A 144,179-nucleotide genomic window follows, 5' to 3' on the forward strand; every position below is an offset into this window, starting at 1 on the left:
CCAATCCTAGTTAGGTTTGGAAATCTAGGCTTGGTAAACTTCAAAGCCTAGATATCATTCCATGTGTGAGGCTTGGGTAGGCACAAATCTTATATATGCATGCCACTTTATGTCCACATTAGCTTCGAGAGGATCCACATAAGCAGCTTGCCACCTCACCTTGCCACCTCCACCCTCCATGTCAACATGGTCAACCTAGTTGACTCCCCACCTCATCATCCTAGTCATCATTAATGCCACATCTTCTTGCCGCCTCTCGCACTTGGTGACATGCCAAGCCACATCATGGAATTGCCAAATCAGCCATAATAGTGCCACAGGTCAAGAAAATGCTACGTGTCATGCACGCATGTGACACGTGGCACCTCCTTCCAACCTCCCTATTTTTTTTCAAAAATATATTTTTGAAAAAGTTAATTTAGTAATTTAGAGAAAAAAAATATAAAATTTTAAATAATAAAATATATATAACTTATTAATATAAAAGAATTTAAAATCACTAATTTTAAAGGATTATATTTTAGAATTAGATAAATAATATTATTTTTAAATTTCATGTTATTTAATTTAAAAATAATAATTTTTTAAATTTCATATTTCTTAAAAATATTTATGTGCAGGATAAACCTTTGAAAAAAATACATTATAAAAGAAAATGCAGTTATATAATTATAAAACAAAAGATAATTTAAAGATATATTTATATATTTAGTAATGATAAATATTTAGACTTGTTAATAAATATTAGTAATAATATTAATTTTTAAGTGGATAATAGTTTATCTTTAATTATCCAATCAATCTTAGATAGGAATCCAATGAGATTTGAAGTGGATAACCTATTTCTCCTATATAATCACACATCTCTAGTATTATCCCACACTTATCTCTAGTACTATCTCACACTTATCTCTAGTACTATCCCATCATTGAGCCTTCATAATTTTTACTCTCTTAGATTCCTTCAGAATGGGTTCTCAAAGTCGTAAGAGTCAAAAATGTGATAGGACTAGACTCCCCCCCGTCCACCGAGTTTAAGAGGATGAGAGGAAAAGGGTAGCTCGTGAGAGAAAGAGAGAGTGAAGAGCACGTCAACGAGCAACACTTTCCATTGCGCTGATCCAAGCCTTGCTCCTCCTCTTCCACTTCCTCTCCCTACGCCCTCTTCCCCCCCACTACCCCTTAGTTTAGATAATCCACATGAACCCACCCTTCCTGATCCCCCTTCTCTTCCACAAGAACCCACCTCCCCTCCTTTAGGCGCCCATAGTGGATAGGAAAGAACTATCAAAGTCAGGGATGCATCATCGTGCCCATGTAATCTTCCATTCCTATTTCAAAGACCTCACGCCTTCATCACAGGCATGCGTGCTCGATGCTTTGATCGATCTGCCCAACATGGCCAACTGCAGGGCGCTTTCTGGAGAGTGACAAGAGGAGTGTTCATTGAGCACGGTGCTTGCTTTCTTGAAATGACCCAAACAGAGTTGTATTCTCAGTTTGTGGCATCGTATCCAGAGCTTAAAATTGGGCAAAGGTCATTTTAGGGGTGTAAACCTTGGTTTGTGAGGTACTCACGTCAGCGTGACACATGTTGTCGCTACCATGTTGAGTTCAAACTTTTTTATGATGTGTTCCGTTCTCTTAGTGGGCATAGAGAGTTGCCTCGTAGTCCTCGTGATTTCATTCACTCTCTTTTGTGTGCACGCACAGAGGATGACGAGTTCCATAGGATGCCTTGTGTGGAGAGCAATTGCACATCATGTGGTTCACTTGCACATCTACAGATGGTAGATCTTGATGCAAGTTACCAAGAGATAGTGCCATGGCAACATTATGAGTATGTGACACACCAGCTCTAGAGTGGTGGGCAGTCCAGAAAGTTGTAGCTCGTGGACAAACATACACCATGTTGTCACATCACAACCACATTTAGGGAGCAGATCTACCCCTATATACAGCATAGTCACTATGCCAAGTGGTAGGATCGTCAGTTCCGAGCATGCCTCGCAGAGTTTCCTATTGGTGTCGTCATCTCTCTAATTGATTTTGCAGAGAACTACACCTTCACGCCTTTTCAGGAGATACAATCTGAGTATTACTTCTCGGAGCAAGTAATGGTTATATTTTATAATATTTGTTTCGTGTTTGAGCTATATTACTTATTTGATTTTTTGTGTCCTAATCATTTCTCTTGCTTACCTCACCAGGTTGCTATTATGGTTTACATTAGCTAACGATTGCACCCAATCTTGTCTTGATGGTGATGTTATTCCATTGCCTTTTCCTTATGTTATGCTATGTTATTTGATTTCAATTTATTTAAGTCTTTGTTTCAAATTTTTATGTATTCTGTGAGTTTTAAATTATTTCTATAAGAAGTACAAAAAGGGTCCTGTGACATGGCATCCAATGATCAACGGCTTCAAGCGATTCAACAAATAATTGCTGAGGGCTATGAGAAACATGTGAGTGATTTTCTGGCCATTTATGTTTATACCATTAACATAAATTAATATGTTTTCCCATAATTTAGAAACAAAAAACTAGGCCAACGAAAGATGATGATTCACTTCAGAATAATGATCATGTGTGCGAAGATCTTCAGCACCAAGATCTACACATTGTGAATGAGTCCCTTACACCGGTATGTAGATTGCCATGAGTCTTTGTCCGCTTATCAGACTTCAGTGTGTTACATAATGACATTTAAGAAGCTTATTTTGTAGAAAAATCTTGAGTCTAGATATCCTTGGTCCCCTCGTACCCTCAAAACCAAACTTGAGACGAAGACAGATCAAGGAGAATTGTGTAGATGATAAGAAGTGCATGGACATCTCTGTGGAGACTCCATCATCTCCCATACACAGACCTTAAACTGTTAGCATGAATCTCTAGAAAACCTCCCAAGTCTCATGTTATTTATTTCTTTTACAGATGGTAAATTTGTATGCTTCTTGGTTGGAACAAGGCCATGTGAATTTTAAGTGACTCACCTTGTTCTACTTTACACAGAGCGCTCATTCCCAGGTTTTTTCTACTTTACTGGCCGGCCTAGTTTACTTCCTAGTTTACTTTATATAGAGCACTCATTCCCAAGTTTTTTTCCTAGTTTACTACGTTCATTACTACCTAGTTTATCACGAGCTGCCCTAGTTTACCTTGACTTGTAGCGTTCACGTTGGATACCTAGTTTACTTTGGGACACCAACCTCAAGACTTCAAAGAAGGGCCTCTCCCTAAAAATCTCTTCTTATTCCAAAATTCTCCAAGTTTCAAATTTTGATTATTCCTTCTATATCCACCTAAAAGTTTGTGCATGTCACTTTATTCTTTCTATAATCACCAACTGAGAATTATTTCTTCAGCACATTTTCCAACGCTATTCCCGACGATACTCAGTTCACCGGTCTTCGTTTATTGTCCCTAGTTTACTTTTGCATCAACGGTCACGATTTGCGTGCCAACTTCTCTATCGCTCCACACCCGCCGATTTCATCTAACCGTAACTGCCGATTTCATCTGACGGGTCTACCCCGTGACACTAATTAGTCCCTAGTTTACTTTTGTATCGATGGCCACGATTTGCGTGCCAACTTCTCCATCGCTCCACGGCCGCCAATTTCATCTAATCGGAGCTGCCGATTTCATCTGACGGGGTCTACCCCGTGGCACTTAGTCCTGAGGCTCAAAGAGGCCAGAAGCCGTCAGCTTTCAATAACAAAGGAATTTCCACACGTTACACCCCTCACACATTTGATGAAGATGGCGGCCATCGTATTCGGTGCTGGGCCTCCACACGCCGGCAAATGTTCTCTGATAGAAGCAGTTCCGGCATTATTAATGAAGCGCGCGTTTTGCGCATATTAGGTGCATCCAGGAGGACCACTGTGTGAAATAATGTATATGATCATATTTGCATCGTAGCAGAATCGCTTAAAGTACACCCGCCAAAATCAATAGTGCAAATATGAAGGCAAAGAAAAGCACCCATTCTTGCAGGCAATTGGAGGTCTGTATCAGAACTCACCAAAGAGGTAAGGTGCGATAATTTGTGTGGCCAAACTCAGCTTACAGTAACAGAACCAAGAGATCGGGTATTTCAAACTCAAGGAGAACTTATTAATGCCTTGCATGCACATCAAATTCAATTTGGAGAAGGTGATAAAGTATCTATGAAAGCATCTGTCCAAGAACGAGCAGCAGGCATGCAAGCGACTGTTCCAGCTTTCAAAGAGGAAGCTCAAATTATTGTAAGTAGTCAAATTGAAGAAGATGCGCCCTCTATTCATGACAACAAGGCCTGGCATGCTTGAATCTGTGCAGATGATGCACTATTGAAGATCCTGAATTTGAACTAGATTCTGCTGCCGCAACCCTTTTGTGAGTGCTTCATTATCTACGCTCAAGCAGGATTAATGCATTCTCCTAGTACGTTACATCCTGCAATGTCACCCAAGCACATTAATGTGATCAATTTGTCTAGAATCCTGTACCGTGGTTCACAAATATCCCAACGCAAATGGACCGTGGACAGCTTTAAGAGACGAAAGAGACTGGCAAGGTAACAAAAAGAGTAGAGAGCTCTCTTACCGTCCGTCCGTCATGGGCGTCGGACGACTTTGACAGTCGCGCCGGAATCTTATAATTCTTACGCTGCTGACGTGTCGCGCCAGGGCTGCATCCGATTTTTAATTATTAAATTAAATGGATTATGTCTATACCAAGCATATATATTTATTGGATTCACGTGTCAATTTATAATTCGAAGCCTAATGATATTCCACTTGTCATATCCCTTTTGTCACTCAGTCTCTAAAGCAAAACAAGTGAAAAAAGCCTACCTTGATTGACAGATAACAAAATAGGGAATCCGGAAAGCCAAAAATAATGTTTAAAAAAGCGACTTCGACAACATTTGAAGGGCAAGGTGAGAGAGGGGAAGAGGCCATGCCAAAAATGTCATAGAGAATTGTACGTTGCAAACAATATAAAAAAAGGTCAAACCTTTATTAAGCCATATCATTTTGTATTCCAAAGGTGGCTTCACAAAAGGCAGACGCTCATTTACAAGATTTGCACCACTAAGGCGGGAAGAAGATCACATGGTGGGATGCCCTTTTGTGAAGGATACCAAACGTTTGGGTTGCAAATTATCTTCATGTCCATGTCCATATAGCCACTATGACATGGGCTACAGAATGTATATATACATCAATCAATGTATAGTTTAAGAAAGTGGGTAGTGATTCTTTGTGAGTGGGCATTCCATTATCGTGCTAAAAAAAGCAAATTGCTTATGTAACATTCTTGTGGACAACAATAAGAAGACAAGGCTAGATTCCCAATAATAGCCATGATGAAGGTATTGCCAAGGGTTGGGGTGATGGGTTTTCCTTGATTCTTGAATAGAGCGGGATTGTTCATGCACGTAACATTTAAAAAATCAAAAATTTTATAAGGTTGCAACATTCACATCGTGGAGATCAATAACTTGATACAAAATATATAAGTGTATGTGTGACTGTTAAAAGTGTGCAGATGCCACCAATGAATAGTTTATAGAAGTGGGGCAATGATTCTTTGTGAGTGGGTTTTCCGTGACATGTGTGATAAAGCAAAGTGAGGATAAGGTTTTTTATGAGACATTCTCATGGACAAACATTTCGTGACGCAAAAAATGACAAAGACAAGGTTCAATTACCTATGATAGGTGGTTATATTTTTTAACAAAAGTAATGTGAACATTGAGGTGATGGATTCCTCTCAATCCTTAGGAAAAAAAAGTGCATTCATAAATATATATGTGAAAGGATATATTGTTGTAGAATGAGGAAATCCCTATAATGGATGGATTGTCTTCCTGCTTCTCCTCTTAATTTTCATCTCCTTGTGGAGGCGACATGTCTAGTGTACCAACTAATACCAATGTGCATCAGTCTTCCTATTCCTCCCCTTCTTTTTCATCTCCTTATGGGGGTGACATATCTAGTGTAGTGACTAATGCAAATGTGCATGGACAATCTTCCTACTCCTCCCCTTGTTTTTCTTCTCCTTGTGGGGGTGACATATCTAGTGTAGCAACTAATGCCATACCAACAGAGAGCTTCAGTAAAAGTGGACATAGTGGCACAATAATCAACATGGACATTGGTGAGGCGGGGGGAGGTGAAGGTGGTGGTGGAGAGGAGAGCAAGGATTGGCGGATTAGAGCAAGAGACTTCGTTCTCAGTAATGAAACTCGAGTGACACCTCTTAATGCACCAAATCCAATTGACATGATCCTTGGCTCCTCTTATTGTCTCAAACCGGTTTGTCAAGGTACCTTATCTTATATGCATAAGAATGCATATGTCTGGTAAAATCTAAAATACTATATCTAGTAACACGCGTATGCTAATGTGATAGGTAAAAAAGCAAGTGTGGATAACTATTATAGTAGACAAAATGAGATCCTTAAAGAAATGAGTGGCTTAGATGGATTGTTCGAAATAGACCCTGGTACTTTATTTGCACAAGTAAGTAGCCTCTTCTGTCTTCTCTAAGCTTTATGGTAGTAGTTTAAAAAACAAATGATGAGTTTTAGATCCTGTGAAGATTAATGGTGGTACCTTAATTCTAATTGAGCACTTTATTCTAAGTAATCTAATGGATTATCCTTCATTTATGACATGCTTTTTTTAATTGCATAGCCAAATCATTTGGACCAAGTTGCCACAACCAACAGGGAGTTACTTGCAATACGTATTTCCAATTATGCAAACATGGTTCTTTTTGCGGCCAAGGTGTTCATTTCTATAAAAAGTGTTTCTTTGGCGATAATTGCATCAACATTAGACTCGTTATTGGACTTGCTTTCTGGGTTCATCTTATGGTACACATCTTATAGCATGAGGAGGCCAAACCCTTATCTCTATCCCATTGGCAAGAATCGGATGCAACCAGTGGTAAGTTTTTGAGTCACAATAAAGTATTAAATGGTTTATCACTTGCAAATTATATGTGATAGAGCTTTTGTTTTTCTAATGTAGGGCATATTAGTGTTCGCATCTGTAATGGCAACACTAGGAATGCAAATATTAATCGAGTCTACGAGGCAACTTATATCTCAGGTTACATTTGAACTTTCCGTCTTGTTTCAACCCCTTGTACGTTGCACCACTTGTAGAAATAAAAAAAGATATTATATGTAAGCAGCTTAAATATGAAGAATTTGGATTGATAAAATCAAGTAAGTTTTGTTCTTATCTCATTTTCTATTGGTGAGGCTTTTACTTCTTTGGTCATTTGTAGAGATCTCTCTTTAAGAAAAATCATCCATTATTTATTTTATTGTACTTGCTATCAACTTTTATTATTTCTTGTAATTCCCATGCTCCTCATGATTAGATACTCTTTATTGAATAGTATGCTTTTGATAGATGATTCCATGGACTTTTTATTTTAAAATGAACTTTTAAGTCTCTAATCTCAAGCTAAGAATGTTTGTAAATCACATGATATTCTTACAAGTATAAGTTAAAGCATTAAACATTTTCTTTTTCTATGATAGCACTATCAAGGTATGCCTAAATTTTTGTTTTAACTAAAATCTCTCATTCTCTCATCAATTTCATATATAGCTAGTCTGTCATATTTAAGGAACTTGATGTCTAGCTTTAAATGGTTAGTGATTGAAGAGCTAGTGCTAAATATATACTAGATTTTAGCCTCTACTATATGCATCTCTCTCTCTCTCTCTCATAAATTATTGTCATTTGTATTTGTCAAGATCACATATATAGAAACCCTTTTTTGTCTAGCATTTGTTTTCCATATTTCCATATTCTAACTGTTATCCTAATCATGGCACACTAACACACTAGTACTACGGCTTGATCTCATAAACCCTTTGAGTATTTTGTAAAACTTAAAAAAAATGTGTGTGTGTGTGTGTGTGTGTGTGTGTGTGTGTTACATATACATATTATCATCAAAGATAGTACTTATGCTTTTAAAAAGCCATGATGTTTATCTTAAGACGACATGGTTTTATACCTAATAGAAAGCACAATTATTTTAGATTTGTGATAATATACTTGTATTAAAAATATGTATACTTTCATATAGGTGAACTAGGATTATGTAGACCACCATTCAAGGACACCACCTCATCTAACCCATCCAAGAGAAAAACATGACCCAAGGGCACCACCTCATCTAACTCATCCAAGAAAAACATGGTAGATAATCACCCAAGGGCACCATCTCACCACCTTGTCTAAAACCATCCAACAAAAAACATTCTTAGAACTAAGATAAGTTGATTCATATTGTAGGCTTATCAATGTAAGCAAAATTTGTATTGTTAACTCATTTTGGATAAACAATTACCTAAACAAGGAGAAACTTAATAGTAGTCAAGAGTTTTATAATGTAAATTAATAACCTCCTATTTTTTTGTAAATTAGAGATACAATAAGAAACAACAAGGTATTATATGAATCCTACGTATAATGGTCTATTCATAAATGGACTAGATCAGGTATAAACAAGAAGTAGAAGAACTAGACTGTAGCTATAAACAAGAAGTAGAAGAAATAGAATTTCTTGCAAAAATACCATATAAGATGAATGCCCAATTAGAGGTACCATGTGGGGGGGGTGCGCAGGTGTGTGTGTTGTGTGTATGTGTGTATGCACACACATGTGTGTGTGCATGTACATGTGCACGTGCATGTGCATGCATGAGAGAGAGAGAGAGAGAGTCTGCATGTACATGTGCACATGCATGTGCATGCATGCATGAGAGAGAGAGAGAGAGAGAGAGAGAGAGAGAGAGAGAGAGAGCATGTGTGTGTGTGCATGCATGCATGTGCATGTGCATGTGAGACTTGCACAATCATACGCAAGTGCATGTTCATGCAACATGGCACATAGTATGTGATTTCATGTGGATGCATGCATACACGTGAAAGCGTTATATATGTGTGTTGTCATGCTTAATTCGTGAAGTTATGATGTTTTTGCCACATGCAAAATTGTATATAAGTTTCCAAGAATCTTTATCTAACAATTGCAACACATTTTGCAATAACGTAAATGTTTCATACCCATTTCCCCTAAGACATATTTTTTAGTATAGCATAAACTTTGGAAGTCTACATTTAATTTTAAAAAAAGCATGCATTAGTTCTAGATGATGTTGATACTGTAATTAAAACAATTATTTATGGTTAATTGATTTTTGGATATTTAAAACATCACAAATTGGTGATCTCATGATTTTTGTTATGCAAAAAACTTAGTCTCATAAACTTTTTTCATTTCACCCATATGCTTATGAGCATGCTATTAAAAGTTGACTACTTGTGTGGGTGAGCCATGATTACATATTTTCTTGCAAATTTTAGATGTAAAGTTAAAGCTTGTGGAAAACACTTTCTTTACCTAACAATACATGTTTGAATATAAGTGTGATTTTTCGATGAGAAAGTTTATGATGTTTAATTTTATTTTTAAATATATCTACTATATTTAAAAAATAGAGAATTCTCACGCTCTGTACTCACCTCTTTATATGGCATCGTTTTTTTAACAGAGTAGTCAATTGGCATTACAAGGCACAAACAAATTTTGGGTAATTGGAGTGATGCTTTTTGTTACTTTTGTAAAGTTCAACCTTATGCTACTATGTAAAACCTTGAAGAATGACATTGTGCAAGCTTATGCAAAAGATCATTTATTTGACGTAATCACAAATTCGATTGGACTATTAGCTGCAATATTGGCAGCAAAATTTTACTGGTGGATAGATCCTGTTGGTGCCATAGTGGTATGTTACTACATACTCAAAATCACATTAAACCAAAAACAAATCTTAGAAGTTCAAGTTTAGTTTAGGCTTATAACTTAAAGCTACCATTACTAGTAGTTATACATATGTGATTATTCTTATAAGTGGTACTTATAGCAACCACTAATATTTTTGACACTGCTAAGGCTATTATAAGTATTGCTAATACAGTTGATGTTGTCATAATAAATAAGACTAATTCTTTTGTTATACCATACATGATTATCAACAATAACAAAAATATAGACACAGCAAGAATTTGTAACATTACTCAAGTACAACTACCCATTTTAAGAATATGATTTTTTTTTTGGGGGGGGGGAATATTTAATATATATTAGGTGTTGCCACTAATTACATCCAGCTTCTTACTTACAATATTAGGCAGCCCACCTGGGCTTACTCCTTATTCCCAAAATGTCTAGCCTTTTATCACTTTCCTAAGGCCCCTATCTGCTCCAATTCCCTCTTATTAGAATTCAGTAGTTTGCAAAGGAGGTTCCATCTTTCATCTTCCCAAACAAAGGAAGATTGGCTCCAAGAAACATAATAACCAAGTTGCATACAAGCTACCATCATAGATTCAGTATAGTAAAGCCTTTAGGTGGAAGCTTTTCCAAGACACTTTTACCAGCTCACACCTTCACCATAGGTCTAGTGTCCACTGGATTTTCTATGAATGCCACAAATGTATATATAGGGTGCTTCACCTTTAGGTACCACCTCTTGGTCTTGGGTCCAAATTTCGGCAGCCTGGTATTTACCTCCTTGATAATGAATTCATGCATACAAACTTTTGGTTAGGGCTTCCTAGTATGTACCAAGTTTTGCTATAGAGAAAATCATCTGATTCCATTGCATAGAGAATAAATTGCCTGAAGTGTGCTAGCATCATTCAATTGGTTAGCATAATATATAGATTTACAGAGATAAACACAATTATACATCACTTCAATGCTATTCAACCTAGTTTCCCTACCCCTATAAAATATTAAGTTATTTCTAGAAATCTAGATCTCCTAAAGGGAGGCAACCATATCTAATAATATTAAATAAGTAGTTAGTAATCTCATTAGGTTCTATCCCCTTTCCCAAAACCCAATCCCCCCACAATCCCTAAACCCCCAAAGATCTAGCCACCCATTTCTCTATCTTCACCCAAAATCCCCTGATGGTGGCTGGGCACCCCCAGAAGAGATGTCTCCCATCTTCCAAGGTTGTCCTACACCTTGGATAGCAACGTGAAGTAAAATTCCTTTGTATAAGCTTGGAACCAACTGGTAAAGCCACTAGACATACTTTTCACAAAAAGGCCTAAAACTTCAAGGGCAAATTGGACTCCCATATGAGCTTTCATCTCTTTCTCCAGGTTCCAGCTTTCCATTTTACCTTCCAAGTTCAGTCAAAGCCTTATACTCAGAGTTGAGGAAATTGGATTGGAATGTGGAAAAAGAATATGATTATATTATATCATAGGTGTAGGCAAAATCACCAAACCACATCACTATCCTAGGTACCACACTTATTCTCGCCATCGTTGCATCATGATTAATAATGCTCTTCTATCAAGCATCATTTCATAGTACTATTATTCTCACAGTTTTATCATGTCATTTCTTCTATTATCACCACCATTATTGCAAACATCAACTTATTAGAACGATAATCATTATGGAAATAAAATGATAAAGTTATTTCTTATACATTAGAAATGTCATATTATCCTTTTTAGTAAAAGGATCACTTTTCATGTGAAAATAGATTAATCATTGATTATGCTTATGCATAATTATCCATTTATAATAACAATCATTATTTGTGCTTGAGCAGTTGGCAATATACACAATATGGAACTGGAGTCATACTGTGCTCGAAAATGTATCTTCTCTAGTAGGAGAGACAGCACCACCTCATTTTTTACAAAAAATAACATACTTGTGTTGGAATCATCACAAAGCTATCAAACATATTGATACAATAAAAGCTTACAAGTTTGGAGGATATTACTTTGCGGAGGTGGACATTGTTTTGCCAGGTGAGATGCCATTAAATGATGCACATGATATTGGTGAGAGCTTACAAAATAAGCTTGAATGTTTACCAGAGATTGAAAGAGCATTTGTTCACCTTGATTATGAGTTTTTACATCGACCAGAACATGCCCAAAGGGGTTAGTGCTAGGGAGACACTTAATACATATGATAGCATGTCAATTGGATTGGCTACATTAAATATTCATGGGATCTCTAGTTTATAATTGTAATCCTTTTTTTAGTCTTAAGAAAGCGGCTTCACATGCCAAATTCTATGTAATCATGAATATTGTTTGCTATAACTCTTTTAAAATCAATGATAGAGTTCAAGTTACGACGATGAGCATAAGATATGTCTCTTTTGTGATTGTTTCATTTATCAAATTAATGTATATAGTTATGTCTTCATAGAATCTTTTAAAATAATAAAGATTCATGTTTTATATCAAAGACAAAGGAAATTTTTACTTATATTTTTTGAAAAGGATTTAGCAAAAGTAAATGTCTTTGACTAGGATGATCAAATTAAAATAACAAGGTTTGTGATCATTGATTGATTTTCTATGATCTTTACGAAACTTTAAAATGACAAGGTTTGTGATGATTGGTTTGTTATGCTGATTATGAAACTTTAAGGAACCAAAATTGAGAAAGACATTTAGCAAAAAAAAAAAAAACTTGTGGGCATTAGGTGTTTGCATGGAGAGCCGCAACAATAATTGCAACAAGGGGTCTACCTTCCCTACTCCCTTCCTTGGCTTGAGGGAGAAAAGTGAATGTGCAAAAGTAGGTGCGAGCAAAAGATGCTTTTTGCATATATCTAGAATGGTAGAAAGTGGACATATTCACCAAACAACCCAAGAAGGAATGGAGACAATTATTAGGGCACAAATAAGATAATGATGTGGATTTCATAGAGGAACATATACTTGAATATGCCAAATAAGATAATGATGTGGATTATTTCATAAAGGAATATGCCAAACATCTCTGCATGCATACTGATGCTCTACTTATGACAATAGAGGGTTGCCATATGCATGCACATGATGCAATCATGCCTGGTTATGTGACACAGTGTCAGACTAAGTCTGGGCCAATGAGAGATTTCTTTAGATTGATTAAGTGGACAAGAATTCATGCATGGGAATGGATATGCCTACACATGATAAATAAGCAATACTAGTACTCGACCCCGCGCGGGACAGCCAGAACTTGTGGGCTTGCCCACGGCTATCAAGGTTGGGAGGTGGGTCAGGCATGTACCCCCTTAATGTTTGTTTGGTTTGTTTGCAGTTTCGAGCCTTGTACCAGGAGCGTTCTACGAGGTGATCCGGCGGGGTTTGACAGTGGTATCATGCTTCGTAGGAAATTCAAAAAAAAAAACTCACGCTTCTTCGACGTCACCATGTGAGTCAAGGTTGAAGAGTCCACCATGTGACAAGAGGCGTGCATGAACAAGTAGTATGGATAGGATGGGTTGCCTTCAGACTGTTAAGAAACTTGGATCAAGCCTAATCTTAGAGGTGAATGTAACTAGCTGGTCACCAATTACCACGTCATAATGGTTAGTTCTATGATGGCTAAGCTATATAGCACCATCATTAAGGTAAGCCGAGTGAGTGAATTATAAAAATGAGGGAAAAAAGGCAAAGTACCGTCGGTTCTCATGGGTCGAAGAGTTGTATTCTTAATGGCAAGCAGCAAAGAGGCGGGAAAAAAAAACTTGAAAAACGGAGCTGTGCAGGTGGCGAGAATTGGAGAGGTCCATGTGTCATGGAAAAAAGTTGAGCAAATAGAATCTCTCTCTCTCTCTCCTCCTCCATTTGGCACATACAATGAAAAGGAGAAGGTGTCTCTCTGATTGCTACGTTTGGGAGTTCCTAAATCCGCGATAATCTGCACTGGCAAGAAGTTGATAGGCGAGTTCAGCCGTGGCAGTAGATCTCCATCAAAATGCTCCATCCAGGGAGTGTGAAGGAGCTGCCGGAACTGCATGATCAGCATGCGCAGAATTCTCTACACACAGCAACCAGCTTACATGCCGCCATGTGCAGCAGCGTCTTCGACTGGTTGCCTGTGCAAACCTCGTCCTTCTTCAACAGGAACGGCAACTAGAATTATGGTGATATCCCAAGGATACATCAAATTTTTTCATTTTGAACTTCCATATTTAATAATCTTTACCATCCTGCTTACCATTATCAAGGTGACACTAATACATCCAATCTTTCAATAATCTATGCAAGTTTCTTTACTAGAGCAAAGGCGTAAACAAAATGATCTTACTAGTAATATATTTGAGAATAACCATAATATCTTCCCAAACTTGGCAACAATATGGTGATGCAATTTTTTTGGAAACCCTTTTTTCTCTTTTAGATAGTGTCTAGGGGGTAGCACAAACGTGTAGCTTTACACCTTAGAGTCAACCGGGGAAGTGAGAATAGATAAACAAAGAAGGAGCACAATAAGGTGAAAAGTTTGATTGCCTCTTTTCGTAAACCAATGGGAGTAATGCATTCATTGAAGGGTGCCTTCATCACAAAGACAAAAAAGAAAACAGAGGTACAATTATATAGCCTCAAGACACATGATTGGTACAAGAAATTACAGGTATATAAATATTTGCTTATTCATTTTCTCTTTATGGTACATAATTTGTAGGCTCATATACTAACTTCCATTTTTTTCTATACATATTTTATCCTTTCAATTTCTATAGTTAGTTGTGGAGACAAGAAGATGAGAGAGACTATTTACAAAAAGGGGGACTTAGTGAGGTATGAATCTTCTCTTCAATTCACTAGCTAAGTTATATTTAATATTTGGTATTCTCATACAATCACAAGTTATGTATAATAAATAGTACACATGATTGCTATGTATGTAGGTACATATCCTAAGATGGCTCGTCTCAATGCTATTGGGGCAGTGTGTATGATCAAGGAAAACTTTCCTAGAACAATTCTCACTAGCCAATTGCATCTTATGGTACATTTGGTTAATGAAGTGGTGCTTTGTGATGTTGTTCATGTTCGATGGATGTTTTTCTTTGAAAGGTTCATGAAAACCTAGATGACTTTGTGAGACAAAGAGTAAGGCCAGAAGCAAGCATGGTAGAGAGATGGTTGATGCAAGAGTCTCTTGTGTATATCTCAAAACATCTCTCGCATAGATCCTTCCATGCCACAATGGTGGAGCAATGAGGAGGATGACAGACTAATCACTAATGTGTCACAAGGAAAAGGAAGGAAACAAAGACTGGATGAAGCATTATGCCAAAAGGTGAATACATTCTGAATAGTCCCATCATGGAGAAGTGGATTGGGACATACAAGGATGCAATCAATAGATGAAAGGATAAGAGAAGAGCTTTCAGAAGAGCAAATTGACATTTGACATTCTTGCCTAGCTTAGAACCTCTACCAAATATAGAATGGCTTTGTATGGCAATATTGATGGCATCGAAAAATGGAGAGATAATCACAAGAGAAGAGAATGAGTATGCACGAGGATGTGACCCTCAAGAAAGTATATTCTTCATCTCTCTCTCATGCTTCGATTATTATATAGCTTGTTTAATGCACTATACTAAATGTCATGCTTTTGTTTAATGTTAGTACAAACTATATAATGCCATATAGTCAGAGGAAGGCACTTTCGCACGGAGTGTGTGGATTCTAAAAGAAACACATTTAATTGTGGTATGATGGTAACTTTTTGAGCAAGAAATGCAATCTAGTAGACATGATACCAATGTTATAGAGGACAATCTTGAGTATTGTGGAACTATTCAAGATATCTTGAAGTTGAAGGTGATATATAGAGGTGCTCAAGCAACCGTAAAGAAACATCCAAATGGGATTCTTTCGAATTGATTCCACCAAGTTTTGGAATGATGAGAAAGATACTTTCGTACTATCTCAACACTGTCAAAACATGTTAGTAACCCAACCAATCACCGATAAATCTTGATGTAGTATAATAAAAGTGTAACTCCTTTGCTTTGTAATTTTAGGTTGTATTTCACGTCGATGAAATTGATCCAAAGTGGTGGTATGCTATACAAGTTTCCCCTAGTTCAAAACATATCTTTCAAGATCAAGATGTTGAGGCTGAATCTCTAGATGAGGTGCAGGTACTACGTCAAATCGACTCATTGGAAGAAGAAGATGAAGAAAACAATTTAGAGGAGGCCATTCAAGAGCTTGAGGAACATCAATCCGAAGAAGATGATGAGTATCGATCATGACAATGCTTCATTGGATAACGATAGTGATATTGATAATGAACCCTATATTTTCATTAAGCTTCCATTAGATATAGACATTCATGAAGCAACACATATGGATCTATTACAAGATGGGATAGATTCATAATCTTGATATTTTTTCCCTTTAAAAGTTTTCAACTATCTTTATTTTTTTTGCTCGAAACATGGTTCTAAGGGTTCTGATGGATGTTTTTTTAAAACTATAATCATTCTCTATATGTATCTAGCATATAACTTAAATTGAGGACTCAACTCTAGAATTTTATGCAACGAGAATAGCAACAAAATCTCGCTGCTGTGCTGCTACTCTTGCTGGCACCGAATAGCAAAATTATAGTATAGCAGTAAAATTTCACTCTACTAGGTAGCAAAATAGCAGTGAAATTTCGCTACTATGGTTTGCTGAGAAATATCACTACTGAGCAGAGACATAATTTTCCGATTTCCTGAAAGCCTAAACATTGGTAGAAGAACGTTGTTCTGCCCCCAAACCTATTGTAGTGCAAGTTTAGTTCTTTTACCTCTTCCAAAGAATGAAATATTTCCTTGAGAAGTGAATACAAGCTCGAAGACCTATGAATACAAATCTTAACCACAATGGTTAGCATTATTTTAAAGCGTGGTTACGCTTCATGTAACTCATTATTATGTAAACTATGCTAAGCACTTCATGTAAAAGATATATGGGATGACCGAGCTTCGACATGTGTAATGCCCGGCTGTGAGCATAAGCCTAGGTGTACATAGAGCTAGAAAAACCAATTTTGGGCCCCTAATTATTAAATAGGCGATCGGCCATTGTAAAAAAAGAGCTCATATATATAAGTGACTTATGAAATATGAAAAAGCATACAATTCCATTATCACAATTAAGTTTCCCTCTCTCTCTCTCTCTCTCTCTTGTGGCTATGGTGGTGAGCTTGTGTGTATGCATGCTTGCTTTGCTAGGCTATATGCCTGTGCATGTAGGTGATGCTCCCCTTACTTGCCTCTCCTTCTCCTTCTTGCTCTCTCACTCTCTACCACCCTTGCACAAACAAAGATGTTGAGTAGGAGTGGAGCTCTCCATAGCTTTTTCCCTCATTTCTCCCCACCTAGCTTGAAGAAAGCTCCACTTGGGTGACACAAGTGGTGGTGGAGTGAGCCCCTAGCAACTTCACATCGAGGAGTTAACCCTCATTAGGGTTGGCTAAGTGAATGTTCCTGAACCGATGCTTACATTGTCTCTTCTCTCTTCTCTCTTCTTTTCTTCTTCTCTCATGCAAGGAAGTATGCTCATTTAGGTGAACAACTTTGGCACCACTGCTGAGGATAGTACTTAGCTTAGGGTCCTCCACATTCTATTCCTTAGCTAGAGTCTTGATTTGCCTCGATGGAATACAAATCCATCGGTAGAAGTAGGCCATGAGATACATGTTTGATTTTGTTTTTCTTCATACAATGGAGCAATTGGGGCATGAGGAGCTTGAGAGGCTTGTTGAGAATCCTGGGCATCATGTGCATGAGCAAGGTGATTAATGCTAATCCTACACTAATCTAGTGTGATTAGAGTGAATTGATCTAACTTAAGGTGGATATAATCTAAGTTTACTCATGTTGAATGAGTGCAATAGACTCAAGCACAATTAGGTTACAAGATTAAGACTTGCACTCATAAAGAGGCTTGAGATGTGTGCAAGTGATATACTTTCATTGCTTGAAATGGCCCCCCTTTATATGAGGAGGTACACTCCTAGGCTTGTACATCAATGTGGGATATATCCCTTTGCTCATGTGGCTTCATTCTATGCTTTGCACTTTCTTGGCTACTCAACTCACTCCCTACCTCTTCCTTGTGCTTGTGCTCTTTGGCACCACATTTCTCAACACCCCCCCTTGGTGCCAAATATTTGGGCTGCTCAAGGTGGTCGGATGTGAGGTTTTACAACATATTTTCACCCAGTGACTTAACCTATCTTTGATGCCTAGAGGTCAACTCTAAGAGTGAGGTCCCCCCCTTGATAGAGACGACCTATCTTTGAGGTTTAGAGGTCTCTTCTAAGAGTAGGGTTACAACAATCATTACCCCCCTAGGTGCTCAACTGGCTACTCTCAAGTGGTCGGGTAAATACACATAACAAATGATTTTTGGCCTAATCATTTGGTGGCCTTTACAAAATGAGACTTAGGTTAGGGTAGTGGTTTGGTGACTTGATGTTGCTTAGTGCTTCTGCTGGCTTTCTTCACTTTGTTGACTACTTATTGGCTCTTGGTCTTTGCTCTTTGGCTTGACTCTTGGCTCTTTCTAATAGCTCCTTTGATTTAGACGTTGTTCTTCTTATTTCCACATGCTTGGTGTTTTGATGCTTCCTTTGATGCATTTAGTGTGGATGCCATGCTGTAAGCTATGGTCATCTCATGCTCTTGTGCTTTAGACATGCTCATGATAGCTTTTAATGCACCTTTTCTTTGCTTTTGATGCTTATGCACATGTGTTTTTCCATGGTGAGTTTTCCAAGGATTCAATCCTTCCCCAAATGATGCCTTGAACCAGAGCACCTAGCCTCTATCTCCTGGTCCTTAGTTCCCCCAAATGGGTACTTCAACAAGTTGAAGGGTGTCTTAAAAGCCCTCCTTAGTGGTGGGGGCATCAAAACAATGATGGCTTCAGGAAACGCTACCTCTATAGCTTCATCTGAAGCACACACCATGAGAGGAGTCTATCACAAGCACCCAACCCCAGCAAAACCAACACCAGCAGGCGCACCACAGCACCCAACCTCTATCTCTTGGTCCTTAGCTACCCAAATGGGTACTTCAGCACTCTCACAGCCTCCCTAATCAAATTTAGAATGTCCTCTAGGGTCAGCATTGACCTCCAAAGTCTTTGATCTAACCTCTAACAACCTCTCATGTGACTCCTGCTGACTAAACTCATCTCTAGCTAACGCAGAAGTGATTCTCTTTGTTTCCTCAGAATTCCAAAGTGTCCTCCCCCGTCCAATAGCCTCACAAACAGATCTTAAAGCCTTTCAAATGTAGGCAATTGCCCTCAGCTGACCTCTGTCTGATAATATACTCTCTTGGCTATCCCAAACAAGTCTGAACACTTACTCTCACCTATCTCCAAACTCGGATGGCTCTCCTAGTCGAGATTTAATTCTCCAATGTACTATATGACTCTCCGATCTCCGGGGACTTAATATCCACACTCCCAAAAGGCCTTCCTGATGGTCCTGCTGACCCTCTTCTGATCGTGGGCCCCTTGACCTTTCTCCTACAGAGTTATGCCTCCGAATTTTACTACAAAGTTGTTCTGTGCCTCCGAAGTCAATAGCAATTCTAACACTTCCCAAAGTGTCCTCTGACAGGCTATAACCCCTTACAGACTTCTCAACTAGGCAAGGTATCACCTCCCAAGTTCTTTGCTGACTGCTAGCAGCTCACAACTGCCTCCGAATGGGCAAAATCTACCCAACTAACCAAGCTGGCCCAGATGACATGGATTCTAAGGCCTTTGAGTCAACTGACCCCACAGGGACCTCAAAGCACTTAAACAACACTAGCTCCAAGCCTCAGAAGCAATCAACTTACCTGCTAGGTCAGATTGCTGCCTCCCAGAAAGAACCTTGTACCTATTCCACAGTTTTTGAGACTGACTCAGAATCAACATCCACACATCAACCCAATTACCCCAGAGATTCATTCCCTTCAACTCACTCAAAACAACATCATATCACAATATTACATCAAAACAGAAGTCTCAGTATCCACTCACAACAGACACAAACCAACCTCTGAGATTTCATCAGATAGACAAAGAAACATCAAGATCTCACCATCCCTGAGACATAGGAATATCAATAGTAAGAGAAGCAACAAGAGCAAGGGGGGATCCATAACAAGATTGTCTCATCTCTTCAATCTTACAGAAACAAACACAAGAAGGCTCGGCACTACCACACCTGCAAGCCATGACCAAACCAATAGAGAAGGAATTGAGAAATCTTTGGATAGGTTCAAGTTCCAACAAAGCTGCATCAAGGAATCCTAGGGCACCAATCCTCCTAGAAGATCCTCTGTCACATCTATGCACTCTCTGCTTTAATCCAACCCAAATCTCCTCAAATCAATCCCGCGTCGATCCACACAAACCAGAAAGAAACAACAATTTCTATCCCAAACAACACCTTGGGTCTCCTCCCCTTCTCAATGTTCTCCCTTCTTCACCAGAGATGGGCAATAGGAGATTGCAAAGTATGATACAGTGGGGAGACTGGGGCAAATTGGAGAATCGAGAAACATTCATCCTTATTTTTCTCATCCTAAAATTGTACCCACTCTGTATATATCAACAAGCCCCACAGCTATCACTTGTCTTTGTCAACTACCACACCGCCATATGCACATGCAGAAGTTCTAGCTTCACTTCACTGCAACTCGCAACAGCTGTACACCTGAGGTTGGTAGCCATGCAACATCGCTTCTCCCTAAGGTTTTCATACGTACTCTAGTTGCCTTATTATTTTCGTGGCATTTGAACAGGCACCTCCATTGCACATATTCTTTGGTCCTCCCTAAAAAATCCTATCAAACAGCTAGTACCTATATGGATGTACACTACGTTGCAGAGCAAACTTCAATCGCTCTTCATCATCGCCGCCCTCCCTCCAAACTATGTTACAGAGGCCGCGTCTCCTCCTCGATTCAAATCTCCTTCACCGCGTCTCCTCCTGGATTCAAATCTCCTTCACCGCGTCTCCTCCTGGATTCAAATCTCCTTCACCGCGTCTCCTCCTGGATTCAAATCCATTCACGTTTCTCCTCGCTGTCATTGTGGTTGTGCATGTTGCTATTGTTGTGGTGGGTGAGCTCTCTCTCTCTCTCTCTCTCTCTCTCGTGTTATTGTGCAGGTCGGTTGTGAGGCAGTGCTGTCTGCACATTTGCAAGCGGATTCCCCACTTCCTCAAGTAAGCCGCACTGCGCTCTGTTCTCGGTTTCTTTTTTTTCTTTGAAAATCCCTTGCAAATGCAATGGTTGTGAAGCTTTTAGCGCGCGCGTGGTTGTGAAGCTTTTAGCGCCCGCGCGCGCACGTGTGTGTGTGTGTGTGTGTGACAATGTTCGAAAGAGAATGTCTTTTGGGTATTCCATCTGTCTTGTTGCTACTCTAAGTTGTATGAATGTCTGCTTTTGGTGTTAACAACTATCAGGAGGCATGAATGAATGGAAATATAACCGACCTGATCTTAGTTCCCTTGTGTATGGAAAGACCGGAGCTCAACGCTCTACATTGGCTTACCGCATTGGGCACAATAAAGATAGTCGTTGCTCTTCAAGAGCCGACTAAGTGGTCCAAAACTACTGAAGTGTCGGCACTTGTCACCAAGAAGTTGTTACACTACCTTGGAAGGACACACCTCTCTCACTCTCAACACCAAGTTAATCCTCTCAACTCTCTCTCTCTTTCTCTCGCACACACACAAGAGGAAAGAGAAAGGAGTACACAAGAGGAAGGAGTACACAAGAGCTCAATTAGCACAAGGGGGACTTTGTGCCTTTTCATTATGAGAAAAGTGACATATACAACTAGTCCTAGTTCACGTTTGGCAAAAAGATGAAAAAGGAAACATAATGCATAATGTCAAAAATATCAAACAAACACTTATGAACCAGGTCCTACTAGTTCGTGAACTACCTAGTTCATGTTGTGAACTGTACCCAGTTCACATCGTGAACTAGCCCCCACCTAGTTCGTGAACCACGACTTGCTAGTTCACGTCGTGAACCAGGCCCTACTAGTTCACGCTCGAAAAATTTTTTTCGTGAACCACGCTCGGAAAAAAAAATCATGAACCACCTAGTTCACGTCGTGAACTACACCCTACTAGTTCACGTTGTGATCCAGGCCCTGCTAGTTCATGCCTAGAAAAAAAAATTTGTGAACTACCTAGTTCACGTCATGAACTAGCACCGCGCAAAAAAATCCATGAATCACCTAGTTCACGTCCTGAATCGTAACCTGCTAGTTTACGCCTGATTTTTTTTAAAAATTTTAGCGTGAAGTCCATTTCATGTTGTGAAATACCTGCTAGTTCACGACGTGAAAAAGGGTTGTCAGTAAAAAGAAAAATAAAAAAATCCGTGAACTACCTACTAGTTCATGTCGTGAATCAGTCCCGTGCACAAAAAATCCATGAACCACCTAGTTCACGTCGTGAATCATGACCTACTAGTTCACGTTGTGAAACCAGGCCCTACTAGTTTACGCTCGATTTTTTAAAAAAAAAGCGTGAGGTCCATTTCATGTTGTGAAACACATGCTAGTTCACGACGTGAAAGAGAGTCCGTTGGCAAAAAAATAAAAATAAAAATCCATGAACTACCTAGTTCACGTCGTGAACCTTAACTTAGTTCACGTTGTGAACCAGTCCCGCGTGCAAAAAAAATAATAATCTGTGAACCACCTAATTCACGTTGTGAACTGCGACTTGCTAGTTCACGTCATGAACTAGCAGGTACCGGCTCACTTACCACCCATTACCGGGGTAAAAGTACCCCGAACCCACAAGGATATGAAACACTTGCTAGTTCACGCTCGAAAAAAATAAATTAATTTTTAGCGTGAATTCCATTTCACGTCCTGAAACACCTGCTAGTTCATGACATGAAAGAGGGTATGTCGGTATTAAAAAAAATAAAAACAAGAAAAAAAGTCTAAAAAACAGTCCTGTTTGGATGCTCATATCTCCTAAACCGTAAATCCGATAAACATGTGGTAGTGCTCATTGGACACTAAGTATCGAGCTCTTCAAAATTGGTCTTGAGCATCCGAGGAAAAAATCTATCATTTTGGCCTCCAACCAGTAGCCTCAAAATTCAACTTGGAAATCGAGACAGAAGCACTGTGTACCATATTCGGGCTACTTTTGAGTGTCTAAATGAAAAAATCACGAAAAAATCAGAGGTTGTGAAATAGGAAAAATCTTTTTGGAAAATTTTTTCATCTTGAGACAGTGATGGAAAATAGGTTTTAAGACCTCCTCTTCCATCTAGGATGCTACCAGCATGCACTTTTTCTGGAAAAGTTCATCCTAGGCATTCACACGCACTTTTGAGACCTCGGCTTCCATCTAGGACACCACTGATACTTTTTTTTTTGAAAAAATGGGTTGTTCACATGCACGTAGCACCTAAGCTAATTAGGGCAAACGAACACTTGTTTAAGCTAGTGAAGGGTGCGCCAGGCCTCCTGAGGCTGTAAAACGGGCTGTAGGACCATCAAAGAAAACTAAAAAATAAAAATAAAACACGTGCTTGCTCATTTAGAGCAATTGGCAATGTCAAAATATGGCAACAATAGAGGGATTACATGCGCCCACACCCAGACTAAACCCAATGGCTGAAATCTTCAAGCCATTGAGATCCATGCCCCAAATGCACCTCCCAATATCATTTGCCATGCTGATGACAACAAGTGTGTCATCGAGTTTTACATCCCTTGTCACATCAATCCCTCCGAGATTTAGTCCCTTGCCTAGCATTACCACAAGATCTAAACCTTTCGAAGTGCTAGATATTAACCCTTTACAACCCCTAGATGCCCACACCTTGGACATATTGACTAATCTAGGAAGGGGGTTGCCCAAGGACTAAGTGAGTCCCTGCGATTAAGACAAACTTTAAAACCTTGAAAATAACCTTTATCCATGGCGTTTCAAGACAAGGTGATCGGTGGAGTGTAGCAAGAGAAGTCTATTTGATTGAGTGAAACTAGAACCCGCCCAACCACCCCATATTGAAAATTATGATCACATAACATATGTGGAACGCAAAAAGCGAGCTCAGGAGAGCATTCTTAGCATTGTTAAGTGCCATATAGGATCATCGGTTGTGATTGAACCCCATATTGTCAAACCTTAAAAATCAACCAAAACACACAAACCGGACAAGTATCGCTTCCCCTTTCAAGAGGAATATGTTTTCTCTACACAGAAATGAACTCATCAAGCCAAGAAGATTCATTAGAGGAAGATTGCACGAATGATGTAGTGAAAAGGCACGTGAGGATTCAATGAATCTCTTACAAAATTAAAGCAGTCTCTCACATTCTCATTTGGAGGAGTGCTCTTCTCTCGGGTAAAGCTAGCATAGCTTCATCCCTCCATCCTTTAAAGGCTAACCATGAGTTGTACCAAGAGCTCAAGAGCTAAATATCATAGACCTCAATTAACATTGTCAAAAGACTGAGTGTGCCATTGTACACATTTGGATACTATTGAAAAAGCTGAGAGCCAAGAAGAGGATGAAAGAAAATGGAAAAATGAAACCGAAATGGAAATTGAAATTGAATCAGATATGGGAACATCCATGGTTCCACTTGAAGATTCTATCATGGTATGGTTAGATTTCCCTATGGAAAATGGTGTTAAGCACAAAGCGCATTGATTAGCCATCAATCTAGTTATAACATCATGACAATAGACACTTGGGTGTCATTAGGACAACCAAAAATCATCCCTAAAGACAATGGCCTTGTTAGAGATTCTAATGGAGAAAACATTGACGTTCTAGGTTGCTTTAGCTGTGCTACTCAAATAATCAGTGGAAATGTGGAATTTAGATTCCATGTTACCCCAGATCCCCTTGAGTATGATGTCATCTTGAGTGGCACTTGGGTATGTGACTCGTGATATTCAATTGATCAATCCATGCAAACAGTCACCTTGGACACTTCTACAGGCATTGTGAAATTGCTATTACAAGAGGGATAGACCTTGGAGGAGATGGAACTTCCAACATATCTTACTCAGAATATCCCAAGAATTATGGTTGGATTAGAATTTTCCAGTAAAATCACCACAATCCAAGCAAAACTTTATCCACAACGAGAGCATAATCTCATGACATTCAAGTTATGGGATTTATTAGGTCAACCAACACTCGCGGCTCATCCTGATAGAATTCCATTCATACAAGAGTTGAACATGCCATGTTTGGGGTACTTTGAACATACAATGTATATAGAATCTATCCCCCTTATGTGTAAGTTTTTTTGTGGTTGAGTATATGTTGCAAGCAAATTTGATCTTGGGGCATAAATGGACTTATTACTGCCCAAGCACCACTGTGCTTGGCTAGCGATAGGGTCATCATGATGGTCAACGACACAAAGTTGACAATACCACATTGCACAAAAGAAGATCCAACCCTAATGGATTTCTATGATGCTGAATGCAAAAAGCTACAAGCCTCTTCCTCGGAAGCCCCTCTACACAAAGACCTAGAATGTGCATCAATGACCAACTCAGACAATACATCTACCCCTTCACCTCCATCCTCATCGACAAAGTTCAATGCCAAAACCTCACAATCAACAGCTATTCGTAAAGAAGTCCCCCGAGTGCAACCATCTATCTCTAAAAAGGAACTCAAGGGAAAAGCCCCGGAGCCAATGCCTCTTCATCGACCTACCTCACCAAAGGAGACAGCTACATGCTCAAAAGCCTCATCATTGAAAGCCACTCCGTAAGAGACTCAAGCCTCGTTGTGTGACCATGCCCATGAATCTCAAACCCGCAACCTCAGTGCCAACCAATGTGAAGGAGGGCCCCAAACCTTCCACTTCAACCAAAAGAAACTCCACCATGATAGCCAAAATCAAGGTATCTTAATGGTATCAAAATGTGGATGGAAAAGCAGCTACTTGTAGGCTACTACTACGAAGGTGCCAATCCAATTTGGATGCCTCGATCATCGAAGCCTCTTCCTCAACGCAAAACTCAACGGCCCAAGGAAGAATAAAAGTACTCCACCACATTGTCCATGAAAGCATATGCGAGTTCCTCAAAGAACTCCAACCACTCAACAAGTGTGGGTATCAAAAAGATTACTGCAAGCACAAGGCTACTTACTACCAAGGTAATACTAAAGGTTGGGTTCCTAAGCGCATCAAGAAGTGCCCCAAGCCTACTCAAAGAAAGAAGCCTCAAAGGCATCACCCATTAACTCCTAATGTTCATAAAAAATGGGTGCCTATGCACGTGCTTCAGAAACAAGGATACTATGATGGACATTCCATTATATGGTTGCCAAGATCGAACAAAGGGAACAATGCAGCATGAACACAATCCATATGCATGTGCATTTTGTACTATGAGAGAAATATTAGAGGCAAGTCCACATGTAGACTTAAGAATAGTAATCACCAAAACAAGGTCAACCTCAAGGCAATACTTGGTTCCTATGGGTACTGAGGTAGCTGCTATCGTGCCGCGTCAAGGGGATGATCCTAATGTAGGTCATCAAGATAATCAAATAATGTCTCGCACTAGAAGTATGAGAAGAATATCAAACTTACATCGATCATGCATGCATTTATTGTATGTTCTTCTATTTCCAAGGGGGGAGATGGTTGGCATGTTGGTATGCCTTGAATGAGGATACAAAGACAATGAGTCAATGGCAATACTATGCATTTAGATTGCAGATAAGAGATGATACAAATGCATTAAAGGCTATTGTAATAGTATGTGGTTGATGCATATAGTAGCATGGAAGAATCAAGGTTAGCATGGATTCATCATAATCAGCTAACTTTGCATGCAAAGATATATCAGGGACTTGTAGATATGGTGAGTATAAGTGAAGGTGTAAGAATAGTCTTTGGTGGTGCTATTAGACATAGGGTAGTTTTGCCCTCTTCTTATACCGGGAGCCTTGATTTATGCATAAATTGTATCAAGATTCAATGGCAATTGTGAGGACCATGGAAAAGCAAGACCTCTTTATTACCTTTACTTGCAATCCTAAATGGAATGAAATAACCAATCCTCTATTATATGGGCAAATTACACAAGATCATCCTGACTTGACTGCACATGTCTTCTACCAGAAACATAAGGACATGATGCACTTATTGAAATGGGGTCTACCACATGCACATGTATTGTTGATATTAGAAATGGGGTCTGCCACATGCACATGTATTGTTGATATTAGAAAATGAATGCAAGCCATCCCAAATTACAGACTACGATAAACTGGTATGTACTGAACTTCTTGATAAGGTGATGTTTTCCAAGTTGCACAATATTATTAGTCATTGTAATATTCCTGGACCATGTGGGGCACAAAATATGAGGTCTCCTTGCATGGTCAATGGAAGTTGCAAGTATTGTTATCCTTGAAATTTACATGCGACGAGATGATGGTAATAGCATATAAGTGAAGGGACATAGAGTGGATAGCCATTGGGTTGTGTCATACAATCCTTTTCTCTCAATGAGGTACAATGCTCATATTAATGTTGAGAAATATTTATATAAGTATGTATACAAGGGTCATAATAATAGAGCTACTATTTAATTGCAAGATATAAATGGTGTTATTGATGAGGCTAGTCAGTACTTAGATGCTCGATATAGAGGCATGTTCGCATATATACCAGTACGATATGCACAAAGAAAAGCCAGATATACAAAGGTTGCAAGTTCATCTTCCTATGCAAAATAATGTCATATTTAATGACCATGATGATCCGCGCGATGTAATTAATCGAGAAACAAACTAAAAAATTACGCTCTTACAGAATGGTTTACTGCAACCAATTGCATGTTGATGCAAATAGCTTGCTATACATGGATTTTTCTTGCAACTAGGTGTAGAAAAAAGGTTCAAGAACTTGGAGTAGAAGACAAAGGAAAAATACTATTGGTCGGATGTATAATGTGAGCCCAACTCTACAAGAGAGCAATACTTCTTATTACGCATTTTACTCACTGTGTGTAAGGACTGTAGGTCATTCGAAGAGTTGCGAATAATTAATGGGCATTTATATCCTAATTTCAAGGCAACATGTAAAGCTAGAGGTTTGTTGGAGAGTGATGAGGAGTGGTATACCTGGCTACATTCCAAAAGACAGGATCTCAACCGTGTCAGTTATTTGTTGTTATTTTAATGTTTTGTGAGCCTATAATATCCTGGTGAGATTTGGAACAAGTTTTCTACTAAACTTTATGAGGATTTCTTTCATGTTACAGTCAAGATGTAATCTCGAGGGGTTCACCTCAAAAAATTTAGTGTACCACGTGCGATCAAAAGGAGGGGTATTTTAATTCACATTTTAGAAAATTCTTAACATGATTACAATAACAGGAGGGGTATTTTAATTCAACTTCAAAAAAAAATCCGTTAGTTCATAAGTAAAGAGGGGTGGTTTTATTGGGGGAAAATTTTTAGTTAAGGGGTTTTTTAAATGCCCCTTGAACGCACGTGATACATATGATTTTTTAGAAGTGCACCCCTTGAGGATGTAATAATGTCAGTGCTTGCCAAACTCTAGCAAAAAATCAAACTTTGTTACACTTACAAGACCTTCTTCGCCAGCATGGAAAATGTCTTAATGACTTTGAAGGAATGCCCCTTCCTGATAGATCCAGTGTTGCCATAGTAACCAATGGTTTATTGATGGAAGAGATGATGTTTGATACTGTACAATAGGCTGATACCTCTCTTTCAATGGCAAGAAGTCTTAACAATTGTCAGCAGGGCAAAGAACATATCATAGTATTCTCGAGGCTGTTTCTAGGAATAATGGTGGTGTTTTTTCCTTGATGGTCCTGGTGGTTCTGGAAAAACCTATCTTTATAATGCCTTGCTATCTCGATTACGTGGAGAGAATCATGTTGCTTTGGCATGTGCATCTTCTACATTGTTACTATCAAATGGACGTGCTGCTCACTCATGATTCAAAATTCCATTGGATTTAAATGCATCTAGCACATGTAGTATCAAGGTGAACAACCCATTAGCAGATGAACTAAAACTAGCTAAATTAATGATTTGGGATGAGGTGCCTATGACCCATTATCATGTATTGGAAGCATTGGACAAGACACTTAAAGACATAATGCAAAATGATAGAATTTTCGGTGGTAAAATCATGCTCTTAGGTGGTGACTTTAGGCATATCTTCCCAATTGTGCTTAAGGGATCGTGAGAGGATATAGTCGATGCAACATTGTGCTACTCATATATATGAGATACATTAATGTTTATAAAGCTCACCCAAAATATGTGTATCTGTCAGAGTGCTTTTGATCACATTGAACAAGAATTCAGTAAATGGATTGCAAATGGTACAATAGATAGGCCAAATAATGAAGGTATGGTGGTAATTCCAATATGAATGCTACTTGATGGAAGCTCTTTATAGAGTTTGCTTGAATGGATTTATAGAGATCTTCAAGGAGTGCAAGATTATGCAAGTTTCTTCAAAGATCGTGTTGTCCTTGCACCCGAAAACCAAGAGGTTGATGAGATCAACAATCTTGCCTTGAGTGTAATGCTAGTTGGACAAGAAAGGGAGTACCTTAGTGATGATTCAATGGCTTCTTCTACACATAAAAGTCTTTTGTATATAGTTGAGTACCTAAATAATTTAAATTTGGGTGGTGGTTATCCTCCCCGTCACTCTCTTTTGAAGATAAATGCCCCTATTATCTTGCCGTGCAATTTGGATCCCCGATGAGGAGTGTGTAATGGGACCAGGCTAATATGCAAGCAATTTCACACAAAAGTGATAGAAGCATAAATTATCACGGGCACTCACATTGGTGATAGGGTCTTTATCCCAAGGATAACATTCTTACCAACTATGCTTCAGATTCCTTTTGATATGAGGAGATGACAATTTCTAGTGAGGCCAGCATTCGGTATGACTATATATAAGTCTCAAGGATAGACATTGGGTATCTTGGGGCTTTACTTGGCTACTCACATTTTTATGCATGGACAATTATATGTTGCTATGTCACATGTTAGATCATCAGATGTAGTGAAAGTGTATGTGAGAGATAATGTGGACAACGAAAGTAGCAATGCAACTTTGGATGGAGTCTATACAATCAATGTTGTGTATAAAGAGGTTTTGGATAGATAACATATGTTCCCAAAAGGTAGTGAATATGATATTGACACCTTTGCTTGCAATTTATTTGGACAACTCATCGAGATCTTTATATGTGGAATCAACATATGTTGTTGAAGTAAGTAAATCCAAGGTAAATGATTGAAAAGATATCACAAGTACATTCAATATGATCCTTGAGTACGTTGTTCTTCTTTCAAAAGTGATTTAAGATTTGTTTTGACCTAGACTTATTCATTATCATGTTATATGAGACAATATTCATTAGGAGAAGGATGACCAATTTCTTTAGCTTCATCACTGACATTGACACTACTATTTTTGGCAACATTTTTCAAATGTATTCATTGTTCTTAATTTTGGTTTAATAGCCCATCTCAAGCTAAAACTAGAGCCCATATAGATCCTCAAATATGGAGAGCCCTATTTCCGCTCAGCTATTAGCTGAGGTTCTTGAAATTGCTATCGGGGTTGGGTAAGTTAAAAAGTATGGTTATTGTACAAGAAGGCATGCATAATTTTATGATGGAAGATATTGAAGTTTGTATTTACAGATGGATTCCAAATGATTGCATATTTGCAATGGTTCTCTTTGAGATTATAGACAATAATGAAGAGTGTCAATTTACTTGCCATAGCTATTACATGGTCAATGCTATGAGGACACGTAGACATCAACTGCAATTTCAATTTCATGTAACCTACTTGTTGGGTCAATCGACGGATGGCAAGTGGTTGGACGTGGAGTACATCATGACATTAGATATACATTTTTAGGCCCACGACCATTACCTAGAATGAATAATAACAAAAAAAAGGTATATTAGTATTTCGTCCCTATGAAAGTGAAAATATTTTGATACTCAATGAATTTATGTTAATATTTTTAATGCATGATGTGATGTTTGTGAATTGTGCAACAAGTCCAGAACATCAACAAGGTTCTTCATCAAAAAGATTTGAAAGGGGTTTATTATCCCCACGCAAACTGTTTGGTAGTAGAACAATTGCTCTAAGGGCAATGCCTCTCCTACAAAACTAAATGATCTTCTTCTTTGATGTCTTTAGTTTTTTTCTTCTAATACGAGACATAACTTTATTTAAAATATAGATGTTTACCTATCGATTTGAAGGAGATTTACTTTTTACTCAAATTAAAGTGCTTTTTCAAATAGTCTCTTTCAAGCACACACACACACACACACACACACACACACACACACACACACACACACACACACACACAGAGTTCTACATGTTGGTTGAAATGTAAGAGAAGTTTAGAAGGTTTTCCTTTTAATGGTGAGTGATATTACTTAGAATGTCATTAACAAGGAGAACATTTACCTTTATATTTGGTGACAGGCAAGATATCCCGGGTAGTGACGATTATCTTAATCAGTAATTATAGTTCTCATTGTTTGCTATCCTCTAATTAATCTTTATTGTTCATATTATAGATCCTCGTTCTTAGCATGGGCAAGCAACTCTGATAAAAAGAAGTAAAGTGATATATATATATATATATATATGCACTTACTTATGAACTTAGAGAGAGAGAGAGAGAGAGAGAGAGAGAGAGAGAGAGAGAGAGAGAGAGAGAGAGAGAGTTTTCTATGTGTTGATTGCCATATGAGAGAATTCTAGGAGGGTTTCTATTTAATGAACACTAAGGGTGTCATCGACAAGGAGAACGTTTACATTTATATTTGGCGAGGGACAATAGATCCAAAGTATTAATTAATCCAATTAATCATTCTTTCACATTATTTACTACAATATGATTTTCAATGTTTTCTAAAAGCTAATAATCCTTGTTGTTTATATATTATAGATCCTCCTATGTGGAAAGGGTGTTTTACGGTATGGAAACTTACATTCTACAGATTTATTTTGTGGTATATGTCAGCAATTTTTTTGTATATTTTTCTGAATGATTTATTTTTGGAACAGGGATTATCTTTATTCTTTTGAACCAAGTTTGTTGCTAGGGTTGTATGGACGAGACCTTTGGACAAAAAAATTTGGCATCCTTGGACTCTACAATTTGGACCCGCAAATCACCTCCATGTTACTGTCATGTTTATGGGGACTACTGAGGGCCTGTAAACATAGGTCTTCAGTGTATGGGCTCTGGACAATATAGTGCCTTTGGATTCAAGATTTATAGGCCTATCACATTGCCTATACATACACCTCCCTTAGCTCGCAGTAAGGTTTAAATTTCTGTAAATTTTTCCATCCTAAACATTAAAGTCTTACAATCATTAACATTAAATTTTTTTGAAATATTGGTTGGGTAGGTCCACGTGATGATTACACACCTCCAAGAGGAAGGCATCCGCTTGGTTTGCCACCACACTTCTCTTAATGAGACGAACAAAAGTAAAGAGTAATATGTATATGACTTATAAATTTATTTACGTTTAGGTCAATAATGATGGAGCTCTATGGAGTGTTTTGTGCTATTTAAGAACTTGACACTATTGGCATTTTAATGTGGCTTATGAGGAAGGATATTTTGGTTATGAATAATTTTTTGGCTACACTTTTTTTAGGATGATTTATTCAAGTAATGAGAATTAGTGACAGAGATGGAACAAATATGTGATTATTGAGTATAAATTTTGTTGTAGAGGTTGTTGTTGCTCAAGTGTTGATAAGTTTGTGAGTAGTTGGCAAAGGAAAACAAGTATTCTACTTATATAGTGTCTCATTCAATTTACTTAAATAATGTTTGTATATCTATGTAATTACAATGTAGGCATGTAAGTGTTTTTATGCATGTAAGAATATATATTTCATGTCGAAGACAGGTCATACCACTAGTAGATAGATAGGTAGGTATAGATCAGTTCACAATATAAATATGGGTACCAAATTCTCCTTAGCATTAATTAATTACTTCAGAGAAGAGAACCTTGGAAAATTACTTGAACCTTAGTAAATATGGGGTTTGATTGAACCTTAGGAAAACTACATTGAATATCGATTTGACGTATGGCAGTGAGGGCCTGTCGAATTTTCTAGAATGTTACAAAAGGTGTAAGATAGGGAGAGAGTGTCGATGCCTGCAGACCTTGGGAAAGGGGAAATGAGCGTGGAGGGAGAGACGGCATGCCTCAGATAGACGAGCACCCTTCAGAGACAAGGAATCAGAGAGTGCGTGAGATGCTAGGGGACCTTGACATAGTTGAGCGCGAAGAGAGGGCGGGTGAGGTAGACAGCCGTGTATGAGAGAGTGTGGGAGAGATGGCGGCGTCGGGAAACAGGGGCACCCCTCTGAGAGAGGGAGACAGATGGCGGCCGTGAGAAGTGAAGGTTTAGGCCCCCAGAAGCAAACGTCTAAACCTTCGCTTCTCCTATACATTAATTATTCAGGCCCTATACATCAACTAGCCTGAATATGTTATGTACTAAATATCAAAAGGGGTATTTCCTAAGGTTGCCGCCTTATGGACAATGAGGAATTTTCCTCTATGAAGACGTTCATTCTGCACGATATACGACTGATGATCTCGATTTCGATAGGTCTTCTGCAAGTCCGTGCACTTGCCCCTGAAAGAGCCTCAGGACTAAGAGCCATGGGATGGGGTCTTTAAGACCCCAGTCAGATGAAATCTGCGGCTGAGGAGCGATGGAGAAGATCGACCGCCACCGGGACATGGGTCGCCAGTTGACGAAAAAAGATGCCGATTTGCCAGAAACTGAACATGCTCCTGGTCAACCTGCACGTTGTGGCTGTCAGTTTTGATGGCATACGTGCAAGATGAATGCATCGCCGTTTGCCAGCAGGCCACGATTTGATTACAGCGCCGTTTGCAGCAGTTTGCGCGTGACCCTAGTTTACTTCAGCTGCCAGCTTGTTCCTAGCTTACTAAGCTTGTTCCTAGTTTACTGGGCGTCCAGAGCAATTTTGCCTCCCTCAAAGACTCACGATTCTCACTTTGTATGTATTCCCAGTAGTTCGGCAGCTGCTGCATTCATCTTGCGCCCTACCAGTTTACTCACCCCTAGTTTACACTCCCACCTGGACTCACGATTCTCACTCAAGACGTATTCCCAGTAGTCCGACAGTTGCTGCATTCATCTTGCGCCCAGGTTCGCTACCACTTTACTCACCCCTAGTCTGGCAGCTGTTGCATTCATCTTGCACCCAGCTTCTACAGCCCCTGGACTGCAAGCAACCTCATGCGTTTACTTTATAGGCTCGCCTCCAGTAGACGACCACGATTAGTTTACCTCCCAAGCGAGCGCTTGTTTTCCTATGGAGCCTGCCAGCAACCTCGCTAATTAGTTTTCCCCTCATGCATGACTGTAAGCTGAGATCAATAGTCAGTGGCAAGTTGGCGTGGTTCTCACAATCATTGGGCGGCCACATACTTCAGCTGGTGTGGTTCTTTGGACATTCAATCCTCCCGCACATTTATCACAGGTTTTAAACTTGTTAACTATTTGGTCATTTTATTCCTTGACGTTTTGCATTTTCTCTTGTTGTGTTCTTAGTAAACAATTAACGATGATCCAAAAGGAAATTGTTGTGTTCTAAGTAAACAATTAATGATGATCCTAAAGGAAATTGTTGTGTTCTCTGTATGGTGTATGCTGCATAATTGATGATTCTAAAGGAAACTAAACAAAGTTTGTGCATGATTCTATGGTTGAAAAGCCTACTTCTTGTATGGTTCTATGGTTGCAAAGCTAGTTCATTTTGACTATGCACTTTGTTTACTAAAAAATTCAATATTCCAAAGAGTGTGTTAGTTTATTCATAAAAACAATTTCATGGGAAATTCCCAGGAGTTCTTCTACTCCCTTCTTCTAATCCCAACCGGTGAGGCTTGGCCGAGTTTTCCCTTCCTCCCTTACTCTCTCACATAGTTCTACCTAAAAGCTGGGCTCCTCATGGGATCTTCTCCAGACCCTTATGTGACCATTACATTAGCCAATGGAGAAGTAGTTCGACAATGTCGAGCTTCCGCAATATGATGGATCATTTAAAGGATGCTCACAATATCTCCATTGAGATCCCCTTGTGAAAGATTGGCCGACCTAAAAGAATAGGGGCGGTCATCGTGCTCCTAGTCTCCAATTTGTAAAGCAAACTCAAGTACGCTTCCATGATGCAAACCAGAAGCTAGAGAACGGTAGGGAAAAATTTTAAAAATTGCAAAGATTGAAGGCCGAATGTGAATGGGAGAGCATGGTGGAATCACATGGAATTGACTCCCAAGAAAACTTTATTGACGACTTCGTCAATAAGGCCATGAGAGCGTACATGGCATGTCACGGGACCCTTTTTTTACTTCTTTTAGAAATAATTTAAAACTCACAAAATATATCAAAATTTGAAACAAAGACTTGAATTAAATTGAAATCAAATAACATAGCATAACATAAGGAAAGGGAAAGGAATAACATCACCATCAAGACAAGATTGGGTGCAATCTCCCCTCCCCCCCATGCCGTGTAGCTCCACTTCCACGACATGAGTATTTAGTGAAATTTTAATCATCAAAATAGCCCAAGGAGCTAATAATAGATGTGCATACAAATTGGGCTTGCTTATCCTACTTTTGGATATTGCTTTACATATTATTAACCATATGAAGTCTCCTAAGGTTTCTACATATGAGTTGTCTATATCTCAAGACGACGTTGGGATTAATTGACGTGTTCAATTAATTGTTTAACTAACATGGATAGTGTCTATAAGTATAGCCAAGGAGAAGTGCGAGGCTACCGATTGAGGTATTGCACTGCATGAGATGTTGTGTGAGGGTACCGATTGAGGTGTCACACTATACGAGGGTACCGATTGAGGTGTCATATGGCTGGTGGATTAAGGGGTGGTGTGAAGATGATGATCATTTTTTTTTTGTGAATCATGTATTAGACTTTGTATGCATATTATTTTTTATTTGATGATCAGTGTCACGATCATCAATTTAGGTGTCGCACGAGTTTTCTTGTTTGTATTCCATGTCCATAAGAACCTCTAAGCCATGCCTTTGTGCCTCTGACCATGTTCGGACCTCTGAGTTTACCTTGTAAGTTATGACATCAATACCTACGAGTATAATTTTTCTTACACAACTGAGGATAGTTGCTTCCTCAAATGGGAGGACTGTTACAGATATATATTTTATCATATTTTTGATGAATTAATAATCATAGAAAAATATGCTTAATTTAATTTGTGCACGATTCAACTTAATGGAATGTGCAAATGTGCACAAGATTATTATATGTGCAAATGTGCACAAAGTTATTTTATGTAACAAAGCCCATTAGCAATTATATTTGGGCAAAGGTTTTATATGTACAAACCTTAGGAGACTTCATATGGTTAATAATATGTAAAGCAATACCCAAAAGTGGAAAAAGCAAGCCCAATTTGTACGCACATCTATTATTAGCTCCTTGGGCTATTTTGATGAATAAAATTTCTCTAAATACTCATGTCATGGAAGTGGAGCTACACGGCATGGGAGGGGGAGATTGCACCCAATCTTGTCTTGATGGTGATGTTATTCTATTTCCTTTTCCTTATGTTATGCTATGTTATTTGATTTCAATTTACTTCAAGTCTTTGTTTCAATTTTTGATGTATTTTGTGAGCTTTAAATTATTTCTTCAAGAAGTACAAAAAAGGTCCCGTGACATGGCATCCAATGATCAACGGCTTCAAGCGATTCAGCAAAGAATTGTTGGGGGCTATGAGAAACATGTGAGTGATTTTTTGGCCATTTATGTTTATACCGTTAACAATGTTTTCCCATAATTTAGAAACGGAAAACTAGGCCAACGAAAGATGATGATTCACTTCAGAATAATGATCATGTGTGCGAAGATCTTCAGCACCAAGATCTACACAGTGTGAATGAGTCCCTTACACCGGTATGTAGATTGCCATGAGTCTTTGTTCGCTTATTAGACTTCAGTGTGTTACATAATAACATTTAAGAAGCTTATTTTGTAGAAAAATCTCTTGAGTCTAGATATCCTTGGTCCCCTCGTCTACGAGGCAACTTATATCTCAGGTTACATTTGAACTTTCCTTCTTGTTTCAACCCCTTGTACGTTGCACCACTTGTAGAAATAAAAAAAAATATTATATGTAAGCAGCTTAAATATGTAGAATTTGGATTGATAAAAGTAAGTAAGTTTTGTTCTTATCTCATTTTCTATTGTGGTGAGGCTTTTACTTCTTTGGTCATTTGTAAAATCATCCATTATTTATTTGATTGTACTTGCTTATCAACTTGCTATCAACTTTTATTATTTCTTGTAATGCCCATGCTCCTCATGATTAGATACTCTTTATTGAATAGTATGCTTTTGATAGATGATTCCATGGATTTTTTATTTTAAAATGAACTTTTAAGTCTGTAACCTCAGGCTAAGAATGTTTGTAAATCATGTGATATTCTTACAAGTATAAGTTAAAGCATTAAACATTTTCTTTTTCTATGATAGCACTATCAAGGTATGCCTAAATTTTTATTTTAACTAAAATCTCTCATTCTCTCATCAATTTCATATAGCTAGTCTGTCATATTTAAGGAACTTGATGTCTAAAGTTTAAATGGTTAGTGATTGAAGAGCTAGTGCTAAATATATACCAGATTTTAGCCTCTACTATGCACATCTCTCTCTCTCTCTCTCTCTCTCTCTCTCTCTCTCTCTCTCTCTCTCTCTCTCTCATAAATTATTGTCATTTGTATTTGTCGAGATCACATAGATATAAACGATTTTTTGTCTAGCATTCGTTTTCCATATTTCCACATTCTAACTGTTATCCTAATCATGGCACACTAACACACTAGTACATGGCTTGATCTCATAAACCCTTTGAGTATTTTGTAAAACTTAAAAAAATGTGTGTGTATGCATGTGTGTGTGTGTGTGTGTGTGTGTGTGTGTTACATATACATATTATCATCAAAGATAGTACTTATGCTTTTAAAAAGCCATGATGTTTGTCTTAAGACGACATGGTTTCATACCTACTAGAAAGCACAATTATTTTAGATTTGTGATAATATAGTTGTAATAAAAATATGTATACTTTCATATAGGTGAACTAGGATTATGTAGACCACCATTCAAGGACACCACCTCATCTAACCCATCCAAGAGAAAAACATGACCCAAGGGCACCACCTCATCTAACTCATCCAAGAAAAACATGGTAGATCATCACCCAAGGGCACCATCTCACCACCTTGTCTAAAGCCATCCAACAAAAAACATTGTCAGAACTAAGATAAGTTGATTCATATTGTAGGCTTATCAATGTAAGCAAAATTTGTATTGTTAACTCATTTTGGATAAACAATTACCTAAACAAGGAGAAACTTTAATAGTATTTAAGAGTTTTATAATGTAAATTAATAACCTCCTTTTTTTGTAAATTAGAGATACGATAAGAATCCTACATATATGCAGAAAACTGTCTCATAAACTTTTTTCATTTCACCCATATGCTTATGAGCGTGCTATTAAAAGTTGACTACTTGTGTGGGTGAGCCATGATTACATATTTTCTTGCAAATTTTAGATGATGTAAAGTTAAAGCGTGGAAAACCTTTTGGAAAACACTTTCTTTACCTAACAATACATGTTTGAATATAAGTGTGATTTTTCGATGAGAAAGTTTATGATGTTTAATTTGATTTTTAAATATATCTACTATATTTACAAAATAGAGAATTCTCACCTCTTTATATGGCATCATTTTTTTAACAGAGTAGTCAATTGGCATTACAAGGCATAAACAAATTTTGGGTGATTGGAGTGATGCTTTTTGTTACTTTTCTAAAGTTCAACCTTATGCTACTATGTAAAACCTTGAAGAATGACATTGTGCAAGCTTATGTAAAAGATCATTTATTTGACGTAATCACAAATATAATTGGACTATTAGCTGCAATATTGGCAGCAAAATTTTACTGGTGGATAGATCCTGTTGGTCCCATAGTGGTATGTTACTACATACTCAAAATCACATTAAACCAAAAAAAAAATCTTATAAGTTCAAGTTTTGTTTAGGCTTGTAACTTAAAGCTACCCTTAGTAGTAGTTATACATATGTGATTATTCTTATAAGTGGTACTTATAGCAACCACTAATATTTTTGACACTGCTAAGGCTATTAAGTATTGCTAATACGGTTGATGTCATAATAAATAAGACTAATTCTTTTGTTATACCATACATGATTATCAACAATAACAAAAATATAGACACAGCAAGAATTTGTAACATTACTCAAGTACGACTACCCATTTTAAGAATATGATTATTATTATTTAATATATATTAGGTGTTGCCACTAATTACATCCAGCTTCTTACTTACAATATTAGGCAGCCCACCTGGGCTAACTCCTTATTCCCAAAATGTTTAGCCTTTTATCACTTCCCTAAGGCCCCTATCTGCTCCAATTTCCGCTCATTAGAATTCAGTTCACCATAGGTCTAGTGTCCACTGGATTTTCTATGAATGCCACAAACGTATATACAAGGTGCTTCACCTTTAGGTACCACCTCTTGGTCTTGGGTCCAAATTTCGGCAGCCTGGTATTTACCTCCTTGATAATGAATTCATGCATACAAACTTTTGGTTAGGGCTTCCTAGTATGTGCCAAGGTCTGCTCTGTAGAGAGCAAATCATCTGATTCCATTGCATAGAGAATGAATTGCCTGAAGTGTACTAGCATCATTCAATTGGTTAGCATAATATACAGATTTACAGAGATAAACACACTTATACATCACTTCAATGCTATTCAACCCAGTTTCCCTACCCCTATAAAATATTAAGTTATTTCTAGAAATCTAGATCTCCTAATAAGCAGTTAGTAATCTCATTAGGTTCTATCCCCTTTCCCAAAACCCAATCCCCCCACAATCCCTGAACCCCCAAAGATCTAGCCACCCATTTCTCTATCTTCACCCAAAATCCCCTGATGGCTGGGCACCCCCAGAAGAGATGTCTCCCATCTTCCAAGGTTGTCCTACACCTTGGATAGCAACCTGAAGTAAAATTCCTTTGTATAAGCTTGGAACCTACTAGTAAAGCCACTAGACATACTTTTCACAAAAAGGCCTAAAACTTCAAGGGCAAATTGGACTCCCATATGAGCTTCCATCTCTTTCTCCAGGTTCCAGCTTTCCATTTTACCTTCCAAGTTCAGTCGAAGCCTTATACTCAGAGTTGAGAAAATCAGATTGGAATGTGGTAAAAGAATATGATTAAATTATATCATAGGTGTAAGCAAAATCACCAAATCACATCACTATCCTAGTTGCCACACTTATTCTCGCCATTGTTGCATCATGATTAATAATACTCTTCTATCGAGTATCATTTCATAGTACTATTATTCTTACAGTTTTATCATGTCATTTCTTCTATTATCACCACCATTATTGCAAACATCAACTTATTAGAACGATAATCATTATGGAAATAAAATGATAAAGTTATTTCTTATACATTAGAAATGTCATATTATCTTTTTTCCAGCAAAATAATCACTTTGCAAGTAAAAGGAGCACTTTTCATGTGAAAATAGATTAATCGTGATTATGCTTATGCATAATTATCCATTTATAACAATCATTATTTGTGCTTGAGCAGTTGGCAATATACACAATATGGAACTGGAGTCATACTGTGCTCGAAAATATATCTTCTCTAGTAGGAGAGACATCACCACCTCATTTTTTACAAAACAATAACATACTTGTGTTGGAATCATCACAAAGCTATCAAACATATTGATACAATAAAAGCTTACAAGTTCGGAGGATATTACTTTGCGGAGGTGGACATTGTTTTGCCAGGTGAGATGCCATTAAATGATGCACATGATATTGGTGAGAGCTTACAAAATAACCTTGAATGTTTACCAGAGATTGAAAGAGCATTTGTTCACCTTGATTATGGGTTTTTACATCGACCAGAACATGCCCAAAGGGGTTAATGCTAGGGAGACACTTAACACGTATGATAGCATGTCAATTGGATTGGCTACATTAAATATTCATGGGATCTCTAGTTTATAATTGTAATCCTTTTTTAAGTCTTAACAAAGTGGCTTCACATGCCAAATTCTATATTGTTTGCTATAACTATTTTAAAATCTATGATAGAGTTCAAGTTACGATGAGCATAAGATATGTCTCTTTTGTGATTGTTTCATTCATCAAAATAATGTATATAGTTATGTCTTCATAGAATCTTTTAAAATAATAAAGATTCATGTTTTATATCAAAGACACAAAGGAAATTTTTACTTATATTTTTTGAAAAGGATTTAGCAAAAGTATATGTCTTTGACTAGGATGATCAAATTAAAACAACAAGGTTTGTGATCATTGATTGATTTTCTATGATCTTTACGAAACTTTAAAATGACAAGGTTTGTGATGATTGGTTTGCTATGTTGATTATGAAACTTTTAAGGAATCAAAATTGAGAGAGACATTTAGCCAAAAAAAATGCCTTGTGGGCATTAGGTGTTTGCATGGAGAGCCGCAATAATAATTGCAAGGGGTCTACCTTCCCTACTCCCTTCCTTGGCTTGAGGGAGAAAAGTGAATGTGCAAAAGTAGGTGCGAGCAAAAGATGCTTTTTGCATATATCTAGAATGGTAGAAAGTGGACATATTCACCAAACAACCCAAGAAGGAAGGAGACAATTATTAGGGCGCAAATAAGATAATGATGTGGATTTCATAGAGGAACATATACTTGAATATGCCAAATAAGATAATGATGTGGATTATTTCATAAAGGAACATATACTTGAATATGCCAAACATCTCTACATGCATAGTGATGCTCCACTTATGACAATAGAGGGTTGCCATATGCATGCACATGATGCAATCATGCCTGGGGATGTGACACAGTGCTAGACTAAGTCGGACATTGGGTGGGCCAATGAGAGCTTTCTTTAGATTGATTAAGTGGACAAGAATTCATGCATGGGAATGGATATGCCTACACATGATTTAAGCAATACTAGTACTCGACCCCCGCGCGAGACAGCCACCATGACTTGTGGGCTTGCCCACGGCTATCAAGGTTGGGAGGTGAGTCAGGCATGCACCCCCTTCATGTTTGTTTGGTTTGTTTGCAGGTTTCGAGCCTTGTACCAAAAGCGTTCTACGAGGTGATCCGGTGGGGATTTGATAGTGGTATCATGCTTCGTAGGAAATTCAAAAAAAAAACTCGCGCTTCTTCCACCTCACCATGTATCAAGGTTGAAGCGTCCACCATGTGACAAGAGGTGTGCATGAACAAGTAGTATGGATAGGATGGGTTGCCTTCAGACTGTTAAGAAACTTGGATCAAGCCTAATCTTAGAGGTGAATGTAACTAGCTGGTCACCAATTACCACGTCATAACGGTTAGTTCTATGATGGCTGAGCTATATAGCACCATCATTAAGGTAAGCCGAGTGAGTGAATTATAAAAATGAGGGGAAAAAGGCAAAGTACCGTCGGTTCTCATGGGTCGAAGAGTTGTATTCTTAATGGCAAGCAGCAAAGAGGCGGGAAAAAAAAACTTGAAAAACGGAGCTGTGCAGGTGGCGAGAATTGGAGAGATCCATGTGTCATGGAAAAAAGTTGGAGCAAATAGAATCTCTCTCTCTCTCTCTCCTCCTCCATTTTGCACATACAATGAAAAGGAGAAGGTGTCTCTCTGATTGCTACGTTTGGGAGTTCCTAAATCCGTGATAATCTACACTGGCAAGAAGTTGATAGGCTGCGCTTCTCTACACACAGCAACGAGCTTACATGCCGCCATGTGCAGCAGCGTCTTCGACTGGTTGCCTGTGCAAACCTCGTCCTTCTTCAACAGGAACGTCAGCATCTACAAACAACAACACTATCGACATCTACAATTACAGCAGTCCCTGTTAACCAGCACCCCTAGCTCATCGTAAGCATTGGCAACCCCGATAAAAAGTTCGAAAAGTCTCGCCACGATGTGAGTGCACTTGCAGCGTGCCTTGAATCTTATAAATGCCCCATATATTTAGATAATTCTGAGTTTTTCCATCAAATTATTCTGTATACGTAAATTATTCTGTATACGTACGTGTGTATAGCCGAATGTGTACGCGTGCGCGAGTTTTCCAAAAGGTTTTCTGACCTTCGTTTATTCAGATTATTCTGTATACATACGTGTATAGCCGAATGTGTGCGCGTGCGCATAGGTGAATGTGTGTGTACGTCAGAGAGACTCTTCGAGTTTTATGTTTCTAGTCCTTGTTGCCAATGAGTTTTTTTTTTTTTGGGTTGCGAGAATAGTTACTTGAAACTAATGTAGTTGGGTAGGTTCAAACCCATTGAGAAGCTTGGGCAGCTAGCCTCAGCACTATCTACCATGGGGTTTTAAAGACCCTTGTCAGGTGAGATCAATGGACGGCATTGATCAAAATTGCAACGCTTTTTTTGGGTCGTCGGAGTGGATGAAATAAATTACGTTTTTTTTTTGGGCTCTCAAACAAGTAAACTATGTCGAGTAATCTACAAAGTAAAGTGAAAAAATCTATCTTAGTTTACTTTGTATTTTACTAAACGATCATAGTTTACTTTGTAGTTTACTAAACGAGCGTAGTTTTCTTTATAGTTCACTCAGCAAATCATAGTGTACTTCGTAGTTTACATCATGAGGGAGAATTTGGGTTTGGAACTTAGAAAAATTTGGAGCAAGATGTTATATGCAAAAGAGGATTTGAACTCAAGACATTTGGTCACCATTGAAAACATCTTACCACTGTCTTACCAATGTTGAACCAAGGGTTGAGGAGGAAGTTGATATGGTCCTAGAAACTGCATTGTCATGAATAAACTATCTGAGTATGCACGTGGAATGTAAAAGGGAGAAAAGATAAAAAAAGAATTGCTCTTTTTGGGGTTAGTTAAGCTATGGGATTATTCAGTTATGGCCATACAAGAGTATAATCCTTTTGGAAAGATTTAAAGGAAGGATAGATTAAGAGATTGGACAATTTTGTATGGAGGTGTAAATATGGGTTATAGCGGGGTGATGACAATAGTCAGAAATGATCTTAGACCTAGCATAATAGCTAATCATTCTAAAGGTAGGATTCTTGTGGTAGATTTTTTGGTGAAGGGAGAAAGAATATGGCTTATTAATGTGTATGGGGATCATAATCATAAAATCAGATATGAGATGTGGCATTGGATAGCTAGTTTAAATATTCAGGTCCCTTGTATTCTCTTGGGAGACTTCAATATGGTTGAAAAGGTAGTGGAAAAATGTGGTGGAAGCACTGTTCTTGTAGGCAAAGAGAAAGACAAGTGGGTGGAATTAAGAAGTGATCTGGGCTAGATAGATAGCTGGCATCTTAGGGACTGGAGAGATAACCCGGGTCATACGTATTTTAGCATCCAATATCTTTCCTCCTCCTCCAAAATTGACAGGGTTTTTTCTAGCCAACAAGCCTCATGGATTCCCCACACTCTGAGAGTCTCTATTGATTACAGCTTTGCTCTTTCTAATCATATGCCCTTGAAATGGTGTTCGTCTGTTAATGATGAGGATAATATTGATTTCTCCCAGTACCCCTCAAGGAAGCCGAGGGTCAACAACCTTCTACCCGAGGATGCTCTATTTGTGGAATACACTGAGGATGCTATTAGAAAACTAAAAACGAGAGGTGCATCGGTCAGAGGGCGCATGGAGGCATTTTGCCAATGAAATGCAAGGGATTAATTTATTAGAGCTGTAGGGAAACTGAGAGCTAAGGAAAGAAGGAATGAAAGAAGGAAATGGGCTGCACAGGCGGAGAGATTACATATTAAAAGACAAACTGGTGGTCTTAGTGCTGATGAAACCAACTTGTACTTTAAATTCAATCTGGCTTAAAGGAAGAGGAAGATAGATGTGCTAGAGAGGAGGAGAAACGAGCTAAATGGAAATTTTTTAATAATAAGAGGAAACCAAAAAGTAGTCTTTTTTTCAAAAGGGGGGAATAGTAGAGAGGTGGTGGGGAATATCTTGGATGAGGATGGGCAGCCTCTGAATGACATGAATGTTATGGTTAGAAAGTGGGTAGAATTATGGGATCTACCCTGAGCTTGAAGGAGGACTACTCCTCCCTAAGGAGATTTCAAGCTAAAGATAGGCTGTTGGGGCTAATCAATCAAAGTGTGGATCCAGATAAGGCTAGATGGTTAGAAAGAGATGCGGAGGTGGAGGAGTTTTGGGTTGCACTCTTGAAACTGGGAAAAGACAAATCCCCTGGCTGGGATGGTCTTTCTATAGAGTTCATCTCCTTATGGCCCTCTTTGAAGGATAGAGTGGGTGATATATACAGGAAATCTTTTAATACTGGCAGCATGGATAAGGACTTTAAAGAAGGTCTTGTTAAGCTAATTCCGAAACAAGCTGCTTGTAGTAGATTTGGACATTGGAGACCCATTACTCTGTTGAATGTGATTTATAATATTTTGGCCGAGGTGATTGCCCTCAGAATCACTCCAGTTCTCCAAGAGGTTGTGTCTAAGAGGCAACATGGTTTTGTCAAGGGTAGGTCAATCTATGACAATATCTTTACTGCTATGCTAGGAAGAGATGTGGCCCTTAAAACTCAACAAAAATGTATTATGTTACAACTTGACCTAGAAAAGGCCTATGATAGAATTCATTGGTCTTTTGTAGCAAGAATCATGGAGAGGCTTGGATTTGGGATTAAAATGGCAGCTTGTATTTATACTCTATCTTGTGGAGGGTACTCCAATGTGTTAATGAATGGGAGAGTGGTGGGAGGGTTTGAGATCAATAGTTCTGTTAGACAAGGTTGCCCTTTGGCTCCCCTGTTGTTTGCTATTGCTTCTCATCCTTTGGTGGTGCCCCTGGAAAATGCTGATAGAGATGGAAGCATCACACGGCCAAAGCTAAGACATAGTGAACAATTGATTATACAGTGCTTTGCTGATGACTCTTTGCTATTCCTAAAAAGAACAACAATGTTAGACTGACTCTAGACATTGTACAGGAATTTGCAGTTGCTTCAGGATCCAGATGTAATAGGGTGGTTTTGCAAGATGAGGTTTTCTAGTTTCACTTAGTGGGCGCCCTTGGCTTTAGCCTGAAAACAAGCATTTTTTCAAGAAGAATAGCCAATCTCTCCTAGTTAGCCAAGGAGTTTCACTTCAAGGTCTTCTAATGAAACATCATATGCAAAGTTGGGCACCTAAAACTATAGTCTGATCGAATATCCAATAATTGCAAATCCCCTTTTCTTTGGGAATCAAAATTGTATACATGCCCTATTGGAGGTTTAGACAGGTACACTCAATGTGAGTAAATTGCCTATAACTTTTATATTATTACTCATATGATGTTCCCACTTTGCATATCACAAATTCAAATAACATAGAGCTTAACTTGATTTATCATTGAGTAATTTTTTATGTGTTCTACTCTTTTCTATATTATTTAAAAGGCATTAAAATTGTTAAAAAAACATACTATTTTGTCCTCGCACCATATCTACCATTTAAAATGCTCAATGTGTATGGATCTAGTGATGATTAGATTGGGGAAGATTAGTAAAATGTGGGTATAAGGTAAAATTACAAATCTAACGATTGGATTTTTGTAGATTTACTTTGGAAAATTTGTTATGACTGTTAGAGGCCCACTAAATCAACTGTAATTTAATTCTAGAAAATCAAATATTGAATCTTTCAATCTAAAAACTCTAGGGATCAATATACTTGTTGCCGTGAATTTATAAAAAAAAATGGCTTAATTTGAGTATGGGAAGGTCCATTTTCAATCCTCCCAAGTGAAAATTTCCATATTGTGTCCACTCTCCCCTTTTCAAGTCTAAAACCAATCCTAGTTAGGTTTGGAAATCTAGGCTTGGTAAACTTCAAAGCCTAGATATCATTCCATGTGTGAGGCTTGGGTAGGCACAAATCTTATATATGCATGCCACTTTATGTCCACATTAGCTTCGAGAGGATCCACATAAGCAGCTTGCCACCTCACCTTGCCACCTCCACCCTCCATGTCAACATGGTCAACCTAGTTGACTCCCCACCTCATCATCCTAGTCATCATTAATGCCACATCTTCTTGCCGCCTCTCTCACTTGGTGACATGCCAAGCCACATCATGGAATTGCCAAATCAGCCATAATAGTGCCACAGGTCAAGAAAATGCTACGTGTCATGCACGCATGTGACACGTGGCACCTCCTTCCAACCTCCCTATTTTTTTTCAAAAATATATTTTTGAAAAAGTTAATTTAGTAATTTAGAGAAAAAAAATATAAAATTTTAAATAATAAAATATATATAACTTATTAATATAAAAGAATTTAAAATCACTAATTTTAAAGGATTATATTTTAGAATTAGATAAATAATATTATTTTTAAATTTCATGTTATTTAATTTAAAAATAATAATTTTTTAAATTTCATATTTCTTAAAAATATTTATGTGTAGGATAAACCTTTGAAAAAAATACATTATAAAAGAAAATGCAGTTATATAATTATAAAACAAAAGATAATTTAAAGATATATTTATATATTTAGTAATGATAAATATTTAGACTTGTTAATAAATATTAGTAATAATATTAATTTTTAAGTGGATAATAGTTTATCTTTAATTATCCAATCAATCTTAGATAGGAATCCAATGAGATTTGAAGTGGATAACCTATTTCTCCTATATAATCACACATCTCTAGTATTATCCCACACTTATCTCTAGTACTATCTCACACTTATCTCTAGTACTATCCCATCATTGAGCCTTCATAATTTTTACTCTCTTAGATTCCTTCAGAATGGGTTCTCAAAGTCGTAAGAGTCAAAAATGTGATAGGACTAGACTCCCCCCCGTCCACCGAGTTTAAGAGGATGAGAGGAAAAGGGTAGCTCGTGAGAGAAAGAGAGAGTGAAGAGCACGTCAACGAGCAACACTTTCCATTGCGCTGATCCAAGCCTTGCTCCTCCTCTTCCACTTCCTCTCCCTACGCCCTCTTCCCCCCCACTACCCCTTAGTTTAGATAATCCACATGAACCCACCCTTCCTGATCCCCCTTCTCTTCCACAAGAACCCACCTCCCCTCCTTTAGGCGCCCATAGTGGATAGGAAAGAACTATCAAAGTCAGGGATGCATCATCGTGCCCATGTAATCTTCCATTCCTATTTCAAAGACCTCACGCCTTCATCACAGGCATGCGTGCTCGATGCTTTGATCGATCTGCCCAACATGGCCAACTGCAGGGCGCTTTCTGGAGAGTGACAAGAGGAGTGTTCATTGAGCACGGTGCTTGCTTTCTTGAAATGACCCAAACAGAGTTGTATTCTCAGTTTGTGGCATCGTATCCAGAGCTTAAAATTGGGCAAAGGTCATTTTAGGGGTGTAAACCTTGGTTTGTGAGGTACTCACGTCAGCGTGACACATGTTGTCGCTACCATGTTGAGTTCAAACTTTTTTATGATGTGTTCCGTTCTCTTAGTGGGCATAGAGAGTTGCCTCGTAGTCCTCGTGATTTCATTCACTCTCTTTTGTGTGCACGCACAGAGGATGACGAGTTCCATAGGATGCCTTGTGTGGAGAGCAATTGCACATCATGTGGTTCACTTGCACATCTACAGATGGTAGATCTTGATGCAAGTTACCAAGAGATAGTGCCATGGCAACATTATGAGTATGTGACACACCAGCTCTAGAGTGGTGGGCAGTCCAGAAAGTTGTAGCTCGTGGACAAACATACACCATGTTGTCACATCACAACCACATTTAGGGAGCAGATCTACCCCTATATACAGCATAGTCACTATGCCAAGTGGCAGGATCGTCAGTTCCGAGCATGCCTCGCAGAGTTTCCTATTGGTGTCGTCATCTCTCTAATTGATTTTGCAGAGAACTACACCTTCACGCCTTTTCAGGAGATACAATCTGAGTATTACTTCTCGGAGCAAGTAATGGTTATATTTTATAATATTTGTTTCGTGTTTGAGCTATATTACTTATTTGATTTTTTGTGTCCTAATCATTTCTCTTGCTTACCTCACCAGGTTGCTATTATGGTTTACATTAGCTAACGATTGCACCCAATCTTGTCTTGATGGTGATGTTATTCCATTGCCTTTTCCTTATGTTATGCTATGTTATTTGATTTCAATTTATTTAAGTCTTTGTTTCAAATTTTTATGTATTCTGTGAGTTTTAAATTATTTCTATAAGAAGTACAAAAAGGGTCCTGTGACATGGCATCCAATGATCAACGGCTTCAAGCGATTCAACAAATAATTGCTGAGGGCTATGAGAAACATGTGAGTGATTTTCTGGCCATTTATGTTTATACCATTAACATAAATTAATATGTTTTCCCATAATTTAGAAACAAAAAACTAGGCCAACGAAAGATGATGATTCACTTCAGAATAATGATCATGTGTGCGAAGATCTTCAGCACCAAGATCTACACATTGTGAATGAGTCCCTTACACCGGTATGTAGATTGCCATGAGTCTTTGTCCGCTTATCAGACTTCAGTGTGTTACATAATGACATTTAAGAAGCTTATTTTGTAGAAAAATCTTGAGTCTAGATATCCTTGGTCCCCTCGTACCCTCAAAACCAAACTTGAGACGAAGACAGATCAAGGAGAATTGTGTAGATGATAAGAAGTGCATGGACATCTCTGTGGAGACTCCATCATCTCCCATACACAGACCTTAAACTGTTAGCATGAATCTCTAGAAAACCTCCCAAGTCTCATGTTATTTATTTCTTTTACAGATGGTAAATTTGTATGCTTCTTGGTTGGAACAAGGCCATGTGAATTTTAAGTGACTCACCTTGTTCTACTTTACACAGAGCGCTCATTCCCAGGTTTTTTCTACTTTACTGGCCGGCCTAGTTTACTTCCTAGTTTACTTTATATAGAGCACTCATTCCCAAGTTTTTTTCCTAGTTTACTACGTTCATTACTACCTAGTTTATCACGAGCTGCCCTAGTTTACCTTGACTTGTAGCGTTCACGTTGGATACCTAGTTTACTTTGGGACACCAACCTCAAGACTTCAAAGAAGGGCCTCTCCCTAAAAATCTCTTCTTATTCCAAAATTCTCCAAGTTTCAAATTTTGATTATTCCTTCTATATCCACCTAAAAGTTTGTGCATGTCACTTTATTCTTTCTATAATCACCAACTGAGAATTATTTCTTCAGCACATTTTCCAACGCTATTCCCGACGATACTCAGTTCACCGGTCTTCGTTTATTGTCCCTAGTTTACTTTTGCATCAACGGTCACGATTTGCGTGCCAACTTCTCTATCGCTCCACACCCGCCGATTTCATCTAACCGTAACTGCCGATTTCATCTGACGGGTCTACCCCGTGACACTAATTAGTCCCTAGTTTACTTTTGTATCGATGGCCACGATTTGCGTGCCAACTTCTCCATCGCTCCACGGCCGCCAATTTCATCTAATCGGAGCTGCCGATTTCATCTGACGGGGTCTACCCCGTGGCACTTAGTCCTGAGGCTCAAAGAGGCCAGAAGCCGTCAGCTTTCAATAACAAAGGAATTTCCACACGTTACACCCCTCACACATTTGATGAAGATGGCGGCCATCGTATTCGGTGCTGGGCCTCCACACGCCGGCAAATGTTCTCTGATAGAAGCAGTTCCGGCATTATTAATGAAGCGCGCGTTTTGCGCATATTAGGTGCATCCAGGAGGACCACTGTGTGAAATAATGTATATGATCATATTTGCATCGTAGCAGAATCGCTTAAAGTACACCCGCCAAAATCAATAGTGCAAATATGAAGGCAAAGAAAAGCACCCATTCTTGCAGGCAATTGGAGGTCTGTATCAGAACTCACCAAAGAGGTAAGGTGCGATAATTTGTGTGGCCAAACTCAGCTTACAGTAACAGAACCAAGAGATCGGGTATTTCAAACTCAAGGAGAACTTATTAATGCCTTGCATGCACATCAAATTCAATTTGGAGAAGGTGATAAAGTATCTATGAAAGCATCTGTCCAAGAACGAGCAGCAGGCATGCAAGCGACTGTTCCAGCTTTCAAAGAGGAAGCTCAAATTATTGTAAGTAGTCAAATTGAAGAAGATGCGCCCTCTATTCATGACAACAAGGCCTGGCATGCTTGAATCTGTGCAGATGATGCACTATTGAAGATCCTGAATTTGAACTAGATTCTGCTGCCGCAACCCTTTTGTGAGTGCTTCATTATCTACGCTCAAGCAGGATTAATGCATTCTCCTAGTACGTTACATCCTGCAATGTCACCCAAGCACATTAATGTGATCAATTTGTCTAGAATCCTGTACCGTGGTTCACAAATATCCCAACGCAAATGGACCGTGGACAGCTTTAAGAGACGAAAGAGACTGGCAAGGTAACAAAAAGAGTAGAGAGCTCTCTTACCGTCCGTCCGTCATGGGCGTCGGACGACTTTGACAGTCGCGCCGGAATCTTATAATTCTTACGCTGCTGACGTGTCGCGCCAGGGCTGCATCCGATTTTTAATTATTAAATTAAATGGATTATGTCTATACCAAGCATATATATTTATTGGATTCACGTGTCAATTTATAATTCGAAGCCTAATGATATTCCACTTGTCATATCCCTTTTGTCACTCAGTCTCTAAAGCAAAACAAGTGAAAAAAGCCTACCTTGATTGACAGATAACAAAATAGGGAATCCGGAAAGCCAAAAATAATGTTTAAAAAAGCGACTTCGACAACATTTGAAGGGCAAGGTGAGAGAGGGGAAGAGGCCATGCCAAAAATGTCATAGAGAATTGTACGTTGCAAACAATATAAAAAAAGGTCAAACCTTTATTAAGCCATATCATTTTGTATTCCAAAGGTGGCTTCACAAAAGGCAGACGCTCATTTACAAGATTTGCACCACTAAGGCGGGAAGAAGATCACATGGTGGGATGCCCTTTTGTGAAGGATACCAAACGTTTGGGTTGCAAATTATCTTCATGTCCATGTCCATATAGCCACTATGACATGGGCTACAGAATGTATATATACATCAATCAATGTATAGTTTAAGAAAGTGGGTAGTGATTCTTTGTGAGTGGGCATTCCATTATCGTGCTAAAAAAAGCAAATTGCTTATGTAACATTCTTGTGGACAACAATAAGAAGACAAGGCTAGATTCCCAATAATAGCCATGATGAAGGTATTGCCAAGGGTTGGGGTGATGGGTTTTCCTTGATTCTTGAATAGAGCGGGATTGTTCATGCACGTAACATTTAAAAAATCAAAAATTTTATAAGGTTGCAACATTCACATCGTGGAGATCAATAACTTGATACAAAATATATAAGTGTATGTGTGACTGTTAAAAGTGTGCAGATGCCACCAATGAATAGTTTATAGAAGTGGGGCAATGATTCTTTGTGAGTGGGTTTTCCGTGACATGTGTGATAAAGCAAAGTGAGGATAAGGTTTTTTATGAGACATTCTCATGGACAAACATTTCGTGACGCAAAAAATGACAAAGACAAGGTTCAATTACCTATGATAGGTGGTTATATTTTTTAACAAAAGTAATGTGAACATTGAGGTGATGGATTCCTCTCAATCCTTAGGAAAAAAAAGTGCATTCATAAATATATATGTGAAAGGATATATTGTTGTAGAATGAGGAAATCCCTATAATGGATGGATTGTCTTCCTGCTTCTCCTCTTAATTTTCATCTCCTTGTGGAGGCGACATGTCTAGTGTACCAACTAATACCAATGTGCATCAGTCTTCCTATTCCTCCCCTTCTTTTTCATCTCCTTATGGGGGTGACATATCTAGTGTAGTGACTAATGCAAATGTGCATGGACAATCTTCCTACTCCTCCCCTTGTTTTTCTTCTCCTTGTGGGGGTGACATATCTAGTGTAGCAACTAATGCCATACCAACAGAGAGCTTCAGTAAAAGTGGACATAGTGGCACAATAATCAACATGGACATTGGTGAGGCGGGGGGAGGTGAAGGTGGTGGTGGAGAGGAGAGCAAGGATTGGCGGATTAGAGCAAGAGACTTCGTTCTCAGTAATGAAACTCGAGTGACACCTCTTAATGCACCAAATCCAATTGACATGATCCTTGGCTCCTCTTATTGTCTCAAACCGGTTTGTCAAGGTACCTTATCTTATATGCATAAGAATGCATATGTCTGGTAAAATCTAAAATACTATATCTAGTAACACGCGTATGCTAATGTGATAGGTAAAAAAGCAAGTGTGGATAACTATTATAGTAGACAAAATGAGATCCTTAAAGAAATGAGTGGCTTAGATGGATTGTTCGAAATAGACCCTGGTACTTTATTTGCACAAGTAAGTAGCCTCTTCTGTCTTCTCTAAGCTTTATGGTAGTAGTTTAAAAAACAAATGATGAGTTTTAGATCCTGTGAAGATTAATGGTGGTACCTTAATTCTAATTGAGCACTTTATTCTAAGTAATCTAATGGATTATCCTTCATTTATGACATGCTTTTTTTAATTGCATAGCCAAATCATTTGGACAAAGTTGCCACAACCAACAGGGAGTTACTTGCAATACGTATTTCCAATTATGCAAACATGGTTCTTTTTGCGGCCAAGGTGTTCATTTCTATAAAAAGTGTTTCTTTGGCGATAATTGCATCAACATTAGACTCGTTATTGGACTTGCTTTCTGGGTTCATCTTATGGTACACATCTTATAGCATGAGGAGGCCAAACCCTTATCTCTATCCCATTGGCAAGAATCGGATGCAACCAGTGGTAAGTTTTTGAGTCACAATAAAGTACTAAATGGTTTATCACTTGCAAATTATATGTGATAGAGCTTTTGTTTTTCTAATGTAGGGCATATTAGTGTTCGCATCTGTAATGGCAACACTAGGAATGCAAATATTAATCGAGTCTACGAGGCAACTTATATCTCAGGTTACATTTGAACTTTCCGTCTTGTTTCAACCCCTTGTACGTTGCACCACTTGTAGAAATAAAAAAAGATATTATATGTAAGCAGCTTAAATATGAAGAATTTGGATTGATAAAATCAAGTAAGTTTTGTTCTTATCTCATTTTCTATTGGTGAGGCTTTTACTTCTTTGGTCATTTGTAGAGATCTCTCTTTAAGAAAAATCATCCATTATTTATTTTATTGTACTTGCTATCAACTTTTATTATTTCTTGTAATTCCCATGCTCCTCATGATTAGATACTCTTTATTGAATAGTATGCTTTTGATAGATGATTCCATGGACTTTTTATTTTAAAATGAACTTTTAAGTCTCTAATCTCAAGCTAAGAATGTTTGTAAATCACATGATATTCTTACAAGTATAAGTTAAAGCATTAAACATTTTCTTTTTCTATGATAGCACTATCAAGGTATGCCTAAATTTTTGTTTTAACTAAAATCTCTCATTCTCTCATCAATTTCATATATAGCTAGTCTGTCATATTTAAGGAACTTGATGTCTAGCTTTAAATGGTTAGTGATTGAAGAGCTAGTGCTAAATATATACTAGATTTTAGCCTCTACTATATGCATCTCTCTCTCTCTCTCTCATAAATTATTGTCATTTGTATTTGTCAAGATCACATATATAGAAACCCTTTTTTGTCTAGCATTTGTTTTCCATATTTCCATATTCTAACTGTTATCCTAATCATGGCACACTAACACACTAGTACTACGGCTTGATCTCATAAACCCTTTGAGTATTTTGTAAAACTTAAAAAAAATGTGTGTGTGTGTGTGTGTGTGTGTGTGTGTGTGTGTTACATATACATATTATCATCAAAGATAGTACTTATGCTTTTAAAAAGCCATGATGTTTATCTTAAGACGACATGGTTTTATACCTAATAGAAAGCACAATTATTTTAGATTTGTGATAATATACTTGTATTAAAAATATGTATACTTTCATATAGGTGAACTAGGATTATGTAGACCACCATTCAAGGACACCACCTCATCTAACCCATCCAAGAGAAAAACATGACCCAAGGGCACCACCTCATCTAACTCATCCAAGAAAAACATGGTAGATAATCACCCAAGGGCACCATCTCACCACCTTGTCTAAAACCATCCAACAAAAAACATTCTTAGAACTAAGATAAGTTGATTCATATTATAGGCTTATCAATGTAAGCAAAATTTGTATTGTTAACTCATTTTGGATAAACAATTACCTAAACAAGGAGAAACTACGTATAATGGTCTATTCATAAATGGACTAGATCAGGTATAAACAAGAAGTAGAAGAAATAGACTGTAGCTATAAACAAGAAGTAGAAGAAATAGAATTTCTTGCAAAAACACCATATAAGATGAATGCCCAATTAGAGGTACCATGTGGGGGGGGGTGCGCAGGTGTGTGTGTTGTGTGTATGTGTGTATGCACACACATGTGTGTGTGCATGTACATGTGCACGTGCATGTGCATGCATGAGAGAGAGAGAGAGAGAGTCTGCATGTACATGTGCACATGCATGTGCATGCATGCATGAGAGAGAGAGAGAGAGAGAGAGAGAGAGAGAGAGAGCATGTGTGTGTGTGCATGCATGCATGTGCATGTGCATGTGAGACTTGCACAATCATACGCAAGTGCATGTTCATGCAACATGGCACATAGTATGTGATTTCATGTGGATGCATGCATACACGTGAAAGCGTTATATATGTGTGTTGTCATGCTTAATTCGTGAAGTTATGATGTTTTTGCCACATGCAAAATTGTATATAAGTTTCCAAGAATCTTTATCTAACAATTGCAACACATTTTGCAATAACGTAAATGTTTCATACCCATTTCCCCTAAGACATATTTTTTAGTATAGCATAAACTTTGGAAGTCTACATTTAATTTTAAAAAAAGCATGCATTAGTTCTAGATGATGTTGATACTGTAATTAAAACAATTATTTATGGTTAATTGATTTTTGGATATTTAAAACATCACAAATTGGTGATCTCATGATTTTTGTTATGCAAAAAACTTAGTCTCATAAACTTTTTTCATTTCACCCATATGCTTATGAGCATGCTATTAAAAGTTGACTACTTGTGTGGGTGAGCCATGATTACATATTTTCTTGCAAATTTTAGATGTAAAGTTAAAGCTTGTGGAAAACACTTTCTTTACCTAACAATACATGTTTGAATATAAGTGTGATTTTTCGATGAGAAAGTTTATGATGTTTAATTTTATTTTTAAATATATCTACTATATTTAAAAAATAGAGAATTCTCACGCTCTGTACTCACCTCTTTATATGGCATCGTTTTTTTAACAGAGTAGTCAATTGGCATTACAAGGCACAAACAAATTTTGGGTAATTGGAGTGATGCTTTTTGTTACTTTTGTAAAGTTCAACCTTATGCTACTATGTAAAACCTTGAAGAATGACATTGTGCAAGCTTATGCAAAAGATCATTTATTTGACGTAATCACAAATTCGATTGGACTATTAGCTGCAATATTGGCAGCAAAATTTTACTGGTGGATAGATCCTGTTGGTGCCATAGTGGTATGTTACTACATACTCAAAATCACATTAAACCAAAAACAAATCTTAGAAGTTCAAGTTTAGTTTAGGCTTATAACTTAAAGCTACCATTACTAGTAGTTATACATATGTGATTATTCTTATAAGTGGTACTTATAGCAACCACTAATATTTTTGACACTGCTAAGGCTATTATAAGTATTGCTAATACAGTTGATGTTGTCATAATAAATAAGACTAATTCTTTTGTTATACCATACATGATTATCAACAATAACAAAAATATAGACACAGCAAGAATTTGTAACATTACTCAAGTACAACTACCCATTTTAAGAATATGATTTTTTTTTTGGGGGGGGGAATATTTAATATATATTAGGTGTTGCCACTAATTACATCCAGCTTCTTACTTACAATATTAGGCAGCCCACCTGGGCTTACTCCTTATTCCCAAAATGTCTAGCCTTTTATCACTTTCCTAAGGCCCCTATCTGCTCCAATTCCCTCTTATTAGAATTCAGTAGTTTGCAAAGGAGGTTCCATCTTTCATCTTCCCAAACAAAGGAAGATTGGCTCCAAGAAACATAATAACCAAGTTGCATACAAGCTACCATCATAGATTCAGTATAGTAAAGCCTTTAGGTGGAAGCTTTTCCAAGACACTTTTACCAGCTCACACCTTCACCATAGGTCTAGTGTCCACTGGATTTTCTATGAATGCCACAAACGTATATATAGGGTGCTTCACCTTTAGGTACCACCTCTTGGTCTTGGGTCCAAATTTCGGCAGCCTGGTATTTACCTCCTTGATAATGAATTCATGCATACAAACTTTTGGTTAGGGCTTCCTAGTATGTACCAAGTTTTGCTATAGAGAAAATCATCTGATTCCATTGCATAGAGAATGAATTGCCTGAAGTGTGCTAGCATCATTCAATTGGTTAGCATAATATATAGATTTACAGAGATAAACACAATTATACATCACTTCAATGCTATTCAACCTAGTTTCCCTACCCCTATAAAATATTAAGTTATTTCTAGAAATCTAGATCTCCTAAAGGGAGGCAACCATATCTAATAATATTAAATAAGTAGTTAGTAATCTCATTAGGTTCTATCCCCTTTCCCAAAACCCAATCCCCCCACAATCCCTAAACCCCCAAAGATCTAGCCACCCATTTCTCTATCTTCACCCAAAATCCCCTGATGGTGGCTGGGCACCCCCAGAAGAGATGTCTCCCATCTTCCAAGGTTGTCCTACACCTTGGATAGCAACGTGAAGTAAAATTCCTTTGTATAAGCTTGGAACCAACTGGTAAAGCCACTAGACATACTTTTCACAAAAAGGCCTAAAACTTCAAGGGCAAATTGGACTCCCATATGAGCTTTCATCTCTTTCTCCAGGTTCCAGCTTTCCATTTTACCTTCCAAGTTTAGTCAAAGCCTTATACTCAGAGTTGAGGAAATTGGATTGGAATGTGGAAAAAGAATATGATTATATTATATCATAGGTGTAGGCAAAATCACCAAACCACATCACTATCCTAGGTACCACACTTACTCTCGCCATCGTTGCATCATGATTAATAATGCTCTTCTATCAAGCATCATTTCATAGTACTATTATTCTCACAGTTTTATCATGTCATTTCTTCTATTATCACCACCATTATTGCAAACATCAACTTATTAGAACGATAATCATTATGGAAATAAAATGATAAAGTTATTTCTTATACATTAGAAATGTCATATTATCCTTTTTAGTAAAAGGATCACTTTTCATGTGAAAATAGATTAATCATTGATTATGCTTATGCATAATTATCCATTTATAATAACAATCATTATTTGTGCTTGAGCAGTTGGCAATATACACAATATGGAACTGGAGTCATACTGTGCTCGAAAATGTATCTTCTCTAGTAGGAGAGACAGCACCACCTCATTTTTTACAAAAAATAACATACTTGTGTTGGAATCATCACAAAGCTATCAAACATATTGATACAATAAAAGCTTACAAGTTCGGAGGATATTACTTTGCGGAGGTGGACATTGTTTTGCCAGGTGAGATGCCATTAAATGATGCACATGATATTGGTGAGAGCTTACAAAATAAGCTTGAATGTTTACCAGAGATTGAAAGAGCATTTGTTCACCTTGATTATGAGTTTTTACATCGACCAGAACATGCCCAAAGGGGTTAGTGCTAGGGAGACACTTAATACATATGATAGCATGTCAATTGGATTGGCTACATTAAATATTCATGGGATCTCTAGTTTATAATTGTAATCCTTTTTTTAGTCTTAAGAAAGCAGCTTCACATGCCAAATTCTATGTAATCATGAATATTGTTTGCTATAACTCTTTTAAAATCAATGATAGAGTTCAAGTTACGACGATGAGCATAAGATATGTCTCTTTTGTGATTGTTTCATTTATCAAATTAATGTATATAGTTATGTCTTCATAGAATCTTTTAAAATAATAAAGATTCATGTTTTATATCAAAGACAAAGGAAATTTTTACTTATATTTTTTGAAAAGGATTTAGCAAAAGTAAATGTCTTTGACTAGGATGATCAAATTAAAATAACAAGGTTTGTGATCATTGATTGATTTTCTATGATCTTTACGAAACTTTAAAATGACAAGGTTTGTGATGATTGGTTTGTTATGCTGATTATGAAACTTTAAGGAACCAAAATTGAGAAAGACATTTAGCAAAAAAAAAAAAACTTGTGGGCATTAGGTGTTTGCATGGAGAGCCGCAACAATAATTGCAACAAGGGGTCTACCTTCCCTACTCCCTTCCTTGGCTTGAGGGAGAAAAGTGAATGTGCAAAAGCAGGTGCGAGCAAAAGATGCTTTTTGCATATATCTAGAATGGTAGAAAGTGGACATATTCACCAAACAACCCAAGAAGGAATGGAGACAATTATTAGGGCACAAATAAGATAATGATGTGGATTTCATAGAGGAACATATACTTGAATATGCCAAATAAGATAATGATGTGGATTATTTCATAAAGGAATATGCCAAACATCTCTGCATGCATACTGATGCTCTACTTATGACAATAGAGGGTTGCCATATGCATGCACATGATGCAATCATGCCTGGTTATGTGACACAGTGTCAGACTAAGTCTGGGCCAATGAGAGATTTCTTTAGATTGATTAAGTGGACAAGAATTCATGCATGGGAATGGATATGCCTACACATGATAAATAAGCAATATTAGTACTCGACCCCGCGCGGGACAGCCAGAACTTGTGGGCTTGCCCACGGCTATCAAGGTTGGGAGGTGGGTCAGGCATGTACCCCCTTAATGTTTGTTTGGTTTGTTTGCAGTTTCGAGCCTTGTACCAGGAGCGTTCTACGAGGTGATCCGGCGGGGTTTGACAGTGGTATCATGCTTCGTAGGAAATTCAAAAAAAAAAACTCACGCTTCTTCGACGTCACCATGTGAGTCAAGGTTGAAGAGTCCACCATGTGACAAGAGGCGTGCATGAACAAGTAGTATGGATAGGATGGGTTGCCTTCAGACTGTTAAGAAACTTGGATCAAGCCTAATCTTAGAGGTGAATGTAACTAGCTGGTCACCAATTACCACGTCATAATGGTTAGTTCTATGATGGCTAAGCTATATAGCACCATCATTAAGGTAAGCCGAGTGAGTGAATTATAAAAATGAGGGAAAAAAGGCAAAGTACCGTCGGTTCTCATGGGTCGAAGAGTTGTATTCTTAATGGCAAGCAGCAAAGAGGCGGGAAAAAAAAACTTGAAAAACGGAGCTGTGCAGGTGGCGAGAATTGGAGAGGTCCATGTGTCATGGAAAAAAGTTGAGCAAATAGAATCTCTCTCTCTCTCTCCTCCTCCATTTGGCACATACAATGAAAAGGAGAAGGTGTCTCTCTGATTGCTACGTTTGGGAGTTCCTAAATCCGCGATAATCTGCACTGGCAAGAAGTTGATAGGCGAGTTCAGCCGTGGCAGTAGATCTCCATCAAAATGCTCCATCCAGGGAGTGTGAAGGAGCTGCCGGAACTGCATGATCAGCATGCGCAGAATTCTCTACACACAGCAACCAGCTTACATGCCGCCATGTGCAGCAGCGTCTTCGACTGGTTGCCTGTGCAAACCTCGTCCTTCTTCAACAGGAACGGCAACTAGAATTATGGTGATATCCCAAGGATACATCAAATTTTTTCATTTTGAACTTCCATATTTAATAATCTTTACCATCCTGCTTACCATTATCAAGGTGACACTAATACATCCAATCTTTCAATAATCTATGCAAGTTTCTTTACTAGAGCAAAGGCGTAAACAAAATGATCTTACTAGTAATATATTTGAGAATAACCATAATATCTTCCCAAACTTGGCAACAATATGGTGATGCAATTTTTTTGGAAACCCTTTTTTCTCTTTTAGATAGTGTCTAGGGGGTAGCACAAACGTGTAGCTTTACACCTTTGAGTCAACCGGGGAAGTGAGAATAGATAAACAAAGAAGGAGCACAATAAGGTGAAAAGTGTGATTGCCTCTTTTCGTAAACCAATGGGAGTAATGCATTCATTGAAGGGTGCCTTCATCACAAAGACAAAAAAGAAAACAAGACACATGATTGGTACAAGAAATTACAGGTATATAAATATTTGCTTATTCATTTTCTCTTTATGGTACATAATTTGTAGGCTCATATACTAACTTCCATTTTTTTCTATACATATTTTATCCTTTCAATTTCTATAGTTAGTTGTGGAGACAAGAAGATGAGAGAGACTATTTACAAAATGGGAGACTTAGTGAGGTATGAATCTTCTCTTCAATTCACTAGCTAAGTTATATTTAATATTTGGTATTCTCATACAATCACAAGTTATGTATAATAAATAGTACACATGATTGCTATGTATGTAGGTACATATCCTAAGATGGCTCGTCTCAATGCTATTGGGGCAGTGTGTATGATCAAGGAAAACTTTCCTAGAACAATGCTATTGGGGCAGTGTGTATGATCAAGGAAAACTTTCCTAGAACAATTCTCACTAGCCAATTGCATCTTATGGTACATTTGGTTAATGAAGTGGTGCTTTGTGATGTTGTTCATGTTCGATGGATGTTTTTCTTTGAAAGGTTCATGAAAACCTAGATGACTTTGTGAGACAAAGAGTAAGGCCAGAAGCAAGCATGGTAGAGAGATGGTTGATGCAAGAGTCTCTTGTGTATATCTCAAAACATCTCTCGCATAGATTCTTCCATGCCACAATGGTGGAGCAATGAGGAGGATGACAGACTAATCACTAATGTGTCACAAGGAAAAGGAAGGAAACAAAGACTGGATGAAGCATTATGCCAAAAGGTGAATACATTCTGAATAGTCCCATCATGGAGAAGTGGATTGGGACATACAAGGATGCAATCAATAGATGAAAGGATAAGAGAAGAGCTTTCAGAAGAGCAAATTGACATTTGACATTCTTGCCTAGCTTAGAACCTCTACCAAATATAGAATGGCTTTGTATGGCAATATTGATGGCATCGAAAAATGGAGAGATAATCACAAGAGAAGAGAATGAGTATGCACGAGGATGTGACCCTCAAGAAAGTATATTCTTCATCTCTCTCTCATGCTTCGATTATTATATAGCTTGTTTAATGCACTATACTAAATGTCATGCTTTTGTTTAATGTTAGTACAAACTATATAATGCCATATAGTCAGAGGAAGGCACTTTCGCACGGAGTGTGTGGATTCTAAAAGAAACACATTTAATTGTGGTATGATGGTAACTTTTTGAGCAAGAAATGCAATCTAGTAGACATGATACCAATGTTATAGAGGACAATCTTGAGTATTGTGGAACTATTCAAGATATCTTGAAGTTGAAGGTGATATATAGAGGTGCTCAAGCAACCGTAAAGAAACATCCAAATGGGATTCTTTCGAATTGATTCCACCAAGTTTTGGAATGATGAGAAAGATACTTTCGTACTATCTCAACACTGTCAAAACATGTTAGTAACCCAACCAATCACCGATAAATCTTGATGTAGTATAATAAAAGTGTAACTCCTTTGCTTTGTAATTTTAGGTTGTATTTCACGTCGATGAAATTGATCCAAAGTGGTGGTATGCTATACAAGTTTCCCCTAGTTCAAAACATATCTTTCAAGATCAAGATGTTGAGGCTGAATCTCTAGATGAGGTGCAGGTACTACGTCAAATCGACTCATTGGAAGAAGAAGATGAAGAAAACAATTTAGAGGAGGCCATTGAAGAGCTTGAGGAACATCAATCCGAAGAAGATGATGAGTATCGATCATGACAATGCTTCATTGGATAACGATAGTGATATTGATATAGAACCCTATATTTTCATTAAGCTTCCATTAGATATAGACATTCATGAAGCAACACATATGGATCTATTACAAGATGGGATAGATTCATAATCTTGATATTTTTTCCCTTTAAAAGTTTTCAACTATCTTTATTTTTTTTGCTCGAAACATGGTTCTAAGGGTTCTGATGGATGTTTTTTTAAAACTATAATCATTCTCTATATGTATCTAGCATATAACTTAAATTGAGGACTCAACTCTAGAATTTTATGCAACGAGAATAGCAACAAAATCTCGCTGCTGTGCTGCTACTCTTGCTGGCACCGAATAGCAAAATTATAGTATAGCAGTAAAATTTCACTCTACTAGGTAGCAAAATAGCAGTGAAATTTCGCTACTATGGTTTGCTGAGAAATATCACTACTGAGCAGAGACATAATTTTCCGATTTCCTGAAAGCCTAAACATTGGTAGAAGAACGTTGTTCTGCCCCCAAACCTATTGTAGTGCAAGTTTAGTTCTTTTACCTCTTCCAAAGAATGAAATATTTCCTTGAGAAGTGAATACAAGCTCGAAGACCTATGAATACAAATCTTAACCACAATGGTTAGCATTATTTTAAAGCGTGGTTACGCTTCATGTAACTCATTATTATGTAAACTATGCTAATCACTTCATGTAAAAGATATATGGGATGACCGAGCTTACGACATGTGTAATGCCCGGCTGTGAGCATAAGCCTAGGTGTACATAGAGCTAGAAAAACCAATTTTGGGCCCCTAATTATTAAATAGGCGATCGGCCATTGTAAAAAAAGAGCTCATATATATAAGTGACTTATGAAATATGAAAAAGCATACAATTCCATTATCACAATTAAGTTTCCCTCTCTCTCTCTCTCTCTCTCTCTTGTGGCTATGGTGGTGAGCTTGTGTGTATGCATGCTTGCTTTGCTAGGCTATATGCCTGTGCATGTAGGTGATGCTCCCCTTACTTGCCTCTCCTTCTCCTTCTTGCTCTCTCACTCTCTACCACCCTTGCACAAACAAAGATGTTGAGTAGGAGTGGAGCTCTCCATAGCTTTTTCCCTCATTTCTCCCCACCTAGCTTGAAGAAAGCTCCACTTGGGTGACACAAGTGGTGGTGGAGTGAGCCCCTAGCAACTTCACATCGAGGAGTTAACCCTCATTAGGGTTGGCTAAGTGAATGTTCCTGAACCGATGCTTACATTGTCTCTTCTCTCTTCTCTCTTCTTTTCTTCTTCTCTCATGCAAGGAAGTATGCTCATTTAGGTGAACAACTTTGGCACCACTGCTGAGGATAGTACTTAGCTTAGGGTCCTCCACATTCTATTCCTTAGCTAGAGTCTTGATTTGCCTCGATGGAATACAAATCCATCGGTAGAAGTAGGCCATGAGATACATGTTTGATTTTGTTTTTCTTCATACAATGGAGCAATTGGGGCATGAGGAGCTTGAGAGGCTTGTTGAGAATCCTGGGCATCATGTGCATGAGCAAGGTGATTAATGCTAATCCTACACTAATCTAGTGTGATTAGAGTGAATTGATCTAACTTAAGGTGGATATAATCTAAGTTTACTCATGTTGAATGAGTGCAATAGACTCAAGTACAATTAGGTTACAAGATTAAGACTTGCACTCATAAAGAGGCTTGAGATGTGTGCAAGTGATATACTTTCATTGCTTGAAATGGCCCCCCTTTATATGAGGAGGTACACTCCTAGGCTTGTACATCAATGTGGGATATATCCCTTTGCTCATGTGGCTTCATTCTATGCTTTGCACTTTCTTGGCTACTCAACTCACTCCCTACCTCTTCCTTGTGCTTGTGCTCTTTGGCACCACATTTCTCAACACCCCCCCTTGGTGCCAAATATTTGGGCTGCTCAAGGTGGTCGGATGTGAGGTTTTACAACATATTTTCACCCAGTGACTTAACCTATCTTTGATGCCTAGAGGTCAACTCTAAGAGTGAGGTCCCCCCCTTGATAGAGACGACCTATCTTTGAGGTTTAGAGGTCTCTTCTAAGAGTAGGGTTACAACAATCATTACCCCCCTAGGTGCTCAACTGGCTACTCTCAAGTGGTCGGGTAAATACACATAACAAATGATTTTTGGCCTAATCATTTGGTGGCCTTTACAAAATGAGACTTAGGTTAGGGTAGTGGTTTGGTGACTTGATGTTGCTTAGTGCTTCTGCTGGCTTTCTTCACTTTGTTGACTACTTATTGGCTCTTGGTCTTTGCTCTTTGGCTTGACTCTTGGCTCTTTCTAATAGCTCCTTTGATTTAGACGTTGTTCTTCTTATTTCCACATGCTTGGTGTTTTGATGCTTCCTTTGATGCATTTAGTGTGGATGCCATGCTGTAAGCTATGGTCATCTCATGCTCTTGTGCTTTAGACATGCTCATGATAGCTTTTAATGCACCTTTTCTTTGCTTTTGATGCTTATGCACATGTGTTTTTCCATGGTGAGTTTTCCAAGGATTCAATCCTTCCCCAAATGATGCCTTGAACCAGAGCACCTAGCCTCTATCTCCTGGTCCTTAGTTCCCCCAAATGGGTACTTCAACAAGTTGAAGGGTGTCTTAAAAGCCCTCCTTAGTGGTGGGGGCATCAAAACAATGATGGCTTCAGGAAACGCTACCTCTATAGCTTCATCTGAAGCACACACCATGAGAGGAGTCTATCACAAGCACCCAACCCCAGCAAAACCAACACCAGCAGGCGCACCACAGCACCCAACCTCTATCTCTTGGTCCTTAGCTACCCAAATGGGTACTTCAGCACTCTCACAGCCTCCCTAATCAAATTTAGAATGTCCTCTAGGGTCAGCATTGACCTCCAAAGTCTTTGATCTAACCTCTAACAACCTCTCATGTGACTCCTGCTGACTAAACTCATCTCTAGCTAACGCAGAAGTGATTCTCTTTGTTTCCTCAGAATTCCAAAGTGTCCTCCCCCGTCCAATAGCCTCACAAACAGATCTTAAAGCCTTTCAAATGTAGGCAATTGCCCTCAGCTGACCTCTGTCTGATAATATACTCTCTTGGCTATCCCAAACAAGTCTGAACACTTACTCTCACCTATCTCCAAACTCGGATGGCTCTCCTAGTCGAGATTTAATTCTCCAATGTACTATATGACTCTCCGATCTCCGGGGACTTAATATCCACACTCCCAAAAGGCCTTCCTGATGGTCCTGCTGACCCTCTTCTGATCGTCCCCCCTTGACCTTTCTCCTACAGAGTTATGCCTCCGAATTTTACTACAAAGTTGTTCTGTGCCTCCGAAGTCAATAGCAATTCTAACACTTCCCAAAGTGTCCTCTGACAGGCTATAACCCCTTACAGACTTCTCAACTAGGCAAGGTATCACCTCCCAAGTTCTTTGCTGACTGCTAGCAGCTCACAACTGCCTCCGAATGGGCAAAATCTACCCAACTAACCAAGCTGGCCCAGATGACATGGATTCTAAGGCCTTTGAGTCAACTGACCCCACAGGGACCTCAAAGCACTTAAACAACACTAGCTCCAAGCCTCAGAAGCAATCAACTTACCTGCTAGGTCAGATTGCTGCCTCCCAGAAAGAACCTTGTACCTATTCCACAGTTTTTGAGACTGACTCAGAATCAACATCCACACATCAACCCAATTACCCCAGAGATTCATTCCCTTCAACTCACTCAAAACAACATCATATCACAATATTACATCAAAATAGAAGTCTCAGTATCCACTCACAACAGACACAAACCAACCTCTGAGATTTCATCAGATAGACAAAGAAACATCAAGATCTCACCATCCCTGAGACATAGGAATATCAATAGTAAGAGAAGCAACAAGAGCAAGGGGGGATCCATAACAAGATTGTCTCATCTCTTCAATCTTACAGAAACAAACACAAGAAGGCTTGGCACTACCACACCTGCAAGCCATGACCAAACCAATAGAGAAGGAATTGAGAAATCTTTGGATAGGTTCAAGTTCCAACAAAGCTGCATCAAGGAATCCTAGGGCACCAATCCTCCTAGAAGATCCTCTGTCACATCTATGCACTCTCTGCTTTAATCCAACCCAAATCTCCTCAAATCAATCCCGCGTCGATCCACACAAACCAGAAAGAAACAACAATTTCTATCCCAAACAACACCTTGGGTCTCCTCCCCTTCTCAATGTTCTCCCTTCTTCACCAGAGATGGGCAATAGGAGATTGCAAAGTATGATACAGTGGGGAGACTGGGGCAAATTGGAGAATCGAGAAACATTCATCCTTATTTTTCTCATCCTAAAATTGTACCCACTCTGTATATATCAACAAGCCCCACAGCTATCACTTGTCTTTGTCAACTACCACACCGCCATATGCACATGCAGAAGTTCTAGCTTCACTTCACTGCAACTCGCAACAGCTGTACACCTGAGGTTGGTAGCCATGCAACATCGCTTCTCCCTAAGGTTTTCATACGTACTCTAGTTGCCTTATTATTTTCGTGGCATTTGAACAGGCACCTCCATTGCACATATTCTTTGGTCCTCCCTAAAAAATCCTATCAAACAGCTAGTACCTATATGGATGTACACTACGTTGCAGAGCAAACTTCAATCGCTCTTCATCATCGCCGCCCTCCCTCCAAACTATGTTACAGAGGCCGCGTCTCCTCCTCGATTCAAATCTCCTTCACCGCGTCTCCTCCTGGATTCAAATCTCCTTCACCGCGTCTCCTCCTGGATTCAAATCTCCTTCACCGCGTCTCCTCCTGGATTCAAATCCATTCACGTTTCTCCTCGCTGTCATTGTGGTTGTGCATGTTGCTATTGTTGTGGTGGGTGAGCTCTCTCTCTCTCTCTCTCTCTCTCTCTCTCTCTCTCTCTCTCTCTCTCTCTCTCTCTCTCTCTCGTGTTATTGTGCAGGTCGGTTGTGAGGCAGTGCTGTCTGCACATTTGCAAGCGGATTCCCCACTTCCTCAAGTAAGCCGCACTGCGCTCTGTTCTCGGTTTCTTTTTTTTCTTTGAAAATCCCTTGCAAATGCAATGGTTGTGAAGCTTTTAGCGCGCGCGTGGTTGTGAAGCTTTTAGCGCCCGCGCGCGCACGTGTGTGTGTGTGTGTGTGTGACAATGTTCGAAAGAGAATGTCTTTTGGGTATTCCATCTGTCTTGTTGCTACTCTAAGTTGTATGAATGTCTACTTTTGGTGTTAACAACTATCAGGAGGCATGAATGAATGGAAATATAACCGACCTGATCTTAGTTCCCTTGTGTATGGAAAGACCGGAGCTCAACGCTCTACATTGGCTTACCGCATTGGGCACAATAAAGATAGTCGTTGCTCTTCAAGAGCCGACTAAGTGGTCCAAAACTACTGAAGTGTCGGCACTTGTCACCAAGAAGTTGTTACACTACCTTGGAAGGACACACCTCTCTCACTCTCAACACCAAGTTAATCCTCTCAACTCTCTCTCTCTTTCTCTCGCACACACACAAGAGGAAAGAGAAAGGAGTACACAAGAGGAAGGAGTACACAAGAGCTCAATTAGCACAAGGGGGACTTTGTGCCTTTTCATTATGAGAAAAGTGACATATACAACTAGTCCTAGTTCACGTTTGGCAAAAAGATGAAAAAGGAAACATAATGCATAATGTCAAAAATATCAAACAAACACTTAAGTGTTAAGGCCTAAAAATCACTCCTTAAAGCACAACCTAGATGGCATAGAAATGAAATAGTAGCAAACCCAAGCGGCTACTATAGACCTCTCACCCGAGACATGATCTATCAAATCCATAAAAAACAAGAGGAGAAAAAAGGGTAGAAAATAAAAGCTTGCCTTTGAGGCAATCCATAAAAAAAGAACCAAAGAGAAAATCGCCCCACAAAAAGGGAACCAAAGAGTCAATTGCCCCACAAAAAAGGAACCAGAGAGACCATAGAGTACAAAAATTCATTGTACACAAAGCCAACCTTTAAGGTGCATCCAAAACTAAAACCACCATGAAAACTGCTTGCCTTGAGTTATAATTTTCCTAGGAAAACCATGTAGCTATGTGGCCAACCTTGCTTGACACCGTGTCTAATGACAACCTAATGTCTTCGACCTTAACTAGGCCACCCACTCCTAACACCATCACCACCGTCAATCAAATACAAACCCTAAATGTTGGTTGCCATGTGAAACTGAATATTACATCAAGCATCAAGCAAGCCTATTTCTTACAAGATTTATGTGACCCCTACATGCATAATGAATGAAAGTCTCCTCCTTGGAGGCGGATGGATCATTGCCACTAAAATCGGTAAAAGATAACCATAAGGCTTGAGCTCCCTACTACTAGAGGTGTTATCGTGCATTATTTGATGCATTTGATGGTGCATTTATTGATGGCTGAGGATACCCCAAATCCTTCAATATCTGAAGCCCCATCTTTAGAGCAAGTCACCTCATTTGTTGAACTCAGCAAACTTCCTACTTCATCAAGAAAACTACCTCTTTAAACTCTCAAGCTTTTCAAAAATCTTAGCATCCCTTACCCAAATACCAACCCCAATAACTCCTAGGTGATCTCCCATTCAACACTTGATGCAAAAAGCATCTTGGCTAGACGATGAATTTATGATGCCAAAACCAAAGTATGGCAGCCACAACCCTCCAAGGATCCCCAATCCATGTGATGAAAGCAAAGGCCTATGCAAGAACAACCAACCCCACTCATTTGGATTTTGTTAGTAGAGCTCAATACTACAACATAGGTAGCCCACTCATTTGGGTTCCCAAGCCCAAAACACCCCCTCCGGAAGTCTCTACCCCCAAGCCAAAACGTCCATCAAAGAGCAAACCCAATTTAGAGTTAAGGCCAAATGCTATGACTTCGACACCACCACCACTAAAACACTTGGATGTGTGGATGGTTGAGGCCACAATTTCAGCCAAGCCAATCAAAGCAACAACCCCTTAATGAAGCCAATCAAAGCAACAACTCCCTTAATAAAGCCAAAAGGCCTACCCAACCCTAAGCATTAATTGGTGAAATCCCTTTGACGAGTGTTGGCACCACCACTAATCATTATTGGGCCCCCAAGTGTGCAACCCCACCAAGTGTGTCAACCACCATCCTTGATAACAGCATCAAGCCCTATAAGGCTTCACAAGGACCCCCAAGGTCCCAGCAAAGGCTTATGTGCTACTTTGTAACATCAACTTGCTAGCTAGAAATCCAAGGTAACTTTAAATGCACAAACCAAGATAGTGGGAAGTGGCATCAAAAATTGTCTTCATGGCTAAGCAAGCGATATGCTACTAAGTTTACCCATTGATCTCACTAAGGTATTATCCTTTTAAGGCTTTATGTTTTCACACCAACACTTTATGTAGCCTTTCCATTCCAATTGCAAAGATTTAAGGATACAAAAACATTAAAAAAACGCACTCTCTCCTAGCTTCTTCTCCTTCACTCTTTGCTTCCTTGTTTTCTCTTTCTGTGCATTTTTCTGCTGCTTCGTATCCTCAAGGCCTCTTACATATCGAAAAATGGTGGTCAATTGTTGTCCCTAGTTTACTTTTTTTACCTAGTTCACTTTTCGATCCAATGCATCAAAAAACGGCAATGGATCACTTTTGATCTCATAGCTGTCGATCCCATCTAACACGGGTCTTAAACACACCGTGCCATATAGTGCATGAATCCTTCTCACCAAGGGATGAAGAGAAGTAATTTTAAACTCCTCTTTTCCGGAACCCTGCCTTGCTTTGGATGTGTCACAAACCAAACGTGGTTGTACACTACACATTCTGAACAAGAAACTTACTACTACAAAAGACCCCTTCATGTACCTTGGGTTTAAAGCACACCCTCACAATGAGACCGATGTAATAGTACTTTGTTCCTTTTTTTTCGAAAATGTAATTTGAAACTATTTTACGGATAGTATGATCTAGATGATACGCTGAATCATTTGATTCTTTTTTCCCATAATAAATAATTTGATTATTGCCCCCTGGACTATCGATAGCTCAATGGTTCAAATGTTGGTTTACGTAGCAAGGAAGTGCAGGGTTTAAAACTTGGCATTGTAAAATTCAGTACCACCTCACATCAAAAAGAAAACAATTACTATATCTCTAAGACAAACAACTAGCTTAGAGGGATGCAGCATGTTCATCTCTATATTATCTTAAGGAAGAGTTTCACAAAGCTGTGCCATGTGGCAAGAATTTGGAGGTTCGGGAAGGGGAGGAAGAGGTTTGAGGAGGTTTGGATATAATTTGATTTTGGAAGCCTCAAAAGACGTGCGAAGCATGGGTTCTCAACTAGTGTAAGAAAAAATACAGATTATGCAGAGTGCTAGTAAATAGCACATGCCAGAACAGAGTAGTACATAAATTAAGTTACAGCATTTGATGGAGGGACCTTCTCCTTTTCCGGCAGCCTCATAAAATGCACACCAATCCAGTACTTCAAAATCCTCTTTATAACATGCATACAAAAAGGGACCCTATGACTAGGTCAGTGCTTGATTGAGATCAGGGTTAGCTTGGACAATCCAATACTCTGTGGAAAGGGCTTCAACCTTCCTCGTCGTTTTGGCAAGCAATGTTGTCATTGCAGGCCAGACTTTGACTTTAAGTCGCAGGGTTAATTTTTGATGTTCGATCCTGCCCTTCCAATTTGAACATGTAGCGTTAGCGTCATTTTCTTGCATTTGCTATAGTTTTTGTCAGCCAAATTCCTTAAAACATCTCCCCCACTGTGTAGTAGGGAGTGTTTAGGGGGTTGAATCCCAATGGACAGGTCGAGTGTTCAATTCCCGTTCGCCCAGTGCCACACGATGATCTCAAAAAAAAAAACGGCCCTAAACAGTGCGAGGATGGGTGTCAAAAAAAAAAAAATCAAACTTCTCCAAGTTGAATAACAGGACTATGACTTTGAGATGTGTCACTACAACAGTGGTGGGTGGTAGCCTTTAGGGGTCATGTTGACTTGCTGTTGAGTTTACTGTCGAAGTATAATCCAGTGACCCTACGATCCAGAAGTCAATTGGTCAGTCAGATAACCTCAACCGTCAACACAAGCTGGCAGTATACCACAAAGTTCAAACGCCTTCACAAACCTGTCATAAGTCAGAAAAACTTCCCCAAGGGTCCCCGAGACTTTGTTACGAGCTTTTCTCACAAAAATCTGCAACAAGAAGATATAGGAGAGGTGTCGTCTTCAGTAATGGTATGAGCATAGCCAACGAGTTCTAGGGCTTGTGTATAAAGAAAAATATGCAAAACTTTGACGGCTTGCTTGGAACACACCTCTACTCGATCAAGAGGGCCTTTGGTAGGATCTCTGTTCCGATGAATAACCAGCCCATTGTCACACTTGTTGACAAAATGGGCGCTACCACTAATATCATAAAGATTTGGGGCTTCTCCTTGCCGGTATTGCATCTGCAAACCAATGCCCTGACAGGTGGTTACACAATGTATACGTGGCATGAAGGATGCAGCTGCATGTAGTTAAAGCACTTTTGTCTTCCTTGGTACACACGGATACAATCACAATCAACCTGTCTTGGATGCGCCACAAACCAAACGTGACAGCTGTGATGCTGTGCAAAACGCTTTATCTTAGTCAGCATGTGGCTTACATACTCTGTCTCGGTCCTGAAGTGTTCAACAACGAATCCCATTAGCTTTGCTTAATTACTCTAATCATGATATTCTACTCTACTCAGAGCCTATGGATCTACTAAACAAGGATTAGAGATAAGCATATACTGGTGAGGACCACGCTGATGATCCAGCTCATTATACGGATCTATCACCAATCCACGTATCCCATGTCTCATGACTGCTGCCCTTGCAAGCTTCAGTACCCATTCCACTGAAGGAAGCTCATCATCCTCACATCTGAAAGAACTTTGTACTAAATCAGTCTACTTGACAACAGCATATGATACGTCTGAGTGAGCTGAAGCACATAGAATCACCTGATAAGATAAAAATTATCATTCAGCCACTGCTTTCCTGCTTCTAGCTCTTGCGGACTCATCCGTTCTCTTTTGCCCGAATATCTACACACACCATTTAAGAAATTACAACGTACGTTACTGTATACAGAACGGCACATACAGATGTAGGATCTTTCAAGTGAAAATCTGAAGCACAAACTGCACACATGCCCACCTGTATGCTCCTATGAAGGAAGCTTCCATGGCTATACAGGAATTGCTCAGACACGGGTTGTAATGCAGAGAGGATAGAAGAATGTAAGTACAAAGAAGGTAGATGAGTGTATGTAAAAAAAAGGCAGCACCAGGGATATATAAATAGCATCCAGATAGGCCGGCAATGTCAGCCACACCTGTTGGTCAATCCAAGTTGACCCCAAACCAGCAGGCCAGCCCACTTTTGTGGAGATCCTGATACTCACAAACCAAAACTACCCCTACCCAACTTTCCTTCGAAGTGCATTACAAGACGCATTCTAACCCTTAAGCTATCAAATCCCCCTATTCCCCTTTGCAGCCCAACCAATCTTCTTGCTTCTTGTGAATTCTCTGGACTTCAATGCCAGGCCTTTCTTTGACTCGACCCTCACAAGGACCTGCTTTAACTGCCATGACTGAGACTACAATCAGATGCTACCAAAAGATGCAGTTTTTCTTTGAAGGAGAATTCCAGGTTTTGTGGCATATCATCTAGAATCCATCACTCTGGTTGGGGTTTGAGAAGCATGCCAGTCATTTTCCAGCATCCTGCAGGCCAGCCTCCCCAGCAAGTGATAGACGCTTTACTTCTATTCAACTTCTTGTCCAGGGTTGCTTCTGAGTGGATTTTGATTTTGCTTAGCCTGCCCAAGAGTTTTGCAGTGTAGCCGAATTGTCTTCTGTGATTCCTCCTTTGCGTCATGGCTTCATGCCTAACATTAACTTGCAGTCCTCCAAGTTGAGCTTACTGGTCACAATGCACATTGTGTCTGTGTGTCTTCCAAAAGAATACCGTGACCTCCTTCGTACCAGCAACTGCACAACACATCTCTGACAGGTTCTGGACTCAAACTACAACTTCCATCTTGATATTGGCATGAGCAATAGGCATCATATTAATTGTTCCTGATCCAGGATTGCTTCCCTAGCAGATGTCCCTTCCCTCAATTAGATGGTACCATGTTTCTTCAAATGGGTAGAATATATGATTGGACCATGACAGGGCTTTGCATGTACAACTCCCCCCCCCCCCCCCCCACACACACACACCACCACAGCCAAAAGCTGGTCAGTAATCATACCAAAAGGCAAAGTGTGCACAACCTGGGATTTGATGATTCCAAAGAGAGACTTGAGGGAGTGAAAAAGATGATTTCATGATCCCATTCTCTAAGAAAGATGAAAGAGATGATTTCATGATCCCATTCCCCAATGTAATGCGCCTAACTTGTGCAGATAAGTGGCCATAAGAGTATGTCTAATATCAAAACCTCAAGAACATCCTTCTTGAAAGCTGAGCCCAGAATCAGGAGTTCCCAGCAACCTTAAAGCTTCAACTACCTTCTTAACCCTTGATATTTCATAAACAGCCCTTCATTAAAGAGACTATAGCCCTAGAGACCATCTGATGTAGAGTCGGGGGCCAACTGAAAGCAATCATTTTTTCTCCTTCGTTAGATTCACTTGCAAATGGAAGATGCGGATAACTAAAAATTCCGTTACGAGTACTCTATACAAGGACTGGACACTGAAGCTGTGATATTCCAGATTATGGTTAATGCCTGACACCTTGTGGAGGTGAACTGCTGGGTTCTGAAACTATGCGCGTTCTTGTGCAGAGGATCACACAAATGGAGGCTGGAGCTGGAGCTGACACTCTGAAACAATGTCCAAAGGATTATTCAATAAGGATTGGGAGCTGAAGTTGAAGATAGAGCTGATACAGGTTAATCCCTTGGCTGGAGAAATGGGTGTATTATTTGAGGATCCAGGTTACAAGCCAAGTCCTCCATGTTGGTGCCATCCCTCTCTCATGGTCAAAGGTCATGCAGCACAAACTTTTGGTTTCTATGAGGACTCCCTCAGGGATTTACTCTCTCTCTCTCTCTCTCTCTCTCTCTCTCTCTCTCTATGAGAGGCAGTTCAGGACATGGTAGCCAAAGGGTATCATTATCATTTCATTTCTCTCTCTCTCTCTCTCTCTCTCTCTCTCTCTCTCTCTCTCTATGAGACAAGGCAGTTCAGGACATGGTAGCCAAAGGGTATGCAGCTTTAGCTTTACTTGAGAGGCAATGTCACCAGGTGCATTTTCAGGACCCCATACAAAGGGATGGCTTTTTGATACCATGGTCACACCAGCCTTGATGTATGCATCTCCCATCTGGGCTCCAGGACTATCAGCGAGCGGATGGCGAGGTTTAGAGTGCCCACAGATACTTATGTTCTCACGGATGATCGGAGCATGTGGGGGGCCCACCTCCACATGCTTGCAAAGTTTGGTCAGGATGATCGGAGCATGTTTGGGTTAGTAATTAGCGCCCGGTGTGGATTTTTCAAGTCTTGGTGGTTAAGAGGCCATGGAAAATCCAAGTCTTGGTGGTTAAGAGGCCATGGAAAATCCAGGTCTTCCCCATACCATCGTACCCAAACATACTCCGATGTGGACCAAACTTTGCAAGCATGTGGGGGGGACCCACCCCCACATGCTTGCAAACTTTGGTCCCCTTCGAAGCATGTTTGTATAAGTAATTAGCGCCCGGTGCGGATTTTTCAAGTCTCTTGGTGCTTAAGAGGCCATGGAAAATCCCGCACTTCCCCATTCCATCGTACCCAAACATACCTTGATGGGGACCAAACTTTGCAACCATGTGGGGGGGATCCACCCCTACATGCTTGCAAAGTTTGGTCACAATCGGAGCATGTTTTGGTTAGTAATTAGTGCTTGGTGCGGATTTTTCAAGTCTCTTGATGCTTAAGAGGCCATGGAAAGTCCGGGTCTTCGCCATAAACATGCTCTAATGGGGACCAAACTTTACAAGCATGTAGGGGGGGCCCACCCCCACATGCTTGTAAAGTTAGGTCATGATCGGAGCATGTTTGGGTTAGTAATTAGCGCCCGGTGCAGATTTTTCAAGTCTCTTGGTGCTTAAGAGGCCATGGAAAATCCAAGTCTTCCGCATACCATTGTACCCAAACATGCTCTGATGGGGACCAAACTTTGCAAGCATGTGGGGGGGACCCACCCCCACATGCTTGCAAAGTTTGGTCACAATCGGAGCATGTTTGGGTTAGTAATTAGCGCCCGGTGCAGATTTTTCAAGTCTCTTGGTGCTTAAGAGGCCATGGAAAATCCGGGTCTTCCCCATACCATCGTACCCAAACATGCACTCCTGGAACTCAATACTCCCCCGATGAAGTCAAATCTGCTGGTAGAACCGGCCTGCCCCCCACAACAATCATGCTATATGGGCGTCAGAAGAAAACCCATGATCATCCACTGTATCCTGGTCAAGGATGCACTTTGGCCTAGTGCAACTCATCAAATAGTAGTCTACTCCCTCGCTATTGCCCTCACCGACAATAACAGCAAATACATCACCCTCCTGTAGCAAATATGTCAGGTCATCATCGCTGTCTATGAACGCAGGACCTATGTGCTCATCAAACAATAGTGGATGTGAAGGATGCTCGGGGGAGAGGAATGTCTATATTCATGCATCTGTCCATCCTCTCGAGGCACAATGTGACCAATCACCATCCATACATGCTCCACAACAGAAGCATGCAAACCGTCGTGTGTAAATCAAGGGGACCGCCAAGGTGCCAAGTACTGTGTCACAATCATGGGAGGCTCTACGGTCAATCATGCCACCATCCACATGCCAAAAAAATCTCATGATAATCCGAGCATCATGTTTGGGATATGATGATGCTGCACTCCCAGCACAAATGTTGGGAGCACTAATCGACTACATGGCCCGCATCTCTGAACCGCTCAGTATCTTGCCACAACTGATGACGCCTCAAGGCACGTTTCACACACACGCCCGCACCATCATGCTCTCCCTTCCCATGACCAGTCTCAAAGAATGACCAAATCACTGGGATACTAGACTGCACATGCCACCTATAAATCCATAAAACAAAGTCTTCGTTATTGTTTTCTTTAAGATGTTCTAGTGAATTTAGTTTAATTTGCGAATATAAGAGAACCATAAGTACTACCTGTAGAGCCAATAGAATTGTCGTGAGACGACTTGAATTGTGCGCCACAACCATCCGACCAAACCCATCGCTAGCCACGTGTGATCCCACAATCTCGTAAAAAATCATCATGGAGACGAAAACAGTGTTGCACAAAAAGTGCATCATGTGAACGATCATCACTAATATAGAAATGATACTCTCAAATAATGACACAGGCCTCGGGGGTACTCGCTATCCCATCTACATGGGCCTCTGCATGTCGATAGCTAATGTGGACCATAATAGCAACCTGGTGAGGTAAGCAAGAGAGATGATTAGGACACAAAAAATCAAATAAGTAATATAGCTCAAACACGAAACAAATATTACGAAATATAACCATTACATGCTCCGAGAAGTAATACTAAGATTGTATCTCCTGAAAAGGTGTGAAGGTGTAGTTCTCTGCAAAATCAATCACAGAGATGACCACACCAATAGGAAACTCTGCTAGGCATGCTCAAAACTGACGATCCTGCCACTTGGCACAATGACTGTGCCGTATATAGGGGTAGATCTACTCCCTAAATGTGGCTGTGAAGTGACAACGTAGTGTATGTTTGTCCACGAGCTGCAACTTCCTGGATTGCCTGGTGTGTCACATACTCATAACGTTGCCATGGCACTATCTGTTAGTCACTTGCATCAAGATCTACCATCTGTAGATGTGCAAGTGAACCACATGATGTGCAATTGCTCTCCACACAAGGCATCCTATGGAACTGGGCATCCTCCGTATATAGGGGTAGATCTACTCCCTAAATGTGGCTGTGAAGTGACAACGTGGTGTATGTTTATCCACGAGCTGCAACTTCCTGGATTGCCCACCACTCTGGAGCTGGTGTGTCACATACTCATAACGTTGCCGTGGCACTATCTCTTAGTCACTTGCATCAAGATCTACCATTTGTAGATGTGCAAGTGAACCACATGATGTGAATTGCTCTCCACACAAGGCATGCTATGGAACTGGGCATCCTCCGTGCGTGCACACAAAAGAGAGTGAATGAAATCGCGAGGACTACGAGGCAACTCTCTATGCCCACTAAGAGAATGGAACACATCATAAAAAAGTTTGAACTCAACATGGTAGCGACAACAACATGCGTCACGCTGACGTGAGTACCTCAAAAACCAAGGCTTACACCCCTCAAATGACCTTTGCCTAATTTTAAGCTCTGGATACGATGCCACAAAAATTGAGAATACAACTCTGTTTGGGTCATGTGAAGAAAGCAAGCACCGTGCTCAATGAACACTCCTCTTGTCACTCTCTTACGCAAATCTTTCTTGAAAACTGGTGAGGCACGACAATTCTCCTCCCAAAAACTTTCTATCAAGGCTCTAGTGGTTTCATCTAATAGGCAATCATGCCTAGCTACACGACCACTACTCGCCCACAAAGCACCAACCTCATTGGCATCTAAACTTTGCCGTCTATAATAGACCCAACTCTAAGTGCGTGTGATGCTATGGAAAGGATGTGAGATCTGGCACTCACCTTACCCTTCATTTGGGAGCTACTTATGGCTGCCACAATAGCTCGTCGAGCAGCCAAAGCGTCCGCAAAATTCCTCTTCTTGTTAACTGTATAAACGACGAACACTTTGTAGCACCGCCATGCCAGCTCTCCTCTCTCTTTGACCTCCAATGTCAGAAAGCGCCCTGCAGTTGGCCATGTTGGGCAGATCGATCAAAGCATCAAGCATGCATGCCTGTGATGAAGGCGTGAGGTCTTTGAAATAGGAATGGAAGATTGCATGGGCACGACGATGCGCCCCTGACTTTGATAGGTCTTTCCTATCCACACTATGGGCACCCAAAGGAGTGGGCGGTGGGTTCTTGTGGAAGAGAAGGGGGCTCAGGAAGGGTGGGTTCATGCAGATTATCTAAACTAAGGGGTAGTGGGGGAGAAGAGGGCGGAGGTAGTGGGGGAGAAGAGGGCGGAGGGAGAGGAAGTGGAAGAGGAGGAGCAAGGCTTGGATCATCACCAACGGAAGGTGTTACTCGTTGTTGACGTGCTCTCCACTCTCTCTTTCTCTCACGAGCTACCCTTTTCCTCTCCTCCTCTTGAACTCGGTGGATGGGAGGAAGTCTTGTCCTATCACGTTTTTGACTCCTACCACTTTGAGAACCCATTCTCAAGGAAGCTAAGAGAGTAAAAATTATGAAGGCTCAATGATGAGATAGTACTAGAGATAAGTGTGGGATAGTACTAGAGATGTGTGATTATATAGGAAAAATAGGTTATCCACTTCAAATCTCATTGGATTTCCTATCTAAGATTGATTGGATAATTAAGATAAACATAAAGATAAACTATTATCCACTTAAAAATTAATATTATTAATAATATTTATTAACAAGTTTAAATATTTATCATTACTAGATATATAAATATATCTTTTGTTTTATAATTATATAATTATATTTTCTTTTATAATGTATTTTTTTTAAATTTTATTCAAAGGTTTATCCTACACATAAATATTTTCAAGAAATATAAAATTTCAAAATTATTATTTTTAAATTAAATAACATGAACTTTAAAAAAATAATTCTAAATTATAATCCTTTAAAATTAGTGATTTTAAATTCTTTTATATTAATAAGTTAGATATATTTTATTATTTAAAATTTTATATTTTATTTCTCTAAATTACTAAATTAACTTTTTCAAAAATATGTTTTTGAACTAAAATAGGGAGGTGGGAAGGAGGTGCCACTTGTCACATACGTGCATGACACGTGGCATTTTCTTGACATGTGGCACTACTATGGCTGATTTGGCAATTCCATGATGTGGCATGGCATGTCATCAAAGTGTGAGGTGGCAAAGGTGGCAAGAAGATGTGGCATCAATGATGACTAGGATGATGAGGTGGGGAGTCAACTAGGTTGACCATGTTGACATGGAGGGTGGAGGTGGCAAGGTGAGGTGGCAAGCTGCTTATGTGGATCCTCTCGAAGCTGATGTAGACATAAAGTGGCATGCATATATAAGATTTGTGCCTACCCAAGCCTCACACATGGAATGATATCTAGGCTTTGAAGTTTACCAAGCCTAGATTTCCAAACCTAACTAGGATTGGTTTTAGACTTGAAAAGGGGAGAGTGGACACAATATGGGAATTTTCACTTGGGAGGATTGAAAATGGACCTTCCCATACTCAAATTAAGCTAATTTTTTTAAATAAATTCATGGCAACAAGTATATTGATCCCTAGAGTTTTTAGATTGAAAGATTCAATATTTGATTTTCTAGAATTAAATTACAATTGATTTAATGGGCCTCTGACAATCATAACAAATTTTCCAAAGTAAATCTACAAAAATCCAATCATTAGATTTGTAATTTTACCTTATACCCACATTCTACTAATCTTTCCCAATCTAATCATCACTAGATCCATACAAATTGAGCATTTTAAATGGTAGATGTGGTGGGAGGACAAAATAGTATGTTTTTTAACAATTCTAATATCTTTTAAATAATATAGAAAATAGTAGAACACATAAAAAATTACTCGACAAATCAAGTTAAGCTCTATGTTATTTGAATTTGTGATATGCAAAGTGGGAACATCATATGAGTAATAATGTAAAAGTTATGGGCAATTTGCTCACATTGAGTGTACCTGTCTAAACCTCCGACAGGGCATGTATACAATTTTGGTTCCCAAAAAAAAGGGGATTTGCAATTATTGGATATTCGATTAGATTATAGTTTTAGGTGCCCAATGTTGCATATGATGTTTCATTAGAAGACCTTGAAGTGAAACTCCTTGGCTAACTAGGAGAGATTGGCTATTCTTCTTTAAAAAATGCATGTTTTCAAGCTAAAGCCAAGGGCGCCCACTAAGTGAAACTAGAAAACCTCATCTTGCAACCACCTTATTACATCTAGATCCTAAAGCAACTGCAAATTCCTGTACAATGTCTAGAGCCAGTCTAACATTATTGTTCTTAGCTCTTAGGAATAGCAAAGAGTCATCAGCAAAGCACTGTATAATCAATTGTTCACTATGTCTTAGCTTTGGCCGTGTGATGCTTCCATCTCTATAAGCATTTTCTAGGGGCACCACCAAAGGATGAGAAGCAATAGCAAACAAGAGGGGAGCCAAAGGGAAACCTTGTCTAACAGACCTATTGATCTCAAACCCTCCCACCACTCTCCCATTCAGTAACACATTGGAGTACCCTCCCCAAGATAGAGTATAAATACAAGTTGCCATTTTAATCCCAAATCCAAGCCTCTCCACCATGATTCTTGCTACAAAAGACCAATGAATTCTATCATAGGCCTTTTCTAGGTCAAGTTGTAACATAATACATTTTTGTTGAGTTTTAAGGGCCACATCTCTTCCTAGCATAGCAGTAAAGATATTGTCATAGATTGACCTACCCTCCTTGATAAAATCATGTTGCCTCTTAGACACAACCTCTTGGAGAACTGGAGAGATTCTGAGGGCAATCACCTCAGCCAAAATCTTATAAATCACATTCAATAGAGTAATGGGTCTCCAATGTCCAAATCTACTACAAGCAGCTTGTTTCAGAATAAGCTTAACAAGACCTTCTTTAAAGTCCTTATCCATGCTGCTAGTATTAAAAGATTTCCTGCATATATCACCCACTCTATCCTTCAAAGAGGGCCATAAGGAGATGAAGAATTATGTAGAAAGACCATCCCAGCCAGGGGCTTTGTCTTTTCCTAGTTTCAAGAGTGCAACCCAAAACTCCACCTCCGCATCTCTTTCTAACCATCTAGCCTTATCTGGATCCACACTTTGATTGATTAGCCCCCCAACAGCCTATCTTTAGCGTGAAATCTTCTTAGGGAGCAGTCCTCCTTCAAGCTCAGGGTACATCCCATAAATTCTACCCACTTCCTAGCCATAACATTCATATCATTCAGAGGCTGCCCATCCTCATCCACCAAGATATTCCCCACCACCTCTCTACTATTCCCCGTTTTTGAAAGTTTAAAAAGACTACTTTCTGGTTTTTGCTTATTATTAAAAAAATTCCATTTAGCCCATTTCTCCTCCTCTCTAGCACATCTATCTTCCTATTTGTTTAAGCCAGATTGACATTTGAAGTACAAGTTGGTTTCATCAGCGCACTAAGACCACCTGTTTGTCTTTTAATATGTAATCTCTCTGGTTGTGCAGCCCATTTCCTTCTTTCATTCCTCCTTTCCTTAGCTCTCAGTTTCCCTACAGCTCTAATAAATTAATCCCTTGCATTTCATTGGCAAAATGCCTCCATGCGCCCTCTGACCCACCTCTCCTTTTTAGTTTTCTAATAGCATCCTCAGTGTATTCCACAAATAGAGCATCCTCGAGTAGAAGGTTGTTGACCCTCAGCTTCCTTGAGGGGTACTGGGAGAAATCAAGATTATCCTCATCATTAACAGACCAACACCATTTCAAGGGCATATGATCAGAAAGAGCAAAGCTGTAATCAATAGAGACTCTCAGAGTGTGGGGAATCCATGAGGCTTGTTGGCTAAAAAAAAACCCTATCAATTTTGGAGGAGGAGGAAAGATATTGGATGCTAAAATACGTATGACTCGGGTTATCTCTGAAGTCTCCAAGATGCTAGCTATCTATTAAGCCCAGATCACTTCTTAATTCCACCCACTTGTCTTTCTCTTTGCCTACAAGAACAGTGCTTCCACCACATTTGTCCACTACCTTTTCAACCATATTGAAGTCTCCCAAGAGAATACAAGGGACCTGAATATTTAAACTAGCTTTCCAATGCCACATCTCATATATGATTTTATGATTATGATCCCCATACACATTAATAAGCCATATTCTTTCTCCCTTCACCAAAATCTCTACCACAAGAATCCTACCGTTAGGATGATTAGCTATTATGCTAGGGCTAAGATCATTTCTCACTATTGTCATCACCCCGCTATAACCCATATTTACACCCCCATACAAAATTGTCCAATCTCTGAATCTATCCTTCCTTTAAATCTTTCCAAAAGGATTATACTCTTGTATGGCCATAACTGAATAATCCCATAGCTTAACTAACCCCCAGAGGAATTCTTTTTTTATCTTTTCTCCCTTCTACATTCCATGTGCATACTCAAATAGTTTATTCATGACAATGTAGTTTCTAGGACCATATCAACTTCCTCCTCAACCCTTGGTTCAACATTGGTAAGACAGTGGTAAGATGTTTTCAATGGTGACCCAATGTCTCGAGTTCAAATCCTCTTTTGCATATAACATCTTGCTCCAAATTTTTCTAAGTTCCAAACCAAAATTCTCCCTCATGATGTAAACTACGAAGTAAACTATGATTTGCTGAGTAAACTATAAAGAAAACTACGCTCGTTTAGTAAACTACAAAGTAAACTATGATCGCTTAGTAAAATACAAAATAAACTAAGATAGATTTTTTCACTTTACTTTGTAGATTACTCGGCATAGTTTACTTGTTCGAGAGCGCAAAAAAAATGCAATTTATTTCATCCACTTCGACGACCCAAAAAAGCGTTGCAATTTAGATCAATGCCGTCCATTCATCTCACCTGACAAGGGTCTTTAAGACCTCGTGGTAGATAGTGCTGAGGCTAGCTGCCCAAGCTTCTCAAAGAGAGGGCCTGGGTTTGAACCTACCCAACTACATTTGTTTCAAGTAACTATTCTCGCAACAAAAAAAAAAGCTCATTGGCAACAAGGACTAGAAACATAAAACTCGAAGGGTCTTTTGACGTACACACACACATTTACCTATGCGCACGTGCACACATTCGGCTATACACGTATGTATACAGAATAATCTGAATAAATTAAAGTCAGAAACCCTTTTGGAAATGCGCACGCGCACACATTTGGCTATACACACGTACGTATACAGAATAATTTGATGGAAAAACTCATAATTATCTAAATATATGGGGCCATTATAAGATTCAAGGTACGCTGCAAGTGCACTCACATCGTGGCGAGACTTTTCAAACTTTTTATCAGGGTTGCCAATGCTTACGATGAGCTAGGGGTGCGGGTTAACAGGGTAGCGGAGAGTACTATGAAGAATTTATGAAGGTCACACTTGAATTCTATGTCCTACAGAATAATACGCCAGTACCTGTGTTTCAAAACATGGTACAGTGGGAAGGGTAAGGACATGAACTCAAACATGAGGAGAGGACTGCTACAATGTTTTGGCTGTGGAGGGCCGCATCGAATCGCTAAGTGCCCAAACAAGAATGTGGTTCATATACACCAATCCCAACAATTGACTGCTTCGCCCAATGACATCCCATAACTCACTTGTACTAAATGTGGTATTGATCATTTGATCAAGGATTGTACCACGCAATGGTTTGACTTCCACTTCTAATCAGGCCACCATCCGAACCATTAGTGTGTAGCCTGGGAATATCACACCACTCAATGTCCTGACACGAGCCCAAGCCCAATTGGGAGACAAGGGGAAGAACCGAGCAGATACAACTATCTCTAGAATTGGCCACAGGAGAAGAGTGAAAAAAGTGGGTAAGGGTGACACCAGGGTCATAATCTAAGATGGACCCGAAGAAGATATGATCGACACCGGATCCACCCAATCGAAAGAAGAAGGGGATCAAGGGATCAACCCACAAAGAGCCGGACCTAGAGGAGAAAAGGGAGAGACCATCAACTCCTCAAGGAGTCAGTGAGTACCCAAATGCCAAGAGGAGACAGGAAGAATCAAAAACTCCCACACGGAGCTAAAATACCAGCGACACCTACCCAGAAGTACCAAGGTGTCACCTTGGTTTTCATGGCAATAAAAGAGGAAGGTATCCATTTGTCGCATAGTGGATACAAGGTAAAACTGGGTATCATTCGCTCATTTCATGCATGTTTGAATGAGTAAGCATGAAGACAAAAATAGAAGGTATCAATCTTGCACACTCATGATCCGAAAAAGTTCACGTCGTAAGCCAATTCTCAAGGGTTCATGCCATGAACCAATCCAAAAAGGTTCATGCCGTGAACCAATCCAAAAAGGTTCATGCCGTGAACTGGTTCAAAAAAATAGTTCACACTATGAAGTGGTCCAAAATGTTTCACGGTTACTTCTCACACAGGCTAATCGTAAGATGCCACGTGGTATTCTTCATTAAGGTAGCCGCCCAGTCTGATGGCTACGCTATAAATTCAAAAATCTTTCCTTTTTTGTCATTTCGCATCGTGTGCTCCAACAAAATTCGCTCTTCATCTCGATCGTGCATTGCATTCCCCATTTCCTCCAACTCGAATCAACATTTGCACATTAAGTGGGAGCTTGGTCCCTTCATTGTTTTCTTTTCTTATCCTTTTTTCTTTCTTTTATCTTTTATCCTTGATTATAATAAGTTAAATCATGCACTCTAAAAAGCATCGGCCATATCATTACATGATTTTTGTGTTGTTCTAAAAACTCTACTTGTAGTATCATCACTTTAGATAAAAACAAAAACATAAAAACGTAAACATCATAAAAACCTGCAGTTTCACGGAACTGCCATGAAACTGTAGTTTCACGGAACAATAAAAACCTGCAACTTCACGCTTCCAAAAATCTCACGTAACAAACTCTCACGGGATTCTGTCTCACGGAACTCCCTTTCACGTAACATCTCATAGGATTCCGTCTCACGGAACTCCCTCTCACGGCTTTAACTTTCACATAACAAACTCTCACGGGACTCCGTTTCACAGAAATCCCTTTCACGTGACTAACTCTCACGGGATTTCGTCTCACGAAACGGCTTTAACTTTCATGTAACTAACTCTCACGGGATTTTGTCTCACGAAACGGCTTTAACTTTCATGTAACAAACTCTCACGGGACTCCGTCTCACGGAAATCCCTTTCAAGTGACTAACTCTCATGGGATTCCGTCTTACGGAACTCCCTTTCACAGCTTTAACTTTCATGTAACAAACTCTCACGGGACTCCGTCTCACAGAAATCCCTTTCAAGTGACTAACTCTCACGGGATTCCGTCTTACGGAACTCCCTTTCACAGCTTTAACTTTCACGTAAACAAACTCTCACGGTACTCCCATCTCACGAAAATCCCTTTCACGTGGCTAACTCTCACGGGATTCCGTCTCACAAAAAATCCCCTTCACGTAACAAACTCTCATGGGAATCCCTCCTCACGACCTGCAGTTTCACGGGACTACCAAAATCCTACACCTTCATGCCACATCATGAACCTATTCAATTAACACACCTTGTTTATTGCTCCTACACTAACACACATCTCATCTCAACTAACCATTTTACCATAACAAAAAAAAAGAGAGGAGAAGAAGAAAAGAAGAAAAGAAAAGAAAAGAAAAAAGAAAAGGAGGGGTACCTATCCCACCGGTTTGGAGACTGATTTTCTTTTCATGTAGAGATGTCAGCCTCAGACACCGAAGCCGTAGAGACCCTTGTAGTCACCCAGGCCAACGCTACAAGCTCCTCGGTGAGTCAGAAAAAGAAACCAACAGGGGGACCAAAGATGAACTACTTGGGCCCATATGCCCAAGCCTTCCATGGGGGCATCATCAGCAAAAGGAGATCCATACGGCCCATGGAAAGGTAGCACTACAATATCATAGCTCGGAGTGCCTCCAACTCTTGGAAGAGGCAAAGGTAAAAGAAAAGCTGGAGAAAGTGGGCCTAGGAAGAATGGCACAGATTCTCCAAAAGAACATCGACATGGAGCTTTGTGTGGAGTACATAAAGACTTATGAAAAAGCCACCAAGCGGGGCACAATCACCAAGGTCGATGGCACAACAGAGCAGGTCTTAATCACTGAAGAACTCATCCGTGAGGCTCTGTAGCTCCCACTAGCAGTTAAGGTGTGTGCCCATGCCTATGACAAAATGCCTAACTCCAATGGGGTAGAGTATGAGAATATCCGAGATGAGGTCACGGAGAAAGCATGCAGAGCTATGTCGTTGATCGTGCAAGTGAAGCCAATCGACCGCTACAACAGGGTCCCATTGAACAAGATTGCTAAAGTGCATGAAGAGAAGGAAGAGGACTGGGCGTATTACATACATAGGGAAATGGAAAACTATCTCAAGGTCCACCAGTCCAAGATATGCAACCCGTACCTGCTGACCCAAGTCCTCAACCATGTGGCAAAAGGCCTCTTCCAGAACCCGAACCAGCAAAACAGATGCAGTTAGCATTACTGCCAGAGCAGCCAGCACTGACAGATGAAGAGATGCAAGAGGGACAAGTTGTCCTAGTAGAAACACAAGCCATAATGAAGGAGATAAAGAAATGGAGGAAGAAGAAGATAGAAAGGAAGATGAGGGGCATCATCTCGGCGCTGGCATAGGAAATAAGATCATACCAGGAAGTACTGACACTGTAAGAAGCCACTGTTAGTCAAGCCACTCAAGAGCAAACGCAGCAGATTACTCCTCCTCCAAGCCGCCCGGCACAACTTATCTTCATGAACCTGTCTCCACTCAAGGATTCAACCTTGGCAGACACACTTGTAGAGATAGAACCGGAACCAATAGCATCAATTCCAGTGCTGTCAGTTGAGGAATTACAAGAAATTGAGATAGGAATGACCCCAGTGCAAGATCTAGCAGACCACATGGATACATGTAAAAGACCAAGGAGTGAAGAGTCATCAAGCCCGAGCAAAAGAAGGTGTCTGGAGGATGAAGAAAGACTACCCCAGCTGTCCTTCCTACAAAATGTCGATTATGAATAGTTCATGTAGGAAACTATGGAATGTTTGGATGAACTGTTAAACCTACCACATGCTGGACTAGAGAGGGCCGCAAGCACAAGTGCACCACTATGGGAGCAGGAGAGCAAAGAGTATGGCGTTGCCACCTCCTCACAACACACATACTGCATGATCATAACGCTGCACTTTGGAAGCAGGTTAACAAGTTAAACACACAAGTACAGACTTTAAAGGAACACTTGGCATCGGGAGGTCATCATGAAGAGTTCGAAGGCCAGTAAGGAGCAAGAGACGAGATACAAGGCACTAGAAAGCAATAATTTGGTTTTAAGCCAAACTATTATTCAAAGAATCAAAGAGAATACGGACCTTAAGGCAAAGTTGGAATAGGCTAAGGAGTAACTCTAGAAGAAGGTTACCCCACAACCACGAGCTCACAGCCCTTCATGCCCAGCAAGTACAAGAACTCTAGCACAAATCCATGGCCAAAGAAGAGGAGGTACAAAGCCAGATCCAATAGTTATCCTCAAGTCTGAAAGAAGCAGAAGGCAGGACCACTCACTTATAACAAGAAAGAGAACAAGCAAACAAGGCACATGTAGAGAAAGTGAGAGCACTTAACGATGCCATAAGTTCCAGTCAAATCAAGATGCAAAGGATAGTGTTAGCACACCAAGAGGCAATGGCAAAAGTCACCTAGCAGTTACAAGATAGTCACAGGTTGGCTGCGACTTCAGAGAATCACAGAAGCTCAAGAAAGAGAGGCTACAGCTAGACGTACCCAAGAGGAAGCAATATCCAACCTCCTCAGCACCAATGATTCCCATGTACAAGAATTGGAATGCCAATTGGCAATAGAGGATCGAAGTCAATAGCAAGAGCCTACGGATGACATGCGCCTACTCCTTGAGCGAGCCTTGGAGATAGGTTAGTTGCCAGCAACCTCTCGGGCCCCTCGTGAAACTCTTACTCTTTTTTGTCTACACTTACCCTCTCCTTACTTCAATACGATATAAATCTGTCTGAGGACCTAGGCCTAGGTGAACTAATCCTCATTAAGCAGAATACTGAACGCGATACTGACCCCACTATTATAATGGGAATTTCGCGAGGATATATAGTATTAACTAATCCACATGATATCTACTTTTATCCATTACATCCTATTGTGTTAAACCTTCGTAGTTGGTGTTGGGTACTATAAAACTCTGAAATTCTAGACAATAGTGTCGAAAAATTAGACTTGTTTGTTCCAGATGACATTCCTGAGACACTAGCCAACTACGAGGTGGTAGCACAAAGCTATCAATGGATTATAAGCCATGGGTGGCTTGAAGTCTACAATACTCACCAGCATTTAAACTTATGTGAGTCTACCTTATATCACCCTTTTGGAATTCTAAAACTATACTCTAATATCTACAAACATTTAGAATCCATGATAACCAATGTACTCTACACTTTTGATGCCACTGATATTGAATATCCTACCATAAATCCTGAGGATATCCTTGACCTTCAAGAGTTTATGAAATCTCACAAACCTAGCCACCCACCCCCCAGCACAGGTCATGGTCAGGAAGAGGCATCATCTTCATCTTCCATCTCCACTTACCCCATATGGGAGAAAAGGAAACAGATGCTTACTTGGATACAGGCATGGCATCGTATCTTGGACCCAAGAATCGTGGCCACCATTGTTTGATTTTTGAAATTTCTTGTGGTCCTCAAGTTCAAAGCATTGGTACGTGCCCTACGACAGTTGTGTTCTATTGCTCTTCCTTTAGGTGAATGCATTGAGTTCCCTCTTGGAGGTGTGGTAGCCTATAACATCCCCTTACATTTAAACATATGTTGGAAATCATCCCTATAGCAGCTCTCTCCACATTGTAGACATTATGTTTCATCTTTATTAATCCCTTTAAATAGCATGCAATCATTGAGACATGTGTATTTTTGTATAATCCATACCTAGCATAGAGGGCATTTTACGAGACCCATCTCATGATTCCAGTAATAGATTTTGAGAAGGAAGAATCTTCTTGAGAAGCCTACAACATAACATAAGAAATCATATATCAAAATATCTACAAGTAGAGTATTTAAAACATGAGACATTTTCTATTTAAGAGAATAGAATGATGTGATCTTACCTGAGAAGACTTGTGACACTTGCATCACTCCATCCATAAGTTGTTTTCAAGTTTAAAAACTCCAAGTTTTCTTGTAGTGTAAAGTATGAACATTCCTCATGTAAAGGAGTGCTTTCCTCTCTATGCAAGGTTTCCTCCTCTTGTGACATTGGAGCCTTCTCTCTATCATCTATGACCTCCCATTCAAAGAAGTCATTCACCATGTCTTCCATGATGAGATCCTCTTTCTCCTCATGTGGCAATGGCGGAGGAATTTCATTCATTGGTTGGCAAAGATGATTCTCAGCCATGCTTTCCCTATGAAGCCTTGCCACCTTTCGCAATCTACTCGACGTTATTGAATGGTGTGGCACGTTGTGTACCACTCTCCTATGGTTCTCCTCCATGTCATCATCTACACTAATGCCTCATGAAGCCCGTATGTGCGGACATGCTCAATTGTAATACGATGTTGTCGTATATATTAGCCCTTGCATCGATCACACATACAACAAAGTTTTTCTCTCAACCTACTTCGGAACCAACTTCCAGCCCTTGATACTGTGAGACATCTGAAATCAGGCCAAAACTGACTATGTGTTAGTATAAAAATACATGAGCTATCTAGAATTGGTAGACAAAAAGTTGCCTAGGGTTTTGCTAAGGCAGCGTTTACGCTCGGGGGGGTCACTCGTATAAATATGTAAGTATCACGTGGGTTCAACAGAAGGACATTTTAAATATTTAAAACTTACAGAAATATATTTACAGAGGGGATTTATTTATTGTATTTTTAAAAAAATTTACAGATTTGAATAGAAAAGGATACATTATATTCACTAAAAAATTCACAGATAAGGGACTTTTTAAACAGGCCTTGAACGCACGTGATATAGAGGATTTACATATAGTGACCCCCCCGAGCGTTTACGACAGCGAAATTTCACTGCTCAGCAATAACGTTGCCTAGTAGCAAAGTTAGCGACAAAATTTCTTTGCTGTAGAAACTGAGACTCCTGCCTAAATCGTCACCACAACGGGATTCCTTTCTACCTACCTCTCTTTGTTGCACATGCTAGAACAACAACTTCACCAACACTTCCTTCCACCTCTTTCATCAAAGCTCTCTCCCTCTCCAAGGTAAGTGCTTCTTTCCTTTCTTTCTTTCTCCCAAGATTTCATGGAAAGCTTCATTGCTTTCTTGTTTTCTAAGCTTTCATGGTGGAAAGCTTCAACATAGCTCTTTATGTAAGATTTTCTTTCCTGCCCTCTCTCTTTATTTTCCCTTTCTCCCCTTCTTGTCTCTTTCATTTTCCTTGCCCTAACCATAACTCTATGCATAGGAGTGCTAATAGAGAGCTTTGATGAAGATCTCTCCATCAAATCTCTCTATTATGCTTTTTATGTAAAAGCTTGGGTTAGGGCAACATAAACCACTAGCTTTCAATCATTCATGTATTAGGATTAGGTTAAAGAAACTCACCTTATTTTCCTCTTCTTCTCCTTCTCCTCTTTCACTTAGTCTCTTGCTTGCTAATATGTTAAAATGAATACTTACTAAATTTTGGATTTATTTTGTTGCTATTTTGTAGGTTTATTTAAGTCAATAACTCACAACTCTAGCTTTTTGAGGTAAGAGCCTCCTTTTTACTATTATGTTTTTATGGCTCTTTAGGATTTAGGGCTTTCAAGGTTTTGTGGCTTTTTTTGGCTCTCTATGCATGTTGAGAGCTCTTAATGCATGCATAGAGCTCTTAATGCATGCATAGAGCTCTTGATGCATACATAGAGCTTTTGGGGTTTTGTATTACTTGTGCATTAGTTCTTAATCTTATGCTAATTACTTTGTTTACTCTTTTGTTTTGTAGGTATTTCACCAATCCTCTCCTTAGGCTTCTTCTCAAAAAAGAGGTAAGACCTCTTTTTTCTCTCCTTGTTTATGCTTTTTTCTATGTATTATTGCACCCTTGGGTGCCAGGTTTAGGATTCTTACAAGCTCTATGCATAAAGCCTATGCATTTTGAGCTCTATGCATAGGCTTTATGCATAGAGCTTATGCATAAGCCTTCTACAAGCTCTATGCATAAGCTCTACGCATAGGCTCTACGCATAAGCTCTATGCATAAGCTCTACGCATAGGCTTTATGCATAGAGCTTGCAAGCTTATGAAAGCTCTATGCATAGGATTCTTGCAAGACTTCTTGCAAGCTTGCATGAAACTTATGCATAGAGCTTGCATAGAGTTTGCATGAAGCTTATGCATAGAGCTTGCATGAAGCTTATGCATAGACTTCTTGTAAGCTCTATGCATAGCCTTCTTGCAAGCTCTTACATAGAGCTTATGCAGAAGCTCTATGCACATAAGCCTTATGCGTAAAGCTTATGCAGAAGCTCTATGCACATAAGCCTTATGCGTAAAGCTTGCAAGAGGCTTATGTATAAGGTTTATACATAGCCTTTATGCAAGCTTTACACATAAGACTCTATGCAAGCCTTATTATGCATAAGCTTGCATAAGTCTTATATTCATAAAGCTTGCATAGAGCTTATGTATAATCTCTATGCATAAAGCCTTTATGAAAGATTTATGCATAAGCATAAGGCTTATGCATAGCCTTATGCAAGATTTATGCACAAGACTCTACGCAAGTCTTGTTATGCATAAGCTTGCATAAGGCTTATGTAAAAGCTTTATGCAGGCTTTATACATAAGGCTTACGCATATCAAAAAAGCATGAAGCCTTATGCATAAAGATTACATAAGTGCATAAGCCTTATGTATAAGCCTTATGCATAGAGCTTATGCATAAGTCTTATATGCATAGAGCTTATGCATAAGCCTTATGTAAGCTTTATGCATAAGGCTTCATGCTTTTTTGATGTGGAGTTCTATGCATGGATGGAGAGTATAAGCTTTTTGAATATTTATACTCTCTTATGCATGTAGCATATATTTCTTATGCTCTCTTTTTCTACGCATAAGGTATTCTCTCTATTCATAGAGTTTATATGTGTATAGACATAGTCATCACAATGCTTGCTAGACCTCCTTATGTTAAAGTTCAGCTTGAGAAGTGACTGTATGCTAATGTAAGGAGGTCAAGCAAGTATTGTGAAGTGGGATCCTCTCACATATTAGAGCATAAATAAACTTTATGTATGTATGCATATAGATCACACATAGAGCTTTTCTCATAAATGTGTTACTAATCACTTTTTTTCATGTTATGTTTTGTAGGTCTTACATTGTTGTCCCCTCCTTCGGCTTGACATTATCGAGGTAAGATCTCTTATTCATGTAATCTTTAATTCAAGCTTATGTTTATTGCACCCTTAGGTGCCGGGTTTAGGGTTTATCATAGCGCATAAGGCTTATAGCATAAGCCTTATACAAGCTTAAGCCTCTATGCATAGAGCTTTATGTATAAGGCTCTCATAAGGCTCTATGTGTAGAGCTTATGGGGCATTATTGTAAGCCATCTAGAATGTTGGTTAAGTCAAGTTAGGAGTGGTTATCTGTGAGTAGGTGGCTATAGTGGAGAGGGATCCCTTTCTCTTTTCACTATCTGTGAGTAGGTGGCTATAGCTTAAGCCTCTATGCATAGAGCTTTATGTATAAGGCTCTCATAAGGCTCTATGTGTAGAGCTTATGGGGCATTATTGTAAGCCATCTAGAATGTTGGTTAAGTCAAGTTAGGAGTGGTTATCTGTGAGTAGGTGGCTATAGTGGAGAGGAATCCCTTTCTCTTTTCACTATCTGTGAGTAGGTGGCTATAGTGGAGAGGGATCCCTTTCTCTTTTCACTATCCTTCCCTTGTAAAAGAGAAGTTTCCTTTGGCTTTAATAGTGAGGAGTGTGTGGAAAGTCCTTAGAAGAGCTACGATCCAAAAGGGGCATTGTCTGCCCTGCTTGTCGAAGCAGTATTCTAGAAGGTCTCAATAAAGTTCTAATATTATATGTTGCCTCTTTTGTTTAAGCCTTAAGCATTCTTATGTTAGAGAATTTTTATTTTGTTTCCTCATTTATTTTGTCGCTCTTGTACTAATCCTCTCTTTCGGCTTCACAAAAAAGAGGTAAGCTCTCTTCTTCTTTTAATTGCTTATGCAAGTTTTTTCTTTATTGCACCCTTGGGTGCTGGGTTTAGGTTTAGCTTAGGTTTACCTCTATGCATAGGCTCTTGTAAGCTCTATTCTTAAAGCCTATGCATAAGGCTCTATGCTACATAGGGCTCTATGCATAAGTTCTATGCATAGGCTTCCATACATAAGGCTCTATGCATAGGCTTTATATATAAAGATCTATGTGTAAGGCTATGCATAAGCCTCTATGAGTAGGCTTTATGCATAAATCTCTATGCGTAAGGAAGTCTCTCTATGTAGGCTTTATGCATAAAGCTCTATGCCGCCTAAGGATTTATGCATAAGGCTCTATGCATAGAGCTTTATACATAAGACACTATGAGTAGGCTCTATGCATAAGGCTCTATGCACAGAGATTTATGCATAAGGCTCTATGCGTAAGAGCTTTATACACAAGGCCTTTATGAATAGCTATTTATGAATGTTTTATACTTCAAGCAATTGACTCTTATGCATGTATTTAGGTTGGGTTGTATGTATAGGAAATGTCGATTGACCCATCATAGGACCCAGATGTCTCAAATCTGCTCTCTATCATCAAAACGAATGATATGGGTCACATGCTTGGACACAATTCACTTAGACACAAGTATGGTTTAACAAAACCTTTTCACATACACAAAGTTTGCCCTTTATGCATTTGTAAGTCTTATCATTTAATCTTATATGCAAGCCACCTTACCATTGGGCCAATCGACGTCATATGGGAAATCTACCCCATAGGGCCAGTCGTCTCCATGGGGGAAATCCACTCCTTTGATGGGTGCATGTCTGAGTGGTGCAAGCTTATCACGTTATGGCTATGATGAGCCTACACCACCTACATCGACTAGACCCACCCCTACTCTCTCACTTTTGTCTTCACCATGACGATGACGTAGTAGGGAGTCTGGGGGGTAGTAGATGCGCTAGTAGGGAGGCAAAGGTTGCTTTTGCTTTGGCAAAAGTAGCACTAGGTCTCTTGATTCGTCTCCCCAACAGAAGGGGGGCTCTTCATCCGCTCATTTTGAGCCACCCCTAAGGAGACCGATTCCACCATTTGATTCTTCACACACCCTACCATACAACGTGGATGTCAATGGTGCCATCGTGATGGATACACGAGGGAAGCAAGTCATGAACTGCATGCATGTACTTGCTAACCTGGACACAAACTCCTTTAAAAAGTGAAAAGCACAAAACGAGCTCTCAAAGCAATATGTCATTGATGTGCTTAAGGTGGAGTTCGTCGTTCCACATGCAGGCCTTTGCTTCTTGGAGGAGTGGATAAAGAGAAGAATAAATTTTTTGCTCTCTAACAAGAGAGTAGATATCAAGAGAGCGACAAAGAACAATTTGGAAAAGCCTAGTGTTTGCTCATGGATGCATACGCGAGACATACGCTTGGACGAGTCCATTTTAGGGACTCAAGCAGCAGACAAGGTAAGTAGTGAAATAGCCCTTCTCTTATTTATATCTAATTATCTTTTATTGTATTACACTTACCTTGCTCTTGTTTGCATGTATGTAGGATGAAGGGAAAGAGGAAGAGGAAGATCTAGACTATGAGCATAAAGTAGGAGAAGGAAGTAAAGAGCAGGACGAAGAGGATGATGAGCACTCGGAATCCGATGATGATTCCAAGTAGCCTCCTCTTGTTTGATTTATTTTTTGTATATATGGCCAAAGGCCGATAATTCGTGAAATATAATACATATTGGGCTCATGTGCATTCTTCTTAGTTTATGTCTTTTTCAAGTTTATCTTTATATCATAAAATTGTGACTTTGTTTTAATTTAAAAAAAAGAGCTAGGGCAGACTGGGGAGTCCTGTGTAGACTCCCCAGTTTTTGCCAACTTTTTTTTTCCATGCAGTTCTTTCGTTGCTCAGTAGTAGCGAAAATAGTAGCGAGCTGCTCAACAACAAAATTTCACTGTTGAGCAACGATATTTTGCTACTATTTTTGCTGCTAAAGCAATGATTAGCAGCTTTTTTAGTAGTGAAATGGGCCCAACATCTCTCTACCCTTCTAGTTATAAAAGCGTTACTATTTTCGTTGCTACACCCTCATTCTGTTGTAGTGTTATTTTTTCCTTATGTGATATTTTTTTACATGGGCATGTTTGCATTATATATTTATGTGGGTCTAGTTTTAGCTTTTGTATTGTTCTTAAATCCATCACTCAATCTTCAAGGAGATATTCATTCTTATGAAGAGGTAAGAGCTATAATTATGTACCATAAGGAGAATGTGTATAATAACTTATGTAATGTTACATGTTACATGTTACATGTAATAACTTATGTAATGTTACATGTTTTAAATGCTTTGTTTGATAGATTTTGTTGCTAATGTGACCTTCATAGACAACTTTTGAGCTTCAAGCTAGCACTCCTTACATTGATGCAATAGAAAATAATTAACCTATAAATAATTATATAGAAAATATAAGTATACTATTTGAATGATTAAATAATAAAGAATTATGTAGAAAATGATCAACCTATAAAGAATTATATAGAAAATGAATGTTTTGTTTGATAGATTTTGTTGCTTGCTAACCCATTCCTAGGGTTAACAAGAGCTACCGTCATTATCTTACATCAAGGAGTCAAGGTAGATACACCAAAAGGTTATACATTCAAGATATGAAGTAATGGTGCCCAAATCTACAACTTGGACGAGCGCTCGTAATGGTCCGATGGAATATTTATGGTGATTCCCAGTTTAACACCGTGTGGTAGTAAGCTAGGATGAAGTCCCAAGTGATGTACTTCATGGATATATTATGAGAGTAGTCATTGTAATAGCATTATGCCTCTTATGAGCCTAAAGTGCCAAGCCGACCACCGTTTAAGTGAGTGTGAACACTTATGGCCATGTATATAAGTGAATATCTCTCATATTATAGGGGACTTTCCCATTGTGAAATAGAGTCTTTCTCTTGCTAATCTCTCTCTAATCCGTGCTAGTGAGTGTGTGTGAGTGAAGTGAGATGAGAGGAGAGATGAGTACACATAGTGCACGTGAGTGGTAGTGTGACAACGCTCGCGAGAGGTGCAGTGGAATTGCTTCTCAAGGAGTTATGGAGCTTGGAGACCTCAAGGGTTACGAGCTCAACCATTGGAAAGATCCTCACGACGACAGTTGCAGTTCACCAGGTAATCTTCTTGTTGGATGTGTTCCAAGGGGGGTTTGGGTGAGCCATAACATTTTTTACGTTGCTACCAGGGAATCATCCCTTGGCTTTTTTTATCATTTTTCTGTAATCTACGCATTACCCATTGCCCATTGTCTTGATTAGTGGTTTCCCATGAAAAAGATGTGGTTTTGATGGAGATTTGTGTGTGATTTGGTGAAGAATGGCTCTCCTTGTTTTGTAAAGAATGGCTCTCCTTCTTTTTTTGTAAAGAATGCTTTTTTGCTTAATGTTTAGGCTAAATCATTATTTTTGTTGTTGTTAATTTGGTTTTTAATGTTCTTAGGGCTTGAACATAGAGTATATAAGGCTTTGTTTGTTTCCATTGCATTAAAAAATGCAATAGAATGCAATTTTTAGTGACTTTTAGCTCTCTTTAGAGTTAAACATAGAGCTAAAATCATTAATTTTTGTTTGATTTGTGTGTTTTTTGTTTGATATGTATGCATTAGAGTGTTAGCAAGTATTAGGAGTGAATAATTTGAAAAATTTCACAAAAAATCTTAAAAATTCTTGAAATAGACTAAGCTTCCTTAATTGATTGTTTTTTGTCATTAAGAGGTGATTAATCTAGTGCAAAAACCTAAAAAATTATTTTTTGGGATCAAAATCGATCATGTAAGGTATCAAAAATAATGTTTTTGGGTGTTTTGGGAACATCTAGATGTATCAAAATATCTAATTGCATCAATTGGAGGAATTTTGCTCTCTTTTGCTTAATTTGCATAAGAGAAGAGACTAAAATCAAGAGTTTAATTAATCTCTAATTATGAATTAATTTACACATTAGTTGATCCATATAGCTTAACAATTTCAAGCTCTATCCAATGATATGCTGAATGGTGTGAATTAATATTAGTCATGATTAGTGGTTAATTAGAGCTGTTACTTAGTTTAAAAGGGAAGAAAGATTAGTGAAAGGATTAATCTTTGATTAATTCTTAAGGAATTTTTTCCATAACTCATTAAGGCTAATCAACATTGAATGGAAAGATGCCAATGAGTTGTCAACTTGTCCATTTTGGGAGGCATTTATGGAGGGTGTAAGAGAGTGTTATAAAAGTGTTGACTTTTTTTATTCCCACTTGCCTTTTTGGAAAAATGCCCATATCTCTCTAATTTAAAATCCAAAAAAATATTCCCTCCCTACCAAAAAACTCAACTTTCCCCACTAGATAGACTAAAATAAAAATAAAATTCGTGAACCCCCTAGTTCACATCGTGAATCATGACCTGCTAGTTCATGTCATGAACGAGGCCTTGCTAGTTCATGCCCAGAAAAAAATAAAAAATAAAAATTCGTGAACCACCTAGTTCATGTTGTGAACTGCGACCTGCTAGTTCTTGTCGTGAACTGCGACCTGCTAGTTCTTGTCGTGAACCAGGCCCTGGTAGTTCATGCTTGAAAAAAAAACATTGTGAACCACCTAGTTCACGTCGTGAACCTTGACTTGTGAGTTCAAGTCGTGAACCAGGCTCGCTAGTTTACACTTGGAAAAAAAATCGTGAAGCTTAACTTGCTAGTTCACGTCGTGAACCAGGCCCTACTAGTTCACGCTCGGGAAAAAAAATCGTGAACCACCTAGTTCACATTGTGAACCACGACCTGCTAGTTCATGCCCGAAAAAATAATCGTGAACCACCTAGTTCATGTCGTGAACCGCGACCTTCTAGTTCACGGCGTGAACCAGGTCCTACTAGTTCGTGAACTACCTAGTTCATGTTGTGAACCGTACCCAGTTCACATCGTGAACTAGCCCCCACCTAGTTCGTGAACCACGACTTGCTAGTTCACGTCGTGAACCAGGCCCTACTAGTTCATGCTCGAAAAAAAAAATTCGTGAACCACCTAGTTCACGTCGTGAACCGCGATCTGCTAGTTCACGCTCGGAAAAAAAAAATCATGAACCACCTAGTTCACGTCGTGAACTACACCCTACTAGTTCACATTGTGATCCAGGCCCTGCTAGTTCATGCCTAGAAAAAAAAATTTGTGAACTACCTAGTTCACGTCATGAACTAGCCCCGCGCAAAAAAATCCATGAATCACCTAGTTCACGTCTTGAATCGTAACCTGCTAGTTTACGCCTGATTTTTTTTTAAAAATTTAGCGTGAAGTCCATTTCATGTTGTGAAATACCTGCTAGTTCACGACGTGAAAAAGGGTTGTCAGTAAAAAGAAAAATAAAAAAATCCGTGAAATACCTACTAGTTCATGTCGTGAATCAGTCCCGTGCACAAAAAATCCATGAACCACCTAGTTCACGTCGTGAATCGTGACCTACTAGTTCACGTTGTGAAACCAGGCCCTACTAGTTTACGCTCAATTTTTTAAAAAAAAAGCGTGAGGTCCATTTCATGTTGTGAAACACATGCTAGTTCACGACGTGAAAGAGAGTCCGTTGGCAAAAAAATAAAAATAAAAATCCATGAACTACCTAGTTCACGTCGTGAACCTTAACTTAGTTCACGTTGTGAACCAGTCCTGCGTGCAAAAATAATAATAATCTGTGAACCACGTAATTCACGTTGTGAACTGCGACTTGCTAGTTCACGTCGTGAACTAGCAGGTACCGGCTCACTTACCACCCATTACCGGGGTAAAAGTACCCCGAACCCACAAGGATACGAAACACTTGCTAGTTCACGCTCGAAAAAAATAAATTAATTTTTAGCGTGAATTCCATTTCACGTCCTGAAACACCTGCTAGTTCATGACATGAAAGAGGGTATGTCGGTATTAAAAAAAATAAAAACAAGAAAAAAAGTCTAAAAAACAGTCCTATTTGGATGCTCATATCTCCTAAACCGTAAATCCGATAAACGTGTGCTAGTGCTCATTGGACACTAAGTATCGAGCTCTTCAAAATTGGTCTTGAGCATCCGAGGAAAAAATCTATCATTTTGGCCTCCAACCAGTAGCCTCAAAATTCAACTTGGAAATCGAGACAGAAGCACTGTGTACCATATTCGGGCTACTTTTGAGTGTCTAAATGAAAAAATCATGAAAAAATCAGAGGTTGTGAAATAGGAAAAATCTTTTTGGAAAATTTTTTCATCTTGAGACAGTGATGGAAAATAGGTTTTAAGACCTCCTCTTCCATCTAGGATGCTACCAGCATGCACTTTTTCTGGAAAAGTTCATCCTAGGCATTCACACGCACTTTTGAGACCTCGGCTTCCATCTAGGACACCACTGACACTTTTTTTTTTGAAAAAATGGGTTGTTCACATGCACGTAGCACCTAAGCTAATTAGGGCAAACGAACACTTGTTTAAGCTAGTGAAGGGTGCGCCAGGCCTCCTGAGGCTGTAAAACGGGCTGTAGGACCATCAAAGAAAACCTAAAAAATAAAAATAAAACACGTGCTTGCTCATTCAGAGCAATTGGCAATGTCAAAATATGGCAACAATAGAGGGATTACATGCGCCCACACCCAGACTAAACCCAATGGCTGAAATCTTCAAGCCATTGAGATCCATGCTCCAAATGCACCTCCCAATATCATTTGCCATGCTGATGACAACAAGTGTGTCATCGAGTTTTACATCCCTTGTCACATCAATCCCTCCGAGATTTAGTCCCTTGCCTAGCATTACCACAAGATCTAAACCTTTCGAAGTGCTAGATATTAACCCTTTACAACCCCTAGATGCCCACACCTTGGACATATTGACTAATCTAGGAAGGGGGTTGCCCAAGGACTAAGTGAGTCCCTGCAATTAAGACAAACTTTAAAGCCTTGAAAATAACCTTTATCCATGGCGTTTCAAGACAAGGTGATCGGTGGAGTGTAGCAAGAGAACTCTATTTGATTGAGTGAAACTAGAACCCGCCCAACCACCCCATATTGAAAATTATGATCACATAACATATGTGGAACGCAAAAAGCGAGCTCAGGAGAGAATTCTTAGCATTGTTAAGTGCCATATAGGATCATCGGTTGTGATTGAACCCCGTATTGTCAAACCTTAAAAATCAACCAAAACACACAAACCGGAGAAGTATCGCTTCCCCTTTCAAGAGGAATATGTTTTCTCTACACAGAAATGAACTCATCAAGCCAAGAAGATTCATTAGAGGAAGATTGCACGAATGATGTAGTGAAAAGGCACGTGAGGATTCGATGAATCTCTTACAAAATTAAAGCAGTCTCTCACATTCTCATTTGGAGGAGTGCTCTTCTCTCGGGTAAAGCTAGCATAGCTTCATCCCTCCATCCTTTAAAGGCTAACCATGAGTTGTACCAAGAGCTCAAGAGCTATATATCATAGACCTCAGTTAACATTGTCAAAAGACTGAGTGTGCCATTGTACACATTTGGATACTATTGAAAAAGCTGAGAGCCAAGAAGAGGATGAAAGAAAATGAGAAAATGAAACCGAAATGGAAATTGAAATTGAATCGGATATGGGAACATCCGTGGTTCCACTTGAAGATTCTATCATGGTATGGTTAGATTTCCCTACGGAAAATGGTGTTAAGAACAAAGCGCATTGATTAGCCATCAATCTAGTTATAACATCATGACAATAGACACTTGGGTGTCATTAGGACAACCAAAAATCATCCCTAAAGACAATGGCCTTGTTAGAGATTCTAATGGAGAAAACATTGACGTTCTAGGTTGCTTTAGCTATGCTACTCAAATAATCAGTGGAAATGTGGAATTTAGATTCCATGTTACCCCAGATCCCCTTGAGTATGATGTCATCTTGAGTGGCACTTGGGTATGTGACTCGTGATATTCAATTGATCAATCCATGCAAACAGTCACCTTGGACACTTCTACAGGCATTGTGAAATTGCTATTACAAGAGGGATAGACCTTGGAGGAGATGGAACTTCCAACATATCTTACTCAGAATATCCCAAGAATTATGGTTGGATTAGAATTTTCCAGTAAAATCACCACAATCCAAGCAAAACTTTATCCACAACGAGAGCATGATCTCATGACATTCAAGTTATGGGATTTATTAGGTCAACCAACACCCGCGGCTCATCTTGATAGAATTCCATTCATACAAGAGTTGAACATGCCATGTTTGGGGTACTTTGAACATACAATGTATATAGAATCTATCCCCCTTATGTGTAAGTTTTTTTGTGGTTGAGTATATGTTGCAAGCAAATTCGATCTTGGGGCATAAATGGACTATTACTGCCCAAGCACCACTGTGCTTGGCTAGCGATAGGGTTATCATGATGGTCAACGACACAAAGTTGACAATACCACATTGCACAAAAGAAGATCCAACCCTAATGGATTTCTATGATGCTGAATGCAAAAAGCTACAAGCCTCTTCCTCGGAAGCCCCTCTACACAAAGACCTAGAATGTGTATCAATGACCAACTCGGACAATACATCTACCCCTTCACCTCCATCCTCATCGACAAAGTTCAATGCCAAAACCTCACAATCAACAGCTATTCGTAAAGAAGTCCCCCGAGTGCAACCATCTATCTCTAAAAAGGAACTCAAGGGAAAAGCCCCGGAGCCAATGCCTCTTCATCGACCAACCTCACCAAAGGAGACAGCTACATGCTCAAAAGCCTCATCATTGAAAGCCACTCCGTAAGAGACTCAAGCCTCGTTGTGTGACCATGCCCATGAATCTCAAACCCGCAACCTCAGTGCCAACCAATGTGAAGGAGGGCCCCAAACCTTCCACTTCAACCAAAAGAAACTCCACCATGATAGCCAAAATCAAGGTATCTTAATGGTATCAAAATGTGGATGGAAAAGCAGCTACTTGTAGGCTACTACTACGAAGGTGCCAATCCAATTTGGATGCCTCGATCATCGAAGCCTCTTCCTCAACGCAAAACTCAACGGCCCAAGGAAGAATAAAAGTACTCCACCACATTGTCCATGAAAGCATATGCGAGTTCCTCAAAGAACTCCAACCACTCAACAAGTGTGGGTATCCAAAAGATTACTGCAAGCACAAGGCTACTTACTACCAAGGTAATACTAAAGGTTGGGTTCCCAAGCGCATCAAGAAGTGCCCCAAGCCTACTCAAAGAAAGAAGCCTCAAAGGCATCACCCATTAACTCCTAATGTTCATAAAAAATGGGTGCCTATGCACGTGCTTCAGAAACAAGGATACTATGATGGACATTCCATTATATGGTTGCCAAGATTGAACAAAGGGAACAATGCTTTACCAACACCTTCAACCCTATCAGCTTCACCTAAAGTTTGACAAGAATGGAGGCCCAAGAAACACCAAGCACATTCAACCTCTCTCGTGCATACAACACATACTCAAGAACTTGTGTATTCATTCAACCCCAATAGCAACCAACTAGAAGTTGTACCTACCGCGTCGACAACAAACATACAATGGTCTTTTCACCCCTTTGGATGAGAAGCATGAGTGTAGAAGGTACACGACAGACATAAGAACATATTCTCTCAACAAGGAGAGTAGCCACAAGAACTTGTGCTCGTCGCAAGGTGGTAACCAAAAAAAAGAAAGAGAGAGAGAATTAATAATAACAAAAAAAGAAAAATAACAAGAAAAAAACCAAAACACAAAGGAGTCACACAAATGGCCTACCTAAAAATGGTACAATATCACAAGAAACTTCCAATACTCTTCAATAGTATCCAATACATATTTGTTAAGCTTATAGCTTACTATTCTTTTAGCTAAGTTAATGTAGCAGTTTCTCCATGAGTCATTAGGAAAAATTTAGACTCAAAAAGGAGCCTTGTAAGAGATCCCTTGGGATGGTGATGTGGACAAAACAAGCCAATAAATCCACATATAATATTGGAGGGTACGTGCATCATTTTTGAGTTCTTTATTCCATTAACTGACATGTAGGGTGTTTTTTAATTCAAAACAATGCCTCTGAAGTATAGTTTTTTATTCCCACTATGGTGCCTTATTTTATTGAAAAAAGTCACCACTCTCTTTCTTCATTACACTTTTGAATGGAACCAAGCCAACTTTGCTTACCAAACTTGAACCAAACTTCGTCCCTGCAACCCATCATCTTGCATTGTCTCCCTCGTTAGCTTCCCGACTCCACAACCACAACCACTCCAAATCCGAATTGTTTTGAGCAGGAAGTTTTTGATTTTCTCTTCTTCTCAAGGCGGAAAGTTTTGAAAAAGGATGGAAAAGTATTTGTTCTTCATGCACCATACCTTCTTGTGCATGAATAACAATCCCATTTCTTACCTTTTTCAAGTGAGGGTTGTGCTTACAAGTATTGTTTACATTTTGGTGCATCCAAGATACCAACAAGTTTGTTTGATGGACAAGGAGGTATTATTTAGTGATGTTGTCTTTTGGTTTTAATGAAGCAATCTTCTTCACGGGAGATAAGTGTAATATCTTTGGTTTCTTTTGGTTAAAGTGTGAGTTCATGATGCTTTTTGGTGTTGTTAAAGCACAGAACAATGCAATGGAACCTGTGAAACAAAAGAAGAAAAAGGTGGACATCCACTTCCAAGTAGAAGCCGATTATGCTCCCTGCTGTAAGAGAAATTGGTCTAGGCCAGCATGCGAAGCCCACATTACTGAGCTTCGAAATGAAGGAAAGAAAAATATGGACCTATGGTTGGATGGTAGTATCCACGAGATCCAACCTCCTCTCAATCTCCATCATTCTTTGGGTTGACAAGTTTCTTCAAGTTTGTGTGTGAGGGTGAAAATGGATTGCTTGGATATTGCAAAAGATTGTTTGGCCAATGTCAAAGTATCTTTGAAAGACATTTGAGTGATAGAGATGCCAGAATAAAAATGCTTGAAGGTGCGAATTTTTACTTGGCATCGATCACAACAGCTTTGCAAGCTTCAAATGAGGACAAAGCAAAAGTTTGTTCTGGGTTACAAAAAGAGATTGATCATTTGCAGCAGACTATTCGTAAGATGCAAGACACTATTAAAGAGAAGAATGAAATTTTGGCAGTTCGAGAAATCAATAATTTCACATTGGAGAGTGAGAATGCACACCTTCGAAAACAACTTGAAAAGTTCAACAAAAAATTACAATATTTGAAAGACATGCCATTGGGTGCTCGATTACACAAGAGACAGATCAAACCATTAGAAGAACTTAATGTTGGAGGTGGCCAATGGAAGCGTTGTGTAAAAGCTTGCAGGTATTGTGATCTATAATTTCTTTGAGCATTCACTTTTCATTTTCATCTTTAATTCATTTTTTGGAGATGGGGGATCGGGTCTGGGGGTGGTATAGTTAGATGAATGATGGACTGAAATAGCTATCGTTGTTGCTTCAGGATGGTCACAAATGTTGTGGGTCCAAAAGAGCAAGGTTCTGATATATTTGGCAAAGTTCTGACAAAAGACATCGTGGAGTCAGCAATACATCATCCTAAGTTTGCAAGACTTCGATCAGACATAGCAAAGCAATCCTTACAAGAGATGGGGGATCAGGTCTGGGGGTGGTATAGTTAGATGAATGATGGACTGAAATAGCTATCGTTGTTGCTTCAGGATGGTCACAGATGTTGTGGGTCCAAAAGAGCAAGGTTCTGATATATTTGGCAAAGTTCTGACAAAAGACATCGTGGAGTCAGCAATACATCATCCTAAGTTTGCAAGACTTCGATCAGACATAGCAAAGCAATCCTTGCAAGAGGTGAGTGAAGCATTCACTCCTGCAGATGCACAAGGTATATGTGACATGGTTGGCATAAGCAAAAAGTCTTACAGGATGTTGTTTAATAAAGTTAAAGAAGGTTTTAATTCTAAGCTTGGAAAAAAAATAGTAATTCCCATTCCAAAACCATTTCACGTGAACAAAGCTCGAAATATTCTCAACTTGGGAATGGTCGAACTTGTTGGAGATCCTTGTCACGTGTCTAGTACATTGACAGTGACTAAAAAGAGCGGGGAACAGAAAATCATAGAGCTTACAGAGTTCAACAATTTCATTATGGATGTTCGAAAATTACAAATGGCTATGGTGAAATTTTATGACATCAGTGTACATGAGTGCAATGGAAGGCTGAAATTTGTTTTAAAACTTGATGAGAGTGAGGTGATCAAAGGACAGAAGCTGGAAAGGGTTAGCATGACTTTAATGAATAGAGCTTTGGATGTAAGTATCAGTAATGCTGATGAGAGGCACTTTAGTGTACAATCCGAAAATGAGATTTGGTGGTTGGCTGCATTTGAGGTGACGTGCTATCCATTTTTAAAAAAAGTATATTATGTTGCTATCCTCTTGTTATGATGTTGTAGACAATTTAACTGGCCCATGAAATTCTAAAGTGGTACTTTAACCAGACTGAGCTTCCTTCCACTATCCAGCAGCAGTTGAATGGCAAAAAGCTTTATGTAGAAGGATATGGTGAATATGAGGTTGAATGGCACTTGGCTACAGATCTTAAAACCTTGAAATGCATGTTTGGTATTTCCCAAGGAGCAATGGCCAAGTATCCTTGTCTGTATTTCATGACCGAACAAGGTGTCTCCAAAGGAGGAAAAGAGAGAGAATGGAAATGCCTAAATGCAATCAATAATAGGCGTGAAGCCCCAAATCGTGATGCTCCAGGAGTGGATCCTAATTGGGATCCAATTCTTCCTATCCCTTTGATCAGAGTTCATATTTGTGTTTTGCATGCGCTGGTTAGAATAATTGAGAAACTAGTCTGCATGTACATCGAATTTTCATGGAATATGAAACCAGCATTAGAGAGTGAAAGAACTATTAAAAAAATAGAGCAAGTGCTTTCAGATGCAGGTTTACATTGTGGTCAAGTGAAGATTGAGAAGGACTTGAGAAGATCAGGGAAGACCGAAAATGTTCCTAGCAAACCATGTTTTGGAGGTGCAAAAGCCAGAAAGTTCTTATCTAATCATACCCAGAGAGGTCATCTGGGTACAGATTTTGAGGTGTGGAGGAAGCTTCATGCAGCTGTACCTGATCGAGGCTCTTCAGGACAAGCAAGGGTGGCAAAGGCCAAAGCGTGGTTGGCACTTGATCGCCTAGCACCTTTGTTGCAAAAAGCAAGGTTTGAAGATAGGGATGTTGAGAAATTTTAGGCAGTTGTGACAGAGTTCTACACTAGCTATGAAGAAGATGCTTCTTCCTGCAATCATTCAACAGATTAGGATCTGTGATTCCACATGCCGTAAGCAGCATATGTTAAATAATATTTACATCTCAACGAATATACTCTAGGTCCCTCCCCAAAAATTCGAACAGCTGCTTGCCGCTCCAGAAGTATTGCCTTGTTTGCATTCAGCCTTAAGTGATAGCCACCTTGAAATACCTGGATAGAGTTTTTATCGCCATCAGAGGAAAACTTGCATTGTCCTTGGAGAAGCTAGCATGAAATATCACAATTTGAGGGAATTTTAGGCGATGTATATATGTTCCTAGTGTCGAATCGTGGCCCAATCCTGCCATACGCTTGCCTGAAGCACGTTTGAGGAATGTGTCTTCATATATTTCCAACTGAAAAAATAAAGGAGCATTAGCTAGAAACAACATCACCAAACATTTCAAGACAAAGTTGATAAAGCCAAATCCGCAACAAAAGTACGAAAACACAACAAAAAAAAAACTAACCTCTTGGTTCTCATCTACTTCAAGCAAGGCGTCTTGCCATAAATTAGTGCTCGAACTAGGAACGGTTTTCGCTGTCTTACTTGGCACATCCCTAAACCCTCCCATGTTGGTAATATTCAGTCTTTCCCTTGCTTCTTGTAGCTCTTCCTCTGTGGCATCTTTTCCTTCATATTTAAGGGCATCAGCATAGATCATCTTTAGTGTTGCTCTGTAGCAGATAGGAACTCGGTGTCTTTCACATGGCTATCCACTAGTAAGTACTTATCTATCCCGTCATCATCTACAAAATTGTCATCGACCTCCAGATTTCGGGCTATGAAAGCTATGCAATGGTCCTCCCTTAAGTTAAATACATGTTGTATGTCTATCAGCAATATATACTCTAAATCTCCTACTTGGTAGGAGGGGAGTAATGGCGTTGGAATGGGGGAGAAGTCATCTGATTCAATCACAAGCTGACCTACATCAGTGTTTTGTTCTCTCACTGCCTCAATATCAACCGCCGAACTGAGCTTCCTCTCTTCTTCAACATTGAACTCCTCAATCACATGAGGAGTGTCCTCCTCTTCAGCAACATCCTCAACGGTGGGACTAGCCTGACGAGAAACCGTGTCTTCACTTTCATTTGTTGCATGCGGCTCTGTACATTCTTCATCTGTTAATTGCACGTTCATGTGCAAGAAGCATAAGAAGGCATAAGAGTATTCCATCAAGCGGCATTTTCTTTTGTGAAAAGGGCATGGCAAAGCTCTCTTCTTATCACATGGTACCTTGTGCCAATCCCTGTTTAACCTCTGCTTCTTCTCCAGCGACACCTCGAGATTAAAATGAATGTGATTTTTCCCATCAATCATCACTGGATCTTCATTTGTGAGCTCATCAAACTCTTGCTTTGCCTCTTCAAAGTATCCGGGATGGTTAGAAAATGTATCCTCTAGAGAAAAATCGTAATTGAACATCAATGAAATTGAAGGGTGCAAATCATGACGTCGACATTTGTAGAGGAAGTCATACAACAGAGTTGCAGGTGTTTCTTTAATCTCTTCGTCCACATCAAACTCAACTTGAACTTGCGCCATGGCTGAATTCAAGGGTGTAGATAAGACATGGAAAATATTAGTTCAAGCAATGAATCAAGAGACAATCGGTCTTAAACACCAAATCTCTGTGTGGTGAATGGATTCAACATAACGCGAGAGGAGATGCCAGAGGAATCCAGGTATTTCTCTCGCGTTGTAGTGAATCTATTTTCCCTAACGCAAATAAAATTACAGCTTCGTCAAGGACCTCTTCGCGTGTTATGGGTGAATCGATTCACCATAATGCGAGGAGGAATATTGTGCTTCCTATGGGACCTTCGCTCGCGTTATGGTGAATTGATTCACCGCAACATGATGACTTTTTCATCCTTTGGCGCCGCCTCTCACGTTATGGTGAATTACAAATAAAGATACTTCTCAAGTACCCATACTGAGAGAGGAGATGCCAAACGAATTAAAATAGTCTTCCTCGCAGTCAATTCACCATAATGCGAAGAGTCATAGGTTTTTAATTCACCTTAACGTGATGAAAAGACAAAGCAAGGAGTTCTGCAAGAATGAAACCAAAAGAACGAAATAACAAAAGAAGAAGGAAGCACAAAAGAGATAAAAATACCAGGAAAACGAATTGTATACAAACGTCGCAGGAGATGGAGATGAAGGAGGTTGTCGTTATCTTTGATGGAGATGGAGGTTGGAGGTTTGTCATTGTCGTTTGATACAGGAGGATGAAGGAGGATGATTGATGAAGGAGGGTTGGAGGAGATAGTCGTTGATGGAGATGAAGGCCATTGGTGGGGAGATAAATGAGAATACGAACTCCAAGAGAGGCAATAAATGAAATGGGTATCCTAGAGAAGCAATTAAAAATCGTTTTTAATGCTATGCGACGTCAGCGCCGCGTATTCACCCGCCATTCCATGAATGCCACGTGGTAGCCCGCCATGTACCTAACACGTGTACACGCTATAAAGACTAATCAAAGCAAGAGAGGCAATTAAAAACCCTTTTTAATGCTATGCAACACGTCAGCGCTGCCTAGTCGCCCTGGCAGCCCGCCAGCACGTGTGTTCGCTCCAAAGACTAATCAAAGCCATTAATCACGCCACCTTTTCATCCTCTTATCGATTTCGCCTTATCAGTCCTCCTGCTTGCCTCCAGGTGACTTCCGACTACCCCCACAGTACTGAACCAATATTCCACCTCCTACACGACAGTCTCCATCCATTCCCACGCATGACATGTGAGTCTTTGTATATTACTTGATTGTTTTGTAAGTTTCTTGTATATTGCTTGATTGTTTTATTTTTTCTTCGACTGTTTGCCCTCTGCCATTGTTTTTTCTTCGACTGTTTGCCTTCTGCCATGGTGATTCGATTCACCTTAAAGCACACGACGGGCCATTAGAATCTCAATACAGCTCCATGTGTTATGGTGAATCGAATCACCAAAATGCGAGATGGAATGGTAAGAGATTCGCGATAATCCTCCTCCCATTGTAGTAAATCGATTCACTATAACGCGAGGAGGATTGTTTTGCTTTGACTGGCCCTTAGTCTCATGTTATGGTGAATCAATTCACTATAACGCAAGATCAAAGGGCAAAGGATTCACGATAATCCACCTCTTATTGGTGTCAATTTATTCACCTCCTACATGACAGTCTCCATCCATTCCCATGCATAAAATGTGATGGACGTGTATTACTTGATTATTTTGTGAGTTTCTTTTATATTCCTTGATTGTTTTGTTTTTCCTTCGACTGTTTGCCCTCTGCCATTGTTTTCTCTTCGACTGTTTGCCTTCTGCCATGGTGATTCGATTCACCTTAAAGCAGACGACGAGCCATTAGAATCTCAATACGGCTCTATGTGTTATGGTGAATCGAATCACCAAAATGCAAGATGGAATGGTAAGAGATTCGCCATAATCCTCCTCTCGTTGTAGTAAATCGATTCACTATAATGCGAGGAGGATTGTTTTGCTTTGACTGGCTCTAAGTCTCACGTTATGGTGAATCAATTCACTATAACGCAAGACCAAAGCTCAAAGGATGCACGATAATCCACCTCTTATTGGTGTTAATTAATTCACCATAATGCGAGGAGGATTATTGTGCTTCGGTGGGCCTTCATCTCGCATTATGGTGAATGGATTCACCATAACGCGAGGAAAGGCATATTGCTTTTTTGGCCACCCTCTCTCGCTTTATGGTGAATTGTTAATCGTGTACTACTGAATAGCTAAGTTTTCTGCTCTCTTGCTTGCATTTTCAGATGGCTCGTGTAAGGCATACAGCTAGACCCATTGACAGTGCAGGTCCCTCATCTAGTGGGAAGAAGATGGGCACTCTGAATGCCTCAAGATCGAGGAAATCAAGTAGTCCTTCCCGATTATCCAAAATGCAGCCTAGACTAAGGCGTTTCGCAGAGCATTCGTCAGCACTGCGAGAAATCACAAAATTTATGAAGCACCTGACTGCTGCTGTTCCAAGATTACATTTCGAGAGGCCTGCCAGGAGAATTTGTGAGCAAAATGGAATTTTGTTTAGGTGGAAGGCATCGGCCCTGTTTTGCTTGTTGTTGCAGGAGGCCTCAGAAGATTGGATGATTGAATTTTTTTTGGATAGTTACGTTCTTGCTGCCCATGCACACAGGGTCACAGTGATGAACAAAGATTTTTTCAGCCTAGTAGCCCTTTGTTTTAGATATGATAAATTACTTAGACCAGTTACATTTACTGATGCACGAATGGTGCAAATTTTGGATGTCTGTCCTGTTCACAAAGTGAGAATTGAAGAGGTGACCGAGGGAGGTCCAGATCATGAACATCAAACTCGGGCAAATATTCTGACAAGCGCTCAAAGGGAACATCAAGTGGCAATGCTTGCATTGCAAACAAAAAGAGAAAATGTTCGCGCACTCCACGCTATGAATCTGGAGGCGCTTCAATTTTTGTTGCCGGAGTTCTATGTACCCTTTAATATTAGAGGGCAAAGATGTTATTTCCCGATTCATGCTGAGAAGATAAACATTTTGTTTGATCCTAAAACTGAAGTCAACGACAAAGTACTCAGATGTGTTTTAAGGTATACTATTTTCTCTGTCCTCCCACAAGGTATACTATTTTCTCTGTCCTCCCACAATTTTAAGGTATACTATTTTCTCTGTCCTCCCACAATTTTTCATTCTTGGCTCTTAAAGTTTATGCCTAACTCTTGATATGTTTCCTTGTGAAGTTTTGTTATTTCGCAATTGCCCGAGGATGTACAGCATCGAGTGTTCCATATTGATTCGTTGGTCTCAACACTGTTGCTAGTAGAGTCAATTCTGTACCTCGATGTGCTGAACTAGTTTCGGGAGGTCCAGTTGGACGATGCGCGAGTATTTTTTTGGCATATCATGAAAAGTGAGTTTGTCTCTGTATCTCTCTTGCATGATGTTTATACGAATCACCATACACGAGTTATATAGTGCTTCCTTTGGCTTGAAACTAATAGAAATCTATTTGGATGTGATGCAGTTCCCATTGGAGTCTTGTACTAGTCAATGTGCAAGACAATGTTATTTACCTTGCAAATTCGACATCTGGTGTCCATGGCAATGTTTTGCTGTAAGTTAAAATCATTATGATACATATTATTGTTTGAGTTAGAAGTCCGGATTGATCAGGATAATGATTGGTCTTTGTTTGCAGTGGTGTCAGGAAACTAATGGCAGCTTATGAGAGCCTGAGCATGGACATCGACACCCTGGATCGATCGACCATTCGAAGGGTTAGTGTGCCCAAACAAGAAGATGGTTACAGCTGTGGGTAGAGGGTTGCACTTAATGCATTGTTGCTGCTACGGAGCATTTTTCAGCTCCCTTCAGAGGATGTAAGCATTTTCAGCTCCCATACGCATGCGTACTCTTGTTTATCTTCTTGTATATTGTCATGTTGATCTTATTTATGCCTTGATGAATTGTGATGGCAGGTTCCATCCATGTCTCGCTACGTGGACCTAGACGTCCAAACGTTTAGGGAGGAAACGATTGCAAAATTGATCGAGGTCGCAGAAGTTATGCCTCCAGACGGCCCAGTGGACTTCATCCCGCCCAATCCACGAGGGGGGATAGGCCCCCCTGAGCCTCTTACATGGGCTCCGTACTTGGGAGAAGAGCCATGGCTCCATCCTGAAGCCGAGTCCTATGGGTTCCAGTAATAAATAGTTTTTTCCTTCTTCCAAAATATGCAGCTACACATGTATATTTATATTTTTTTGCACATATTTAGTGTTATTGGAGAGAGATCAATTGTAAATGCACTTTTAATTTGAAAATCAGAGGATCAAATTTGCTACTGTGTTCCTTCAGTGCTTGTTTTCTTACTTTAAGCCGTTTTTGTGTACATAAAAATTCAATTGGGAAATTTTTACCTTCAATACATTGTTTTAAACAATAAAGCATTACAAAAGCAATGTTCTGAATAGATAAGTTTATTGCATATGGAAAATATATTGTCACCGTATACATGGTCACATCATATATCTTCTAGTGCCTCCAATTCATGTGGGGCTACAACATCTTTACAAATGATCTGATGCTCTCTTCTTTTACTTAGCTTCCGACCATCGAGCTTGAAGCAAAATTGATCTGGAGGATTCTGAATAGCTACTTCTAATTCCTTCCTAACATATTCGAGAGTCCAATTCTCTTCTACTTCCAATGTCAATGATGGGTGACCCTGTCGAATCAAAACTATATCTATCAAGCAAGAGTGGCTACCATCTCTTGTATCTTGGTCCATGCTTTCCCAGTTGTTGTTGATCCATCGCCACCTTCTATAAGTAAATGACATGCACAGATGTTGCCTGTCAATATAGTATCTGATTCCAAAATATCATTAGGATAATTTCTCGAGTATAATCAAATAAGCGTTGTAACTGTTTCACAAAAATACATTTGAATGTTATAACACTCACCGAAATGCAATGTCGGAGGTGTTCAATCGACATTCGATCAAATCATCTCCCTTTGATAATTTCACTCTCCAACCTTTGTCAAACAAATGATCAAGCCAGGCTTCATCTATATCTTTGCACACAAAAGTTGTTCTAGTTTTTCTCAATTGTTTACAATCAGAAAATAAATCAACAAAGCATGCAATTGGAACAAACAAACTTAAGTGGACATTTCTTGCACCAATGCTAGGCTTCATAGCACATTTAATATCATTAAACATTTTGGTCCTATATGACTCTATCACTTCTGTAGTATCAAGCAATGGCCACTCAGGACTATCAAGTGTAGGCAACGGAATACGTTCCAACTTTCCATGTCGACTCGATTGAGTGGGCAAGGTATAAAATGAGTCATAGAAATATATTCTACTTCTTGCGAGATCACTTGGTGCACGACCTTCATATTGAAGTTCCCCCACCTCACCATGTACGACATTCAAGAATCCCGTCAAGCATTGTGCAGGCTCCCACTCCTGAAGATTGGATGGGTACAAATCTGTACAAGGCAGAAAAATGTATATCAATCACCTTATTTGCAACATTGAAATACAAAACACAAGCACTTACAATGTGGTCTGTGTCTTGGAAGTCCTTCCAATGGTCCCACGTTGATCTCTTTTTGCATGAATACATGCTGGATCAACACTTCTTTGACAGTTTTCCCTCCTAGTGCCATCTTAAAGTCAAGGATCCTTCCTTTCCAATGTTTGGCCAAGTCTTCAGATGCCTTTCCCTTCACTCGGTAGTGGCCACGTTTTCCTGGCTGCTGCATAGTGACCCAAGAGTACTTCCTGTATACTTGGGGAATCCATTCTTCGTTCTCGTCTTTTATGTTATACAACACAACAGATGAGATACTTCTCCTTGCTCGTTTCAGTCCACTTTCGGGTGCCATGAGAGATTAACAGACATATGAGAAAGAAGAAGTAGCAGAAAGTGGATGAGTGAGCTAACCACTTTTGTGGATCAAGAAGGGAAGAAGAAATGAGGGACGGTGTGTTCTTTTGGGCGTCAAAGATGTTTCGAGATTCAAAAGTGGAACCAAGTTGAGGGAATAACCAGGAGAATGTGTATCTATCTATTCCAAGCATTCAAGCTTCATTAGTTCTAGGGGTGGTGGAAATAATTTTTTAGTGCTCCACGTCTAACACAGGAATGTGGAAAACATTCTTTTATTGTGTTAGGTTCTGACAAAAAAACGGTTTAAAATATTTTAAGACAAGGTGATGGTTTTTTTTAATATTTCATGAAGATAAGAGTTTCTCCACGTTTTAGGTGGGTTTGTACAGAGGTCCCACCACCGGTGAATATCGTTCGTAGATTTCATGTCACTCAATCTATGTGTCTATTATTATATTATTATTGAAATAGCCCTCTTTTGAGTCCAAAATTTTCCTAATGACATATCCATACTCGTACATTGGAGGACATTTGCACTGGAGCCTCACTATCGACAACTTTCCAAGTATATCTCTGGATGGGGGGGCATGGTGGGTGAAATCCTGGTCAATGGTACAACCCATCACCTAAAATTTTCCTTCAAATTGCAAACCTCTCCAAATGAAGCTAGCATCTTCACAAAATATTGATCTCCAATCCTTAGTAAAGATGTCTATATTAGCCTCGTAAGTCGACGTAATTCTTTCACGCCTCGCCTATAAGTGGCTACTTCAACAAGGAGCAGCTCAAAAAGAGTCTATTTGACTCATTTAATGTACTTCATGTTATTCTGCTTCATAGAGCAATAAACTATACATAAAAGCATAAAAAGAATAAGGGAAGAAGAATGTCACTCAAAATCAAAAGCCATCAACATAGCTTATCAATTCTCCCCACACAAAGGTCTTCAACGCGATCACGAGGACGCGATCGGCATCAGGCATTAGGGGAAATTTGGGCTCCAAATGGGCCCATTAAAATAATATAAGGCCCCTTTTAGAGCCCATTAAAATAATATAAGGCCAGCTAACAAGAGTGCTTGGATTCTAGATCTATGTAGCATGGATCTTTTTTTATCAGAGTGGTCCCCATAATTTTGAGCTAAAAAAAGAGGAATAAAATATATTGGCATAAAACTCAAAAATAGAAGTATGTCAGTCTTGAATACCACTTACCAAAACATATGTCAGAAGGAATATATTGGCATAAAACTCAAAAATAGAAGTATGTCAGTCCTGAATACCACTTACCAAAACATATGTCAGAAGAAATATTAGAAAAAGAGGCCAAACTGATTGAAAGCTAGTTTGATTGAAGACTTTCTCCACAATTTGAAATTAGTTCTCTTCGTTTTCCACCTCTCTTATAGCTCACTTATTTCTGCCATATTTTCTTCATCTCTTCTTCTTCTTCTTCTTCTTCTTCTTCTTCTTCTTCTTCTTCTTCTTCTTCTTCTTCTTCTCTCAGCCTCTTTTTTCTTCCATCTTAATAGTCTGGTAAACTATGTTAACCTATGTTTGGTAATCATGATTTCTTTGTGATTTTATTTTGTTTTGTTATATGTTCGTTAACCTTCCTAACCATGATGTCATTTGTGATAACTTACAAGGTTATTTGTCAAATCGACTACAAGGAAAATGGATTGCAAGGTTCACAACATTTCTTTAAAGTTTTATTTTTGTTATTTAGATTGTTGAGTCCAACAAAATGGTAATAATGTTTCGTTCTCCCTTTGTAGATGAGCTCTAGGAGAAAACACATCTGTAGCATTGAAAGTGGAGCTTTTCAATAGAAAGGATGTTGATTGGTGGTAGCTAGATCCCTTAGCGGTTCAGGAAGTCAAATTGGATCACGAGCGATGAGACCCAGCACTCAAGGAGCATTCAAGGTAAAACGAAAATACATTGGTGATCCAAACAGGCATTGGAAAGGTGGGATCATGGAGTTTTGGATGCAGCCAAATGGTGCAATCAAGGTCCTTGTGTAGCATGTTTATATGGACACAGACATAATGCTACATCATCACGATGAAAGTATAAGATCTAAAACAAACAATAAGATTCAATAAATAGTCTTTGTTTTTATGTTCAATACCTCATTGTTTTATGCTTTATAGCTAAGAATTAAAATTTTCTTGTAGCTTTATATCCACCATCGAATGTGAAGGAGTGGCAGAATGCAAAGTGCATCAGTGGAAGAATCAATGTCTTCCATATAGAGATAAGAACATTACTATATGATAACCCATCCATCCATTTAGCAGCACATGGAATCTTCTTTTATAATTTAGTATATGTTTGGGCTAACGAAAACGATAATGTTAATAAACTGGATTCTATCCCATTACCACCATTGTCTAGCCAAGAATGGGTTTGTTCTTGCACAAACATTATTGCACCATATACAAGAATAAGATAAGAATAGATATGTGTGTAGCAATAAAATCATCAACATGTTCTAAGGACGTCCATCTGAGTTGATTTATACCATTTAGCACCTTTGCACAAATGTTTGCATCATGTGAGGGTGTCATGAAAACAAAGTTAACATATCAAGTGAGGTCCTTTGATAATGATTGGATGAACCAATTTTTGGAAGAGGGATGGGATGTAAAGAAGATCTCTATAGAAGATGCCATTGAATGCAAAGTGGCAATGCCAGATGTTACATTCAGATGAAATCAAAACATGAAGTTTGTTTGTGTTTGTAGCAAATTTTATTAGAGTGACATCTGTTACTTTTTAGCATTGATTGTTTTTATGACCAGGTATTTCATTGGGAGGAAAACATCATACATGTGATTTTGTTACAGAAGATAGCGACTGTGGAGAGGCATCTAGCAAAGCTTGGATCATGACATGCATGATAAAACTCGCTCTTCCATCATAGATGTTGTAATCCAATTACAAGGTCGAGACCCGTTTAGTGGTCAATCTAGAAAGCCATTGGCTTGGCCTTTCTTAGATAAGAGATCCAATTGATGTGTAGTGATGCACCAAGGGATTTCTATTTTAAGTTAGATGGTAGGAAAATTAGAAGTAGAAGTGAAGCTTCCAAAACTTGCTCTATTTGTATCGAACCACATATCCTAGAGGTTGAGGAATCACCTTGAGATTGTAACCTTTCCATCTAAAATAAAAATTCAAGAGTTATCTTTGGTCTATATGTTGTTGTATAAATGTTACTTCTTTTTTTTCTCTCTATTTACTTTAATGGCCTAGGCATCCCTGCTCCTCTACCTTATGTCTTTCTCTTCAAGAAAAGAGCGTCTAGCTACAATCAGGTTGTCGACAGACACATCGCAAGAGAACATACGTGTTACCTTGGGATGATGATGCTGTTGACCTACTTTATATAGGAGGTCAAACAATTTCTCTTGAGGAGTCTCTACAACTTGATCTAGAAGTTGCTCCTCAATCTCAAACAGATCCATCCACAAGTAAGTATTAATGTCATGACTACAGAGATGTGTTAAAAAATAGTCAACAAAACAAGATAACTACCCTAGAAGGACCTTTAGGGTTGAAGAATTCAATACAATGCGATATGAGGCCAGACTTGTAGTCGCATTGTGTTGATTTCCTAACAAAATAGCTAATAGTGTATAAATAATCATCATTTAAGAGAACTAGCCTTCAAGAACACTAATAGGACCATGCGACTTGAGAGATTCAATATAATGCGATGTAGGGTCAAAGTTAAAGAGCAATACCACATATCGCGTTGTATTGATTTCTTATCAAAAGGGTCAATGATGTACAAATAATCAACAATTACAAGAAACTATTCTTGAAGAACACTAATACCACAAGATGACAAAAGGAATTCAATACAACCCGATGTGAGGCTAGATTGAGAAAGGAATGGCACCTATCGCGTTGTGTTGATTTGGACCTGAAATTGTCAGTTGTTCTCAAAATGCCAACAACATGCAAGATTTGGATTTGCATGAACACGAGCCTTTTAAGAGCTGTTACAACGTGATTTGTGTCCACGGTTCACAAGCACTGATATAAACATCGCATTGTGTTGACTTCCTAAATAAAGGTCAATAATCACATAAACAAGCAAGAAGCTTTGCGAAGCTTGACAAACTAATTACAGTGCGATAATGGGTGACTTATGTAAGAATCGATCGCATATCACGTTGTCTTTCTTTTATACAATCGAAAGATTCATGTGAATTGAATACAACACGATGCGAGGGCGATGTCGCGGGCAAGATGCACAAAGAAGACCTCAATGACAGAGAGCAAGTGATGTCGTGGGGCAAGACGCATAAAGGAAACTATTATGAAGCAAAGATTATACCTTAAATAGTGGTGATGTAAAATGATGATGTGAGCAATAATGATTCACAATGGTCTCCAAAATAGTTATATATCGCGATCGATTCTCATAGTGGAATTTCTAGGTTAGCTCTCACATATAGTTTGATTCTATATCGGGCTCGTTTATGTTTATGTGTTTTAAAAGAATTCCTTCCACAAATCAGTATAGTGAGATGAGAGCCATGGCCTATTAGTTGTGGTCAAAGAGCTTCCACCATTAACTATGAAAGTTGTGCAGGCACTCCGTGACGAAGCGAAAGCAGGTTTCAGTATTGTGTTCTTGGGATTCTTCATGATAATGCACGAGGTTGTCCTCTCCTTCTATACATCGACTGGCTCAAGAGTAAGAACGACATCATCGTGGTATCTTTCGCTCTCCTCTTGTGGATCTCTTGCCGAAGTTTTCCTGCAGACACTCCAAGTCATAGAGTCCAGCTTACCCGATGTGAGGAGACACTGGCAAAAGCAAACCATGGGCCTATGATGAAAGGATAGTTGGCGGCCGGGCCAGAAAGTGTAGACAGGCTAGGCATGGTGCGACATCCTACTACTGAAGCGTTGGTAGGGAAGTGTTTTAAGTCAACAATGCGATGAGTCAACAGCAAGCAACAAAGAAGAAGAGGCGGGAGCAGAGCCTCACTGCTCTAATGTGACATCAATCACTACATCTTCGCGTTGTATTGAATCAATGCAATACAAAGCGATGAGCAGGCCTAGGGGGGAGGAACCCCCTCCTCGTGTTGTAGCGATGAGCCTGTCTACCTCGTGCGGCCTCCCTCCCTTCGCGTTGTATTAGCTCACAATCCTTTTCTGAACCTTCTTCATCCACTCCTGCGCTAGCAGCCACAGTGTTTGGAGTAAGTGCATTGCAGTATGTTGGAAGCCTTCATTACCTAGAAGCCTTAGTAATAAGGCGGATATCGCGGGCCTCTATGCCCGCGTGCATGCGGGAGCTCTGCAGGTATGTGCTGCGGTGCGTCTGGATGACGACGACGGGAGAACCGCCATGAAAGCTCTCACGCAGCTCCGATGCAGATTTCCCTTGCCAGAATCCGTCCCTGCCACCTAGCCATAGCACAGTGGAATTGCCAGCAACGAATGTTAAAGCACACTACATAAAAATATGCATATGATCTTCGATCTCCTTCATGAACCACCATTCCAACCGAGAATCTCTCAATGCATATGCCCACGACCCCCCAAAAAATACAAAACAAAACAAACCCATAAAACCAAAATTATTAATGATAAAGTCTGAAATTTCAATCTTTCATCTTGAAATGGTACCATCGTACAATCGTATGCCATCCATGGAGCCCTGGCTCAAGGTAGGCGGAGCATCGAGATTTGCCAAATCAAGGAGCCGGAGAACACAGATTAAACGGGTATCCTGCCCACCTTTATATCGCTCTTTTTCTTTTGCTTGCTCTCCATCGCAAAGGGGTTATCGTGCTGGTAGAAAATGTGACATTTCACTTGTATAAGCTTATTTGTAAGGTTTTCTAGGATTTTGCAACCTTAGAACAATCAACAACTTTGGCAAAGGGCCTCGTATTTTATAGCATGCTTCTGGGGATGACAATCTCTGCAATGTTCTTGTGCCAGAAAGATGAGTTGCCACATTCTGAAGGGGACCCATGCCAAGGTATGTAGCAGCATAGATTGAAAACCCAAGGAAGGCGAGGAGGAGAGCCATAGTTGCAACGATAACACAAGCATTACAACGCGAGTAGGGGGCCTTGCACATCAAAGGTTCCCCTTCCTCGCATTATAATGTATTGAGCCCCAGCACAACACATGGAGCATGCCTTATACGTAATCGCCCCTCCTTCTCACATTGTGATGAATCGAGACATCTTTTATATAGCATACTCAATGCAATGTGAGAAGTGTGGGGTCACATTAGAGGTACCCCCTCCTCGCATTGTAATGAATCCAGATGCCCTTCATACTGAATCAAAATCAATACAGTGCGAGAACGGTACTTCCAAAACTACGTGCCAACCTCCTCGCGTTGTAGTGATTTCACACTTAAAATAATCTTATATTATGTAACTTGCGACAAATTAGTACAAATAGAGAGGGGGGGCTCATGTGCTCAATACATTTCAATGCGAGTAGAGGTGGGGTCACATTAGAGGGACCCACTCCTCGTATTATAATGCATTGAGTGCATGAAGCCCCCCTCCCCTCCCCCTCCCCCCCCTAGATTTGTACTAATTTGTCGCATGTTACATAGTATAAGATTATTTTAAGTGCGAAATTACTACAACACGAAGAGGGTACCCCCAATAACCGCATGCCAACCTCCTCACCACTCTAGTGATTTCATACTTAAAATAATCTTATATTATGTAACTTGCGACGACAAATTAGTACAAATCGAGGGGGTGCCTTATGTGCTTAATGCATTACAACGCGAGTAGGGGTGGGGTCACATTAGAGGGATCCCTTCCTCGCGTTGTAATGCATTACAACGCGAGTAGGGGTGGGGTCACATTAGAGGGATCCCTTCCTCGCGTTGTAATGCATTGAGCACATGCCCCCCCCTTCCTTCGATTTGTACTAATTTGTTGCAAGTTACATGATATAAGATTGTTTTTGGGGTAAAATCACTACAACGCAAGGAAATGTATACGGCGTTTCTAGTTTCCACTATTTTTTGACAATGCAATAAAAGTGGTCTTTGTTCTCTTACTCATTCATGTGCATCCAAATTAGAGGTGGACCCATGTTTGACTATCTTCTCTAATACCCCTTCTAATTTGTTGTTCTTGGCCTCTAGATCCTTTGCTTTTTGTTCTAATTCATGGTTTTACAAATGCTAAGCATGAATAACTTCTACCAACTCATTGTATTCATTATCCTTGTTAGATAGTTAAGCATTTAACTACTTGATCTAAGCTTCCTTCATCATCAACATCCTTTGTAACGATATCCAAACGCTTTGCACCTAACTAGAAAGTCTTGTTGTATAACCAAGCAAGCCACCATTGCTCTCATAAACATATTTTATCAAAGAAGTTAGGCCTAAAAATTTAGGTGGTTGTTGGGTCAAGGGATCAAGTGGATAAATTGATCCTTTCACCCATATATCAACATGCTTTCTCCCTGATTCCCTGGCCTATTGCATTACATAAGGGTTGACCTTGGAAGCCTATGTTCTCTTATAGAGAGAAGCATATTCATCATCCAAGTCCACATGTATAAATCGCTTCTTAGAATTATCTCTGATGTTCTACATACCATAAAACAATATTGAAATTGTAATTAACTCCTTTCTTTGCAAAAATATACGGTGTAGTAAAACATTATCATTAATTTTAGACACTTGCATTGCAAATAACATAAAAATTAATGCCCTCTAAACATATCCATACCTCCATTGAGCACTGTAGCAACACTTCTTGATGCAATAACACTTCTTGGTAGTAAAATAATCAAACAAAGAAAATCAATGAAGGCAAATATGACTTTTTGGTTCTACTTGAAGAAACCAGAAAGTTAAATCTCTCTTCATTGTTGTCCATGCATAAATAGTATGTGAGGAACTTAGAGGAGATTCAGGTGAAAGCTTGGAGGCTTCCTTGAGAGTTTGAAGATTTGAATAGAGAAAATTTCAAATGAAGAAGAGTGGTTATTGAATGGGGAAAACTCACCCAATGGAAACCACCACAACTTCATGAAAATGCACTAGAATAGAACTTAAGCATGTTTAATTGTGCTGAAAAAAGAACTTTTCAAAATACTAAGTTTGCTTCAAGATATATTCGAGTTCTTTTTAAAAATTCCACTATTTTCAATCAACATCTTCTAATTCCATATTGTACTTATGTCAGAAATATAGTTGCATAGTTACATATGTCAGAAATATTTTTGTACTTGTTTTCTTACTTTATAGAGTACTAGCTTTTCACATTTATAAATTTTCACTCGTAGTGGCTGAAGTTACGTAGAATTTAAGCACATTAGAATAAAATAAGCATTGGATTTCTTTAGAAAATATAGAAAAAGGTGAATTTAGATTCTAAAAGAAGAGAGAGAAACCCAATATAATAATATTATTTTTACACTATTTTGGGATTCCAAGAGGAGAGAGAAATCCCTTAAAGGACCATTTGGAGCTTGAATTTTTCCTAATGAAGGGGAGAATGTTAACCCATTCCTAAGGTTAATAAGAGCTACCACCATTATCTTACATCAAGAAGTCAATGCATTAGGGGAAGGTTGAGGTCTATAGGGGCCCTTTAAGATGCCATGTGATTAAAAGGTTATTTAGGAAAAGGGCCAATTGGTTTTCTAATTTTTATTTTCTTTGAAATAGAAAATGATGCTATGCCTTGTTGGAAAGGACTTCCCCCTCTCTCATGTGATGCCATGTATACAAAAATGTTGGGTGATTAAAGGTGGTCAAAAGATTCTCTAGAAGATGCCTTTTGTACTTTTCATTCCCAAAAAGTGGGGAGGAGAAGTTTTTGAAATTTCGGACATCCATAACTTCTACATATGAGCTCAAAATTTATCGGAGATTAGAGATCCAGAATCTACTCGCTAAGCTCTTTCCATAGATATGTCACATGATATGGTTTTGCCCACTCAATTTTGAATTCAATTTTGGCGGCGGGAAACTTTGAAATTCAAACTTCTAGCCATTTGAAGAATAAGAAGGTATCTAAAGTCAAAGAAACTTAACATTTTAACAAAAAGTCATTAAAATCATAATATGGCAGCTTAAAGGGCCCTATAGACCTCAACCTTCCCCTAATGTATATACACCAAAAAGTCATACATTCAAGATATGAAGCAATGGTGCCCAAATTTACAACTTGGGTGGACGCCCGTAATGGTCCGATGGAATATTTATGGTGATTCCAACTTTAAGAGCATGTGGTAGTAAGTTAGGATAAAGTCCCAAGTGATGTACTTCATGGATATATTATGAGAGTAGTCATTGTAATAGCATTAGGCCTCTTATGAGCCTAAAGTGCTCGACCGGCCATAGTTTAAGTGAGTGTGAACACTTATGGCCATGTATATAAGTGAATATCTCTCATAATACAAAGAACTCTCCCATTGTGCAATAGAGTCTTGTTCTTGCTAATCCTCTTGCTAATCTCTCTCTAATCCATGCTAGTGAGTGTGTGTGAGTGAAGTGAGGTGCCCGTAGTGCAACATGGCAGTGTGACAATGCTCATGGGAGGCACGATGGAATTGCTTCTCAAGGAGTTGTGGAGCTTGCATGCCTCAAGGGTTACAAGCTCGGCCATTTGAAAGATCCTCATGATAGTTGCAGTTCACCAACATGTAATCTTCTTGTTGGATGTGTTCCAAGAGGGGTTTGGGTGAGCCATAACATTGCTAATGTGAGTTTTGTAGATAAATTTTAAGCTTCAAGCTAGCACTCCTTACAGTGATGTGATAGAAAATGTAAGTATATTATATAAGTGATTGTATTCTAAGTAGGATTTCTTTTGGTTTTATATTAAACATATGCTCTATAGATGGATAACTTTATATTTGAAAAACAAGGAGCTTCGAAGGGCTACAGCATTATATGCTCGATGAGGTGTGTTCTTTTAGTCCACATATTGATTTAATTTTAAAACTACTATTTTTACTTTTTAAAATTATTTTGATAACATCTTATAAAACTAGGATTTTTATAATACAACAATGGAGGATAATAATTGTTTAACAATTACTGAGCTACTACATCATGACACATTGAAAAGAGCGAAAGACATAAGAAATCAAGGAGCGAGAGTGTACATGATGTTGAATGAAGACAAGATTTTTCTCTATATAATAAAATTTGCATATATAGAAAAATATTTCTAATGTAGGTAAATTTTTCTATATAGAAAAACTTTACCTACATAGGAATTTTTTTCTATGTAGGCATTTTCCTATGTAGGTAGGTTTAATTATAACTTTGGAACTAACCAAGGTCTAACCGATTAACTAATAGGGCATACCCAATTAATTAATTGAGGTTAAAACTTTGGGTAACCTAAGGTCTAATTAATTAATTAATAGGTAGTATCAATTGAGTAAATAGTAAATCAGAATCTATAACTATATATAAAGGAGATTGTTTTGCTCCTTGTCACGTGTCCAAAAAGAATGTGATGGACAGTTGTGCCAAAAATAACAAAATTAACAAATTAATGAAAGCTACCCTATCCATGCAGGCTTGTAGTCGCGCAGTCTCGCAGAGCTAGCAGTCGCCCTCCCTCAATGCATGCAGGAAGAATTCAAATTTCTTGGCATGTAGCACTCTCCTTCTCCAATTGTATGCAACACGTTCCCTCTCCATGTTTTTTCATTTCGTGCAGGCTCGTTTTGTTATTCTGTGCACATAGTATTTCGACGTCCCTCTCTCTCTCTCTCTCTCTCTCTCTCTCTCTCTCTCTCTCTCTCTCTCTCTCTCTCTCTCTCTCTCTCTCTCTCTCATTCTCTCTCTCTCTCTCTCTCTCTCTCTCTTGCTCATATGAGACTCCCTCCTTTGTGTTTGTGCAGGCCGATTGCGAAAAGGTAGTCTCTCTGTACACTTGCAATAGAGTTCGTAGTATACTCACCAAGTAAGCTATGCACTCTGTCCTCTCTCTTTCTTTGAACGTGCAATAGAGTTTGTAGTATACTCACCAAGTAAGCTATGCACTCTGTCCTCTCTGTTTCTTTGAACGTGCAATGAATTTGAGCTGAAAACCATAGTTTGGTTACGACAATGACTTTGAGCCTTGAGGAGCTGTTGATTTAGCAATGCTATGAGAAGTCTACAGCTCAAATCTCAAGCTATTCCATCCACTGATGTAGCTGCACTAATCACATTTCTAGTTGACTGATTTTCTACAAAAATGAGTGTCTTTCATTGTTTTGACTTGAGTTTTTTTGGCTTAGGCCACTCGATCTCATCAAGGACAACAATCTTATGTAAAAATTTCCATCAAATTATTCTCACACATGCTCAATTAGAACCTCCAAATTTTGGTTGTGCTAATCACTATAATTAAGTCTTAATCAGTCTCAATAGAGGAGCTTAACCACACATGAAATCCCTCAGCTCCCAGAACTAGCCCCCCTCTAATTCCGATAGCTGACTGATTTTCTGTAAAAATCAGTGTCTTTCAGTGTTTTGAGCTGAGTTTTTTTGGCTTGGGCCACTCCCTCTCATCAAAGGCAACAACCTTATGTAAAAAGCCCCATCAAATTGTTCTCACACATGCTCAATTAGATCCTCCAAATTTTAGCTATGCTAATCATTGTAATTAAGTCTTAATCAGTCCAATAGAGGAGTTTGACCATACATGAAATTCCTCATCTCCTAGAACTAGCCCCCCTCTGATTTTGATTAGTTGACTTCGACAGGTCGGAAGCTAACGGTGCATCAATGCTCTGAAAGCTGATGTGGCATCAGCGCTCTAGATGATGATGTAGAATCAGCGCTTTGGATGATGACATGGCATCAACGCTCCGAAAGCTGATGTGGCATCAATGCACGACATGCTGACATGGCATCCGCAAGTCAAATGCTGATGTGGCATCCGTAGGTCAAAAGATGACATGGCTTTCGCATGTTAGAAGATGATGTGGCATCTACAGGTCGGGTTTACTTTCTTGGCCAAAAATACATATACATACACACACACACACACACACACATATATATGTATATACATACGTATATACATACATATATATACTATAAAGATAGTTTTAAAAATATATATATCCTTACTTTGTCAAACATAAGCATATAAGCAATTAAATTTTTGCCTATGTACATAATCTCAATCGAAAAAGTTTTATTTTTCAAGTTTTTTTTGAAATCACATGTGTATATATACGTTGTTGCATACATGCACATATCATATCTACCTACATATGTCATACATCTTACTATATATGTATGTATGTATGGCACGCTATCTTAGAGAGATGACTATATGGCATGCTATCTTAGAGAGATGATTATATGGCTACGAAGTATTTACATGTAAATGTTATATGTTGACTAAGATTTAAAGAGATTTTTTGGAAAGCCTTAAGATGTTCATTTTGGATTTCAGCAATGGAGATCTAGAATGATAACAATGGCTCAGTTTCGTCTGTTAATGATGAGGATAATCTTGATTTCTCCCAATACCCCTCAAGGAAGCTGAGGGTCAACAACCTTCTACTCGAGGATGCTCTATTTGTGGAATACACTGAGGATGCTATTAGAAAACTAAAAAGGAGAGGTGCACCGGTCAGAGGGCGCATGGAGGCATTTTGCCAATGAAATGCAAGGGATTAATTTATTAGAGCTGTAGGGAAACTGAGAGCTAAGGAAAAAAGGAATGAAAGAAGGAAATGGGCTGCACAGGTTGAAGAGATTACAGATTAAAAGACAAACCGGTGGTCTTAGTGCTGATGAAACCAACTTGTACTTTAAATGTCAATCTGGCTTAAAGGAAGAGGAAGATAGATGTGCTAGAGAGGAGGAGAAATGGGCTAAATAGAAATTTTTTAATAATAAGAGGAAACCAAAAAGTAGTCTTTTTAAACTTTCAAAAGGGGGGAATAGTAGAGAGGTGGTGGGGAATATCTTGGATGAGGATGGGCAGCCTCTGAATGACATGAATGTTATGGTAGGAAGTGGGTAGAATTTATGGGATCTACCCTGAGCTTGAAGGAGGACTGCTCCTCCCTAAGGAGATTTTAAGCTAAAGATAGGCTGTTGGGGCTAATCAATCAAAGTGTGGATCCAGATAAGGCTAGATGGTTAGAAAGAGATGCGGAGGTGGAGGAGTTTTGGGTTGCACTCTTGAAACTGGGAAAAGACAAATCCCTTGGCTGGGATGGTCTTTCTACAGAGTTCATCTCCTTATGGCCCTCTTTGAAGGATAGAGTGGGTGATATATGCAGGAAATCTTTTAATACTGACAGCATGGATAAGGACTTTAAAGAAGGTCTTGTTAAGCTAATTCCCAAACAAGTTGCTTGTAGCAGATTTGGACATTGGAGACCCATTACTCTGTTGACTGTGATTTATAAGATTTTGGCCGAGGTGATTGCCCTCAGTTCTCCAAGAGGTTGTGTCTAAGAGGCAACATGGTTTTATCAAGGGTAGGTCAATCTATGACAATATCTTTGCTGCTATGCTAGGAAGAGATGTGGCCCTTAAAACTCAACAAAAATGTAATATGTTACAACTTGACCTAGAAAAGGCCTATGATAAAATTCATTAGTCTTTTGTAGCAAGAATCATGGAGAGGCTTGGATTTGGGATTAAAATGGTAACTTGTATTTATACTCTATCTTGGGGAGGGTACTCCAATGTGTTACTGAATGGGAGACTGGTGGGAGGGTTTGAGATCAATAGGTCTATTAGACAAGGTTGCCCTTTGGCTCCCCTCTTGTTTGCTATTGCTTCTCATCCTTTGGTGGTCTCCCTTGAAAATGCTTATAGAGATGGAAGCATCACACGGCTAAATCTAAGACATAGTGAACAATTAATTATACAGTGCTTTGCTGATGACTCTTTGCTATTCTGACGAGCTAAGAACAACAATGTTAGACTGGCTCTAGACATTATTGTACAGTAATTTGCAATTGCTTCAGGATCCAAATGTAATAGGGTGGTTGCAAGATGAGGTTATCTAGTTTCACTTAGTGGGAGCCCTTGGCTTTAGCCTGAAAACATGCATTTTTTCAAGAAGAATCTCTCCTAGTTAGCCAAGGAGTTTCACTTCAAGGTCTTCTAATGAAACATCATATGCAAAGTTGGGCACCTAAAACTATAATATGATCGAATATCCAATAACTGTAAATCCCCTTTTCTTTGGAAACCAAAATTGTATACAATTTCCTATCGGAGGTACACTCAATGTGAGTGAATTGCCTATAACTTTTACATTATTACTCATATGATGTTCCCACTTTGCATATCACAAATTCAAATAACATAGAGCTTAACTTGATTTATCGAGTAATTTTTTATGTGTTCTACTATTTTCTATATTATTTAAAATGCATTAAAACATACTATTTTGTCCTCCCACCACATCTACCATTTAAAATGCTCAATTTGTATGGATCTAGTGATGATTAGATTGGGGAAGATTAGTAGAATGTGGGTATAAGGTAAAATTACAAATCTAACGATTGGATTTTTGTAGATTTACTTTGAAAAATTTGTTATGACTGCTAGAGGCCCACTAAATCAATTGCAATTTAATTCTAGAAAATCAAATATTGAATCTTTCAATCTAAAAACTCTAGGGATCAATATACTTGTTGCCATGAATTTATTAAAAAAATTTGGCTTAAGTATGGGAAGGTCCATTTTCAATCCTCCCAAGTGAAAATTTCCATATTGTGTCCACTCTCCCCTTTTCAAGTCTAAAACCAATCCTAGTTAGGTTTGGAAATCTAGGCTTGGTAAACTTCAAAGCCTAGATATCATTCCATGTGTGAGGCTTGGGTAGGCACAAATCTTATATATGCATGCCACTTTATGTCCACATTAGCTTCGAGAGGATCCACATAAGCAACTTGCCACCTCCACCCTCCATGTCAACATGGTCAGCCTAGTTGACTCCCCACCTCATCATCCTAGTCATCATTAATGCCACATCTTCTTGCCACCTCTCGCACTTGGTGACATGCCATGCCACATCATGGAATTGCCAAATCAGCCATAATAGTGCCACATGTCATGCACACATGTGCCACTTGTCATGCACGCATGTGACACGTGGCACCTCCTTCCAACCTCCCCATTTTTTTTCAAAAATATATTTTTGAAAAAGTTAATTTAATAATTTAGAGAAATAAAATATATAATTTTAAATAATAAAATTTCATGTTATTTAATTTAATAATAATATTTTTTAAATTTTATATTTCTTAAAAATATTTATATGTAGGATAAACCTTTGAAAAAAATACATTATAAAAGAAAATGCAGTTATACAATTATAAAATAAAAGATAATTTAAAGATATATTTATATATCTAGTAATGATAAATATTTAGACTTGTTAATAAATATTAGTAATAATATTAATTTTTTAGTGGATAATAGTTTATCTTTAATTATCCAATCAATCTTAGATAGGAAATTCAATGAGATTTGAAGTGGATAACCTATTTTTCCTATATAATCACACATCTCTAGTACTATCCCACACTTATCTCTAGTACTATCCCATCATTGAGCCTTCATAATTTTTACTCTCTTAGATTCCTTGAGAATGGGTTCTCAAAGTCGTAAGAGTCAAAAACGTGATAGGACTAGACTTCCCCCGTCCATCGAGTTCAAGAGGATGAGAGGAAAAGGATAGCTCCTGAGAGAAAGAGAGAGTGGAGAGCACGTCAACGAGCAACACTTTCCATTGCGACGATTATCCAAGACTTGCTCCTCCTCTTCCACTTCCTCTCCCTACGCCCTTTGCCCCCCCACTACCCCCCTTAGTTTAGATAATCCACATGAACCCACCCTTCCTGATCCCCCTTCTCTTCCACAAGAACCCACCTCCCCTCCTTTAGGCACCCATAGTGTGCATATGAAAGAACTATCAAAGTCAGGGACGCATCATCGTGCCCATGCAATCTTCCATTCCTATTTCAAAGACCTCACGCCTTCATCACAGGCATGCGTGCTTGATGCTTTGATCGATCTTCCCAACATGGCAAACTGCAGGGCGCTTTCTGACATTGGAGGTCGAAGAGAGAGGAGAGCTGGCATGGCGGTGCTACAAAGTGTTCGTCGTTTCTATACAGTTAACAAGAAGAGGAACTCTGCGGACGCTTTAGCTGCTCGACGGGCTCTCGACGGGCTATTGTGGCAGCCATAAGTAGCTCCCAAATGAAGGGTAAGGTGAGTGTCACATCTCACATCCTTTCCATAGCACCACACGCACTTAGAGTTGGGTCTATTAGACGGCAAAGTTTAGATGCCAATGAGGTTGGTGCTTTTGTGGGCGAGTAGTGGTCGTGTAGCTAGGCATGATCGCCTACTAAATGAAACCACTAGAGCTTTGATAGAAAGTTTTTGGGAGGAGAATTGTCGTGCCTCACCAGTTTTCAAGAAAGCTTTGCATAGTAAGAGAGCGACAAGAGGAGTATTCATTGAGCACGGTGCTTGCTTTCTTGAAATGACCCAAACAGAGTTGTATTCTCAGTTTGTGGCATCGTATCCAGAGCTTAAAATTGGGCAAAGGTTATTTGAGGGGTGTAAGCCTTGGTTTGTGAGGTACTCACGTCAGCGTGACAAATGTTGTTGCTACCATGTTGAGTTCAAACTTTTTTATGATGTGTTCCGTTCTCTTAGTGGCATAGAGAGTTGCCTCGTAGTCCTTGTGATTTCATCCACTCTCTTTTGTGTGCACGCATGGAGGATGACCAGTTCCATAGGATGCCTTGTGTGGAGAGCAATTGCACATCATGTGGTTCACTTGCACATCTACAGATGGTAGATCTTGATGCAAGTTACCAAGAGATAGTGCCATGGCAACATTATGAGTATGTGACACACGAGCTCTAGAGTGGTGGGCAGTCCAGAAAGTTGTAGCTCGTGGACAAACATACACCATGTTGTCACATCACAGCCACATTTAGGGAGCAGATCTACCCCTATATACAGCACAGTCACTATGCCAAGTGGCAGGACATCAGTTTCGAGCATGCCTCGCAGAGTTTCCTATTGGTGTGGTCATCTCTCTAATTGATTTTGCAGAGAACTACACCTTCACACCTTTTCATCAGGAGATACAATCTGAGTATTACTTCTCGGAGCAAGTAATGGTTATATTTCATAATATTTGTTTCGTGTTTGAGCTATATTACTTATTTGATTTTTTGTGTCCTAATCATTTCTCTTACTTACCTCACCAGGTTGCTATTATGGTCCACATTAGCCAACGATTGCACCCAATCTTGTCTTGATGGTGATGTTATTCCATTTCCTTTTCCTAATGCTATGTTATTTGATTTCAATTTAATTTAAGTCTTTGTTTTAAATTTTTATGTATTTTGTGAGTTTTAAATTATTTCTTTAAGAAGTACAAAAAGGGTCCTGTGACATGGCATCCAATGATCATCAACAGCTTCAAGCGATTCAACAGAGAATTGCTGAGGGCTATGAGAAACATGTGAGTGATTTTCTGGCCATTTATGTTTATACCATTAACATAAATTAATATATTTTCCCATAATTTAGAAATAAAAAACTAGGCCAACGAAAGATGATGATTCACTTCAGAATAATGATCATGTGTGCGAAGATCTTCAGCACCAAGATCTACACAGTGTGAATGAGTCCCTTACACCGGTATGTAGATTGCCATGAGTCTTTGTCCGCTTATCGGACTTCAGTGTGTTACATAATGACATTTAAGAAGCTTATTTTGTAGAAAAATCTTGAGTCTAGATATCCTTGGTCCCCTCGTACCCTCAAAACCAAACTTGAGACGAAGACAGGTCAAGAAGAATTGTGTAGATGATAAGAAGTGCATGGACATCTCTGTGGAGACTCCATCATCTCCCATACACGGACCTTAAACTGTTAGCATGAATCTCTAGAAAACCTCCCAGGTCTCATGTTATTTATTTCTTTTACAGATGGTAAATTTGTATGCTTCTTGGTTGGAACAAGGCCATGTGAATTTTAAGTGACTCACCTTGTTCAAGTTCAAACATGGCATTAACTTTGTTGATTTCCAATAGCGAGACTAAGCTCACGTCTCCTATACAAGATAATGCACTTACATTGAGAGACAGGTGTGTCTCAAGATTTTTGGGTCTTTTTTTAAGAAATGTTAACAGTCTTATGTATACTATGTTTTTTATGAATTGTTTTTTTGCTTTCAATAGATTGAAATGTGGTATGTTTCTTCACTTCCAATCTCAAAGATCCAGCATAGTTGCTGAAGTGGATGAGAAACTTATTGAGTCTATCTTGAAAGAAAAAGCCTCCACAAGAACTCTTAACATCTTTACCATGTAAGTTTGGCAAACTTCAAAGTACTGCATGTGTGTGTGTGTGTGTGTGTGTGTGTGTGTGTTTGTGTGTGTGTGTGTGTGTGAACTACTACTCAATACAATTCATGAAACTTTGGTAGGTGGATGGAGAACACTCTACCTAAGGAGACTTTAGAGAAAGTGTGGTTCCTAGATGCTCTTTGGTATGATTTTATATCCCCGCATCTCTCCAAGGACTCTAGAGCTATCTTGAATTTTCTTAGGAACATTGACATGTGAAGGAGCATCTATTCCTATTCCTTCCAATTTTCGATAGGTATGCTTGTACTCTCTCGAATAGCCTCGCTCTTTGTGATTAATTTTTTAGTTGTAGACATATTTGGTTTAACATTTGGATTCCTTTGAAGGGGACATTGGGTTCTCTATGTGATGTACAACCATTATATCAAGAGAATGACATGCTTGTCATGGGATAATGATGGCATCATCTTTTTTGACCCTATGCCACTAAGTGTCTGTGTTATGTTGTATGCTCCTTATTGGTGATTGGTAGTATAATTCATTGCTCTTTCTTTTTCAGTGCACTTCAACTAATCTCACGAACATGCACAAATACCATTTTGAAGAAATCTTTGGAGGCCCCATGTGATGAATTATGTTTTGTGTCTACACTCGAGGTACATCAAATCCATCTTTTTTGTAAGCTTACTAGTAGCAGTTCGCCATGGGTTTCAACATAGACTTTTTCTATTGTATTTTTATAATCACAAGCTATGAGATAATCCCTCACATAAGAGATAGGAATTCCATGGCGTTTGATGTCTACACACCATGTAGACTTTAGAGTTTGAAGAGTTTCATCTATCCCTTGGTGATATTTTCCATCCGAGAGTACATGACAATCTTGGACTATGCTTTCCCACTCCTCTATGTAGGGAATTTTCAAGTTTGGTGGGGACTTTAGACAAGACAAAGGGAACCATCCCTATTTTGTCCTAAGCAAATGTTTTCCTTCATTCTTCTCCATCTCTGTAGAGTAAGCATGTTTCTACTATCACAAGACTTCAAAGTCTCCAAGGTTATAGTAACATCCCTTTGGATTGCACTTTTCATTGCTTCGTAACTTTTCTTATCAAAAGAGTAGAAGGTAGGAGAGACATAGAGATTTGGATCCATTCAAGAAACAATGCTTTGTTTACTTGATGTTTCTTGCTTTTGAGGGTGTCTTCGAGAAGCTCTTCAATATTGGCATCATCACTCATTTCATCATAGGAGCTTGTATCATCAACTAAGTCCTCCTCCTCCTCGAGCACAAAATCGCTTGAATCATCTTCAAGCCAATCCATCCGTCTACACAAGATATCAAACAAGAGAAAAATGATGAGAAGAGGAATGAAGCCCACTTACCACCCGTCCTAGTTTACCTTCTATTTTACCACCCATACCCAGTTTACTTCCTAGTTTACTTTCTAGTTTACTTTACACAGAGCGCTTATTCTCAGGTTTTTTTTACTTTACTGGCCGGCCTAGTTTACTTCCTAGTTTACTTTATATAGAGCCCAAGTTTTTTTTCTAGTTTACTCCCTAGTTTACTACGTTCATTACTACCTAGTTTACTACATTTATTACTACCTAGTTTACCACGAGCTGCCCTAGTTTACCTTGACTTGTAGCGTTCACGTTGGATACCTAGTTTACTTTGGGACACCAACCTCAAGACTTCAAAGAAGGGCCTCTCCCTAAAAATCTCTTCTTATTCCAAAATTCTCCAAGTTTTAAATTTTGATTATTCCTTCTATATCCACCTAAAAGTTTGTGCATGTCATTTTATTCCTTCTATATTCATCACTGAGAATTATTCCTTCAGCACATTTTCCAACGCTATTCCCTAGGATACTAAGTTCACCGGTCTTACTTTATTGTCCCTAGTTTACTTTTGCATCAACGGTCACGATTTGCGTGCCAACTTCTCTATCGGTCTACCCGTGGCACTAATTAGTCCCTAGTTTACTTTTGTATCGATGGCCACGATTTGCGTGCCAACTTCTCCATCGCTCCACGGCCGCCAATTTCATCTAATCGGAGCTGCCGATTTCATCTGACGAGGGTCTACCCCGTGGCACTTAGTCCTGAGGCTCAAAGAGGCCAGAAGCCGTCAGCTTTCAATAACAAAGGAATTTCCACATGTTACACCCCTCACACATTTGATGAAGATGGCGGCCATCGTATTCGGTGCTGGGCCTCCACACGCCGGCAAATGTTCTCTGATAGAAGCAGTTCCGGCATTATTAATGAAGCCCGCGTTTTGCGCATATTAGGTGCATCCAGGAGGACCACTGTGTGAAATAATGTATATGATCATATTTGCATCGTAGCAGAATCGCTTAAAGTACACCCGCCAAAATCAATAGTGCAAATATGAAGGCAAAGAAAAGCACCCATTCTTGCAGGCAATTGGAGGTCTGTATCAGAACTCACCAAAGAGGTAAGGTGCGATAATTTGTGTGGCCAAACTCAGCTTACAGTAACAGAACCAAGAGATCGGGTATTTCAAACTCAAGGAGAACTTATTAATGCCTTGCATGCACATCAAATTCAATTTGGAGAAGGTGATAAAGTATCTATGAAAGCATCTGTCCAAGAACGAGCAGCAGGCATGCAAGCGACTGTCCCAGCTTTCAAAGAGGAAGCTCAAATTATTGTAAGTAGTCAAATTGAAGAAGATGCCCCCTCTAGGGCACTCTCTATTCATGACAACAAGGCCTGGCATGCTTGAATCTGTGCAGATGATGCACTATTGAAGATCCTGAATTTGATCTAGATTCTGCTGCCGCAAACCTTTTGTGAGTGCTTCATTATCTACGCTGAAGCAGGATTAATGCACTCTCCTAGTACGTTACATCCTGCAATGTCACCCAAGCACATTAATGTGATCAATTTGTCTAGAATCCTGTACCGTGGTTCACAAATATCCCAACGCAAATGGACCGTGGACAGCTTTAAGAGACGAAAGAGACTGGCAAGGTAGCAAAAAGAGTACAGAACTCTCACCACCGTCCGTCCGTCATGGGCGTCGGACGACTTTGACAGTCGCGCCGGAATCTTATAATTCTTACGCTGCTGACGTGTCGCGCCAGGGCTGCATCCGATTTTTAATTATTAAATTAAATGGATTATGTCTATACCAAGCATATATATTTATTGGATTCACGTGTCAATTTATAATTCGAAGCCTAATGATATTCCACTTATCATATCCCTTTTGTCACTAAGTCTCTAAAGCAAAACAAGTGAAAAAAGCCTACCTTGATTGACAGATAACAAAATAGGGAATCCGGAAGGCCAAAAATGATGTTTAAAAAAGCGACTTCGACAACATTTGAAGGGCAAGGTGAGAGAGGGGAAGAGGCCACGCATAGAGAATTGTACGTTGCAAACAATATAAAAAAAGGTCAACAAAAATGTCATAGAGAATTGTACGTTGCAAACAACCTCTATTAAGCCATATCATTTTGTATTCCAAAGGTGGCTTCACAAAAGGCAAAAGCTCATTTACAACAAAATTAAAGATTTGCGCCACTAAGGCCGGAAGAAGATCACATGGTGGGATGCCCTTTTGTGAAGCATACCAAACGTTTGGGTTGCAAATTATCTTCATGTCCATGTCCATATAGCCACTATGACATGGGCTACAGAATGTATATATACATCAATCAATGTATAGTTTAAGAAAGTGGGTAGTGATTCTTTGTGAGTGGGCATTCCATTATCGTGCTAAAAAAAGCAAATTGCTTATGTAACATTCTTGTGGACAACAATAAGAAGACAAGGCTAGATTCCCAATAATAGCCATGATGAAGGTATTGCCAAGGGTTGGGGTGATGGGTTTTCCTTGATTCTTGAATAGAGCGGGATTGTTCATGCACGTAACATTTAAAAAATCAAAAATTTTAAAAGGTTGCAACATTCACATCGTGGAGATCAATAACTTGATACAAAATATATAAGTGTATGTGTGATTGTTAAAAGTGTGAAGATGCCACCAATGAATAGTTTATAGAAGTGGGGCAATGATTCTTTGTGAGTGGGTTTTCCGTGACATTTGTGATAAAGCAAAGTGAGGATAAGGTTTTTTATAAGACATTCTCATGGACAAACATTTCGTGACGCAAAAAATGACAAAGACAAGGTTCAATTACCTATGATAGGTGGTTATATTTTTTAACAAAAGTAATGTGAACATTGAGGTGATGGATTCCTCTCAATCCTTAGGAAAAAAAAGTGCATTCATAAATATATATGTGAAAGGATATATTGTTGTAGAATGAGGAAATCCCTATATAATGGATGACAATGTGCATTTACTGTCTTCCTGCTTCTCCTCTTATTTTTCATCTCCTTGTGGAGGCGACATGTCTAGTGTACCAACTAATACCAATGTGCATCAGTCTTCCTGCTCCTCCCCTTCTTTTTCATCTCCTTATTGGGGTGACATATCTAGTGTAGTGACTAATGCAAATGTGCATGGACAATCTTCCTACTCCTCCCCTTGTTTTTCTTCTCCTTGTGGGGGTGACATATCTAGTGTAGCAACTAATGCCATACCAACAGAGAGCTTCAGTAAAAGTGGACATAGTGGCGCAATAATCAACATGGACATTGGTGAGGCGGGGGGAGGTGAAGGTGGTGGTGGAGAGAAGAGCAAGGATTGGCGGATTAGAGCAAGAGACTTTGTTCTCAGTAATGAAACTCGAGTGACACCTCTTAATGCACCAAATCCACTTGACATGATCCTCGGCTCCTCTTATTGTCTCAAACTGGTTTGTCAAGGTACCTTATCTTATATGCATAAGAATGCAAATGTCTGGTAAAATCTAAAATGCTATATCTAGTAACACGCGTATGCTAATGTGATAGGTAAAAAAGCAAGTGTGGATAACTATTATAGTAGACAAAATGAGATCCTTAAAGAAATGACTGGCGTAGATGGATTGTTCGAAATAGACCCTGGCCCTTTATTTGCACAAGTAAGTAGCCTCTTCTGTCTTCTCTAAGCTTTATGGTAGTAGTTTAAAAAACAAATGATGAGTTTTAGATCCTGTGAAGATTAATGGTGGTACCTTAATTCTAATTGAGCACTTTATTCTAAGTAATCTAATGGATTATCCTTCATTTATGACATGCTTTTTTTAATTGCATAGCCAAATCATTTGGACCAAGTTGCCACAGCCAACAGGGAGTTACTTGCAATACGTATTTCCAATTATGCAAACATGGTTCTTTTGGCGGCCAAGGTGTTCATTTCTATAAAAAGTGTTTCTTTGGCGATAATTGCAACAACATTAGACTCGTTATTGGACTTGCTTTCTGGGTTCATCTTATGGTACACGTCTTATAGCATGAGGAGACCAAACCCTTATCTCTATCCCATTGGCAAGAATCGGATGCAACCAGTGGTAAGTTTTTGAGTCACAATAAAGTACTAAATGGTTTATCACTTGCAAATGATATGTGATAGAGCTTTTGGTTTTCTAATGTAGGGCATATTAGTGTTCGCATCCGTAATGGCAACACTAGGAATGCAAATATTAATCGAGTCTACGAGGCAACTTATATCTCAGGTTACATTTGAACTTTCCTTCTTGTTTCAACCCCTTGTATGTTGCACCACTTGTAGAAATAAAAAAAGATATTATATGTTAGCAACTTAAATATGTAGAATTTGAATTGATAAAAGTAAGTAAGTTTTGTTCTTATCTCATTTTCTATTGGTGAGGCTTTTACTTCTTTGGTCATTTGTAGAGATCTCTCTTTAAGAAAAATCATCCATTATTTATTTTATATTGTACTTGCTATCAACTTTTATTATTTCTTGTAATTCCCGTGCTCCTCATGATTAGATACTCTTTATTGAATAGTATGCTTTTGATAGATGATTCCATGGATTTTTTATTTTAAAATGAACTTTGAAGTCTCTAATCTCAGGCTAAGAATGTTTGTAAATCACATGATATTCTTACAAGTATAAGTTAAAGCATTAAACATTTTCTTTTTCTATGATAGCACTTTCAAGGTATGCCTAAATTTTTATTTTAACTAAAATCTCTCATTCTCTCATCAATTTCATATAGCTAGTCTGTCATATTTAAGGAACTTGATGTCTAGCTTTAAATGGTTAGTGATTGAAGAGATAGTGCTAAATATATACTAGATTTTAGCCTCTATTATATGCATCTCTCTCTCTCTCTCTCTCTCTCTCTCTCTCTCTCTCTCTCTCTCTCTCTCTCTCTCTCTCTCTCTCTCTCTCATAAATTATTGTCATTTGTATTTGTCAAGATCACATATATATAAACCTTTTTTTGTCTAGCATTTTTTTTCCATATTTCCATATTCTAACTGTTATCCTAATCATTGCACACTAACAAACTAGTACTACGGCTTGATCTCATAAACCCTTTGAGTATTTTGTAAAACTTAAAAAAAATGTGTGTGTGTGTGTGTGTGTGTGTGTGTGTGTGTGTGTGTGTGTGTGTGTGTGTGTGTGTGTATGTGTGTTACATATACATATTATCATCAAAGATAGTACTTATGCTTTTAAAAAGCCATGATATTTATCTTAAGACGACATGGTTTTATACCTAATAGAAAGCCATGATGTTTATCTTAAGACGACATGGTTTTATACCTAATAGAAAGCACAATTATTTTAGATTTGTGATAATATAGTTGTATTAAAAATATGTATACTTTCATATAGGTGAACTAGGATTATGTAGACCACCATTCAAGGACACCACCTCATCTAACCCATCCAAGAGAAAAACATGACCCAAGGGCACCACCTCATCTAACTCATCCAAGAAAAACATGGTAGATCATCACCCAAGGGCACCATCTCACCACCTTGTCTAAAACCATCCAACAAAAAACATTCTTAGAACTAAGATAAGTTGATTCATATTGTAGGCTTATCAATGTAAGCAAAATTTGTATTGTTAACTCATTTTGGATAAACAATTACCTAAACAAGGAGAAACTTAATAGTATTCAAGAGTTTTATAATGTAAATTAATAACCTCCTATTTTTTTGTAAATTAGAGATACAATAAGAAACAACAAGGTATTATATGAATCCTACGTATAATGGTCTATTCATAAATGGACTAGATCAGGTATAAACAAGAAGTAGAAGAAATAGACTATAGCTATAAACAAGAAGTAGCTATAAACAAGAAGTAGAAGAAATTGAATTTCTTGCAAAAATACCATATAAGATGAATGCCCAATTAGAGGTACCATGTGGGAGGGGTGTGCACGCGTGTGTGTGTTGTGTGTATGTGTGTATGCACACACATGTGTGTGTGCATGTGCATGCATGAGAGAGAGAGAAAGAGTCTGCATGTACATGTGCACATGCATGTGCATGCATGCATGAGAGAGAGAGAGAGAGAGAGAGAGCATGTGCGTGTGTGTGTGTGTGCGTGTGTGTGTGTGTGTGTGCATGCATGCATATGCATGTGCATGTGAGACTTGCACAATCATACGCAAGTGCATGTTCATGCAACATGGCACATAGTATGTGATTTCATGTGGATGCATTCATACACGTGAAAGCGTTATTATATATGTGTGTTGTCATGCTTAATTCGTGAAGTTATGATGTTTTTGCCACATGCAAAAATGTATATAAGTTTCCAAGAATCTTTATCTAACAATTGCAACACATTTTGCAATAACGTAAATGTTTCATACCCATTTCCCCTAAGACTTATATTTTTTAGTATAGCATAAACTTTGGAAGTCTACATTTAATTTTAAAAAAAGCATGCATTAGTTCTAGATGATGTTGATACTGTAATTAAAATAATTATTTATGGTTAATTGATTTTTGGATATTTAAAACATCACAAATTGGGTATCTCATGAATTTTTGTTATGCAAAAAACTTAGTCTCATAAACTTTTTTCATTTCACCCATATGCTTATGAGCATGCTATTAAAAGTTGACTACTTGTGTGTGGGTGAGCCATGATTACATATTTTCTTGCAAATTTTAGATGTTGCAAAGTTAAAGCTTGGAAAACCTTTTGGAAAACACTTTCTTTACCTGACAATACATGTTTGAATATAAATGTGATTTTTCGATGAGAAAGTTTATGATGTTTAATTTAATTTTTAAATATATCTACTATATTTAAAAAATAGAGAATTCTCACGCTCTGTACTCACCTCTTTATATGGCATCGTTTTTTTAACAGAGTAGTCAATTGGCATTACAAGGCACAAACAAATTTTGGGTGATTGGAGTGATGCTTTTTGTTACTTTTGTAAAGTTCAACCTTATGCTACTATGTAAAACCTTGAAGAATGACATTGTGCAAGCTTATGCAAAAGATCATTTATTTGACGTAATCACAAATTCGATTGGACTATTAGCTGCAATATTGGCAACAAAATTTTACTGGTGGATAGATCCTGTTGGTGCCATAGTGGTATGTTACTACATACTCAAAATCACATTAAACCAAAAACAAATCTTAGAAGTTTAAGTTTAGTTTAGTTTTGTAACTTAAAGCTACCATTACTAGTAGTTATACATATGTGATTATTCTTATAAGTGGTACTTATAGCAACCACTAATATTTTTGACACTGCTAAGGCTATTATAAGTATTGCTAATACAGTTGATGTTGTCATAATAAATAAGACTAATTCTTTTGTTATACCATACATGATTATCAACAATAACAAAAATATAGACACAGCAAGAATTTGTAACATTACTCAAGTACAACTACCCATTTTAAGAATATGATTATTTTTCTTTTTTTTGGAGGGGGATTATTTAATATATATTAGGTGTTGCCACTAATTACATCCAGCTTCTTACTTACAATATTAGGCAGCCCACCTGGGCTTACTCCTTATTCCCAAAATGTCTAGCCTTTTATCATTTCCCTAAGGTCCCTATCTACTCCAATTCCCTCTTATTAGAATTCAGTAGTTTGCAAAGGAGGTTCCATCTTTCATCTTCCCAAAACAAAGGAAGATTGGCTCCAAGAAACATAATAACCAAGTTGCATACAAGCTACCATCATAGATTCAGTATACTAAAGCCTTTAGGTGGAAGCTTTTCCAAGACACTTTTACTAGCCCACACCTTCTAGTGTCCACTGGATTTTCTATGAATGCCACAAACGTATATGCAGGGTGCTTCACCTTTAGGTACCACCTCTTGGTCTTGGGTCCAAATTTTGGCAACCTGGTATTTACCTCCTTGATAATGAATTCATGCATACAAACTTTTGGTTAGGGCTTCCTAGTATGTACCAAGTTCTGCTATAGAGCAAATCATCTGATTCCATTGCATAGAGAATGAATTGCCTGAAGTGTGCTAGCATCATTCAATTGGTTAGCATAATATATAGATTTACAGAGATAAACACAATTATACATCACTTCAATGCTATTCAACCTAGTTTCCCTACCCCTATAAAATATTAAGTTATTTCTAGAAATCTAGATCTCCTAAAGGCAACCATACCTAATAATATTAAGTTATTTCTAGAAATCTAGATCTCCTATAAAATATTAAGTTATTTCTAGAAATCTAGATCTCCTAAAGGCAACCATACCTAATAATATTAATAAATAAGCAGTTAGTAATCTCATTAGGTTCTATCCCCTTTCCCAAAACCCAATCCCCCCACAATCCCCCTAAACCCCCAAAGATCTAGCCACCCATTTCTCTATCTTCACCCAAAATCCCCTGATGGCTGGGCATCCCCAAAAGAGATGTCTCCCATCTTCCAAGGTTGTCCTACACCTTGGATAGCAACGTGAAGTAAAATTCCTTTGTATAAGCTTGGAACCAACTGGTAAAGCCACTAGACATACTTTCCACAAAAAGGCCTAAAACTTCAAGGGCAAATTGGACTCCCATATGAGCTTCCATCTATTTCTCTAGGTTCCAGCTTTCCATTTTACCTTCCAAGTTCAGTCAAAGCCTTAAACTCAGAGTTGAGAAATTTGGATTGGAATGTGGTAAAAGAATATGATTATATTATATCATAGGTGTAGGCAAAATCACCAAACCACATCACTATCCTAGTTGCCACACTTATTCTCGCCATCGTTGCATCATGATTAATAATGCTCTTCTATCCAGCATCATTTCATAGTACTATTATTCTCACATTTTATCATGTCATTTCTTCTATTATCACCACCATTATTGCAAACATCAACTTATTAGAACGATAATCATTATGGAAATAAAATGATAAAGTTATTTCTTATACATTAGAAATGTCATATTATCCTTTTTAGTAAAAGGATCACTTTTCATGTGAAAATAGATTAATCATGGATTATGCTTATGCATAATTATCCATTTATAATAATCATTATTTGTGCTTGAGCAGTTGGCAGTATACACAATATGGAACTGGAGTCATACTGTGCTCGAAAATGTATCTTCTCTAGTAGGAGAGACAGCACCACCTCATTTTTTACAAAAAATAACATACTTGTGTTGGAATCATCACAAAGCTATCAAACATATTGATACAATAAAAGCTTACAAGTTCGGAGGATATTACTTTGCGGAGGTGGACATTGTTTTGCCAGGTGAGATGCCATTAAATGATGCACATGATATTGGTGAGAGCTTACAAAATAAGCTTGAACGTTTACCAGAGATTGAAAGAGCATTTGTTCACCTTGATTATGAGTTTTTACATCGACCAGAACATGCCCAAAGGGGTTAATGCTAGGGAGACACTTAATACATATGATAGCATGTCAATTGGATTGGGTACATTAAATATTCATGGGATCTCTAGTTTATAATTGTAATCCTTTTTTTAGTCTTAACAAAGTGGCTTCACATGCCAAATTCTATGTAATCATGAATATTGTTTGCTATAACTCTTTTAA

The 144,179-nt window shown here is 39.0% G+C and overlaps 5 protein-coding genes, 3 long non-coding RNA genes and 1 pseudogene across 13 annotated transcripts in view; 5 read left to right on the forward strand and 4 right to left on the reverse strand.

Moving 5' to 3' along the window:
• Positions 1 to 4,303: 4,303 nt before the first annotated feature.
• Positions 4,304 to 5,340, reverse strand: LOC147615069 (uncharacterized). Its single transcript, XR_015262702.1, has 3 exons — positions 5,008 to 5,340; positions 4,594 to 4,678; positions 4,304 to 4,443 (listed from the first exon to the last, which is right to left on the reverse strand). It is a non-coding gene; the product is annotated as an uncharacterized LOC147615069 (long non-coding RNA).
• Positions 5,341 to 5,806: 466 nt separating this feature from the next.
• On the forward strand, positions 5,807 to 12,217 carry LOC147615070 (metal tolerance protein 11-like). 2 transcript variants are annotated; one of them, XM_086779023.1, is made up of 6 exons: positions 5,807 to 6,321; positions 6,409 to 6,518; positions 6,693 to 6,947; positions 7,032 to 7,112; positions 9,581 to 9,814; positions 11,666 to 12,217. In XM_086779023.1, the coding sequence occupies exons 1-6, from the start codon at positions 5,904 to 5,906 to the stop codon at positions 12,008 to 12,010; spliced, it is 1,443 nt and encodes a 480-aa protein (XP_086635149.1). In that variant the 5' UTR covers positions 5,807 to 5,903; the 3' UTR covers positions 12,011 to 12,217. The 2 variants fall into 2 exon arrangements, with proteins under 2 accessions (XP_086635149.1, XP_086635150.1); XM_086779024.1 differs by lacking the exon at positions 9,581 to 9,814.
• A 20,950-nt stretch (positions 12,218 to 33,167) lies between these two features.
• LOC147615071 (metal tolerance protein 5-like) lies at positions 33,168 to 41,043 on the forward strand (annotated as a pseudogene).
• A 10,199-nt stretch (positions 41,044 to 51,242) lies between these two features.
• Positions 51,243 to 52,279, reverse strand: LOC147615072 (uncharacterized). Its single transcript, XR_015262703.1, has 3 exons — positions 51,947 to 52,279; positions 51,533 to 51,617; positions 51,243 to 51,382 (listed from the first exon to the last, which is right to left on the reverse strand). It is a non-coding gene; the product is annotated as an uncharacterized LOC147615072 (long non-coding RNA).
• Positions 52,280 to 52,665: 386 nt separating this feature from the next.
• LOC147615073 (metal tolerance protein 11-like) lies at positions 52,666 to 60,908 on the forward strand. 2 transcript variants are annotated; one of them, XM_086779029.1, is made up of 6 exons: positions 52,675 to 53,260; positions 53,348 to 53,457; positions 53,632 to 53,886; positions 53,971 to 54,051; positions 56,419 to 56,652; positions 58,503 to 60,908. In XM_086779029.1, the coding sequence occupies exons 1-6, from the start codon at positions 52,843 to 52,845 to the stop codon at positions 58,845 to 58,847; spliced, it is 1,443 nt and encodes a 480-aa protein (XP_086635155.1). In that variant the 5' UTR covers positions 52,675 to 52,842; the 3' UTR covers positions 58,848 to 60,908. The 2 variants fall into 2 exon arrangements, with proteins under 2 accessions (XP_086635156.1, XP_086635155.1); XM_086779030.1 differs by lacking the exon at positions 56,419 to 56,652 and having other exon boundaries at positions 52,666 to 53,260.
• A 426-nt stretch (positions 60,909 to 61,334) lies between these two features.
• Positions 61,335 to 62,241, forward strand: LOC147615074 (uncharacterized). Its single transcript, XR_015262742.1, has 2 exons — positions 61,335 to 61,465; positions 61,576 to 62,241. It is a non-coding gene; the product is annotated as an uncharacterized LOC147615074 (long non-coding RNA).
• A 9,064-nt stretch (positions 62,242 to 71,305) lies between these two features.
• On the reverse strand, positions 71,306 to 74,224 carry LOC147615075 (primase-helicase Twinkle, chloroplastic/mitochondrial-like). 2 transcript variants are annotated; one of them, XM_086779022.1, is made up of 7 exons: positions 73,193 to 74,224; positions 72,997 to 73,080; positions 72,785 to 72,916; positions 72,574 to 72,670; positions 72,320 to 72,454; positions 72,130 to 72,197; positions 71,306 to 72,038 (listed from the first exon to the last, which is right to left on the reverse strand). In XM_086779022.1, exons 1-7 carry the CDS (start codon positions 73,219 to 73,221, stop codon positions 71,990 to 71,992), a joined length of 594 nt encoding a protein of 197 aa, XP_086635148.1. In that variant the 5' UTR covers positions 73,222 to 74,224; the 3' UTR covers positions 71,306 to 71,989. The 2 variants fall into 2 exon arrangements, with proteins under 2 accessions (XP_086635148.1, XP_086635147.1); XM_086779021.1 differs by having other exon boundaries at positions 72,997 to 74,224.
• A 59,744-nt stretch (positions 74,225 to 133,968) lies between these two features.
• LOC147615076 (uncharacterized) lies at positions 133,969 to 136,905 on the reverse strand. The gene is made up of 3 exons (XM_086778878.1): positions 136,734 to 136,905; positions 136,296 to 136,380; positions 133,969 to 134,591 (listed from the first exon to the last, which is right to left on the reverse strand). The coding sequence occupies exons 1-3, from the start codon at positions 136,903 to 136,905 to the stop codon at positions 134,351 to 134,353; spliced, it is 498 nt and encodes a 165-aa protein (XP_086635004.1). The 3' UTR covers positions 133,969 to 134,350.
• Positions 136,906 to 137,479: 574 nt separating this feature from the next.
• Positions 137,480 to 144,179, forward strand: part of LOC147615077 (metal tolerance protein 5-like) — a 6,729-nt gene continuing 29 nt past the window's right edge. The window contains exons 1-6 of one of the 3 annotated variants that reach the window (XM_086779027.1): positions 137,480 to 138,061; positions 138,159 to 138,268; positions 138,443 to 138,697; positions 138,782 to 138,862; positions 141,500 to 141,733; positions 143,666 to 144,179. The exon at positions 143,666 to 144,179 is cut by the window's right edge and continues 29 nt beyond it. In XM_086779027.1, the coding sequence (XP_086635153.1) occupies positions 138,215 to 138,268; positions 138,443 to 138,697; positions 138,782 to 138,862; positions 141,500 to 141,733; positions 143,666 to 144,010 (969 nt within the window). In that variant the 5' untranslated portion in view covers positions 137,480 to 138,061; positions 138,159 to 138,214 and the 3' untranslated portion in view covers positions 144,011 to 144,179. Of the gene's footprint in view, positions 138,072 to 138,158; positions 138,269 to 138,442; positions 138,698 to 138,781; positions 138,863 to 141,499; positions 141,734 to 143,665 lie in introns of all 3 variants that reach the window. The other 2 variants (XM_086779025.1, XM_086779026.1) reach the window with 2 other exon arrangements.

The sequence above is a fragment of the Cibotium barometz genome, chromosome 40, assembly GCF_041138505.1.
Source record: "Cibotium barometz isolate CiBa-2024 chromosome 40, ASM4113850v1, whole genome shotgun sequence".
Taxonomy (NCBI): domain Eukaryota; kingdom Viridiplantae; phylum Streptophyta; class Polypodiopsida; order Cyatheales; family Cibotiaceae; genus Cibotium; species Cibotium barometz.

Excerpts from the sequence above, each read along its gene's own strand:
- LOC147615073 (XM_086779029.1), top strand. The coding sequence starts at position 52,843 with ATGTCTAGTGTACCAACTAATACCAATGTGCATCAGTCTTCCTATTCC. Across the intron at positions 53,261-53,347 it reads TCTCAAACCGGTTTGTCAAG|GTAAAAAAGCAAGTGTGGAT; the intron begins GTACCTTATCTT and ends CTAATGTGATAG. Across the intron at positions 56,653-58,502 it reads ATCCTGTTGGTGCCATAGTG|TTGGCAATATACACAATATG; the intron begins GTATGTTACTAC and ends GTGCTTGAGCAG.
- LOC147615075 (XM_086779021.1), bottom strand. The coding sequence starts at position 73,136 with ATGTGCCGTTCTGTATACAGTAACGTACGTTGTAATTTCTTAAATGGT. Across the intron at positions 72,671-72,784 it reads CATCAGCGTGGTCCTCACCA|GACCGAGACAGAGTATGTAA; the intron begins GTATATGCTTAT and ends TGAACACTTCAG. Across the intron at positions 72,198-72,319 it reads GCCCTCTTGATCGAGTAGAG|ATTTTTGTGAGAAAAGCTCG; the intron begins GTGTGTTCCAAG and ends TTCTTGTTGCAG.
- LOC147615076 (XM_086778878.1), bottom strand. The coding sequence starts at position 136,905 with ATGGACATGAAGATAATTTGCAACCCAAACGTTTGGTATGCTTCACAA. Across the intron at positions 136,381-136,733 it reads AATGATATGGCTTAATAGAG|CCCTGGCGCGACACGTCAGC; the intron begins GTTGTTTGCAAC and ends AATCGGATGCAG. Across the intron at positions 134,592-136,295 it reads ACGCCCATGACGGACGGACG|ACGGATGGATTGGCTTGAAG; the intron begins GTGGTGAGAGTT and ends TATCTTGTGTAG.
- LOC147615070 (XM_086779023.1), top strand. The coding sequence starts at position 5,904 with ATGTCTAGTGTACCAACTAATACCAATGTGCATCAGTCTTCCTATTCC. Across the intron at positions 7,113-9,580 it reads CGAGGCAACTTATATCTCAG|AGTAGTCAATTGGCATTACA; the intron begins GTTACATTTGAA and ends TTTTTTTAACAG. Across the intron at positions 9,815-11,665 it reads ATCCTGTTGGTGCCATAGTG|TTGGCAATATACACAATATG; the intron begins GTATGTTACTAC and ends GTGCTTGAGCAG.